At 39.4% G+C, this 144,179-nt stretch overlaps 1 protein-coding gene across 1 annotated transcript; it reads right to left on the bottom strand.

Annotated features, from left to right (window-relative positions):
* Positions 1-38,731: 38,731 nt before the first annotated feature.
* LOC131221097 (TATA-binding protein-associated factor BTAF1) lies at positions 38,732-136,389 on the bottom strand. Its single transcript, XM_058216210.1, has 29 exons — positions 136,254-136,389; positions 121,738-121,963; positions 121,436-121,530; positions 120,845-121,065; positions 120,660-120,717; positions 116,329-116,410; positions 108,171-108,508; positions 94,152-94,260; positions 93,034-93,706; positions 92,579-92,711; positions 92,390-92,458; positions 82,212-82,423; positions 69,292-69,529; positions 68,528-68,698; positions 67,993-68,415; positions 67,459-67,902; positions 67,073-67,192; positions 66,508-66,990; positions 64,565-65,103; positions 63,676-64,165; positions 63,509-63,577; positions 58,981-59,085; positions 58,663-58,893; positions 58,318-58,581; positions 58,144-58,193; positions 42,387-42,496; positions 42,234-42,316; positions 40,374-40,586; positions 38,732-39,192 (listed from the first exon to the last, which is right to left on the bottom strand). The coding sequence occupies exons 2-29, from the start codon at positions 121,784-121,786 to the stop codon at positions 39,022-39,024; spliced, it is 6,243 nt and encodes a 2,080-aa protein (XP_058072193.1). The 5' UTR covers positions 121,787-121,963; positions 136,254-136,389; the 3' UTR covers positions 38,732-39,021.
* Positions 136,390-144,179: the final 7,790 nt, after the last annotated feature.

Genomic DNA, 144,179 nt, shown 5'->3' with positions numbered 1-144,179 from the left:
TCTACCCTAAACCCTAAATCTAAATCCTAAAACCGTAACCCTAAACCCTAAACACTAAACCCTAAACCCTAAACCATAAATATAAATCTTAAACCCTAAACCCTAACCCTAAACCCTAAACATTAAACCCTAACCCTAAACCCTAAACCCTAAAATCTAACCCTAAACCCTAAATCTAAACACAACCCTAAACCCTAAATCCTAAATCCAAACCATAAACCCTAAACTCTAAAACCTAAATTGTTAATATGTTTTATTTATTTGAATTATACAATTAGTGGTTAATTTTTTGAAATTATGGTTTACATTGCTTATTGCTTAGCTTGTTATTGTGCATTAGATAATTAGCTTAATATGTTTGTATTACATTGCTTTTTTGCTCATTTTATTTTTATGCATTATATAGTTATCTTAATATGTATTACATTACTTTTTTTGCTTAGCTTATTATTGTGACTTGTAAGTTAGATAATTAGTTGCCCATTTGAGGATTTTTATGTGGCCATATATAGATATAGTGTATTTTTTGTAGCATAGAAATTGCTCAAATTGTCTCATTTTGGATAGTTCAAGGTTAGATGGATAATATGCTTTCATATAACCTATTTAAATGTTCATGCCTAGTCTGTGCTTCATCTCCTCATTTCTCTCTGGATATGTTTCTTCCTTTTCATTTCTAATATCAAATATCTTCACATTATTTAGATATTTGGCATTGGAATGTAATGAAATATTAACTTATCTGAAGAGATATAGGGAGATGCTGCCAAATTTTCGGCATGGTCATTTAAATGAGAATATGAAAGTATTATAATCTATCCAACCTTGGATGGGTGACTAATTTAGGATTTAGTATAAATTTTTAAAGCATTAGATTGTTAATGCTAATATGATTTAGTATCTTTCAACTATTAAATGGATAGTGAGGGTCTTTCCAATACCCCAGGCAGTTTATCAGTTATATCGTCGATGATCTTGGAAGATGAAGGTTTGGTCTAAAAGATGAAGAGGTGTCCATTGATATTAGTACCTCACAGTCACGTATTATGGGAAAAGCAAAAAAAAGATCAATAGTGTGGGAAGATTTTGAAGAAGTATCCTTGAAAAACTGCAGAGTGAAGATACAATACAAGTACTACAAGACTCAATATGCTAAACAGGAAGATGGGTCGACCACAACTCTATAGAAACACAATTTGAAGTGTCATAAAAAAATGAGAACTCAAACCTTAGGGCAACAGACACTTTCATTTACTTAATCTTTAGTGGGTCCATCGTAGGGTACATTGTCCATCTACAAGTATAATAAAGACCATGTGAATGAGTTAACGATCAAATTTATTATTACCAATAAAAGACCATTTCAGATGATAGAGAGTCTTTCTTTTATCGAATTAGCCAGAGGCCTTAACCCAAGATATGAGAAGGTCTCCCATACAACAATAAAGAGAGTGTGCATGCAGATATATGAAAGCGAGAAACTCAAGTTAAAAGGACAGTTGGAATTGATTTTTCGAGTTAGCCTAACATCAGATTTGTAAATGACATCCAATCAACAAATTGGGTATATGTCACTAACTTCCCACTACATTGATGCCGAATAGAATCTCTTCAAGAGAATCATAAACTTTCGTTATCTTGCGCCTCCTCACACTTGATTGATGATTTCAGACTGCATGTACAAATATCTTGTGGAGTGGGGCATTGAGAAGAAAATCTACTTAATAACTTTAGACAATGCCTCTACAAATGATAACGTGATAACAAATTTGTAAAATCATTTTAGGGTGACCGATGACTTGTATTTTGGTGGAAAGATATTTCATGCTAGGTGTTGTGCCCATATCCTAAACTTCCTTGTACAAGATAACCTTAAAACAATCAAGCCAACGATCGAGAACATAAGAGAGATTATGAAGTACATACGGGGGTCACCTTCACGATTATATATATGGAATGAGATTATAAAGCGATTGAATTTGTCATCTCAGAGAACGATGAAGCTGAATTTTCTTTTAGTCTAGCAACCAAGTGTCATTTTCAAAGAAAAATCCCAATGGCATCAAGTCATCTCTCGATGACATCGAAGGGCCCTTCGATAGCATCGAAGGATAATCGATGGCATCAGATACAATCTGTCTTGCACTTATTTAAAAATCATAGTGCATAGAGTCAATGCAATTAAAGAAAGGTTCGATGGCATCGAAGACCTCTCGATAACATTGACAGACAGATTTCTGCCAATTTTTTTTTACCATTGGGATTTAACTCTATATAAACACTTGGGTTGTTTCTTGGACTCCAGAGCAAATAGTGAAGAAATCTTTAAGAGAGTTATTACATAAGTTATTACCCTTCCTCTTAAGCCCTCTTTCTAATAGGAGTTCATTATTCAATCCATTGCTAAAGCATTTATTGGTATATTCAATACTTAGATTAAAGAATGAACTTCGGCCTTAATTGATCTTCCAACAACACTTCTTAAATGCAAATCATTATGCTAGGATCCTTAGAGGCTTTGCTCATGGGTATCCTTTCTAGATCTTAAATGCATATCATTAATTAGATTAAATCTACCAAACCCTCGGCCCAACACCCGGAACCTCCATTGGAGCATCCATTGTTGTTGCGGATCAAGGAAATTGAAGACTCTTCATCAACAAGAAAGATCATTTTTAAAATTTGCTAAAAAGGGACTCACTCACTTATTTATAAGTATAAAGAGTCTAAAGAGTCTGAACTGACTTCCTTTTGTAGGATAGGATTTCAGAGTTTTGAGTTGACAAACTTGCAAAGTCCTTTCATAGGCCTCCAATGGGAGAATACGTTGTGTGTCCTTGTGTAGGATACTTCGCCTTGTGTAGGCAAGTGTGTTTGCCTTGTGTAGGCATAGTGATTTGTCTTGTGTAGACAAATTTTGTTACCTTGTATAGACACCTAAGGATGTCTTATGTATGTTCCTTAATTAACCTTGTGTAGGTTGTGAAGGTTCATGGTTAACCTAATTTAAAATCATTGGATAGTTAATTCCAACACACTCTAAGGAGAGTGCATTAGCCGGGAGTGGAGTAGGCACATAGCCGAACCACTATATATGATAGTGTTTGGGATTGTTAATTATTCATTTATCTATTTATGTTGTATTCTGAGTGCTTAATTATATGTTTGCATAACTAAATGAATTTCTAAGATTGACAGGAATTAAATCTCACACACTCACATACACTAACTATATAGGCTAGTTGCTCTATTTGCAAATCATGTATAGCCTATGTGATTAGACCCTCTATTGGCTTGGAAGCCTTAGAGTTATTTTGCCTCACTTAGCTTGATTGATAAATTAGCTCAAGTTAGGCATTGTTTATTTTTTATAAATACATAATTTTTAAAAAGTCATATTCACCCCCTTCTAAGACACTTGGACATTATTCCATACTCAATTAGTGGTTCTATTGCAATTTCAATTAGTTGGTACCCCATCTTAGAATTAGGCGGACTGATTCATGAACAATTGATGCGCACCTTTTTGTCCAAATGTGTAGAAATCAAGCAACAACATTTGTGTCTTATAATTAAGTATGGTGCTCGTTCCTTTGGTATCGATGCCGATATTATTTCTCATCTGACTGGAGTTGTTAGGTCTAGGGAGCAAATTTTCTCGTTTGGTCTATCACCTGAAGAAGACCCAATTGTGTGGACCAAGGCATTGGGCAATGGTCGAAATGAGCCTTGGTGCCAGGAAAATGCTTTGAAAGATGTCAAGATGTCCAACAAATTTAGGATCTTACATATGATTTTTAAGTATAATGTCTATCCTAGGAAAGGTAATAGGGCCGATCTGACAGCTTATATGGATGAGGTCCCTTATCAAGTGACTCGGGGACATCAGTTGTGCCTCCTAATGATGATCATGGACCAACTTGTGTCTCTCTACTCAATTGTTAGGCGTGGACTCTTGTACCCTTTAGGCACCTTAACTGTATGCTCGCCCAAGATTACAGGTTTCTGAATTCTCCCAAGATTCCTGTGAAACCTAGCATTATCAACTCCACTACGTTAAAGAGGATGAATTTACCAAAAGAGGATGCACGACCAAAGACTACGACAGCAGCACCAAAGGCTCCAATCACAGCACATGTGAATCCAACAACAGCTACGAGAACTACATAAAATACTCCATCAGCTACTGCTGATACTCAACAACAAATGCCATCTCGAGATCACCCTTTAGTTCTTGAGGCTTCTGCTCCAACCCACAACATGATGTACTTCATTAGATTTTAGAGCTGTAGTCCATTTGGATGATCACACCATCAGATAATTAGCCCTAAATTCATATTGTATCCCTAAAGTTATCTAACCACACTAGAGAATTAATTGTCAACCGAGTCTAAGTTAGTTTTGATTAATGACTTAACTAATCATTTGATTAGTTGTGGAATCGTCTAGATCCGGTCTGAGGGCTTAAATACTTCATCTCTCTTCCATTCTAATCATTTTTAATCTAAATATCCGAAAGATATAGAGAAAGAGGGGGGGAGGAGGGCGAGTTCGTGAGTCCGAGTCAGGCTACACTGGGGCAACTTGGCTGTGGTGACTTGTGTTATCGGTTGGAATCTATCTAGACTCAAGTTGTTTGTCTAAAGAAAGGAGAAGCAGAGGAAGATGATCGGAGATAAAAGATCATGGTGGAGGTGAGTTGTGTGGTTAAGTCACACCACATTAATCCTGTTGTGCTGCATCTATTGCTATGTTGACCACAATTTAGAGTGAAGTTGTTGTTGTGTGACTCAGTTCGAGTATCCTTGGTGCAACTGGTTGTAGAGAGCGTGCTGATCCATTCATTTCTTCATCTAAGGTAGGCATTATCTTCATGTTTTTCTTAACTCGAAACCATCCAAGTTGGGGTTATTTCCAATTGAGTTATTAATGAGTTTTAAACTCGTGATAATCCATTATTTTTCTTTGACGATTGATGCTAACTCAGTCATAAGTTGGATTCAACTTAGTTGAGATCTGGGTTGATTCAATGATTTGACTCGATTTATAAAATATTAGTGTTAGGGTTTTTCCCAAATCGAGTTGCACCTAGTTGATAACGGAGTTATCATACTTCATTCTACTAAGTTACAGTTAACTCAGTTTAAGAATGTCGATTCAACTTGTTGAATGATTGCTTGGCTAATATGCTAGCCAACTCAGTTGGAATTTGAGTTACCTAGTTATTTTGTTCCACATACCCCACCAAGTTACTGAGTTAATGACTCAGTGTGTTAAGTTGTTCTTGTGTTGAATCTAATCGATGCATGCCTTCCTAGACTAAGATCTCAGGAAAATTTCACTTTGAGAGCTCAATTTTGCATCTTGCTCTAGTGGTATCACTGAGTTGAGTTGAGTCTTGACTAGGTGAGTCAACCTAGTCTATTCTTGTTGAAATCTTTTTTTTATTCTACTTCATCATGAGTTGGTTCTTAGATCCGGATCTTTAAGTGTTCTTATTGTAGATCTTAGCACCTTTATAGCTAAGATCATCTTAAGTTGATTTTGATTTTAGTTAACTCAGATTTGATGTGAGTTATCTATATTTCTTTAGATTTCCTGGGTTAGAATGCATTGGTTATTACTTAATAGATTTATTTATTAATTAGTGTATCTCCTTGATTGTAGGAGTTCAAGTATTCCCAATTTCTCCTTCTTTTTCTTACCTCTTAGTAAGGGATATCCTACCTTGAGTTGAGATCTACCTTTTAAGCTTCCTTCATAATGGTATTTTAGGGTTAATTTCAAACATAATTATCGTGTTAGAATGTTGAGTATAGAAATTTCCTTGCGTAGTCTTTTAGTTAGTTATTTGGACATGATAAAATTAATTGTTTGAGTAGAACATACATATGCTCTTATCCTTGTATTATGAACTCTTTTGTTATATTATGTAGAATGAGTCCCTATTGCTAATATATTCATGCTTAGAAGTAATTTATGTTGCAATTATATTGTAATGTGAGAGATTTTGGAATGGAAACTAACGTGGAAAATATATGGACTAGGATTATAATTGAAGTGAAATATGTGGCATCATATGTCATTTGCATGATTCATACATATGGAATTGTAAGTAGAAAAATGGTGTCATGTGTATGAATGATGTGGCACTTACACATTTGGTGTGACAAGGGTGTGGTACTAAAGTCATGTCATAGAGTATTTGATATATGAAATAGTGTGTTAAAATGTGCAAGTGTGGGTCAATGTGTGTAGTGATGAGTTAATGCATGCAAGGGAGTGCCAATGTGTGCAAGTGGTGTGGTATTGCATGCATGTATTATGGTTTAATTGTATGTCGTATGAAAATATAAGAAGATTACTTGATTTATGACTTAAGTTGCCATATGTAATGACAAGTATAGATTGTTTGATTCTATCAAAGTATAAAGAAGTTGTTGTTGGATTATGGAGATATGCGTATGGAGTTTATTCCTCAAACTAGTGGCCTTATTATGTAGAATTCAAATAAAATTATTATGGAACTACTATCTTCGGATACTGTTATGCTCAAGTAGCATTTGAATTAAATTTTGAGTTAATGTTATCAAATGGACTTGTTGCCCTAAAGGGATTGTGGATTAATATTATTGGAAATGTTTGGATGGTAAGATTACATGAGAACCATGCAAATAGTGTGGCTACTCGTTGTAAGGATTTACATAACTAGTTTCTTGTAAACGAAAATAATAATAGATGAGTTAATTAAGCATACACAAAACATGGATGTTATTGGGTGTCTGGTTGACTGTTTGAAAGACTATTGTACCGTTCGAACGTCCCTAATTTATTTAAATGGGTTGACTATTTGAAAGACCCATTCTCTTGCATGGATGAGCCAATTGTTTGAAAAACACATTAAATGGTCAGCTGGATGTGCATCCCCATGTTGAGGTGCATTTCATGTCTCCATTCATTTAACAAGATTACCTTGTAAAATATTGATTTACTTGAATGATTACTTTGAATAATCTTAACGATTGTAATCTTAGGAGTGTTTCTCATTGAGATGGTTACTCACGGATACTATTATGCAATTGCACCAATCATAGGTGTTGTAAATGAAGAAGCAATACCCATGGAAGTGGAATTGACTATTGATGCCAAGGAGGGATGATCCTATTGGTCCCAAGAGGAGCTTAATGTGTCACGAGCTGAAATTAGACACGAGGGACCTTTCACTTTGTTGGAGACTCCTAGACCTAATTGATATATTTCCGTATGAGTTTTTCATAGTGCATTGTATAAGCCCTATGGAAATTTACTTAATTGTGGTTGGATGTGGACTTTATACTTTCCTTTTGCATGGTTTCTATATTTTGGATTTACTGCTACTCATAAATGATTACAAATACACTTGAATGAAAATGTATTCTTCAAAGTTAATATCCTGTCTTTCATAAATGAGTACCAAACTCATGCTGTGAAATTTGGGGTGTTACATCCTTTGTCTAGAGCCCCTCTTTATTAGTGAGCCTTTCAAGATATGTGGCTCTTTTATGACCTAATACGATGTCTGAAAGATCCTATTATGGATCATCTTGTCTATAGGCTTGCTGTCAGAATAGCGAGATGACGGCGTAGGTTCATGGGGATGACGACCATTTTATCTCTGAATGGACTATTGAATTTAGTCATCTCTTAGGAAACTTTGACACTCACCCATGTGTTCTGGATGTGTTTCTTAAATAGCTTCAGAGTTAATGGTCACCGCCTTAAACCGTTTACTGAGAACTTTGATTAAGAGGATATGTCCATCCCTCCGAAAGATCCTGTCTATCAGGACTGACCTTCTAGTTTGATGGAGGTCCTTTTATCCATTTACTGCTTTATTAGAATTAGGTTAGAATAGTTTAAGTTTTGTGTTAGTTTATTTTTATCTGGTGAAAATCCCGTTAAATGATGGAGACTTCATGTCCTTCCATTGATCTTCTTTAGGTACTCACTCTTCTTTTACTTTCATTGTCTCATATTACGATGCATTACATATCTTTTTACATTAAAAACAATATAGATTTTAGGTTAGGTGAGGGCGAGATTTGACGGAATTAATCAATTAATCAGTATTTTCTTAGTATTTTTAGTAAAATTTAAATAAAAAAAATTCAGATCTCAAAACTCTTATTGAATATTGATATTCTGTGTCTGGGTGTTTTTAAGTAGAGCTGTACGTGAGTAGAGTAAGCTCGGTTACTCGCTCGACTCGACTCAAAATTACTCGACTCGTCATGAGTTTGAGCTGAGCACGAGCGGTTTTTTAATACTCATATTAATTTCGAGTAGAGTACGAGCTGGGCGGTACTCGACTCGATACTCGACTCGTGTACTTGACTCGTACTCGAGTGTATATATAACCTGCCCAAAAAAAAACCCTACTTGTTCTCCAGTCATTTTCAGCAGCCCACTAAAACCCATTTTCCTTCTTCCCTCCCAACTCCTGTTCGAAAAAAACCCTCTCTCTCTCTCTCTCTCTCTCTCTCTCTCTCTCTCTCTTCTCCCTCCCAACGCCCGTCCTACCATCCCTCTTCTTCCCTCTCTCTCTCTCACTCCCCTATCCGGCAGTGTTAAATTCTGCTGCTCGTCCCTGTGGCCTGCCCGATGCCCCTGTCTGGTGCCGCAGCTTGTCCCTGCCAGTCTACCACTCGTCTGGTGCCGCAGCTCGTCCCTACCACTCGTCCGGTGCCACAGCTAGTCCTGTCACTCGTCCATCATCCCTGCCCTGCACGCACGGTGCCGATCGTTCCTACCACAACTCGCCTGGTAATGTGTGGTGTTGAACTTTTTTTCTTTTTTTATAAATTATTAATATATGTTAGAAATTGATTTATTATTTTTTTTAGAATATTGTGTGGTGTTGATTTATTATTATTATTATTTTGTATAAATTATTAATATATGTCAGAAATTGATATCAATATCATATTTAATATTGCCAATATATGTCAGAAATTGTTAATATATGTTAATATAGCTAATATATGTTAATATAGAAATATGTTAATATAGCTAATATGTGCTAAAATTGTTAAGATATGTTAATATATGTTAATATAGCTAATATATATTATAATTGTTAATATATGTTAATATATCTTAATATGTTAATATAGAAATTGTTAATATATGTTAATATAGAAATATGTTAATATGTTAATTATCATCCTCTAATATTCAAGCCCATGCCCTAATAGTATCTTTTCCATGTTTCTTAATTTACTTTATAAATGACAGTTTAGTTGTTACCTTTTTAGTGTTGAATGCTACCACTTTAAGATGCCTTTGATTTTTTATTTTACATTTTGTTATTAGTTAGCTAGATGATGAATATCAATTTCAGTCTACTCCTTTGTTTGCATAGATATGAATTATTTGTATTGTTCTAGTTGTAGTATAGGATAATCAGTTGCCCATTTGAGAATTTCTATGTTGTCAGACATAGATTCAGTGTGTTCTTGGATGCATAGAAATTCTCAAATTGTCCCTTTTTGGACAGTTCAGGATTAGATAGATTGTAATGTCTTCATTTATTTCAATTTAAATGCATATGCATGTTCTGTTTTCGCCTCTCCTTTTTCTCTCTAGATATATTTCATGTATTTATTTCCATCGTCAAATGTCCACACTTTGTGTTGATGATTGACATGGGAATCAAATACAAGATTAATATATTCTGGAGAGATAAGGGGAGATGCTATCAAAATTTCGGCGTAGCATTTAATTGGAAAATGAAGACATTACAATCTATCCAACCTTGAATGAGTAACTGATTTAGACAGTTAAATAAGTATGCCTGTCTAGCGGTCTAGCCGTCTAGGTATAGCCATATAACATATCAAGAACTTTATTTTATAAACGACTAGTCAAGACGAAAGCCCAAATACCCTTGGAATAGGAGCATCAGCCACATCTCCTCTAATCATAGAGGGAGACACAAACACGTCAACTGTATGCAAAGGGAAGAAGAAGAGATCAGCACTGTGAGATGATTTTGAAGATGTGACAGTTAACGGTATACAGAATATAAAGTGTAATCACTGTAAAGGGTTATACAGCAAGATTCCAGGAGGATCTACGACACATCTAAATAGATATTTGAAGACATATCCTAAGAGACCAAGACTCCCTCCTCCCAGCCAACAGTTGTTGTCATTTACGAAGTCAGAAGGGGATGACTCCCAAGGTGTAGTATCCACTCATAAGTTTGACAAAGAGAAGTTGAATGAGTGGTATGTTAGATTAGTGATTTTGGAAGAAAAACCTTCTAGAATGATAGAAAGTAAAGGATTTCGGGCTTTCTATCAATTCACTAACTCTCGGGCCGAGAATGTCTCCCGCGTTACAGTGCAGAGAGAGTGCATGAAGATGTACACAAAGGAGAAGATGAAACTGAAAGAAGTTTTGTCTTCAGTGTCCAGAATAACTTTGACGTCTAATTTATGGACGGCGTCCAATTAAAGAAAAGGATACATTAAATTAACCACTCACTATGTCGATAACGATTGGAAAGTATGTAAGAGAATTTTGAACTTCCGCAACCTTCTTCCTCCACATCCTGGTTTACTTATTTCAGATTACATCTATAGTTGTCTAAAAGAGTGGGGCATTGAGAAAAAATTTCAGCAACAACTTTAGACAATGCTTCAGTAAATGACAGTGTCATTTCATACTTATGTAACCAGTTCAGGGCTATGGAAAATTTATTTTTTGAAGGAAAAATATTACAGGTCAAATGTTGTCCCCATATTGTAAATTTCATTATACAAGAAGGGCTGAAAGAAATTGATAACACTATAGAGAACATAAGAGAAAGTGTGAAATATATAAAGAGGTCGCCATTGAGACTGAGTGAATGGAATAACATCATCCAACGTTTGAATGTGCCATCTAAAAAAATGTTGAAGTTGAATGTGTGTACACGTTGGAACTCAACCTATGAAATATTAGATACGACAATGGAATTACAGCTTGCATTTCCTGAATACGCGACGTGTGACAAAACGTATTTTTGGTTGCCGAGCACAAATGATTGGGCCAAAGCAAAACAAGTTCACACATTTCTCAAAGTTTTCTACGATTACACGAAGATTTTTTCTGGGAATCAGTATCTAACCGTGAATCTATTTCTTCCGTCTCTTTGGAAGATTAAGGATGCTCTAAAGAAAAATGTCAGTGCGGGCTCAGATTTCATACGCCAGATGACAGTTGGTATGAAGACGAAGTTCGATAAATACTGGGACGAATGTCATCTATTAATGTCCTTGGCAATTGTTCTTAATCCTCGTTGTAATATGGGGTTGGTTAACTTTATTTTCATGAAGCTTTATCCAACTGAAAGAGCGGCAACAAAGACATCCAAGGTTCGTCAAGCCCTTGAAGATTTATACAAATCGTATGTTAGTACTTTACCTGCAACGGGTGTTGAAGAAAGTAGAGATGTGGATATTTTTGTACCTGGTTATCCAGATGTACTAAATGAATACATATCATACTTGGCACAAGCACGAATAGGAGTTGATACTAAGGAATCAGAGCTAGAATTGTATCTCAATGAGCCAATCGTAATGCGATCCGAATTTGATGTGTTGGAATGGTTGAAGATAAGAGTTAGTGAATTAAAATACCCTACATTATCTATGATGGCACGGGATATATTATTAATACCAATTTCAACAGTAGCATCAGAATCTGCATTCAGCATAAAACTTATAACAGTGGAATAATAAAGAAAATGATAGCCAAATTAAATAACAATGCAAGAAAGTAAAACAACCTCAAAATTCAGATCTTGAGAGGTTGATACAAACGTTATTCTAAGGACAACCTTACACCAAAAACGAGTTTATGGTAGGACAACCTTATTTCTAGAAAGGTCTTTGTATCAAGTCTCAAATCGAAGAGGAATACGAAAATAAATATAAACTGAAATGAAATAACTTGTAATTAAAAATGTATTGTTCTAGGGACAGCCATACACCATAAAAATGGCAGGGCAACCTTGCTGGAACAACTTTCAAATGAAATTGAAAAACAAGCTTATAAAGGAATAGCAGAAAGTAAATTCTAAGCTATTACAACATTCTCACAAAGCTTGAAATAATTACAACATTCACCACCATACATACATCCCACAAAAATTAATTAAAAGATTAAAAGAATAAATCAATCAACCACAACTCAAAGGTTTATAGTGGTTCGCCTGTGTGTTCACCAACTGTTATACAACAGCCACACAAAAAGCTACTCCACTCCTAATATCCTCACACAAGGGATATTAGCGTTCACTAAAAATAGGTTTTCCCAGAGGTTCACCCAAAACCCTTACAATTGTGTCTTTGTATGTGGGCTTACACAATTAAAAACCCCCACTTCTGAGTTTTCCTGGCTTTCCTCAGATAACCAAAATAACAAGATTTTTTCGGCAAATCTTGAAAGAAACCAAAATAATAGAAAGGAATTTACAATATGTAAAATACGAAAATCTCCTTCGTTGTAGCAGCCGGTAGAACCAAATCAAAGTAGATGATTGAATGTCCAAGTTCAATGTCCAGACTCGATTACAATGGTTCTAGTTCTAATAGATTTTAAATTAAACCAAATAAGGCTTGCCTTAATTGATTTTGATTCCAAAGAAAGGGAATAATAATTCCTCTTATCAAATCGATTGGAATATAAGAAACAAAATCAATTAAATAAAGCTAAGAAAAGAGAATATTAAATAAGCACACTTAGCTTAGATGGAGCACGAATTATCTCTCGAAGTTCGACGAAGATTGGCGTGAATTCTTTAATTAAATCGATGATTTCTTCGAGATTCGTGCTCTATTTATAGGTGAGAAGATCGGGTCTTCGATCGTCTAGAGTGCTCTTCGACTAGTCGAAGCGAAGAAATATTTGAAAAATCCGGCGGGATATGCTCGGACCGTTCTACGATGTCGTAGGTCACCTACGACCGGTCGTAGGTTTCCTTCGACGTCGTAGGTCTGCAGGTTCACCGGACTTGAGTCGTAGATTGTACGATCGGTCGAAGATCGCCGACACTGTTCCTACGACGGTCGAATGCATTCCGAGGACTAGTTGAAGGCTATGATTTTATCCTAATTTGTAACAAACTTACGATCGATCCAGGAATTTCTTAGATCGGTCGAAGCAAGTCTAGGACTAGTCAAAGAAGGCCTAGGACTAGTCGAAGAACAGACCAATCACATGAAAAATAAACATTCGACTTATGTATCCGAAATGACCTACTTCTAAGGTCAACCTATGGTCAAACAAACCTCAATCATGAAGTATGGACATTGAAACAAGAGACCATGAAGAATGAGCCTTGAAGTCTTGATGTAGACTAAACCTTGAAGTAGCTCAATCTTGAAAGTGGCTTGAGTTTCAGCTTGAGTCTTGAGTTCAGCTTGACTTTCAACTTGAGTCTTGAGTTCGGCTTGAGTCTTGCCTTGTACTTTCTTTTTCTTTTCAGCTTGAGTCTTGTGAGCAGTTCTTTCATTCAAGATCTTGAGCTTTGCTTGTTGTGAGCTTAGGTTGTTTATGAGAGAGCTTCACTTATGCAAGTTATATATAACAGAGTATAATAGTGATTTTGGCACTACAAATTTGACAACAAACAGGGATAGAAACTATAGCACTTACAATCTCCCCCTTTGTCAAATTAGTGACAAAACACATAACCATGATAAAAAGTAAAACAACTGGTTAATACCTGCAAACAGATAATAAGCTCAAACATATATTCTCCTTGACACCCCACTGCTCAAACATATATTCTCCTTGACACCCCACTGCTCAAACATATATTCTCCTTGACACCCCACTCCCCCTGAGTAACATAACCAATGCTACTCCTCTCACAATCACATTAACAACAAACCATTCTCCCCCTTTTTGTCACAATATGACAAAGGAGAACTAAATAAAGGAATGAGAGTAAACATGAGGAGGAAATAGAGTATAGCAAAAGAGTCATAGAGATACTCAAGATAGCATCACATATATTCAGCATAAATATTACATTAAGAACAAATATCTAGCATAAAATCCAACTCAAACTCAATCAAACAAGAGCAAAGAAATAAAGTTATTACAACCTAAAAGTCTCATAGAAACTAGTCAGAATTAGAACTTGAAGATGGAGCAGGAATAGAAGGATCAAGTTGGTGCATGCCTTTGTTCAAGCGCCTAAGATATTTGTGCATATACTTGAATTGCAAATCATGAGCAACAGACATGTTTTCCAACTTAACATTTATATCCTCAACTCTACCTTCTAATGCACTCAGACGTGCATCAACATCAGATGGTATAAAATCTGGATCATTAGCTGAGTCAGAATCCAGTTCCTCAAAAATGTATATACACTATAATACAAGAAGGCATAAATTATCAATTTAAAATGCACATGCCAAGATCAAATTTCATCTTTTTGAACCTGCTTTTATCAAGAGGTTTTGTGAAAATATCAGCACGTTGATCTTCAGTAGGAATATATTCTAGAGATATAACTTTTTCTTCTACTAATTCCCTTATATAATGAAATCTAATGTCAATATGCTTAGTACGAGAATGCTGAATAGGATTTTTTGAAATATTTATCGCACTGGAATTATCACAATGTAATAACATAGAATCCTGTTTAATTCCATAATCACTTAGCATTCGTTGCATCCAAACAAGCTGTGTACATGTATTACCAGCTGCTCCAGTTGTTGAAAGTGATATAGAATTTTGTTTCTTACTAAACCAGGAAACTAGACAATTTTCAATGAAAAAAACCACCACCGGTTGATTTTCTATCATCTAGATTGCTAGCCCAGTCAGCATCAGTACCCAACTAATTGGACATTGGTTTCATGAGGATACCGAGACCGAGATTAAAGTATTTGCGACATATCTAATAATTCGCTTGACAATCAAGTGAGATTCTTTTGGATCGATTGATATCTTGCGCAAATACCAACACTTAGAGAAATATTAGGTCTACTAGCGATTAAATATAACAAACTACCAATCATACTCCGATAAAGTTTTGAGTCAACATTTTTACCATTAGAGTCTTTTAACAGTTTCAGGGTAGTACTCATAGGAGTATCAAAATTTTTGCCATTTTCAAATCCAAATCTCTTGATTAGGTTTAAGGCATACTTAGATTGAGAAATGAATATTCCTTCAGGTTGTTGCTTTACTTGCAATCCAAGGAAATAAGTCAATTCCCCAACCATGCTCATTTCGAACTGTGATTTCATCAAATCTGCAAACTCAGTAGTCAAGTCAGTACAAGTTGATCCATAAATGATATCATCAACATAAATCTGTACCATTAAGATATGATCATTATGTTTCTTAACAAACAGAGTTTTATCAACAGATCCCATTTGAAAATTATGACTTAAAAGAAATTTTGTTAGTTTCTCATACCATGCCCTAGGTGCTTGTTTTAATCCATAAAGTGCCTTTTTAAGCCGATATACATGATCAATATTTTTGGAATCTTCAAATCCCATTAGCTGTTCAACATAGACTTCTTCATATAAATCGTCATTTAAAAAGCACTTTTCACATCCATCTAATAGATCTTTATCTTTCTAAAACATGCAATGGATATAAATAGTCCGATAGATTCAAGACGTGTCGGTGCAAAGGTTTCATCGAAATCAATCCCTTCAATTTGAGTATAACCTTGTACCACCAGTCTAGCCTTGTTTCTAATTATATTTCCACATTCATCAGACTTATTTTTGAAAATCCATTTTGTTCCAATGATGTGTTTATCTTTAGGTCTTGGTACGAGATACCAAACATCATTTCTTATGAATTGGTTAAGTTCATCTTGCATCGCAACAATCCAGTTTTCATCAGCCAGAGCTTCTTTTACGTTAGATGGTTCAATTTGGGATGTAAAATATACATAATTACATATATCCTCAAGTTGTCTACGGGTGCGAACACCGGTGAGAGGGTTTCCAAGAATTTGTGTTGTTGGATGATCTTTAACAGTCCTTAACTCAGAATCAGTCTGATTCGATGAAGTATCGGGTTTATCAATGATTAGTACTTCATCATTATCTGAATTAGAGATTGGTGTGTTTAAGTGATCATCAATGACAACATTAATGGATTCTTGAATCACACCAGTCCTTTTGTTCAGAACTCTATAAGCTCGATTGTTTAAAGAGTATCCTAGAAAAATACCTTCATCACTCTTCGTATCGAACTTTCCCAAATTTTCACGATCACGTAAAATATAGCACTTGCTGCCAAAAACTTGAAAGTATTTAACAGTAGGCTTTTTATTGAACCACAATTCGTAAGCCGTTTTATTATTATCTTTTCTAGTGTAGACTCGGTTAATAATATAGCAAGCTGTGTTGACTGCTTCAGCCCAAAGATTTTTAGAGAGCTTCATGCTATTCAACATGACATTAGCCATTTCTTGAAGCACCCTATTCTTTCTTTTTACAACTCCATTTTGTTGTGGAGTTTTGGGAGCAGAGAATTCATGTAATATTCCTTGGTCGGTAATGAACTTCTCAAAATTGCTATTCTCAAATTCGGATCCATGATCACTACGAATTTTCTTGATTTGAGAGGATTTTTCAGTTTGAATCCTTATCAGAACTTTACTTACTTCTTCAATTGTTTGATTTATCCCTTAAGAAGACTACCCAAGTGAATCTAGTAAAGTCATCAACTATTGTACTTTTTACCACCACGACTTTCCGTTCTGGTAGGTCCTATCAGGTCCATGTGGAGAAGTTCGAGTGGTCTAGATGTAGTATTTGAATTCACCTTTTTGTGTGAATTCCTTGTTTGTTTGCCTATCTGGCACTCACCACATATTTTATCTAATTTCTGAAGTTTGGGTAAACCTCTTACAAGTTCTCGTTTGCTCAATCGATATAGCTTTCGATAATGTACATGTCCAAGACGTTTGTGCCATAAGTCGGTCTCCTCTGTATGGACCATGTAACATGTTTGATTAGATGAGCTAGATTCACTAATAATATAGCAATTTTCAGGCATTCTACATCCAGTTAATATTACAGAACCCTTATTGTTTAGTATTTCACAGCTTTGATTAGAAAACCGAACATTATGATTATTACCACATATTTGTGATATACTAAGCAAGTTGTGCTTTAGGCCTTCAACATATAAAACATTTTTAAACACCGGAAGATTAAAAAGTTGAACCGTACCTTGGCCTATAATCTTGCAGTTGCTACCATCACCAAATGTGACTGAACCATCAGTCATATCTTTCAAATCGGTGAATAAGGCTTTGTCACCTGTCATATGCCTGGAGCATCCACTGTCTAGGTACCACTTTGAATGACTTGTTGCTTTGAAAGCAGTGTGAGCAACCAAGCAGGTGACTTTAGGAACCCATTTCATAACTGTTTTGGGTTTAGGAACATAGTTGGTCTTCTTTTGTGTATACTTGTAGGAATGACCTATAGAGTTAGATTTTAATAGCTCCTTGAGTAAATCAACTATCTTTTCAGCTAGTGGATTTCGATTCTGATTAAAGTTGACATGGCTGTTTCTAGGTTTTTGAAAAGTTTTTGAATTTTTAGAAAAATCTTGATAAGTACTTTTCCCTTTTGAGTTTGAGGACTCTCCTTTAACAAACATAGGAGTATACTTTTGTTTGGGAGGTAGATTTTTATCATAGCCCAACCCGGATCGATCGCCACATTTTCTTGATCCGGATAAAAGTTTTTCTAATTTTGGATCACCTTGGGCATATTTCCATGTGTCCTTTAAACTCAGAAGAGAAGATACTTCAATTTTAAGTTTCTCAATTTCAGATTTTAAATCAACAATTAGGGAGTTTTTGAATTCCAAATCGCATTTCGATTTTTCAAAACAATCTGAAATTTGTGATTTTTCTAAAACAAGTGAATCAAAATAATTTTTGAGTTTAGAAAACTTTTCTTTTTGAAGTTTAAGTTTGACAGCAATTTTACAACTTTCCTTATATAGGGCATTGTAAGCATCTTGAAGATCATCTTCATTTTCACATTCACTATTCAGATTTTCTTCACTTGTAGAGTCATTATCTGAAAATGTGAATTTGGCTAGAGTCATAAGAGCTTTGACCTCATTGCCCGACTCAGTTTCAGAATCTCTTCAGAAGAACCTTCAGAATCGGATGATTCATCCCATGTAGCCAACATACCCTTCTTCTTGGGTTTGTCCCTTTTAGGACATCTATTTGCTAAGTGCCCATATTCTAGACAGTTGTAACATTGACTATCTTTCAAAGATTTTCGAGATTTGGGTCTAAACTTCTTTTTGTCATTTGATTTTTGAAAATCAACTCTTTTCTTGCTTTTGAAAATTTTGTAAAATTTTTTAGCTAAAAGAGCCATTTCATCTTCTGAATCAGAATTTTCTTCTGAACTACATTTAGAAGATTTTAGTGCGATAGATTTACCTTTAGGAGCTTTAAAGTTTAACTCGTAGGTTTGTAGAGAACCAACTAGTTCTTCAACCCTCATATTATCCGTATCACGAAGTTCCTGGATTGCGGTTACTTTAGAATTGAACCGTTCAGGAAGTGAGCGGTTACTTTCTGGGATTTTATCGCCAAGACCCCACATTGAGTTTACAATGTCATTCAATCTAGTGTAAAAGTCCATAAACATCTCATTTTCCTCCATATGAATTTCTTCAAATCTGGTTATGAGGAGTTGGACTTTAGATTTTTTGACAATTGTAGTACACTCGTGTGTCATTTCTAATACATCCCAAGCTTGCTTTGCGAATCACAAGAGATGATTCTTTTGAACTCATCCGGTGATAGTGCGGTAGTAATTGCATTTAGTGCTTTAGCATTTGCACTACTCTCACTTTTCTCGAAGGGTGGTCCATTGGTAATATGGTGTGGTTTTCATAGATTTTGAACCATCAACCCCAGGTAACTTCCATGATAGGAGGATCCATTCATCACCGTGGCTTGCCACACATTTTCATCCATTGATTTGAGGAAGATCCTCATTCGGCTTTCCAATAAGCATAGTTGAAGCCATCAAAGGGTGGAGGCCTAGTAATCGAAAGGCTATCAAAATTTGACATCTTAAATAGCTTAAATCGTTAGCTCAGGAATTAAATCCAAAAAAAAATGAGCTATTAGGCTCTGATACCACTTGAAAAGGCCAAGCTATATGTCCTAGAGGGGGGGTGAATAGGACAATGCCAAATAAAACCTTATCACAGCGGAATGATAAAGAATATGATAGCCAAATTAAATAACAATGCAAGAAAGTAAAACAACCTCAAAATTCAGATCTTGAGAGGTTGATACAAACGTTATTCTAAGGACAACCTTACACCAAAAACGAGTTTATGGTAGGACAACCTTATTTCTAGAAAGGTCTTTGTATCAAGTCTCAAATCGAAGAGGAATACAAATATAAATATAAACTGAAATGAAATAACTTGTAATTAAAAATGTATTGTTCTAGGGACAGCCATACACCATAAAAATGGCAGGGCAACCTTGCTGGAACAACTTTCAAATGAAATTGAAAAACAAGCTTATAAAGGAATAGCAGAAAGTAAATTCTAAGCTATTACAACATTCTCACAAAGCTTGAAATAATTACAACATTCACCACCATACATACATCCCACAAAAATTAATTAAAAGATTAAAAGAATAAATCAATCAACCACAACTCAAAGGTTTATAGTGGTTCGCCTGTGTGTTCACCAACTGTTATACAACAGCCACACAAAAAGCTACTCCACTCCTAATATCCTCACACAAGGGATATTAGCGTTCACTAAAAATAGGTTTTCCCAGGTTCACCCAAAACCCTTACAATTGTGTCTTTGTATGTGGGCTTACACAATTAAAAAACCCCACTTCTGAGTTTTCCTGGCTTTCCTCAGATAACCAAAATAACAAGATTTTTCTGGCAAATCTTGAAAGAAACCAAAATAATAGAAAGGAATTTACAATATGTAAAATACCTGAAAATCTCCTTCGTTATAGCAGCCCGGTAGAACCAAATCAAAGTAGATGATTGAATGTCCAAGTTCAATGTCCAGTACTCGATTACAATGGTTCTAGTTCTAATAGATTTTAAATTAAACCAAATAGGGCTTGCCTTAATTGATTTTGATTCCAAAGAAAGAGAATAATAATTCCTCTTTATCAAATCGATTGGAATATAAGAAACAAAATCAATTAAATAAAGCTAAGAAAAGAGAATATTAAATAAGCACACTTAGCTTAGATGGAGCACGAATTATCTCTCGGAAGTTCGACGAAGATTGGCGTGAATACTTTAATTAAATCGATGATTTCTTCGAGATTCGTGCTCTATTTATAGGTGAGAAGATCGGGTCTTCGATCGTCTAGAGTGCTCTTCGACTAGTCGAAGCGAATGATATTTGAAAAATCCGGCGGGATATGCTCGACCGTTCTACGAGTGGTCGTAGGTCACCTACGACGGGTCGTAGGTTTCCTTCGATCGGTCGAAGAACCTAAATCTTCATTGGACTTCGAGTCGTAGATTGTACGATCGTCGAAGATCGTCGACACTGCTTCTACGATCGGTCGAATGCATTCCGTGACTAGTCGAAGGCTAAGATTTTATCCGGAATTTGTAACAAACTTACGATCGATCCAGGAATTTCTTAGATCGGTCGAAGCAAGTCTAGGACTAGTCGAAGAAGGCCTAGGACTAGTCGAAGAACAAACCAATCACATGAAAAATAACATTCGACTTATGTATCCGAAATGACCTACTTCTAAGGTCAACCTATGGTCAAACAAACCTCAATCATGAAATATGGACATTGAAACAAGAGACCATGAAGAATGAGCCTTGAAGTCTTGATGTAGACTAAACCTTGAAGTAGCTCAATCTTGAAAGTGGCTTGAGTTTCAGCTTGAGTCTTGAGTTCAGCTTGACTTTCAACTTGAGTCTTGAGTTCAGCTTGAGTCTTGCCTTGTACTTTCTTTTTCTTTTCAGCTTGAGTCTTGTGAGCAGTTCTTTCATTCAAGATCTTGAGCTTTGCTTGTTGTGAGCTTAGGTTGTTTATGAGAGAGCTTCACTTATGCAAGTTATATATAACAGAGTATAATAGTGATTTTGGCACTACAAATTTGACAACAAACAGGGATAATTATCTATGATGGCACGGGATATATTATTAATACCAATTTCAACAGTAGCATCAGAATCTGCATTCAGCATAGGGAGTAGAGTTGCGAGCAAGTATCGAAGCTCACTTTCGCCAAATACAGTTGAAACGTTGATTTCTACGCAAGATTGGCTGCACCCGATATGGGGAGGAGGAGATATGAATGATGATGATGATGAAGAGGAGATTGAGATTCGTGATGAGCCTCTACCCGCAGATCAGTAATTATTTTTAGTTTTTCAATTCTTTTTAGTTGAAAGTTGAATGATATATAATATTATTTCACTGCAACTACCAACATGAAAGTATTGGAATGTGGTTTGGAAGACTTTGAATCTTTGATTTTATTTACATATGCCTGTTCATTTGCTTTTATTTTTGATACATTTATATTGCTTTATTTTGTTCCTATATCAAGTTCAACTTATTTATTAATATTCTGATTTTTTTAATTAAAAATTGAGTGTAGATATGTCGTCATATGACCCATCGACAAACATTTGGGACTACGCTTTCCTAGTTGAATCACCACCAAGGTCTGAAAAAATAAAGATTAAGCATGGTTTGTGTGGCGTAAAGTTTGTGAATAAGACTAATCGCTTTCGGTTACACTTGTCATGTCGAGGTGTTGATGTAAAACTATGCCCCAATGCCCCTAAGGATGTCCAAATTCTTTTTCGAGCCATCTTAGATTTGAATAGAAAACCTTCCACTCCATCCAAACCTTCTGCTTCTAGATCTAGTACATGAATGACATCCTCAAAAGATGCAGAGGAAGAAGCCAGATTAAAAGCTTTGGAGGAAGAACAATTCCAACTCACCTTAAAACACAGTATAGAAGAAGTTTCTAGACTTCAGCGATATTCGAGTCAAAGACAACATGATGTTGAAGCAGGGTCAAGTACGACAAACAAAAAGAAGAAAAAGAGTAACAAATTCAAATTCCTGACCTGTCTCGGTGAATTTTATAAGGCATTGGGTACTACATACAATTCTTTACATAAAGAAAGTTTGAAAATTCTAGTTCAAAGTGTAAAAGAGCACGAAAAAATATCTCTTCGCCTTCTGACTCAGAGGAAGTGAACCAATATATATATATATATATATAAATAGATAGCAGTTCTGATGGATCAGATGACAATATAGGAAGGCACTCCTCTTATGGAGGTTATTAGTTATAAATTGTCATTTTGAACAATATAATATAAATATATAATTATCAAAGTTTTTTAATCATAAATTATGTACATTTTATATATTTTATTGCTTTGTTCAACTTCGAATTTCAATTGACAATCGAATTGAAATTCAAATGAATCTCAATTTATAACTTCAACTCGGATCAAAGCTCGAACTCGTTGCTCAAAAACCCTGCTCGATTGGGCTCAAATTCGGGCAATACTTGAACCGACTTGAAAACTCGGACTCGACTTGACTCAATTTATGCTCATACTCGGACGAGTAAAGCACGAGCAGTGAATCCATACTCGATGCCTGAGCAGAGCCGAGTACGAGTAGGACTTGAGCAGTGCGAGCCGAGCATGAGCTGGGCAATACTTGGCTCGGCTCGAGTCGTATACAGCTCTCTGTTTAAGTATAGGATGATAAGACATAAAGTAATTTTTTAAAGTCTAGAGTCTACCTAAGTGGTAGATTTTTGAACAAGTTCTTTTTAATAAATTGATTGATATAAAGATTTAAACATAAATTTAGGACCTATTTGTTAACTCTTAAAATTAACACTTAACACGGAATTGAGAAAATGCCTCGTATCAAGAGTTATTTGTTAAAGCTGAAATCGGAAAGTGTTAAGTGATTTTCCACGATATCTCATTGAATCCTTCTCGCGATAGAAGTCTGGCCTAATCATGAATGTGGAATGCGCTCCATAAATTTTTCTATTTAAAAAAATTTTACTTCCAAACTTACCCCCTTTTAAGTTACTATGGAATTTTTTTTCTTTTAAATTGTTTGCACAATAGAAAACTAACTTTTAACATGTGAAACTTATTTATGCCCCACCATGATTTAAATATTTGATCCACACTATCCATCAACTTTTTTAGATCATTCTAGAGCATGAGCCCAAAAATGAGTTACATGTAAAACTCAAGTGGGCCACACCATAAAAATCAATGGAAATTGAATAAAACTCAAGTCGACCATTAAAAAACTTTTGGGGGCCATAAAAGTTTTGGATTAAAATGATCTTTGTTTTTTCCCTAGCCTGTACGACCTAATCAATAGATTAGATGTCAAATAAACATTACAGTAGGCCTTAGAAGAATTTTAATGATGGATATCCAATCACTATTGTTTTCTTGTGGTGTGGTCCACGTGAGATTTATATCCCTCTCATTCATTTTTTTATGTGAAGCCCTAAAATGACCAGTAAAAATGGATGAAACACATACATCATGATGGGCCCACGAGCACCGACCACTTGCTACGGGGTAAAGTTGTACACAAGTCAAGTCGAGCCGAGTATTGCCCAGCTCATGCTCGGATCGCACTGCCCAAGTCCTACTCGTACTTGGCTCTGCCCAGGCATCGAGTATGGAATCACTGCTCATGCTCTACTCGTACGAGTACGAGCAGAAATCGAGACGAGTCAAGTCCAAGTTTTTGAGTCGAGTTCGAGTATTGCCCGAATTTGAGCCCAATTCAAGCAGGGTTTTCGAGCAACGAGTTCATGCTTTGATCTGAGTTGGAGTTATAAATTGAGATTCATTTGAATTTTAATTCGATTGTCAATTGAAATTTGAAGTTGAATAAAGCAATAAAATATATATAATGCACATAATTTATGATTAAAAAACTTTGATAATTACATATTTACATTACATTGTTCAAAATGGAAATTTATAACTAATAACCTCTATAAGAGGAGAGCCTTCCTGTATTATCATCTGATCCATCAGAACGGCTATCTATTTTTTCATATACATATTGGTTCACTTCCTCTAAGTCAGAAGGTGAAGAGATATTTCCTTCGTGCTCTTTTACACTCTGAACTAGATTTTTCAAACTTTTTTTATATGAAGAATTGTATGTAGTACCCAATGCCTTAAAAAATTCACCAAGACGGGTTAGGAATTTGAATTTGTTACTCTTTTTATTCTTCTTATTTGTCGTACTCGATCCTTCTTCAACATCATGTTGTCTTTGACTCGAATATCGCTGAAGTCTAAAAACTTCTTCCATACTACGTTTTAAGGCGAGTTGAAATTATTCTTTCTCCAACACTTTTAATCTGGCTTCCTCCTCTGTATCTTTTATGGATGCCATTCATGTACTAGATCCAAAAGCATAAGGTTTAGATAGAGTGGAAGGTTTTCTTTTCGAATGTAACAGGGTTTAAAAAAGAATCTGGACATCCTTAGTAGTATTGGGGCATGGTTTTGCATCACCACCTTGATATGACAAGTGTAACCGAAAGCGATTAGTCATGTTCACAAACCTTACGCCACACAAACCACATTTAATCTTTATTTTTTCAGACCTTGGTGGTGATTCAACTAAGGAAGCGTAGTCCCAAATATTTGTCGATGGGTCAGATGACGACATATCTACACTCAATTTTTAACTAAAAAAATCAGAATATTAATAAATAATTTAAACTTGATATAGGAATAAAACAAAGTAATATATACGTATCAAAAATAAAAGCAAATGAGCAGGCATATGTAAATAAATATCAAAGATTCAAAGTCTTCCAAACCACATTCTAATACTTTTATGTTTGCAGTTGTAGTAAAATAATATTACAAATCATTCAACTTTCAACCAAAAAGAATTGAAAAACTGAAAATAATTACTGATCTACAGGTAGAGACTCGTCACGAATCTCAATCTCCTCTTCTTCATCATCATCATTCATATCTCATCCTCCCCATATTGGGCGCAACCAATCTTACGTACAAATCAACGCTTCAACTGTATTTTGTGAAAGTGAGCTTCGATACTTACGCACAACCCTACTCCCTGTGCTGAATGCGGATTCTAATGCCACTGTTAAAATTGGTATTAATAATATGTCCCGTGCAATCACAGATAATTTAGGGTATTTTGATTCATTAACCCTCATCTTCCACCATTCCAACACATCAAATTCAGATCGCAATACGATTAGCTCATTGAGATATAATTATAACTCTAATTCCTTAGTATCAACTCCCATTCATGCTTGTGTCAAGTATGATATGTATTCATTTAGCACATCCAGATTACCAGGTACAGAAATATCAGCATCCCTACTTTCTTTAACACCCACTGCAGGTAAAGTACTAACATACGATTTATACAAATCTTCAAGGGCTTGATGAACCTTGGGCGTCTCTGTTACTGCTCTTTCAATAGGATAAAGTTTCATAAAAATAAAGCTAACCAACCCCATATTACAACGAAGATCAAGAATAACTGCCAAGGACATCAACAGATGACATTCGTCTCGGTATTTATCGAACTTCGTCTTCATACCAACTGTCATCTAACGTATGAAATCTGAACCTGCACTAGCATTTTTCTATATAACATCCTTAATCTTCCAAAGATACGAAAGAAACAGATTCGTAGTTGGATAATGATTCCCAGAAAAAATCTTCGTGCAATTGTAGAAAACTTTGAGAAATGTGTGAACTTGTTTTACTTTGGCCCAATCATCTGTGCTCGGCAACTAAGAATACGTTCTGTCACGCACCGCGTATTTATGAAATGAAAGCTTTAATTCCATTATCGCATCTAATATTTCATAGGTCGAGTTCCAACGTATACACACATCCAACTTCAATATTTTTTCAGATGGCACATTCAAACGTTGGATGATGTCATTCCATACACTCAGTCTTGATGGTGACTCCCTTATATATTTCACACTTTCTCTTATATTTTTTATAGTGTTGTCAATTTCTTTCAGCTTTTCTTGTACAATCAAATTTACAATATGAGCACAACATCTGACCTGGAATACTTTTCCTTCAAAAAATAAATTTTCTATAGCCCTGATCTGGTTACGTAAGCATGAAATGACATTCTCATTTGTTGAAGCATTATCTAAAATTATTGCTGAAATTTTTTTCTCAATGCCTCAGCCTTCTAAACTACTATAGATGCAATCTAAAATAAGTAAACTAATATGTGGCAGAAGAAGGTTGCGGAAGTTCAAAATTCTCTTACATAGTTTCTAATCCTTATCAATATAGTGAGCGGTTAATGAAATGTATCCTTTTCTTTGATTGGACGTCATCCATAAATCAGACGTCAAAGCTATTCTGGACACTGAAGCCAAAACTTCTTTCAGTTTCATCTTCTCCTTTGCATACATCTTCATGCATTGAAGCGGGAGACATTCTCGGCTCGAGGGTTAAGGAATTGACAGAAAGCCCTAAACCCTTTACTTTCTATCATTCTGAAAGGGTTTTCTTCCAGAATCACTAATCTAGCATACCACTCATTCAACTTCTCTTTGTCAAACTTATGAGTGGATACTACGCCTTGGGAGTCGTCCCCTTCTGACTTCATAAATGACAGCAACTGTTAGTCGGGAGGAGGGAGTCTTGGTCTCTTAAGACACGTTTTTAAATGTCTATTTAGATGTGTCATAGATCCTCCTGGAATCTTGTTGTATAACCCTTTACAGTGATTACACTTTATCTTTTGTACACCGTTAACTGTCACATCTTCAAAATCATCCCACACTGTTAATCTCTTCTTCTTCCCTTTGCATACAGTTGACGTGTCTGTGTCTCCCTCTATGATTAGAGGAGATGTGGCTGATGCTCCTATTCCAGGGGTATTTGGGCTTTCGTCTTGACTAGTCGTTTATAAAATAAAGTTCTCAATATGTTATATGGCTATACCTAGACGACTAGACCGCTAGACGGGCATACTTATTTAACTGTCTAAATCAGTTACTCATTCAAGGTTGGATAGATTGTAATGTCTTCATTTTCCAATTATATGCTATGCCGAAATTTTGACAGCATCTCTCCTTATCTCTCCAGAATATATTAATCTTGTATTTGATTTCCATGTCAATCATCAACACAAAGTGTGGACATTTGACGATGGAAATAAATACATGAAATATATCTAGAGAGAAAAAGGAGAGACGAAAGCAGAACAGGCATATGCATTTAAATTGGAATAAATGAAGACATTACAATGTATCTAACCCTGAACTGTCCAAAAAAAGACAATTTGAGAATTTCTATGCATCCAAGAACACACTGAATATATGTCTGGCAACATAGAAATCCTCAAATGGATAGCTGATTATCTTATACTACAACTAGAACAATACAAATAATTCATATCTATGTAAATAAAGGAGCAGGCTAAAATTGACATTCATCATCTAGCTAACTAATAATAAAATAAAAAATGAAAAACCAAAGGCATCTTAAAGTGGTAGCATTCAACACTAACAAAGTAACAGTAAACTGTCATTTATAAAGTAAATTAAGAAACATGAAAAACATAACTATTAGGGCATGAGACTTGAATAGTAGAGGACGATAATTAACATATTAACATATTTCTATATTAACATATATTAATAATTTCTATATTAACATATTTCTATATTAACATATTAACATATATTAGCTATATTAACATATATTAATAATTTTAACACATATTAGCTATATTAACAATTTCTTTATTAACATATATTAGCAATTTTAACATATATTAGCTATATTAACATATTAACATATTTCTATATTAACAATTTCTGACATATATTAACATATTAATAATTTCTATATTAACATATATTAACAATTTCTGACATATATTAGCAATATTAATATATGATATTGATATCAATTTCTGACATATATTAACAATTTATACAAAATAATAATAATAATAAATCAACACCACACATTATTCCAAAAAATAATAATAAATCAATTTCTAACATATATTAACAATTTATAAAAAAAAAAAAAAAAAAATCAACACCACACATTACCAGGCGAGCTGCGGCAGGAACGACCAGCACCGTGCGTGCAGGGCAGGGATGATGAACAAGTGGCAAGGATGAGTTGCGGCACCGGACGAGTGGCAGGCACGAACTGTGGCACCGGATGAGTGGCAAACTGGTAGGGACGAGTTGTGATACCGGACAGGGGCACCGAGCAGGCCGCAGGGATGAGCGGTAGGGTCTTGCACCGCCGGACAGGGTAGTGAGAGAGAGAGAGGGAAGAAGAGGGACGGCTGGATGAGCGCTGGGAGGGAAGAAGGAAAAGGGGTTTCAACGGGCTGCTGAAAATGACTGGAGAAGGAGTAGGGTTTTTTTTTGGCGGGTTATATATACACTTGAGTATAAGTTGAGTACACGAGTCGAGTATCAAGTCGAGTACCGAGTCGAGTACCACCCAGCTCGTACTCTACTCGAAATCAATACGAGTATTAAAAAACCGCTCGTGCTCAGCTTAAACTCATGACGAGTCGAGTCCAGTAATTCCGAGTCGAGTCGAGCGAGTAACCGAACTTACTCTACTCGTGTACAGCTCTACTACGGGGTTAGTGGCAGGGGAAGTAGATACGTGTCGTGGGAAGACAGCGCCTATGCTCCTCGAGCTCCGAGTTGTGCTAACAGTTCAAAGGAGATCAAAGTTACATGGGCCCACAATGATGTATTTATTATATCCACACTGTTCATCCATTTTTTGAGATCATTTTAGAGCATTAGCCAAAATATGAATCATATCCAAAGCTCAAATGGGCCGCACCAAAAATAGTAGTAGGGATAGTGATTTTCACCATTAAAAAATTCGTAGGGCCCACCATAATGTTTATTTTCCATCTAGTCTGTTCATATGGTCACAAATACCTGGATGAAGAGGGAAAAAAAATTCATATTCATCCGAGACTTCCGTAACTCCCAAAAGGATTTCAATGGTAGAAATTCAATCCCCCACTTCTTTTTGCAATGTGGTACACTTGATCTATAGATCTACCCTTTTTTTCCACTCAAAACTTAAGAGGAGTTCAAAAAATGGATGGACAATTTGGATATAATATATACTTCATGGTGTGACCCACAGAACTTGCTGATGCCAATACACCAGCTACAAAGCTGGTGTGTGGTACACCAGCCAATCCACTTCCGTCCGGATCGGACGCGGATTTCCCGCGAAAGGGAGGCGAATTAGATACTAACAGGTTGAGTAACGAGACTCGCTACTGAAGTGACGTCACCGAGTTCTGTGGGACCCACCATGATATATGTGTTGTATCCACACAATCTATCCATTTGGAGACATCATTTTAAGGCATGAGACAAAGAATGGGTCAGATCCAAATCCAGAGTGGTCCCCACTACAGAAAATAGAGGGAAGAATGACGCCCACAGTTGAAACCTTCCTAAGTTCATCTAACGTGTTCATAAGTTAAGAGAGACATGAAAGAAGGTAGAACACAAATTTCGGCTTAATCAAAAACTTTTATGGCCCTTAAAAATTTTTAACAATGGATGGCACTCTCTCCACTGTTTTTTAGTGGGGTCCACTTGAGCTTTGGATCTGAATTGTTATTTGGCTCATACCCTAAATTTATATCACCAAATGGATGGACGGTGTGGATACAACATATACATCATGGTGGGTCCCTCATAACTTGTTGACGTCACTTCGGTAGTGATTCTCGCTAATCAACTTGTTAGTAGCTAATCTGCGTCCTTCGCGGGGAGGTGGATTAGCTACCGACAGGTTAATTAGAGAATCACTAATGAACTAACGACACCAAGTTATGTGAAAGATTCTATGTGGGGCCTCTGTGAAAACTTTCCGCAGGAGCTTCCTGCGAAAGATTCTGTGTAAGGCCCGTATCCTAGTATATACCGTTCCGTAAACTCCCGCGATCCTTCCCGTCAAATTCTGGCAATCCACGACCTATAATCGACGTTTGCGCATGACCTTAAGTCGTATCCCGTAGATCTGAGTCGACTCAATCCGAGACTTGTACCATTGCGACCACATCGACACCACGGTTCCAACGTCGCATATCATGCACCGATTCGATACCCTGGCCAGGAGATGTGGGCCCGCGTTTATCTTGAAGAAACGCCTCGCATTTACAAACCCAAGAGAATCTCTACAACGCATCAATCAATCAATCAATCACCTCATGTCAAGTACAAGAGCAACCCTAAAGTCAACTCTCTCCCTCTCTCTCTCTTACACACCCATACATGTCAAGTATATCTATCAACTTACATCCATTACTCACACCCATCACCTCTCTTACAACCACCCTCTCTCTCTCTCTCTCTCTCTCTCTCTCTCTCTCTCTCTCTCTCTCTCTCCACATGTTCCAAGCAACTAAGGAGGTGCACGTCCAAGCACTTCTAAGAGAGAAAAAAGTGTGCTGTGTGGCCCACTTCCCATACCAAAATCTATCATCATAGCCCTTCATTTCTCATCATCTTCCATCAAAGTAAGACACAATAAGATTGGCGTTCCATCCGACCAAGAAGATCGAACGGTGGATGTTTTATAGGCCTAGATTTAATGTTTTGATGATGGGCCAAGTGAGGCCTACAATTGATGGTATGGATCTCACTTTGGACCCTAGATGTGGCCGATGGCCCACCTTGATTCTCATGATCATTCCATGATGGGGCCATTTTCTATGGACCCCATCATGATGTTTACTTTCCTTGCATAAATAGGGTCATCTAGATCTTACATTTTGGTGGAGAAAGGATCTCCACCGTTGATTTTTGATCAGTGGGTCCACATGTAATGGGACCCACTTGATGTATGTTGTGATGTACGGAAGGGAGGGCCCATGGTGTCGAGGTCCCTCCATCACTCGATCTCTCTCTTTCTCTCTCTTTTCACTTGTTGTTGGCCCATGATGTATGCAAATTATCCATGTCATCGACCTTCGTGGGACCCACTTGATGGACGTGTTGGATCTACATCATCCAAGCCATGTGGGCCCTACCTTAATGGTGATGGGAAAACACAAATATCTATGTGACCCAAACAAGTAGGCCACGTCCACATGGGACTCACCTTGAAAGTATATTCACATTGTCCATCCAGCGTCCCTGGACGCTGGACATGTAGTGAAGTGTGAACAGACAGTGGGTGTACTAACAGCAACAAAGAAAAAAAAATTAGCTTTTTGGGTGGGCCACTCATGCAGGCCCCACCTTGATGTATGTGTCTAATCCACGCCATCCATCCCATTCCCCAACTCATTTTAGGCGTCGAGCTGAAAAAATGAAGCTAATCCGATTATCTGGCGGGCCATATCTTTGAAAACAATAAGTTTTACCGTTTAAATCCACTATGGCCCACTTTGATATTTCTATACACCAAAACACATCAAATATTGGGCTCATTCAGACTGTCTTGAGCCATAGAATCCAGTGGATGGGGTGGATTCTCCTTGTGTGGGCCCCACCTGGGAAAAACCGCGGAAAAAAACTATTTTCAAAAAAAAATAAAAAATAAAACAAGATGCAGCAGGTGCTGCTGCTAACGTCCAGAGGACGCACAGCAGCGTCCTACTACGCTGTGGCGTGAACGGGCAGGGACCATGGGTCCCAGCCGCTGGCCCCACATGAAGTATGTGTTTTATTTGTGCCTGCCCCCCACCTCCCCTGCACGTGTGTTGCGTCCGTGTAGCATGGGACCCAATGATGTATTGGTTTTATCTATACCATCCACTATTTGGATGGTGGGGCCCACCATGATGCATACAGTCCAACCATTTTGAAATATCATTTTATGGTATGAGATAAAGAATGAGTGAGATCTAAAGTCCAAGTGGACCCCACCATTTAAATAGTGGACAGTGACGTCCACCGTTCAAACTTCTAAGGGCCATAATAGTTTCCAATTAAGCTTATATTTTTATTTTCACTTCATCTATCACTATGTTAACTTATGAATTGGTTGGATCTCAAATACATTACGGTGGGCCACACCGTGATGTGTCCATCCATTGATTAGGTGGACCACACCGCAAGATAGTGGAGGATTGAGCGTCTATCATTGAAACCCATTTGGGTCACAGAAGTTCTATATCAATAGGGAATTTGTTTTCCCTCTTAATCTAGGTCTTTAAGACCTTATGATTAGATTGGGTGGAAAATAAACTTGATGGTGGGCCTTGTGATTTGTTTAACAGTGAGAATTATTATCTCCACTACTATTCGTGATATGGTCCAAATGATCCTTTAATATGACTCATTTTTGGGAATTTATAAGGCCCATTATTGAGGCCCATCCTGATGTATTTGTGGCCCATCCGTTGAGTCCCACCTTGATATATATGAGGCCCAGGTGATGCGGCCTATTGGTTGTATTCGAGGCCCAATGGGAGGTACATAAGGTCCATTAAAATGTGTAATTCCACCATGGTTTATGTAATGATGTTTATGGCGGGCTATGCCTTAGGAGCAATGATGGTTTGACGTCCACATTGTAAAAATAATGTTGGTTAAATGTCCGCATTATGACTCTCCCTAGGGCCCATTGATAAGCCCATACTTGTGTGTAAGCCGTCTAGGCCCATCTTCTTTGTGAGGATAGTTCATCACCATATAACATACTTAGTATAATTCTACGACTCATGCCATACGCATCATATGTATGCTTGATATAAGTAGTGACTGATCATAGCATATGCCATTGGGTAGATTATTTATGGGACTCACTGATAGGAGTTACCCACATGATCGCGCAGGATTGCTGCATGACTGGACGGTGTGACTCATGCATCTCGCATGTGTGACATGATCATTGTATGCCCTAGCGGCATAAAGGTCGTGGCCTCCACAAGCACATCGTGGATGGTCGGATTAGATACCGAAAATATTGGCTCTAGCACTATAGGCACATAGGATGTCCGTAGGTAAAAGTCTCAGAACCTTTTTGGTAACAGGAGATGATCCAACGTTTAGACCGAGTGGATATACGAGCACCCGAGTGCCGAATACCAGTAGGTCGTGTCTCCCACTATGTCGTGGTCGGTTGGAAGGGGGTGTGGCCTTATCCTCCCGAGTGAGGGGGTTGTAAGCTAGGTAAAGTTTGACCAGCTCGCAAATGAGTCCGCTATTGATGAGCCGGGTAGGTATTGGCAGACTACTGGTCAGGCGGATAGTGTGGTCTCTTCCACTCGCTAGATTGTGCAGCTAGGGAAGCGACAGTCAGTGTTGAGTGTATTAGACCCAGTGATATCCTAAAGAGGAACTGTACTGATATATGTACTTGATGAGGACTAGCATGCTTGTATTGCATCTCGCATATGACATTTGGCTACGTAGGCCTCGCATCGCATGGTCTTGGTATGGCCGATAGCATTCACATTCATGCCTTGCATTGCATAAGCGACTGATAGTATTTATAGACTTACCAGCATATTTCTGCATTACTCTGATACTGCATACTTGGCACTTGCCTTGCACACACACTTACACCACCCTCTAAGCTTTTGTGAGCTTATGCACGACCGTTGCGTGTAGATGACGTTGGATCGCAGTAGCATTGAGACAGGAGCGCGCATCAGATTATTTTGGAGCCTTTTGATTACCTTGTATTTCCCTTTCCAGATTATACTTAAAGTTTTTGATATAGTGGATATGTGCTTATGTTGTTTTGTGAATTGGTTATCCTTATTGTTATGATCCATTACCAAAAAAAAAAAAAAAAATTCATACTGAAAATCCTCCTTGTAGGATTCCAAGATTGGAATCTAACGTATAAGCGTCGGGAGCCGAGAATGGGGCACTACGGAGGCTGTCGGCGCCGGATTCGGTGATCGAAAATTTTGTGAGCCCGTTTTTCGAGTTTAGGGCGTGACATTTCGTGTGGGCCTGCTGCAATGTTTGTGAGAAGTAAGTCTGTTCATCCATTTTTCAAGCTCATTTTAGGACATGCGACCAAAAATAAGAAGTATCTAAAATTTAAATGGGCCGCACGATAGGAAATGGTGGAGATTTTGTGACCACCATTGAAACATTTATATGGCCAGGAAAGTTTTGCATTAGTGACATGATGTTTTCACTTCATCTCAGTCAAAATGACCTTATAAACTATTTAGATGGAATATAAACATTGAGGTGGAGTCTAGGAAGGTTTTTATGGTAAGCATTCCTTTCTCCACTGTTTCACCTTGTATGCCCTACTTAAGTTTTGGATACTCCTCATTTTGGTCGAATGTCCTAAAATGAGCTAAAAAAATGGATGGACATATTGGATTTCTCATTAACATCACAGTGGGCCCCACCAAAATCCTTGCGCTAGAACTTCATGTGAAAGGCTTTCGTTGGGAAATCTGTGTCCGTCCATATGCTGGATTTACCGCTAAATCATCTTGCAGAATTCCCTACACTGGAAACGTAGGTGGGACCCACCTTCATGTTTTTTGTGAGTTTATTTTAGGACATGGGACTGAAAACTGAGGTGGATCCAATAATCAAGTAGGCCCAAAACGTGAGGATTGAACGTACTAACTTGAAATATTCGCGGGGCAACATAAGGAATCTATCTGTTTTTTTTATGAATAATGATATTTTAATTTTCTCTTAATTACTTTATTTTATTTGAATTAAATAGAATAATTTTATTTTCATTTAATAAAAAATAATTTCTTTATAATGTAAAATATTTCCAAACACGAGATAGGGACAAATGCGTCAAATTAACGTATTTCAGACATTTCAAATGTTTGTTAACAAACACATTGTTTCAAATTCGATACTTAATTTTTAGACTTCCGCCATAATTACCAAACAAGTTTTTTTGCTTCAGATTTCAGATTCAGCCTTCATACTTCAGATTCAAGCTTTAGACTTCAGATTTAACAAACGGGGCCTTAGTTTAGTTCATAATTCACATCTGACTCATATTCTTTAAGGTTAACTTGAGCTCCTAGCTCGAAAGTGTTACAAGCCAAGCCTGGACATCCTTATGTATCTTTGTATATAAAAAGAAGAAAAGGACCAACTAAAAAAAGGAGTGGAATAAAAAAATGATACATATTGCATGTGTCTAGATGAGAAAATAATGAAGAAAAAAAAAAGATAATGGTATGAAAGCCATCGATGAAAAAAGTAAAAAAGCTGGAAAATTAATAGTGTAAATTATGGCCCACCTGAGCAACGGATCGACCTATTTCTTGGCTTATGGCATCAATATAGTGTTGCCTTTGGGATCGACGGGTTGGACTTGGGCCTGCTGTGTCACACTAGAATGTGTGGCGTGGCGTGTACATGAAGTTTATTGCACACACGAAGAAAGAAAGAAGAAGAGATGATGGAATCCACTTTCTTCCAATAATAGGACCACAAGCTAAGTGAACCATTCCTATGTATTATACTGTCACGAGTGTTGTGGCATTTACTTGAGTTTTGTTGGATGAATTGAAATTTATACCTATGTATTATACTGTCACAAGTGTGGCATTTACCTCAGTTTTATTGCATGCGCGTACGCGTTTAGCAAAGGTCAGGAAACATTATGCCCACCGTGATGTATTTGTTTATCCACATCATCCATCCCAGATCCAATTTTTAAGTGGACCACACCAAATTCTAAGATTGGTTTGCATTAAATGCACAAATCATTAAAAGCAAGTTGCCTTAAACGCAAGTCTTCTCTGGTGTGGCCCACTAGAGCCTTGGATCTGATTTTTTTTTGCGCTCATGCCATGACATGATCTTTTTTTTAAAAAACAAAGGATGGACAGATACATCACGGTGGGCCCCTACAGATCTGCTCGTTCCTTGCTACGTCTGGGAGGGGGTTGGACGCAATCCACTTCCATTACATGCATCTTTAGACAATGAGACTGTTTATTTTCAAAGATCTTTTAATATACGTATTTCCAACATCATTTTCAAAGCTTGGTCCCAATTATTTATGGTTGGCTTACGAATCTTGTTTTATGGATAACTTATAGCATCGAATCATTGATACGTGAACAAGCTTTCAAATCCATGCTCAACACTTCAATCTAGGCACTTTGACCCTAATGAAAGTTCTTGCTGGGCCATCTCTGTCTGCAGAGCACGGTATTAGCAAAATCACCATCGAGAGTGGGACATTTGAACATGTTAGGTAGAACCTCGAACCATTTTTCAAAATGGGATTTTGGATTTTTAAAAATCCAATTTCGGACATTGTCACATATTCCTGCCCATTCTCTCCAGTGGAGAAGCGTATATGCGTACAAACAAATGCGTACCAACAGATTTGGTAGCCTTCTTGAAATAAGCGGAGTTCATCTGAACCAAAGGCCTGATTCAAGTGGACCATTGAATACACGAAGAATCTGTTATAATTTGACAGCAAATGGAACAATGGTCTCCCCAACTCTACACAAATAGTAAAACTTTGCTTTAAACTCTGTATTGTTTCTTTAAGGGGAAATAAAAACTCATGCCTCCAAATTTCTGAAGATCCGAGAAAGAACTTTTTTTTTTTCTCTTCTTTTTTTAACTTGGTAAAAACAAAATTCCGCTGTTTTTCCACTAGTTTTTTGCTAAAAGTATTTGCGATTGTTTTTCTTAAAAAATTAGATTGCGTTCAGCAAACAATAAGGGTATTTTAAAGGTAAGGAATTCTCATGGAGAATTGAACCCCTGTAAACGATCAAGAACTGATCACTTATAGGCAACAGAACCACGACTAGGCTCAACAATGGGTTAGGATTTGTTTGGGTCCAGTTGATGTAGTCCGATGCAGGGGCATCGAAGAACAACGATAGATAAATACACTGATTTTAAAAATATGTATTTTCTTAAAAATAACTCTTATTGAAGTGATTCAAAAGTTAAAATGAAACTTGCTATGTCTAGTTTCAAGAAAAAATAAATAGAAAACAAAACTCAAACACAGATAAGATTGATTTGAGGACGTTTTGAAATTACCCAGACAATCGTCAATTTCAGACAACTGAAACTTTAGGCATTTTAGTTAATTGAATGAAATTTTGCAGAATGAAAGTAGTCATAGTAATAAATTACCAAAAAATTTATAAAAATAATTCAGTATGCCAAAAATCGTTGCAAGAAACATACCTGTAGAACTAAAAATTTCAACAACTACCAATTACTGTTGGACCAGGTAAGTTGTCGATGAACTGAGTATCACTCCAGCAGTTTGCGTTGGACTCGCTCATATCCAACGAGGAATTCACTCTACTCTCCTCCGCTAAAAATTTACAGGAAACATTTTTTTTAACTCAAAAATTGATCTCTTTCTTATTGTAAAATAGGTCCTTATATAGACCGATTATAACAACACCCCTTAAATACATTTAAGAACAACCATTAGTTCCAATACATACTTCAAAATATTAAAAACAAAATACAACTTTCAAAATCATGCTAAAGACATTTTCAAGACATACTTTTATTTCAAAGTCTTGTATTTTCTATGTAACTTGGGAATGGGCTGAATATCGAGGCTTGGGCCTAATTGATGGGTTTCACTTTCCTGTAGGTTCGGTTCAACCCAAAGCCCAACAACATATTTAGAGAACAGGACAAGAAACCTGCCCCTACCCTGCCTGCAACACACTACTACCTAGTGACCCAGCCCAGTCCATGGGGTCAACTATAAATGTTTTGTTACTAGTGGGTTGCATCATCTGGCATGGTCCAGATATTCAAGCTGTTTTACATTCTGTTTTATAGAGAGTAACTGGACTATAGATGAAACAGCGTAATAGGACTCTCATTCGTATGACGAATGAATGGATTAAAAAAGGTAGGCTCCAACATGAAGATCACCAAGATGCAATACAAAAAATTCCAGCCCACTCATCAGATGGAACACAGTTGAAATTAATGGACGGCTTACAATATGACTGAATACAGGTGTGGCCGCCTAGTGAGTAGATCAGCCTAATTTATAAGGGCAATCATCACGATTGATCATACCGTTTTAAAGGTAGGAATTTCCTTGAGAGGTGGTAAGCTAGGGTTTAACTACAGCGAAACAACAAACATGCAGTACCTGTAGATGATCGTTTCCTTGTTTACATAGAATATGCATGCATAGCTCTTTTCATTTGTCCGATATAAACCTGAACTTTGCATCATTCATTTTCTGTTTTCTAATTTACTTTCACAAGAGATGGCCACACCACGGTAGCCCATCTGGGCCATTCATCAGCTGCTTCCCACCCCACCATGTAATGACACGTCCCAAGAATCAGGCTGGTCGAGTTACTAGATGCACCAAGCACAATTTTGCCTGCAGAAAGCCCACAATTTAAAAAAATAAAAATAAAAATAAAATATAACACTCTTGGGTAGTCTAACATGATGAGTTGGGTGCAGCTAAGACCCACCTAATTGCATCTTAATTGTGGGCCATACATTGAACGTTTGCAACCTGTAGACATGCATGTGGAGTCCTGTATGCTGCTGCCAAGCTTTCTTTTTGTGTTCAACTTGTTTCTGTATTTTTGATACTACAAATTGCTATAATTTCTAGCCTCTAAATTCAGCTTTTCTATACGCCAGTAGATAAGAGGTGCGAGCAGCAGCTGATTCAATGAACTGGGGAACTCAATTATGAGAGCAGCTGGTGGTATATACAATATTCAAAACTTATACATTTGCTTTCCAATACCTTTTTGCTGATGGATGATCAAAATTCCCTCCGGCCCGCATGGAGCGACCAGTCACCGCAATTTAGCCAGCTTCTCAGTAACATAATAAACATTTACAAAAAACAAAGAATTAGCAGGGGACGATGTGATCACTGTCAAAATCTTTGAGCCGACAAACTCCCTCTTCCAATTTACACTTTGTACACTGGTGGCAGCGACGAGTTTTCAGCCGTTGAGCTTTGCTAAGAATTGGCTGAGGTTGTATTCCTCAGTGTACTGGGATTGGTCCCAAAGCTCATCCAGCCCATTGAGGATGGCTTTCAGGCCCTTCCCTCCGCCCATGGACTTCGGATCTTCATCTAGGCTTCCATTGGCACTCTTGGAATGGGAAGTACCCTGTATGATATTCCAAAAATAGGAAGTTCGCATCAGCTTAGTACCTTTTTCGCTTCTACTAAGCACTTGACATTCATTGAGCAAACCAGACCATTCATTTGTGAGTTCACCCATCACTGCCCGATCTTAACGATCAGGACTAAATAATGATGAGACGTGCCCAACCTATTCCAATTGCTAATGAGTGGAGTATCTCTAATATGTATAATGACGAGTAGCTGGGAGCAAGATTTTCCATGCAGTTAGTTGTTAGGATAGCTAAAACCATGGAATACTGATATGTGATCAGTTTCACAGAAAGGGCATTTAAGCTATTAGATCAAGCTGTATGGCTGCTGGACACTTCCTACTTTCCAAAATGAGGAAACTTTGATACTTTGGCAAGTATCATGGTCGATATGCAGACAGAAATTGTTCACCTCACACGTAAAACTGAACTGTGCAAATTTTGGGCCCTGATTTATATGGCTCTTAAACTGAGAATTACATTGATTTGTTCTTTTTCCTCTCATAAATTGATTTGCTTGACAGGGGTCTATTTAACAGTGGTCAAACTGTAATACTCTAGTCTAAAAATTCAAAAAACAAATGCTTATTAATCACGGATTTGGATCATTATCATGGATGATGACTTAACTAAAGGGTGTCGCATGACTTGGACAGTTTTTTTTACACCATACGCACTCTGACCACCACCTATATCTCCACATGAATTGCATGTGCCACATGCACTAGTGCTGGTACAGAGTAGGGTAACTCGAGGACTGATGATTCTTGGGCACAATAACCCAATCATTTTTGCAGCGCAATTCACTGGAAGTTGGGTATGCTTGTAATGCAGTCGATAGTTTTGAGTAATTCAATGGTTTTTTGTACAAGTTGAAGGCAAGGGGAAGGCCCAAAAGGGTGTGGTCGTGGGTGGAGGTAGTAATAAAAGACGGGATGACCTATTGTCTCAACTGAGGTTATGGCCCTTGATAGAGTGGAAGGGCAGAAAAGGATTCATTTAGCCGACCCCAATTAGTTGGGATAAGGCTTAGATGATGATGATGATGATGATGATTCAATATTTTTTTTCATGGATGCTTCTCACTTCTAAGCATAAAGGAACATTTAGTTTTCCCTTGCTCTAGAAGTGATAGCAGAATGAGAAAGAAAGCCCATATAATGCAGTTAGTTACCTTTTTGCTGGCCTGCACAGGAGTGAATAAGTCGAGCAACTGGCCCGTATTCATCGTTTTCATACTGGCATTCTCTGCATTGATGACAGCATTGGCAACTGACACTTTGAATCTTTGGAGGCTCATAACTCTCTCTTCCAAGGTTCCCCGCATGATGAGACGGTGGACATTTACGACTTTTCGCTGGCCCAGCCTATGGGCTCTGTCCATTGCCTGCACATGTCATAGGCACAACAATCAGCATCTGATAAATTGATAGGCATCATGGGAACTGTCTCAAAACTTAAAACCACAAGCAGAACATCAGATAGTAAATTGATAACTGATTTTCAATCAGCAATCTTAGCTGCACAATAATAAGCAGTCAAGAAGCAATCAAACTGTAAAAAGGTCATTTACAGTAGGCCTTAAATTCGAGTTTTGATGCTCCACAAATTCAAGGAAGCCCATTATTCCTGAGAAGGGTTGTACAGTGAGTGGGCAATGGGCAGAATGCTGTGAAAAGGGAAAAGAAAGAAAGAACAAAAGAATGCAGTGTCATTGAGATGGTGTGCCACATGAACATGCATTGAAGGTTTAGACAAGAAGTATGCAAGAAAACAGAATGCTAGATCACATGGTAGAGTGGTGGAACGAGAAAGGAGCGATATGTGGAAGAGAAGTATGTGGAGAGACTAATTGCCTCTCTCCCCATAAGCATCTACTCAATAAAACCCAAATAACAAAATAACACACCTAAAACCGTACACCACACAAATAATAAACCCATACAGTACACTGCACCAACAATAGTAACCACGAAGTGACAGCCAACTTCAATGTGTTTGGCCCTCTCATGAAAGACTAGGTGTGAGAAAATATGGATGGCAGCTCTGGTACTTCGTTAGATTACACGGTAGAGTGAAGGGTGGAAGGAGACAGGAGAAAAGAAAAGGGTGTGGAAGAGAAAGGATGTAAAGACACTAATTCTCTCTCCTTGAGCATCTCATACATAAAACACTAATCATAAAATAACATGGTTTTGCATAGCACCACCTAAAACTGTAGACAACAGCAACAATAATGCTCACCCAATCTCCTACAAAGAAATGAAACAGAAAGAACACATTGCAAAGAGAAAGGGTGCCAGATGAACGTGGTCACAGGACAGTATTGATTGAAGGATAACTGTACCCACAAAGGTCCTGAGATGGAGAGATTGTGTTAGAACTAGTAGAAGAATCCACACTTCTTCCCAAGTGAAGAGGTTGAAGCATTTTACACTATAAATTGTAGCATTGAATTGTGAACTATATCGTGCATGAGTCAGTAGATAATAACAATAAGAATAATACATTAAGCATTTCTTAGTAGATTTGACTATGAGTGTAATAACTTCAGCAAATGATAACCATTCCATTCTCTCTTTTTTTTTATTTGTAAGGTAACACTACCAGGGATTGAACCCTGGATCACTCACACAAGCTACACTGCTTCCATCAGCTCATCTAACAAGTGGGAAACAAATGAAAACCACTCCATCCCAATATCAAAAACTAGACTTCAATATAAAATAGATCAGATGGTGCATGCAACAGCAATAAATTTAGACAACTTTTCCCCTGCATGAACAAGAACAGACACTTGAATGCTAAAATTGAAATAACTGACTACCACGGAATTCATGACACTAAATTCATAACGCATATAAATTTAAATAGAGCCACCTTGTACACTCCTAGATGAGGTGGATTTTTAAAAAAATGGGAATATTCCAGTTCATAAGCCATTGATTCTATATGTTTAAACAATCTGCAAATACTTTCAACAAGAAGAAATACACTCATACCCCATTAAAAACACAAGAAAGATTCTAAATACCTGGTGATCTCTCATTGGGTTCCAATCATGCTCCATGAAAACGAGTGTGTCAGCTGATGTCAGATTCAAACCAAGTCCACCGACTGCATATTGCATATGTGTAAGCATTCCATTGAGACAATTGAAACTGCATTCAAAATAATCAAATCCTACCATGTGTCGTGAGAAGGAGTACATCAATAGTAGGGTCTGAATTGAAAGATTTCACAATTTCAAAACGTTTTTCTGGTTCAACGGAGCCATCCAGCCTCAGGTATGTGACACTGCATTGACGCAAGAGTATGCAATTAGATAAAAGTGATATACGACGACAAACATTAGAAGATAGTTTACTTGACTATGGTCGCACGAGAAACTTCGAAGCACTGATTAATATCAAATGTTTGAATGCAGATAATACAATTTTATATATATATATATATGATGATGATGATGATGATGACGACGACACCCCTTTAAGGCGAGACTGTTAGCTGCGGATGCACGCAATCACCCGCTAACCACGTGCATCGGGTAATCCACAGGGAGGGGAACAACTCGTGTCTGTGGGGAGCAAATCCACGACCGAAGCTGTTCACCCAAACTGTGACAGGTCAATGTACATAATACAATAATAGCCAAAGAAATAGAACTGAATGGGGGGAAAAATCAGTGTCTTTTAGTATTACTAGCAGGGACCTTCATGATGTTCAGCGCACGCTCTAGTTGTGTGAAAATGGGTTGTGTCATGTGTACCTGTACCACATTATTGTACACAGTTTGTAAAATGCCTGATCTATGTGGATCCCACTGTCATATGTGTGAATCCACTCTTCCATCACATAGCCACATCATCTTCACTGAACGCATAAGCCACATCATCTTCACTGAACATAGCAAAAATCAACTTCACCCCAAATTCAGGTGGGCCCTACACACAAACCTATACTAAGCATCCTTTTCTCTATTATTCCCTGCTGTTTGTCCCACCTGGGTTGTTGTTCCAACAGACTTTGGTCCTGTGACCTAACAGCAAGGGTTCACCTAATGGACGAAGAAGATGCCACACCAAACACAACATAATGGGCCAGACACATCTCAAGTGCTATTCATGCTGCTCATGAGCATAAAAATGAACCTAGCAGTTACCAAGCATCACACCTCATTGCCAAAGTATAAAAATAAAAAAATAAAAAATGAAAAAAAAAAAATTTTAAAAAAAACAGATAGAAGAGGGGAGAGCAACCTGTCGAAAGGACGATTCGTTTAATATAATTATATATTTACATCTATGAAAATTCATAAAGACATCAAGTGGAATAGTCATAGCTCAGTATTGATGGATTCAGCTTGACTTAGATTCAAATGTTGTTCATGGAAATTATCCTATAGAAAAGGTTGTTGAGTTCATGTTGTTTGCAGAAATGTTCCCTAAAGAGAAACTTTCAGAACTCATCTGCAAAAGCTGATAATGTCTCTTTGAGAGTCAAACGTCTTGTTTACTCCTGGGCAGAAGTGGCACGAAGGCATTCCGTAATCGAAATGGTGGCCGTAACGGCCACCACCGTTACCTTTACGATACGGGGCATAAAGGCTGTTACGGCCCCGTAACGGCCGTTATGGTCTCTCTTTTTTATTATTATTTTTTTTATTTATTGAAAAAACCCCCGAAAAACGTTTATCTGCCCCGTAATGTTGATTAAAAGTATCTAACCGTTTATCAAGTGAGCCACACATGCACAAATAAATAAACAATTTGGAGGAACAAAACCAATGTTCCTATTCAAGACAGACGATTGCTCAAGGATTAGAATGACATATTTCTCAGTCATCAATGACTTGCTCCTGTGAACAAACCAAGGTTCTCTCCTTCTTTTAATCAATGTCTTAAATCCCCATTAGGATTAGGAGGGAATTGCCCTCAATCATCATTTGATGGATGTTTGATCGCTAACCATACTAAAAGCATGGGCATTTTCACACTAGGCTCGAGTGGGGTGGCCTATGGGATGCAAGGGCACACTCGAGGTGGGCGGCCCGTGTGAAGGGGGCCCCGCCCGTGTGAGGTAGGGCCCACCCTTGTGAGGAGGGTGGCTCGTGTGAGGCGAAATCCATGTGATGTGGGGACCACGAGGGGGGCTCGTCCGAGGACCTAACCCATGGGATGTGGGGCCTGGGCTATGAGATAAAGGGATTGATTCGCCACACTCTATTAGTTCAAGCTTTAGAGCAAGTGGATAGTTGTCATGCATCTAAGTGGTTCGTGCATTAAAGTGGGAGATCTCGTGTTCGAGACTCCTCACAAGGAGTGATTAATGCAGGGGCATTTTCACACCGGGCTCGAGTGGGGTAGTTTGTGGGATGCAGGGGCACACCCAGGGTGGGTGTGTGAGGTAGGTGGCTCATGTGAGATGGGCCCCACCCATGTTATGCGGGTGGCTCTTGTGAGGCAAAACCCATGTGATGTGGGGCCCATTGTTCGTATTATCCCCAATATTATCTCTATCTTTATCTCCGCGATACCGATAACACTAGAAGTGATATCGATAAAACTCCAGGTATCGGTGATGTATCGTTAAGTATCACTAATGTATCACCAATATTTTCGACTATGCAAATTCCAAGTGTCACTTGTATCGCCAATGTATCGATATCTCTAATGTATCACCAATATTTTTAACTAGGTAAATTCTAGGTATCTGTTAATTAAAAAATTCCATTTCAAATTTTTTAGATGGGTGATATTAAGACCACATTGTTTCGTCTCCTTTTCAATTGTCGATGATTTCACAATAAAATATCAAGTGTTGTCGATATTCTAAAATACTAATGGATGTTTGGATGGAAGGGAGGATGGTTGGATGGCTAGATGGAATTGATGGGATGGTTGAATTAATTTCTTACAACAACATATGCTTTTAAGCCCCCCATTAAATGGAAACTTATTATATATGCATTCCTTCTATAATTTTTTATTCATAAATATGTCTCTGATGTTTATTAATGGTCAAAACTCAGGGATTCTTAAAGGAATCACAATGCCTGGTGTCTCTATCCTTGTGTCTCACATCCAATTTGCGGATGACACCATGATTTTCTCTGAAGCAGACCCGATTTTCATTGAAAACCTTCATACAACTCTTCGATGTTTCGAAGCGGTTTCAAAGCTGAGAATTAACATGGAGAAATCAAAAAATTTTGGGGTTAATGTAGACGATTCTGATCTGGCTAGCTTTGCCAATCTATTAGGGTGTCCGTCTGCGTCTTTCCCTACAACCTTTGTAGGTTTGCCCCTCGCCTTAGGTTCCTCCCCCCCCCCCCCCCCGATATCGATGTGGGATACGATTGTAAAGCCCGCCAGATGGAAGTGCCGATATTTATCCATGGGAGGGAGGCTCACTCTCATCAAAGCTGCCCTCTCAAACCTCCCAACGTACTTCATGTCCTTATTCAGATGCCTAGCGTCAGTGTTGGATCGTATTGACAAGCTCCGAAGAGACTTCCTCTGGTGTGGTAAGGAGAACCAAAAAAACTGCATCTCCTCGACTAGCATCAGGTTTACAAGCATTTTCAGGAAGGGGGAGCAAGCATAAAAAACTTGAAGGTCATGAACAAAGCTCTCCTAGGCAAGTGGACTTGGAGATTGGGTACTGAGGAAGATGCTCTGTGGAATATTATTATTAAAAGGAAATATGGAACTTCTACAGGTGGTTGGTGGACCAAAGATTCTTCAGCTTACAGATCCTCTTTCATCTGGAAAGGGATTTTGCGCTCCAAACAAGCTGTGGTGGATAACGTGGACTTCGAACTGGGAAGGGGGTCAGCTATCTGCTTCTGGGAAGATCTGTGGGTGGGAGATACTCCATTGAAATACAAATTTCCAAACTTATACAGTCTCGCCCCTGACAGGAACATCCCGATTGATAGATGCTACGAGCAGACTATTGCGGGAATAGTGTGGGACATAAAGTGTACTAGAAACCTTCATGATTGGGAGGTTAATGAGTTTGTGGGCCTACAGATCTGTCTCGCTAATATGGTTCCTAATCCTTCCTCTCCATATAAGTTGATTTGGAATAGGAACAAATCTAGTGCGTTCTCGGTTAAGTCCCTTTACTCTTACCTGCTCCCCTCTCCCAATCCAGTGGGTAGTGTCTCCCCTTTCATTTGGAAATACTCAGCCCCCCCTAAATATATTTGCTTCGGATGGCTTGTTGGGAAAAACAGGATCCTCACAGTAGACAACCTCAAGAAGCGTGGTATGCAGCTCGTTAATATTTACCTCTGTTGTATGGAAAATGAAGAAACCGTCGATCATTTACTGGTTCATTGCCGGTTCATCGGCCACATTTGGTTGGATTTCTTCAATAGGTTCAACATCAGCGGATGTCTCCCGCTCTCTGCTTCGTCTTTGCTAGCGTCCTAGCATAGTTTCAAGATGGACAAATATAAAACCAGGATCTGGAGAATGTCTATCCTGGCCATCTGGTGGGCAGTCTGGGAGGAGAGGAACAATAGATGCTTTAATGACATTCACGCTTCGGCTCTTTCCGTGGGATCTCAAGCTAAAAACCTGGTCATCGAATGGGCGGCTAATGTTGTTGGGCTGAAGGACTTTAATCTGATCTTTTTAGGCTTCTAATTTTTCTTTTCTTGTTTCTACTATCTCAGCAGTTCTATCTTTTCTTTTTTTTGGTTTATTTTTAATAAAATCCCGTTGCTTATATATATATGTGTGTGTGTGTGTGTGTGTGTGTGTGTGTGTGTGTATTTTAGTATCTCTTGAAGTTTCACTAAAAATTTCCACCATTTTCCCATGTTTCCCCGCATTTCTGGTTATCGGCGATATTACCAATGATATCAATATTGTTTTTGTATCCTTGGCTAGCAAAACTTATAGTGATACCGATACTTCAAGCACTAGTGGGGCTTGGGCTATGAGATAAAGGGATTGACTCACCACGCTCTATCAATTCGAGCTTTTAGAGCAAGTGGTTAGTTGTCATGCATCACATACCCTTTTTTATATAAATGATATGGATAACCCATTTGGTGGCCAGTAATAAGACAATTAGGCCAACCAGATCAAAACGATTCTTAAGAAATTCGGAAAATGACTTTGAAACACTCTGTATGAGGGCATGGGACCGTTTTTTATTAGAAATATTTTTTATGATTTTTTTTTTGGAAAAATGATCCAGTTCCTCCTCTCGCGATCCAACAATTGCGATCAGGGATCTTTTTTATTAGAAATATTTTTTTAATGATTTTTCAAAGATAATTCGGTCCGTTGTCTCATGATCCAACAGTTGTGATTGAAACCAGTTTTTATTGGAAATATTTTTGATGATTTTACTCATTTTCTCTTCTTTTGCTTTTTTTCCCTTCTACATCTCATCTTCTCATTCCTCATCTTATTTCTCTCAATTTCTCTCCTCTCTTGCTACTTATTCTTCTCATTTTCTCCTTCAATTTCTCTCCTCTCATTCCTTCAACTTCTCCTCTCACTTTTCTTTTTCTCATTCTCCTTCAATTTCTCCTCTTCCTTCTTCAACTGCTCTTCTCCAACTTATCTTCTCATTCTTTCAATTTTCCTTCTCTTCCTCACTTTTCCTTTTTTCAATCTCTCCTCTTCCTTCAATTTTTTTTCTCATTCCCTTTCAAATTTCCTTCTCTTCCTCACTTTTCCTTTTTCAATCTCCTCTTCCTTCAATTTCTCTTCTCCAACTTCCCCTCACTCTCCTTTTTCTGATTCTCTTCCTCTCTTTTTCCCTTTTATTCCACACCATTCATTTCCCTCCCATCTTTCTCTCTTTTTTATTTGTTTCTCCCCCACAAGTCATCCCATGGCTGCGATCGCTTCTCCCCGTGTATTTTTCTTACAAGAGGAGTCTACCCATCAACCCATGAAAGATAAAGGGTGGTCTGCACATGATGTACCGCCCAACACTGTTTTGCCCATCAGACTTTGCCAGCGACCGGTTCTTCGTATACAGCTCCTCCTCCTATATCTTCTTTCCCCTTCTCATTCCAGCAACCTTCATTTTCCTAGACTTCTCACCCTCTCTCACTTCCCCTTTTCTTTACCTCTTCTTCTTACTTCCCTTCAACTTCTCTACTTCATCCTTTCTCCTTACTTCACCTTTCTTTTCCATCTTATCCTTTCTCAAGGCAAGTCTTCTCAAGTTATTTTTATTTAAGGTGGTGGACATCTATTTGGATTTTGGTGGTGGGTCATGACCTGTCCATGCCATTGACCCATCCCTTGTATCCTTGCATTTCTTTTTCCTTGTCTTCACATGAATGTGGGCCTACTTTGATGATGTTCAAGACCCAAAAGTTCTTTATAATTTCCAAAAGGGAGTGTCCATATTGCAAGGCCCACATGGACCTTTAGAATGCACACCACCTACCTCGGGATCTTCTTTTGGAAGCTTTAGATTTGTCTTGCACGTGCCCACTTGGACTTTTTATCTTCTTTTGTTCTTTGTATGTGAGGTGGCCCAAAGCTCGAATGGGCCCACATGTGATGTTGTGTGCCCATTTCTTAAGTTCTTTTGGACCCTTGAAGTGGACACATACATCTTTCTTTCTCATGCCAAAAGGGGGTCTCTCATGCATAAGCTAGTGAAGAAAAACCCTCTTTTGGGTCCATTTGACAAGGTAAGGCACACTTGCAGTTGGTACTTGAGCTTAAATATGTGTGGGCTTTATGTGCTTCACCTGTTCTTTTTGGTACGATGATTGGGCCTCGAAAGGGTGGGTCGTTTGAACCATGGGAGCCCACGTATGTACGGGTGAGTGACTTGATGTGGGTCTACTCAGGATTTGAAACTACCGACCATGCCTTATGGACTCATCCCACTTGAAAGGGGCCATCTAGAAGTTGATGTTTCACCAAATCAGGCTTCTCCTTGCATTCTCATGTAAGTGGGTCCTATGTGGAAAGGCTTTAAATGCGCATTGGGCTTGTCCGCTTAAACATTCTTATGTTCCTCCTTGAGTGGGCTTCCTTGTCAATGCAACCCCCTAAATGCCCTTTGTGTATTTGAGTTTCGAATGGGCCAAGATGTACTTTTGGAACTCCAAGATAGCCACCATAGGTGGGAATCCTAGAAAATGGACTTCACTTGGGAACCATCATGATGAAATGGACAGGGTTTTCACAAGCGGACCCATATTAGCCCGTTTACTTGTTTAAGCATAAAATTTCCACCCACGTGGCCAAGAGGGCCATGTGGGAGCAAGTGGGACAATTCTAATGTTTTCTTCAACCAAAGGTACCCCCACCTATGTGGCCAAGAGAGCCATGTGGGTCAAATGGGCACATTTTAGCCCATCTTAGAACCAAAAGGAAATTTATATCTCCTAAACACTACGTGATATGCTCATGGGCCCATGCTAGTCCAACAGACCAGTTTGCAAGACAAAACCATCTATGTGGCCAAGAGGGCCACATGGAGGAAAGAAGGGTTCATTCTAGCCAATTTAACCAACTTGGAGTGTGAGAACCCATCCACATGGCCAAAGGGTTATATGGATCAAAGGTGGGCCTGACTTTTGGCCCCTTTAAATCAATTTGAGCACAGATCCATCTAAGGAGGAGATCAAGGGTTTTGCAATTTGATTCGGATGTAGGGGCAGGCTCTTTCCCATCCTCATACATGGGGCTTCCCTTATGCATTGGGAAGCCGGGTAAGCATGTATGGGATAAAGTCATCAAAAGATTTGAAAGAAAAACTTTCATCTTAGAGGGAGATACATCTTTCCTTTGGAGGGAGGTTGACTTTGAAACAGTAGGCACTGTCAAAATTTTCAATTTATTTCATGTCTACATTCAAATTTCCAAAATCAGTTGTGGCCAAGTTGGAAAAGATCAGGCGGGACTTTCTTTGGCAAGATTCAGAAGAAAATCATAAATTCCATTTGCTAAAAATGGGAAGAAGTGTGTAAACCAATTTCTCGAGGGTGCGGAATTGTGCAATCTGAAGGCAATGAATAGGGCACATGGATGTTGCTACCAATGAATTGTGCGATCTGAAGGCAGTGAAAAGGGTGTGCAAAATTGTGCAGAATTGTGTAAACCAAATTGGGAAAGTGGGTTTGGAGGTTCAGGTTAGAGGAAGAAGCTTGGGAAGAGAGGTATTTGGTAGCAAAAATGGTGTCGAGGAAAGGGGCAGATGGGCAAAAGCTTCTTCTTTGTACACGGCCTCCTCATTATGGAAGTCGATGAATTTACTAAAAAATAAGGTTTGGGAAAATGCGAGATTCTCACTTGGGAATGGCAAGAAGACCCACTTTTGGGTAGATGTGTGGGTTGGGAATAAATAAATTTAAAAAATAATAATAATAAATAAAATAAAATAAAAATAAAAATTGAGTGTCTAATTTCCTAGATTAACAAGTATTGCCATAGAGCCAAATATTTTGGTAGGGGGGTGTTTCTCCCTTCAAGATGAGGAAATTATTTGGGCTCCTAGCAAAATAAATCTTAATGATGAAGAGGTGGGGGACTTATAGGATTTTGGAATTCTTGTCAAGTCAGCATCCATTATCCTCGGAGGAAGATACTTTGGTATGGCTCATCAAAAATCGGGAAGTTCTCCGTAAAGTCTTTTTACAATTGATTAGTCGGGGGGCATGTTGTGCAAGGCAAATGTCCTACAGCTCATGTCTAGCGTGATGGAGCAACATCCAAGGTGACGATATTTGCTTGGTTGGTGGGTAGAAAGTAGGTTCCGTTTTTAGAGAGAACAAGAATTTTTATTAGACAACTACGAAGAAAACGAGGCAACAAAAGAATACAAGGCAAACGCACCCAAGGAAAAAAAAAAAAAAAAAAAAATAAGGAGGCAAATCTCGCCTCTGGAACATTGGAGGCCCAATCTTTCACATGAAAGTAAATTTTCCTAACCACCTCCTCGGACATGCATCTATTGTGAAAGCAATGCCCATTCCTTTCCCCCCAAATGCCCCACATAACAAACCAACAGTAACTACCATAAAGCCTTGACTTCTTTATTGGGGGGCCCTCCGTTCCAAGCTCAAAGCAAGCCATCCATCGAGTTAGGCATGACCCATTCCATACTAAAAAATTTCAAGAAGAAACCCAATACCTTTCAAGCGAAAGTGCGCAATGGATGAAGAGGTGATCTATAGATTCTGCATGAGCCATGCACATAATACAAATATTTGAATGATCATGGATCTCTTCTGAAAGTTATCAACTGTTAGAACCCTTTTCCTACCAAAAAACCAAACAAATGCCACTGCTCTCGCAGATGCCCCATAAGACCAGAACTGAAAGTGAGAGGGAAAGGGCAAAACAGTTGCCAAAGATGAATCACAAAGCATGCTATAGAAAGACCACACAGAGAAGCGATCGGAGGTGTGTGCATGCCACACTAATGAGTCATTTTCCCCAATAGATGGAGAGAAAAGCCGAAGACTGTCCAACAATGACTTTAACTCCAATATTTTTTCATCCAGCAGGTATCATCTACATGGAGGAAGCCACGCTCCAAAATTGCAGGTATCTTCTATATAAAGGAAGCCACACTCCAAAAATGTCATTGAAGGAATAGTACCTAGCCACCGTCCGTGAGATCCTCTCTGTAGCTAAATTGGCCACCCTTGTGAAAGCATCACAAAGTCTTTTTCCCCCATACTACGGTTCTGCCAAAAAACAAATATGGGTTCCATCATCTAACGCAAAAGAGACACCCTCATTGAATGAGGTTGCGATTGACTCCACCGCTTTCCATAACAAAGATGTGCGATAAATAGGCAACCTCTTTACCATCCATCCCCTTGTAAAAGTGTCATACTTGCACGCAACAAGCTCTCTATAGAACTTACCTTTTTGGTGTCAAACCGCCACAACTATTTACCCAAATGACTTAGTTTCATCAGCTCCAAAACCCTTTTTCCCACCCAACCTTCTTTAACCAACTTACACACCTCTCCTCCAAAGGAAGTTCCTTCTTAGCCTTTCCAACTTAGCCAACACAAACTTCGAGCATTTGAAAAGAGAGATGAAATACAACGGCATGTTAGAGAAGGAAATTTTGATGAGAGTGATCCGACCACCCAAGGACAAACGAAAACTTCTCCATACAGACAAAGTTCTTTCAATTCTCTCCACCACTCTATCCCAAAGATGTTTGGGTGGTTTCCAATGCATAGAGGTAGCCCCATATACTTGGACAGGAATGATCCCCACTTTGTAGCCAAACACTCATGACAAATCATCCACCTCCTTGTCACTTAACCTAACTCCAAGAACTTGACCACTTAGCCAACACTATCTTCAGGCATTTGAAAAGAGAGATGAAATACAATGGCATGTTAGATAAGGCAATTTTGATGAGAGTGATCCGACCTCCCAAGGACAAATGAAGACTTCTCCATACCGGCAAAGTTCTTTCAATTCTCTCCACCACCCTATCCCAAAGATGTTTGGGTGGTTTCCAATGCATAGAGGTAGCCCCATATACTTGGACAGGAATGATCCCCACGTTGTAGCCAAACACTCGTGAGTCATGACAAATCATCCACCTCCTCAAATTTACCTAACTCCAAGAATTTTGTTTTTTTCTAAATATATCTTCAGATCTGAAACCAGCTCAAAGCAAGAGATAATCTTTTGAAGATTGTCGACCTCCTCTCCAACTGCATCATAAAATAATAGGGTGTCGTCCACATACTGCAAATGATTGACCTTCATACTTGATTCTTTGACTTGAAAACCTAAGATTAAACCCACCTCATCACCTTTTTTCAACAAGTTACTGAGAACCTCAACTACTATCACCAAAAGGTAGGAAGATAGGGGATCTCACTATCCCACACCCCTAGAGGATTTAAAGAATCCTTTGAGGGATTTATTAACCAAACACTAATCAATCACCAGACACGAAACTTGTCAAGGTGAGGTAAAACAGCCTGCTCTTTCACATTCGAACATGTAAATTTGCCACCCACCATAGGTAGATCCACAAGCTCATTCCTGCTGACCCAATCAACAAAGTCATGCATATTACATGACACTCGACCTCTTGGCAATTTTTCGAACGTGAACTGAATAACATTAAAGTCACCCCCGAAGCAGCAAGGAAACTACCACCTATCTCTAACAGTGGATAGCTCATCCCACAACTGATCTCTTAGGCTTGCTAGACATGGTCCATAAACACGTGAAAATATCCATTTGAAGCCAAACAAAACATCCTTGAGGACTGCTGAGATGGAATAGTAGCCAATAAGACTATCCTCTCTACACCAAACGTCGGTGTTCCAAGGAACCAAAATACCACCTGCTCAACCTGAAGAATCCAACACCATCCAATCCATATTTCTTATTCCTCAAATAGATTCTAAAGCACATCTGTTCAAATTCTGTATCTTAGTTTCCCAGAGACAGAGAACATCTTGAGTTTTCTACACCATTTTCTAACCCGGGCCTTTTTCTCCCTACTCCTTAGACCTCTGATGTTCCAGTTGAGAACTAACATTAAGCAACGGACCTCATTTCTTTCCCTTCCGGCACCACTAGCCTTTCTTCTAAACTCTTAATTAACCAAGCATTCTGATGTAGGACATGAAATTCAAGTATAATGTGCAAGATTTCAGGCTTTAGATCACACTAGTTCAGAAACAATTACACAAAATTCCACATCCTACACAAAAGTTCAAACACTCAATCAAGGGGAATCTTATGCGGGTCCAGGCCTACACATGCTAGGGCCAGATCAATCAAAATTAATAGACTAAACAAGAATCAAAGGAGGGTAAATTCATCCACACATGCACAGAAATAATTCCCCCAATCCAAGGGATTCAAAAATTTCAATTCGAGGAACCCTAAGGTTGAAGAAAGGGCATAAAATTGGGGATTCGAGTAATTTCAGGTTAGGTTTAGGGATTTTGGGTGAAAGAGGAGTGAAAGAGATGAGAGAGACGAACCAGAGAAGTACCGCACCTGTGTATAGCAGCAATGGCCCAAATGCACGTGCGTGTGATCCCGACCGCACGTGTGTGGGGCCCACTATTCAGAAAAAGGCCACCTTGGCCCTGGTCGACCAGGGATGGACTCCGAAACCCCCAAATCTCAGCTTGATCCAATGAACGGCTTGTGCGTGGTGCTCCGCCGAAGTTTCAACCCTCCTGCAAGGCCAGATTCTGAAAATCTGCTGTTGAGAGAAAAACGGCTGCCATAAAGGATGGATTTGAAGCATGGATGATTGTAGGAGAAGAGAAATATGGATGGAAGAAGGTGGGGACAAATCGGGATAGGTGTGGCTTCGCACCATGGTAGTCAGCCTTCGAGGAAAGGAGGGTTTCGCACCCAATTGAATATCCACAACTCAGAAATTTAGAGCAGAAAAACGCAGCAATTTTATTAATCTTCATTGAATTTAAAAAGACTACAACGGGTGCCTATTTATAATAAAACCTTATAACCCAAAACTCGCGCCATGTGCGCAACCTATTACTTGGAGACGAAGTAATAAAAAATAACTAATCAAAGCAATCTAAACCGTCCATGATATTCCTAATAACAACAATAAGCAAAACCCAAAGTCCTAGGTCACCAGGGTAGTGGGCCACGATCATGAGATCCAATGATGGGATCCACATGATGATCGGGTCCAGCGTAAGGAACCAAAACACAGTCCTCTAACTAGGAGGCCCTCCATGGATGTCATCATCAATCCACATCGAAGGTGGGGCCCCCCTCCTTGCGTACATGCGTAAGGGGGGCGTGCGTGTGTGCGAGATGTCCCCATCACATTCAAGGCTTAACAATTACCTCCACCCCTTTCCTTGGCTTAACATATTTCGAGTCCTATAAGAATTGCCTCCCCTCATGTTCCACAATTTGAAGGAATGCAGTTGCATCCTCATTCCCAGTCCCATAGGAGAGGTTGATCATTCGCCCCACCCTCAGAAGCATGTATTTGGACCAACTTACATGTTCCTCTGAAAGCTCGTGAACCCCAACCTTGACATTCTGGATCAGCAATACCCCCTCTATAGCGTCCTAACCGACTGCAGTAGCCTCAACCCCCACTTTTCTAACACACAGAAGGGTGACCTCCAAGGGATCGAGAAAACTATCGCCTTGAGGAGCATACCTTGGAAGAATAACTGCAAACTCAGATTGATCTGGATCCTCCAAACACGCCGATGACAATTCCAAGTCTTCTTCCCTAGTGTCCCCCTTGCAACTCTGATATCTCTAACAGTTGTTGGGAGTAATCCTAAAAATCATCAGAGTCACCTTCGATCGAGGTCACCAGAGTAAGCGATCGCACCACGTTGGCATCCACCAGGTCTTCAAGTCTTCCCACTACACAAGCTCTCGAGAAAAGATGAGGTTATGTGACTAAGTTTAATTGGGGCAACAAATTTCGAAATATAAAAAGATTATTGATCCCACACATGCATAAAGTTAAGTAATCGCTAGCATGTGGAGATAATAAGTTAAATACCGTGCATGTCGAGGACGACGCAAGGGTGAAATCTCTTTTCCTCACTTGAAGCGGGGCGACAATATCAAGATGCTAAGTGTTAAATAGTGCCTCTGTCACACCATTTAGTTGGCCACATGGCATTGTCTCATCCACATGCCCCACAACAAGAGACGTCATCGAACATGTGTCACCCTCTCCACCTACGCCATGTGTCAAATCCTACGAGCTTCATGTCACTGAAACATTTTGAACCTCTACTTCCTCCTGCCTTGGTACTCGAACCTATAGGTCGGCGAAAGTAACACAAACATTGGTGAGAATCCAATGCCCCGAAAACCCAAGGGTTCCTCCACAAGGTTCGTCCACGAAGGGCGAGTCAAGGCCGTTATGAACCCCTTTCTCTACAAAATCCTCTTCCAATCCTATTGTCGTTGTACTGAAGCCTTTAGGCTTCGCACCCAAGCCTTCGTCGAACCGGATGGAGTTGCCAAAGCACAAAGCCTCCCGAGCTCCAAATCTATACTCCTTGAAAGATTTGGGGCTAGAAGCGCCTTTATGTTCCCATTGCTCAGCTCTGCAGAGCCTTTTGCCACCTCCCTCTTCTGCATAATGGTCACAGTCCCCGTTCTCACGACTCTTCCTTTATTCCTTTTCTTTATGTTGGGGCCCAATCGAGCTTTTTGGACTGCTAACATCTGGCCTCTGAATCTCTCATCATGCAATAGTTCTTCTACCTTCCTACGTTCCTCCTCAGTGCGCATCTGCGCAAATGCAAAACCTTGACTCTGTCCGGAGATGAGGTCTCGCAACAACAAAACATCCACGACATCTCCTACACAATCAAAAACCCTCGAAAAATTAATTGGGAGCCATCCATCTAGAAATCCAATAATGAAAAGAGTTGGGTACTCCGCTAGCTCCTCTTTACACGACGAGACTCTCCTCTGATGTCTTTTCCTACTTTGAACGATTGTTCGGTCTCTTTCCTCATTGCGGGCTTCAACGATTTCTTTGCCTTTATCCATTGCTGAGATAATAACTCCAATCCTCTTCTCCTCCCGAGAATCCCAAGCTTCAGTCCTCCCTTCGTTCCCTTCTCGATCCAAGTTCCTTCCTCCCCGATCCTCTCAATTCTTTCGAACTTTCAAGATCTCCCTCTCTCGTCATTCGAGAGCCTGTCTTAAACTATTGGATCTCACAATGGACAATTTAAGAAGGTGAGGCATGATAATCCCAAATGTGTGTTTATTATGTTGTAACGAGGAGTTGGGCGATCATTTATTTATTCTCCATTTCCCTTTTTGCATCAAAGATTTGGGTTGGCTTTCTCATTCTCTTTGGAATCTCATGGGTTAACCTAACATTAGTAAATCAGGTTTTTTTTTTTTTTTTTTGGCTTGGCATGGAGGGGGAAAGGTAAAGTCGGTAAACGAATTTGGCACTTACATTTATTAGCAGGTCTTTGAAGTATTTGGTTGGAGAGAAATAGCTGCTATTTGAAGAATCACAGGGGTTGTCCTCTGGAAGTTTTCAATAGGGCAAAACAAAATGTAATAGAATGGGGGCATGCAGCTAATATACTAGTTGCTGATCAGTTTCCAGTTAGTCGGTTAGAGTTGTATAGTCTCTATGTTTTGTTTCTTCTTTTCTTTTTCTCTTGTATTCTTTGGCCTTTGGCCTTTTTCAATAAAATTCACTATTATCACTTCAAAAAAAAAAAAAAAAAAAAAATCACTTTGAAACTGTCACAAAACACCAATGTGACATCACACTAACAAAATAGACAGTGAGGAGTCCTTACCTCAGTGGTAGACTCTGAGGAGTTTCAACACGAGGTCTAGGGTTCGATACCCATAGGTGGTGAAATCCCACTACGGCATGCTTGGGTATGTGTGTGTCAGGTGCGTGGGTTAAAAATTAAAATAATAATAATAATAATTAAAAAAAAAAAAACAGCACACTAACAATATAGACAGTGAACAAACCTAACCTAAAAGTGTCATTTTAACAAGGCAATCCAAACAACTTAAATATAGCCAACAATATAATATGTCAACCACTCAAGCATTTTTGTTTGAACAAATTTTGAGACATGAGAATGTACAAGGTGCATAATTTATGCATCTAAACAGTTACAAGGTGTACTGCATTGAATGCTGTTCAATATATTGCTAAAGTGTATGCACACATGCATGCTGCATTGAATGCTGTTCAATATATTGCTAAAGTGTATGCACACATGCATGCCTATAGACATGTCACTTGTATTAGAGTGGAAGTCACTCAATATGATTTATTCAAATTTGATATTCTGTTCGAGAAATTTATGACACCAAAGCAATAAAATACATGAAGTGCATCTATGTTTCTAAAATGTAGTAGGCGACCATGACAATGAGGCAGAGAGACATATATGCAGCTAATATATGAGGAAGCATCCAGAGACTGTGACTCACCTTTTCATATGAGTTTGGAACAAATCTCTTTCAATTATGTCAAGAAAGGACTGCATGCAACACCATCATTAAAAATAAGAAGTCGTAACCTTGCACATAAAAATAATAATAATAATAATAATAATAATAATAACAACTCAAATCTGAACAGGAAATAGAAAAAATAAATCATACTTTGTGCTGAGCAAATATCAAAACTCGGTGCTGCCCAACACCGACAGCACCCTCAGCACTAGATGCATCTAAACCTATTCCACACTCTTCCAGTATCTCTTGAAGAGCAACCAACTTGGGAGAGTGGTGCAGTTCATGAAGTTGAGATGAAATGTCAGCACTGCCAGGGATTAGTTCTGATAAAGCAGACTTTAAGGAATCAGGAGGCTTTTCACCAACGACGAGCAATGGATGACTACAAAGCTTTAACAAGTATTTAAGTGCCTGTAATTTACAAATGAAAGAACAAGCATTAGATGAAACACAATTAACTGATGTTTCCACCGAGCACATTGATCAAATTACCTGGAAGACGTGCGAAGATGCTTTTGGGGAAGGGCTTGTTTCTTCTGCTGTAATTGGTTTCCCATCTACATTTACCATAGTTGAGATTTCTTTTCTAGCATCCGAACTGGAGAACTGCTCATAAAGTTTTAATTGGACAGGGCTCAGATCACAATATCTGTCCTGAATAATTTTCTCTGGCAGATCAGACAAAACCTCATCTTTGGTTCGACGGAGGAGGAAGGGCATAACCTGTTGGCAGTTGGACAGACGCATTCATTTGAGTTGAAAATGCACATGACATTGAATACTTCACAATATAGAATCCAGATGTAACACCTGCTTGTGCAATGCTTCCATAGCAAGAGCTCCTGCTTCAGCATCCTTGGCAGAACGTTTAGAGTCTTTAGCCGCTTGTAATGGTTTGCCATAAGTTGCTTGGAACTGTAGAAGCCACCACATAATCAGTTGGCATGAGGACAGGACCATAATGAGCAGTCTATAAGAGAGGGAAGGAGGGAGATGTTCACATCCAAACTGGTTAGACCGATAATTTACCATTATATCAGCATACAGTTTCTAGCTTTGTCAAGCTTGTGTGACATCAACCCATTCAAAACGTTGCCCCCCACTATGAGGACACCTTGTGCAAAAATCATCCTAATCCATCCATCACGTGGGCCAAACCTGTCCTTTTCATACATCAGTGGCTATCAATTGATTAATATGGTATGGCCGACTGATTTTGGCACTAACTGATACTCATGGTGGGGCAACCCTTGTGCAAAAATCATCCCAATGCATCCATCAACTGGGCCAAACCTATCCTTTTCATTACATCAGTGGCTATATCAATTGATTAATATGGTATGGCCCACCGATATTGGCACTTACTGATCCTCGTGGTGGGGCAACCCTGTTGGAGAGGCTGAATGTCACATGCATGACAAGTTGGAATTTATCTGTTGGTTGGAAATGCGCATTTCTCACTCACACATGCGGTTGCACACACAAACCCATGGACATGACAGGTTGCAACTTATCTGCTGGTTGGAAGAGCATTTTTTTTTTTTTACATCCATTTTTTTTTTCTTTCCATCTCCATTGTGTTCTTTTACCATAAATTTTTTATTTTCTACATAACAATAATCTGTAGCATAGACTTGTACTCTGGACCTGTAGTATATATACGTTTCATTTTCAAATCCATGTGGTTCTTTTTCTTCTTTCTTTTTCTTTTTTTCATTTCCATACATGAGATGGGCTCAACCCAAAAATCAATTTTGAAAAACGCCATCTACCATTGGGTTGTGGGCTTGGACCCACGTCCATCTGATTCATGAGTTCGACAAATATATAAACTATGAATTACCTTAATAAATAGGTTTGTTCAAAAAGTAACAACTCAAAATCCAGCTCTGGATAGACAGCCACCTTACAACACAGACGACCAATACAAGCATGAAAATTTTCTCAAAACACAAAACAAATATCAAAACAGGCATTTTCAATATTTAATATATCTGATATTCATTTTTTACTGGAAATTTAGCACCAACATGACCAATATGGGCACTGGTATGACCAATATGCATAACTTGTATCAGTTTTTGGGCTAGCCAATGTGGGAACCAGAATGATATTTGAAGCCTTGATACAACTTTTGTATGTGAAAGAAAGGCCACCAAAATCCTGCATCACTTTCTTTGCGCAGGCATTAAAGGACTCAACATCCACAACATGATATGAACAAAAAGAAGCATTTTCTATGCAAGATTTCATTAAATAAAATTAAAAAATAGCCCCTAATACATTATTCAGTAACCTCTACCAACTCTTTCATCTAATTAAAAACATACATATGGGTTAAAATATCACCTGATATGATACATATTTTATGATTTGTAGCTCCATGACAAAACAAGAGTATTGTGCTTCACTCAAAGAACTATAATATAATCATAGGACATATACCCCACAATATTAAAATACAGCATTTAGTTAATTTATATTTACCTCAGTTCTTCTCACCTTTCTTATTCATAACATATTTAATTGTTATTATAAACATATATGAAAAAAAGCATACAACACATTTTCCAAAATGCAACCCATATTCAAACAATTCACATCATGCTCTGCGATAAAGATAGTTTAGTTTTTGCAGAAAATATTAACAAAGCAATGCAAAACTTTTTCTAAATGCATAATGTAAAGGCTCATGCTCCTGATATTTAGTAAAGAATATCGTGTGTGCCGCTTAGAGCAGCATATGCCTATTTTTGAAGGGTCTCTCTTTAAAGAGCAACCCATCACGTGCACACACAATACTTTTAGAGAAAGATACACAACGCATAGATAGGGTACGGATGCAGGTAATTAATTTGACTTTAGTTTGGTGGGATGGGAAAAGCAAGTGACAAGTCCAAGCATTCGCCTTAAAAGAAGAACAGTTTCAAATGGATTATGCAGAAATAGTTGAATTACGTAGAAAATGAGAAAGAGATATCAGAAAGACGGAGTACAGATTCAACAATTCAAGGAGACAAGGGCAACCAGAATTAAGCAGGCACCTAACTAATGAAAAGGATGATAGGCCATTGATTATACATATATTTGGAGAGACAGAAAAGGCAAGTCATAGGTCCAAGTACACACCCAAAAAAAAAAAAAAAAACAGCTATAAATAGAATATGGCGGAATAATTGAATAAAGACATGAAGCGCTGAAATGACCAATAGATACAATTATCCAATGGGAGCTAAAAAGATGTCGAGTCAGAGTATGGATGGAACCAGAATATAATGAAGGACTTCATGGTGTCATGATGTTTATACATACATGGGTGTTAAGAGAATAACATTGCTAACCTCGGCTGATCTCAGATATGGCCAAGAAAAGAAGTGAGGTAGGACAAAAACAGGCTATTAGCTAAATGAAATTGCAACCAGTGTTTTAAATATCGACAATATCAGCCAATATATCCCACGATATATCTTGTATCCCACCTATGCGATACGAAATGCACAGGTGGTGCCGATATATCCCACCTATTCGATCCAGTGAGCATTTTTTTTTATATTCGATCCATGTTTTTGTTGTAAGTCACGTTAAACCAATGTCAAATGGTTACAAATCTATAATTCTTCATGTTTTCCATGAAAAATCATGGATTTGGAATTTCGATTTCGAGATTTGGGGGAGATGTGTCAAGTTGTAGAAAATTGAAAAAAAATTAAAATTTCTCAATTTCTCACAAATCAGTTGCAATCTTTGTATCCAAGCACAAAATTAAACATGTATGTAACCTGATATAGTGATTCTTCTTTTACTTTTGAATGTATTGCTTGTGTTTCCATACATGTCTTCTTACGTTTATAAATTATATGAATAAATTTTGAATATACTTGCATCAATTCTATTGAAAAATGCATACATTAGGACCCCATACAAAGGAAACCCCTATTATGTGCACTTTTTTATAATGTTTTGATTTCCAAGTGTGTATTGATGTCTTTTTCAACAATCCCTGAAGTTTCATTGAAAAATCGACCAATTTCCCAATGTTCCCATGTTTCCCAACAACGATGATACATTATGCGATACAACCGATATATCCCATGCAATAACCGATATGTATCCATATCCCAAGGGTGAGATACATTACGCAATAACGATATTTAAAACATTGATTGCAACCATAGTACGTCAATTAGAGCTTGGGTTTGGCCTGTCACTGAGTTGAGTAGACTTGGCACTCAGCGGTCAAGAAATTAAAAATATAAATAGAACACACACTCTCTAACAAGGAAAAAAAAAAAAAAAACACAAACGGATATTTTCAAGATTTTCTAACATTTCACATGAGTGTTTAGTAAGGGTATGTTTGGTTGCACCAAATATCATGGTTAACCAGTCTAAGCAAAATATCGTGAAATTTCATGATATCTGGTGCAACCAAACGCACCCTAAATAAAAGTTCTAATATTTTATGAATAAAAAGTAAATACAATTTCTCACACATTCAAGATATGATGCATGCAAATAGGTGCTTTGGGAAAACTATACCGGTGGTCAATAATCAATAAAGGCACATAGAAGACCAAAGGCTATAATAGCCCTTCCATTCTAGACAAATTTCAGTGCATGACAATCCATGGTGGGGCCCATCATATCTAGCAGGTCCCCCATGGCATTCAAGTTGGACACCCGAAAATCAGGCCAATCCAACCATCATGTGGGCCACCCCGCGAATTTGGAGGTTTTTTGGTGGCAGTCAATGGTGTATAAGCACCAAGCATGTGAATAGGCAGGCTGCAGGTGAATAACTTTTACATGGATATGACTGGATTTTTACATGCAGTAGAGCAGCATTTCACACGCAGATGAATAACATGTGGAATAGGTTTATTCTACTGGAACTTAAAGAGGACCAGGCCTTTTTCTTTTTTCTTTTTTTTTCTTTTTTTTCTTTTTTTTTTTTTTTAAGAGAATGCAGAACAGCTCTATTTATTTATTTTTGTTTTACTAGGGCAAATCCCATTCACTCAGTGGGTTCAACTCTTTGGTGACTCGAACAAATCAGCCCTGAATCGGATAATCCAGGTAAAACTCCACCCATGCACCCAATTGGTGACCGGGCCAAGTTGACTCGTCCAAGTCCTGGGTTGACCCGCCAGGGTTGGCAAACTATGAATGCAACAGCTTGACAACCAAATAGCATGAATATTTATGCAAACAAAAGACTGCTGAGAGCATCCACAACTCCACCAGAAGGATGTTTTAACAAATGGTTAGCAAAACCATTAACAGGTAAATCCAAGAAATCTAACAGGGATGAGTGGTATAGCAATATGAAGATTAACACCTGTCTTTCTGTCCCAAGAAACCCTGGCATTAGAAAGTCAAAGAGGGACCAGAGCTCCAACACATTATTCTGCAACATACATAAAAGGTAAAGTACATCATTGGTCAGATCAAAACGAGCAAAGATTTTGGCATCACAACCTTAAAAAAACAAATAATGCCACTAACCTGAACTGGTGTCCCACTCAGTATAAGACGGTGTTCAGCTTTCAAATGTTTTACCGCACCAGTGATTTTAGACTTTGAATTCTTGATGATATGTCCCTCATCTAAAATACAGTAATTCCAAATAAGCTGCCCAAGATGATCAATATCTTTACGGATAACATCGTATGATGTTATTATGACATTATACTTTTCAAATTGATCCCGAAGTGAGGTGCGCTCTTGCGCAGAACCAACATACTGGAGAGGAATCAATACAGAGATGTCAATGTACTTTTCTATTTCATAGGCCCAGTGTCCAACTAATGTTGAAGGACAGATTATTAATGATAGCGGGTCCTTTCCGTTGTTGGAAGCACGTCGCTCTGCTATATCAGATGCCACAATCGCAGATGCTTGAAGAGTTTTACCGAGTCCCATGTCATCACATAGAATTCCATGAAGCTTGAACCGTTTCAAGAAAGACAACCAATTTATACCCTCTTGCTGATACCTAGAGGAACCAAACAATATTTGTAAGCTCAAAGACAAATATTAGTACTATCTGTAACTGTTTATGGTTGATAAAATGTTGGATGAATATGTAAAGGGCATGCCTCTAATCACTCAATTGAGGATCTTTGTGTTGAACTTCCTTGGTTTATATCCATCAATGGGCATGTCAACATTTTTGTTCTGTAAGCATGTTTTAGTAAACAAGCTTATTGTCCACCCAATGTACATGGATTAAAATATGCTACATAGGAATCTTTAACCCTATACATTAAAAAGGACGCTAGAACAGAATGCACAGTAACAAAAAACGATGTCAAATGCAGGCAGGGTTCTAACAATAATAGATCAGATATGTATTTGAATAAGCCTCTCTAGATAATGCAATTATCGAAAGTACCTTCTCAGCGTCACTTTCAACTCAGCAGAAAGCTTGTAATCGTCGATATGAGAGTTGTCGAGTAGTTGCTCTAGAAACTGTGCATCTTCTGTGTTTCTAGATAACGTTTCACACAGTCCTACTGGTGGTGGGAGGCCCCTTGCTAACGGCAGAAGAGGTACAAGGGCAGCAAAACTATGTGTCACACTCTGTCTGACAGCATGATCACAATCACTCATGCACCCCAGAAGAGGAACGACTAGCAAAGGAGCATATGGAACCAGTTCTACTCCCAATCCTTGAACAAGCAAACTTACAAGCATGCCAGCACCCTGTCTGGAATGTACAGAATCGGAATCCCCAAGCATAGGAATGACTTTCTCAATGACAGCTCCCATTACACAGTTTGTCATTGACTTGGCCATTGATGCAATACATCTTGAAGCAGCTAATCTAACAGCAACATGGTGATGGCGCACACATTCAAATATGCATGGAACAAGTGTCAGCAATTTGGACTTCAACGTCTCATCCACCATTGGTGCGATAGAATGTACTACCTGTAAAACAAGCAATGTTCAATAGTGAGAAACATAAAGGATACTCAGGAAGCCTACTTATTGCACACAATTAGTTGAAGGTATTAAGCTAATGATGGTGTAATAAGGCTTAGATGATGATGACGGCTAGCGGGTCAAGTTCAAGATGTAGAACTAAAACACAAAGGAGCATTTATAAGTTTATCGAGCAATGAAACACTGAATTCTTCCTACCTTATTTGGGTGCAACTCATGTGGGACTCAGATGGACCCACCAAAGAACATGCCGGACCATTGGATGATGGGTCCAATGTGGATTGCACACGACCTTAAAATCACCCAATCGGATTATCGAAGGCATCCAACTAAGGGCCTGAAAAGTGGACCTTATTACAACTTTTATCTTAATTTTGTATGGCCTCCACGGCCTTTGATAATTATGGTGAATTTGGGGCAATGTCCAATCCGTAGTGATTTTGGGCCCAGCTAGGCCCTGGGAAGTCTTCCCACATGAATAAGGGGACAAATTCCTAGTCATTGCATTGAGTTCCATTCAGGATAAAGACAGTAAGAGGCTAGAATGAAAATCGAAAAAAGAAAACAGGTATTTTAGTTAAACATGACATTCCACAAAAAAAAAAAAGCATTAAAAAAATAATAATAATAATAATAAATTGGTTGGGATATGCTTGAGACACAGAAATGCACTCACCGGTATCATTTCAGAGTTCAGACATACTCAAGTTTATTCAGTTTACAAAAATAATTCGTCATGAATGCATATAGATCAAACTAAACACAGCCTTAAACAATTCAGCTAATCAGTACCACAGTTTTCTATTTCCAATAAACCTGAAGTATCCCTTAAAATAAGGACACAAAATTTAATTAAATTGCATATTTTCACTGAAAATACGAACTACTCAACTACGCTGCTACAAGACTACAGCTACAACTTACAGACTCATACATATCCCATTGACCAAAATACCTGTTACCATTAAAAAATTTGGGCTAGTCAAATCCTAGTCAGCTAGTGAGTTCAACAAAGTCCAGCTTCAAACAACTTTTGAGTCTTCACATTGAGAAAACTTCAGAAATATTTATGATTCATTTATAGTATCCACAAACAACTAAACCAAGAAGTTTGATCACAATGAGAAAAAACAAACCACTTGCAATTAAAAGTTAAAACACAGATTAAGCCTCTTTTTTGCCCCTTCTACACATTAGAGAAAATCTTACTTACAAGATGACGAGGTGGTTAAAACATGTATAACATGTCGAAAGGCATGTTAATAAAGAAAATGAGAACACTGAATAACATCTAGGAGAATGATCATCCTCCGTTAAAAAGCTCACATTTTTGCTAAAATTGCCATAAAAAAAGTTGATGACAACAGCAACATAAAGGGGGAAAATAACCTGGATGTTGTTTATCAAGGCTTGTGGGTCCTTGAGACTGTCAATTGTTTGTGTCATTTTCCATTCATTTGTAGGCACCAACCCTTCTGTGCCACCAGGCTTGAGAACCTCAGTAAGGCAATCCCACAGTTTAGGTAGCTTGTCAAATAACGAACCACCAAATTTCTCACACAAATGCTTTAATGCAAGTTCCGACCCACGTCTGCTTATGAAACCTTCAACCCTTGACCGGTCTTCACCAGAAGAGAGCATTTGAGCCTTTGTCTTCTGATTACCTGTAGCTTTTCCAAAAGAAAGGAGATCTTGATCTTCAATGACCTCTGCAGAACTAAGTAGAGCAGCTTGGGGCGTTTCACAAGGATCCATGCAAGTCAAACTGCAAAGGTTCTTAATTAACTTGTCATTCGGACCTGGCCTACGTGCCACACAGTGAAAAACAAGCTCTGCTAGTGCTTCTGCTGCTTTCTGTTGCAGTATTTCCTCCTTCAAAAACCATTGAAACAAATTCAGGACAAACAAACAACATTGAGTTTGTTTGATACGAGAAATTGCTAACATTATTTACCTGTTCTCTTTTGACAGCAGCCATCAAAGGCAAAATGATTGGATTTAGCCTAGCCGGCAGCTCAGACATCCAGACAACTGCAGCAGCGAGTAAGGCAGAGACAGTAACATGCAAATTGCCCTGCAAAAACTTAAAAATAAGAACTACAATGTAACAAGAAATTTGAGAATTTCACTTCTCTTTCCCCTCAGTTACAGCAAGTACTATAAAAAGGAGACAATTTTGAAGAAACTACAACCAGGTTAACATAATCATCAGCCAAGCATTTCATACAAATGAGCGGTAGAGTTAATTTTTTTGAGCCAGAGTGTTCACTAACTGAGAGCAGCATAAATTAAATGCGAATGCACATTTTCTCACAAAGAAACAGAGGACCAATAAGATACCTGAACGCATTTTAAATAGCCTGAAGTTGACAAAAGTCGTTGCTTTGCTGACTCTATATCATCAACAATGTGCCTTTCTGTAGTTTCCTCCCCAGTTGAATGGTCAACTGGTGGTGCAATTTTGGATGTGAAACTGATTGCATCATCAATAGTTACAGTATCCAGATTAATGTTAATGGTTGGCAACATACTAGCAAACATGCCAGATGAATCAACCACGCGGAACAAGAGACTGGCCTCACTACGCATCTTTGTGTAAGTTCTAGAAAGCTCAGAATAAGGAAGAAGTGAATCTTTTGTCGGGAATGAAGGATCAGTACAAGTTAACAAATCCAACAACCATTGTCTGAGATGGTTGATAAAGCCAAGCATACTTGCATGCATTCCAGGGGGGACCCTGCTTCTCAGCTCTCTGAACCAAGCAACAAGAACCATTGAGGCCACCTGTATGAATTTATTGTTTGGTTTGTAAGTCATTGGGAGAGGAAATTGAACACTACCACAAATTCATTCAAATGAAATTCACATGTTTACCTGTCGCTGGACCCCAGATAATGAGGTAAGGTCCTTCCACAATGGATCAAAAACAAATTGCAAAGACGCCTCAGGCAACTTAGATGCCAAAATACCCAAGGCTGTAGCTGTAACCACTCGTGTACGAGTGACTGATTTTTCACTGTCTGCACCAACAATTATCTTAGTGAACTTGCTAGAAACTTCACTTCTTTCCAGCAAGTGAGCGTCCTTCACCGTATCAAAACCAAAATTATGGTTACAGTCATTCTCCAGTTTCACAGCTCTCATCTTAGCAGCAGCCCTAAAATGACTTTTCCGAGGGAGCGCCACTGGCCAAAACATTTTTGTAGCATCCAAGGGGGAGCCATATGGAGTAGTTGCAAGCTCTATCCAAGAAGAAATGTATGAAATTGATGCAGCTTCCAAATCTGACTCTGGACACTGAAATGAGAATATTTGCCAGCCATGAATATGAGAACAGCAAATAACAATAAACTGTTATTTTCTTGAAAATCACTGAAGTTAGGTGCATGTGGATGCAAACAGAAAAAACCTGAACCAAGAGTCTCCACACCCTCTCTGAGCACAGTAAAATTTCCTCATTTGATTCCAAAAGCAAGTTCTGAAAGACAATCCTAAGAGTATCTCCCAAAATAGAGGCAGGCCAGAAACTACCAGCCATGGGTTCAGAGCTCTTCCCACAGCTGGCTTCAAGCAGCCGCTCCTGCAAAAGAAATTCATTGTTGATTTAACATAGGAACAGAATATATGTTCCAATGAATAGATAGCAGTAGAGAACCATGTATGAATAGTTCCACACGTGTATACAACTTTGGCCTTTCTAAAACCTGGACTGGTTTGGACTCAAACCAGCCACAAAAAAGGGCCACATCACCACAACCCGAGGTCAATGGTGGTCAACTTTTTCTTGATGTAAGCCAAGATGCCAAGATTTCTTGGTGGAGCTTGAATGAACAACCTTCCTTTAAAACGCTAGGCATCCTATCCACTATACCAGAAGCACTTTGTTTGTTTATTCCCTTCAATTTTTTAATAAGTAATGTCTTAGCTTAGGATGGATGAAATTCTTGAACCAGCGGTTGGACCAAACTGTACACAAAAGGTTTAGGGTAGAGGGAGAGAGTACTGGAGATAATGCATAAATAACGTAAATTCTAATGGAAAAATACAACAAAACTAACCAAGTAAATGTATAAAAAGTAAGAAAAAGAAAACTAACAGAAGCTTGTAGTTCACTGTTACTGGCATAAAATAAAACTTACTAGAGTGCGTTAACTGGCATAAAATAAAACTTACTAGAGTGCGTATGGCTGCATGGCGAACTGAAGTAATGCTGTGCCGCATAAATGGCCACAATCGTGGTGCGAGAGTTGATAATATATAAGGATTCTCCTCATACTTAACCCCGTCTCCTTGTTCATCAACTTGAACTACATTGAGATCTAATTCTTGTTTCTCAATCGATGCTAAAGCCCCTAACATCTTTGTAGCCATCTCTGGCTGAGAATATATTTCCGCCAACAAATTCATCACGCTGCAACAGAAAACGCAACAGGCCAATTTTCAACAGAGTCAACACCTAGAAATGATTTCTATGTCCGGCAAAAGAGAATAAAGAAAACAGAAATTAACTTCTGCACATACAGGCAACCCTACATGACTAAACTATGCAAACTAAATGCATACTGATGCCTCTAAAAAATTAAATTTTATGCAGGTCAAATTACCAATTACGGTTTCACAAGTGAGAGAGAGTTCACTGAAGATGGCTCAAAAGGCCAAGAAATGCACGCAAACATGAGAGAGAGAGAGAGAGCGTCTCCTATACTTTTTTCTTTTTGTAAATATAAGTGTAGAATCATAGATTAAAGAGACGAGAAAATAGAAGAAGAAAAGACAGAAGAGAAAGGAAGACAGGGAAAAAAGTTCAAGCTGGACATCCCCACCGTTCCTCACCCTTGTACTATTATAGTCAAAATAAGTCCTAATCCAATATAAACATTAAATATAAAAGAGAATGAAGCTTGGTAGGCCATACAGTGGGACAGCCGACATCCACATTCATTGGGAGGGCCATACAATTATATGGCCCATGCCTCATGAGTTGACACTCCCTTGAGTTGAAGCATAGATGTTGCCGATGCCAAGCTTGGAGTATATGCATATAGAACAAGGTGTTCCATATCGGTAAGAGAGGCCGTAACGATCATTATATATATATATATATATATATATATATATATATATATATATTCCAAATATGCATTTTTTTTGTCTGGTGAATCTATGAACTTGACAACCTGGGATTCAATGTTCGCAATATCGATACTATCAGCTGATATATCGGCCGATATTATCGGTATCGCGGTACAGCAATACAAAACCCTCTGGAAGAGACTTTAAAAAAATCAAGGAATACTTGGTATCGATCAATATATCGCTAAATATCGATTGATATCCCTAAATATCGCACGATTCCGCTAAATATCGTGCAATATCGACAATATTATAACTTTTATCAGGATTTTTTTGCCGATACCGCTGGACAACACCTACCCAGTCACGGGGCTATTATAGCCACCTACCAAATTCGTCGATAAAAGGGTCGGGATATCAGGAGACTCGAGACATTGTAAATATTAGAAAAAATCAAGGAAAAAAAAAAGGAGAAAAAAAGCTTTCAAGATGGTGGATTTGGTACTTCAAAAAGGGGTGGCTCTGATCGGAAGCTTCATTTGGTGGGCCATTCGAATCAGAGCATTGCGCCATTTGTAGATGAGTGAATCTTCGTCTCGAACTAACCCAATCAAAGAAAATATCCAGAGAAAATCAAAAAATTTCCGAGATTTGGGTGTGATTTTGGGGTTTCGAGATACCTAAACCCTATCGCCTGGATTTCCCAAAATGGGCTTCAGACCCCTTTTAACGATGCGTAGTCGATTTAATTTCTGACGTTGGGAAGCTAGGTAGGGTCCACCTTGATGTTTGTGAGAAATCCACTCCATCCATCCGTTTACTGAGATCATTTTAGGACATGCGACAGAAAATGAGGCAGATCCAAAACTCAAGTGGGCCGAACTAGAGGAAATAGCGGGGATTCAGTCACCACCATTGAAACATTTCGAAGGCTAGAAAAGTTTGGTATCAGGCTAAGTGTTTCGTGTTTTCGCTTCATCCCAGTGGGAATGACCTTATAAACGAGTTGGATGGCATATAAACATCAAGGTGGAGCCCACGAAGGTTTCAACAGTAGAGAACTTTCCTCAATTTTCCCTCTCATATGGCCCACTTGATTTTTAGATCCACCTCATTTTCTGTCGCATGTCCTAAAATGATATTGGAAAATGGATGGACAGGGTGGATTTCTCACAAACATCCAGGTGGATCCCACCTAGCATCCCAGCGCCGGAACTTCGTGCGAAAGGCTTTCATAAGAAATCCGCGTCCCCCTTTTTAACAGAATCGGATTGGCTGGTGTAACACACACCACCGACCTAGCTGGTGTGTTGACGTCACCTAGTTTTATGGGTCCCATCATGAGGTATGAATTATATCCAATGATTCCAAACCATCCGTCCACTTGACGAGCTCATGGTAATGCTTGAGCCGAAAAATAAGTCATCCAAAAATCAAGTGGACCACATTGTAGAAAGCAGTGGGGGATTGAACGTCTACCATTGAAACCTTTTTGGGGGTCACAGAAATTTTGGATCAATACAATATATGTTTTTCCTCTTCATCCAGATCTGTGTAATCTTATGAACAGATTGGATGGAAAATAAACATTATGGTGGGCCCTACGAATGTTTTAACGGAGAGAATCACTTCTATCTGTGGTGTGGTACTGTGGTGTGGTACATTGAGCTTTGGATATAACTCATTTTTGGGATCAAGATCGAAAATGGTCTCGCCAAATGGATGAATGGTGTGAATATAATAAACACATCATTATGGGGCCCATGTAACTTTGATCTCCTTTGAACCGTGCATGCAACTCGGAGCTCAAGGAGCGTCAATGCTCGCCTTCGCACGACATGTACCCACACCAGCTAGGTGAGTGGTGGGATGCGGATTAGCTACTGAACTCACTACTGAAGTGACGTCACCACGTTTTTTGGACCCCACCATGATATATGCATTGTATCCACACTGTCCATCCATTTAGAGAGATCGTTTTAGGACATGAGCCAAAGAATGGGGCAGATCGAAAGCTCAAGTGGACCCCACAATAGAAAACAGTGGGCATTGAACACCTACCATTAAAAACTTCTTTGGGCCACAGAAGTTTTCGATCAAGCTAATATTTGTATTTTACCCTATTCCATGTCTGTATTAACTTATAAACAAGTTGGATCTCAAATGAACATCATGGTGGGCCCTAAGAAGGTTTCAATGGTCGGCATCACTGTCCCCACTATTTTTTGTGGTAGGATCCACTTGAGATTTGGATCTTCCTCATTCTTTGGCTTATGCCCTAAAATAATCTATCAAAATGGATGGACGATGTGGATACAACACATACATCATAGTGGGCCCCATAGAACATGGTGACTTCACTTCAGTAGCGAGACTCTACCGTTAGGTTCAGTAGCTAATCCGCGTTGTTGGGGGTGTGTGGTACACCAGCCACTCAGTAGGGCCCACCCAGGACGGTCCTCTCAGGGGCTCTTTAGGGCCCACCATGATGTATGTGTTTTATCTACACCGTCCGTCCATCCATTTTGATAGCTCATTTTAGGGCATGAGCCCAAAAAGTAGGCAGATATAAGGCTCAAGTGGACATAATGTTCTTTTACAAATACAATATGTTAGGAGGAAGAGGAGGGAGACAACCTGATATAGGGTGGCGATATGGTCAGCCCACTCTCGATAATCAATTTGGTAGCAAATGTAATTTATGTAGTCATGTGTCGAAAAGTAGGAGGGTAACCTGCTTGAATGAGCATTTAGTGGGAGGGTATCACAATGTTGTGAATTGTCCAAAGTGCCCACAAGATGTGCAAGAAGAGATGACAGCTATATTGAAAAAAAGTATGAAGATCAGAGATAAACGACGTACACGGGAGATGGAGATTAGGGAGGAGTTGGGGAGACCTTCATACGTAGGGGAGGAAGATGTAGTAGATATTGATGAAGATGATGATCATGATTTTATCTATGCAGTTCAAGAATCCATATAGGATGATTGGGAAGGGCAGCAAGAGAGGAGGTGGCAAGAGAGGAGGCTTAAATTTGAGGGGTCTACTCATGAGCGTGGTGGGATGAGTGGAGCAGGGAGGAGTGGGGCAAGGGGGAGATATAGGGGTATGGGGAGGAGTAGTAGCATGCAGGTGCCGGATTTACCGTAAGATCCAAGGATGTACAATGACGCGAGAGGGATATAAAAATAAAAAATAAAGGACATGTTTAGTGGAGGGGATATAAGGAAAAAGGTTGGAAAGCTTATTGCAAAGTTTTTCATATACGATCAAATCCCGACAAATGCAACAGCGAGCCCGTACTTTAATAATATAATAAGCGAGGTGCAGCATGGGGGTAAAGATGTGCAACCGCCCACACTCTTTGAGATAATAGGCAAGTATTTAGATGAAGAGCATGAGATGAAAAAACATATGGATTCACATAAGCAGTCATGGGAGATGTACGGTTGCACTGTCATGTGTGACGATTGGACCGAACCAACGAGGATGTCAGTCATAAATTTTATAGTCTATTGTAGAGTATGGGCAATGTTCTTAAAGTCCATACATGCGAGTGATAAGATTAATGATGCGAACTACATTTACAAATTAATGTACCGTGCCATCAATGATGTTCGGTGGAAGAATATTGTGGAATTTGTTACAAACAATGGGAGTGCATTTGTCAAGGCGGGGAAGGATATACAAAACAGGTAAAATATGTATTGGACCCCGTGCAGCGCATTGTATTAATCTCATGCGAGAGGCGATCGAAAATAAGCCGTCAGTGAAGACCACTATTACTGATGCAAGGCTCATCACGACCTTCATATACAATTACACATTGTTATTAGCCACAATGCGCAAAAAGTGTGGTGGAGATATAATGCGCCCTAGGGTAACGCGGTTTGCCACAAATTATATCGCCTTAAATAGCCTCCTCAAACATAAGCAGTGGTTACGAGAGCTTTTCACTTCTCATGACTACACAGTTTGGGCTAAAAAGGGAAATAGAGTAACCTAGAGAATCGAAGAGCTCGTGTCGCGCCACTCGTTCTAGGATCGCATACGCGGTGTAGTCGGTATTATGGAGCTCATTTATGTAGTGTTGAGCAATGTTCGAAATATCGATATCGTGCAATGTATCGCAACCTTGGGATACAAATACATATCGGTTATTGCACAGGATATATCATTTGTATCACATAATTTATCGCACTTTTTGGGAAACATGGGGAAACATTGGCAAAATGGTTGAATTTTTTTATGAAACTTTAGGGATTATTTAAAAAGACCTTAATTCACACTTTTAAATCATAAAATCTCAAAAAAGAAGTGCGCATAATAAATTTTCTTTGTATAAGGTCCTAATTTATGCGTTATCTGATTGAACTAAGGTAAATATATTCAAATAAGATGCATAACATTTATAAATGTATAAAGATATATATGAAAACATAACCAATGCATTCAAAAGCAAAAGATATAGTGAAATTGGAAAACATATCTATCAATGATGTGTGTATTCAATATCCACCCCGGTCAGAAGATTATTCTGAGGCCCTAACCGACAAGTATAAGGGGGAGTGGTTGAAAGCTATGCAAGAGGAGATGGAATCTTTGCATAAGAACCACACCTATGACATGGTGAAATTGCCCAAGGGCAAGAAAGCTTTGAGCAACAAGTGGGTGTTCAGAAAGAAGGTTGAGCAGAAGAATTCACAGACGATGTTCAAGGCCAGACTTGTGGTGAAAGAGTCTGGTCAAAGGAAAGGCATAGACTTCGAGGAAATATTCTCACCAGTGGTAAAGATGACATCCATACGGGTGTTGCTTGGGTTGGCGGCTAGCATGGATCTAGAGATAGAGCAGTTAGATGTTAAAACTGCCTTCTAAAGTGTGTGTGCAATTTGTTTGGTCAAATCCAAGCAACCAACGACTTGGATGGGACCCTAACCATGGGGCTACCTCGACATAAGATATTGTATCAACACTGTCAATTCATTTTAACATATCATTTTAGGGCATGGACCGAAAAAGAAGGCAGATCCAAATCTAAAGTGGACCACACCACACAAAATAGTGGTCATTGAATGACTACCATTAAATTTTTTGGGGCTACAAAATCTTTGGATCTGCTCACCTCCAGGATACTAGGGAAACTGTTGCTTTGCGCATGTGTGCACGCGCGTAACAGCGCATTTGTTTAGTTACAACTTTTTGTGGAACAAATTTAATGTTGAAAAAGCAAGCGTAGGGCTTCCCCGAGAGAGAAGCCCGAGCACAGTGCCCAACAAATTAATGTGCAAGCGAGCCGTAGCGAGCGCTAACCAGCGGCCTTTAGGTTTATAAATAACCTCCGGCCTCAAGTTAATATTTATGTTTTCCCATCCGGGTTTGTCAAACCTTATGAATGGATTGGATGGCAAATAAACCTCACGGTGGGCCCTAAGAAGCTTTAATAGTGGATATCATTGCCCTCACAGTTTCTCGTGGTATGGTACTCTTGAGCCTTACATCTGTCTCATTTTTGGGCTCATGCCCTAAAATGACCTCTGAAAATGGATGGATGGTGTGGATTAGCTAGAGTACCACACACTAGCGACCTGGTTGGTGTGGGTACGTGTCGTGCAACGATGAGCGTTGACGCTCCTCAAGCTCAGGCTGTACAAACAGTTAAAAGGAGATCAAAGTTACATGGGCCCCACAATAATGTAGTTATTATATCCACACCATTCATCCATTTGGAGAGATTATTTTAGATCATGAGCCCAAAAATGAGTCATATCCAAAGCTCAAGTGGATCACACCACAAATAGCAATGGGACAAGGATTCTCACTATTAAAATATTTGTAGGGCCCACCATGACATTTATTTTCCATCCAATCTGTTCACAAGATCACAAAGACCTAGATGAAGAGGAAAAACAAATATCATATTGATCCAAAGCTTCTGTGACCCCTGAAAGGGTTTCAATAGTAGACGTTCAATCTCCCGCTACCTTTTTCAATGTGGTCCACTTGATCTTTGGATCTGTCTTATTTTTCGGCTCAAGCCTTACGACGAGTACTCCAAATGGACTAACGGTTTGGATATAACATATACCTCATGATGGGACCCACAAAACTTGGTGACGTCAACACACCATCCAAGTCCGTGGTGTGCAAGACACCAGCCCATCCGGTTCCCGTAAAAGGGGCTTGAGACCCTTTTTTTCGAAGCGGAGAGGGTTCCGGCATTCCGGAACCCTAAACTCTCTCCCAAATCTCTAATTTTTTCAGATTTTGCCGAGGAATTCTCCGGATTTCACGAAGGATTTCTCGGATTTCACGGAGGATTTCTCGGATTTCGCCCAAATCTCTCCCGATTTCTCTAAATTTCGACGGATTTCACCTCCCAAATCAGAGATTTTGTTTGCACTAACCTAATGCTTCGATTCAAATGGCCCATAAAACGCAGCTTCGATCAGGGGATCTCCTCTACAGGTATCGAAATCTACCTGTTGAAAGTTTTTATTTTTTCTCTTCTTTTTTTTTTTTTTGTTTTTTCAGATAATGTTGTCCCAAAACCCTGAAGTTGGCTATATATTAGCCCATCAGTTGTTGTTACACCAAATTTATTGAAAAAATAAATAAAATCCCGATAAAATGATAGTATCATTGATATCGCATGATATTTAGGACGATATTAAGTGATATCGAACGATATTTGGCAATATTATGCGATATAATGATCGATACAAAGTATTCTGTAAAATTTTTCAATTTTTTAGTCTCTTCAAAAGGGTTTCATATCACTGGGCTGCGATACCGATAGTATCGATATTTCGAACACTAGTGTTGAGGATGGTGGACAACAAATGAATCCATCGATGGGGTCATTGTATCCCTCCATACAATTGATGAAAGAAACTATACAGGCTAAAGCCCCCGACGCATATAAGCGAGTGCATGCAATAATAGACAACCGTTAGGAGAGGACACTTTCCCACCCACTACATGAGGCAAGTATTTATATACTTTTTTTGTCTATATGCTCCAGTACTTTGCTATTAATGTCTAAATATTTGAATCATACTGGTTTTCAGCATATTTCCTAAATCCAAAATACCACTACGGCAAGAATCTTTATGCTGACAATGAACTGAAGAGGGTTGTACATGAAGTGTACAAGTACTAATTCCCAAACTGTCCGAGAAAAGGCAAGTACTAAGGACTAAGGTAAATATATCCCGCACCCACATTCTCCATATATGTATCTTAATGATTCCATACTTATCCTTGGCTGCTATATGCCATCAATAGATTGTTAAATTCCACAATGCGACTGGAATGTTCGAGTGTTAGGCCGCAAAGATGTCTAGGACCACCATGATGCCATGTGAATGGCTACATTTAAAGTCAGTTTTTACATTATTTTACAAATTTTGAAAGTAATGAAATAACTTTAAAATTCGCGTGCAAATGGTGGGCCATGTACGAGACTGACTGCGAGGTTTTACAACGGCTTGTTGTCCGTGTGCTCACGCAAACAGTCTCTTCCTCACCCTGTAAAAGAAATTAGGGCACATCCTCCCTCATCCACATAAATAAGCGCAACGAGCTGGGGTTGACCGGCTTCAAAAGCTAGTGTATTGCCAATACAATACGAAGCTACGAGAGAGGCTACTCCGATCCGAAGGAAGAAGAAAAGCACAAGACCCATTGGATCTGATGGCAGTCGGACAACATTCATTTATTGAGGACGAGGACAAGGATCCAATTTACCAGTGGGTTAGGTCAGATGACTTGGATACTTTGGAAGGGCGACCAGAGCTGCATGTTGCAGAGGAGGCAGCAAGACAAGGGATCAATGTTAATGCACATGTGGCGCAGCAGGGATCTCCTGATGAGGCATTTGACCCATTGAAAAGAAGTTCGGTGGGAAGTCTGTGGCAGTCACTATCACGCAGGACATGTGGTAGGGAGACATTGTCCAACAGCGAGATAGCGAATGATGCAGCGGGTGGATCCAGTGATGGTGATAAGTCTGATGACAGCGATAGGGGTGATAGTGACTTTGGCGACAGTAACGATGATGGTGATGATAGTGACAGGGATATTGTCGACGAGGGTGTGAGTCAGTCTCAGAGGCCTCTTAGCCCTTTCACTGGGGAGGGGGGTTTCGATCATGCTACATAGGACTCTGACCATGGTTCTCATCCAGGAGGACCACAACCCCATCTTTTCTACAATAAGAAATACGAGCACCGAAGGTTACAAAAGAAAGAAAACAGACAAAAGCTTTCGAATTTTGAGGAGCTATTGGCAAAATGCATGAGGGACACAAGCGTTCCTGGGAAGCGAGGTGCCTCTAGTTCCGATTCACGGGCAAGAGAAAGGAGATCGAGTTACAAGCCACGACATGGATATGGATCATAGACACAAGAGAGTAGCTCGAGTTCTGTGCCACAGTATGGGTATGAATATGGAGCTAGTGGATATGCGAGGAATGACTCTAGCAGTTACGAGTCATCATTTTTCGACTACGGTCAAGACTTCACTTCCACATACGGGCAAGTATATCGGCAGCAGTATGGATATGGAAGGCAATATGGATACCCAATACCTCCATCTATGCCCATTCCAGATCCATATCAACCACAGACTATGACCATTACACAGTACCCACGAATGGGCGTATTCGTTCAGTTCGGAGAGGATGAGTACCAACATTATGTCAGAAAATATCTTAATTGGTACCATTCTACTATGGCCTGGGCATAGCACTGTCGATTTGTGGAGGAGCCATATTCTATCCAGCCACCTCAAGATGGAGACGATGATGACGAGCCACCGCATAACTCTATATGGGTTTAGGCCATGGCCAGTCACATCATTGGTAGGGATATTTTATAATTTCTAATATATCTTTTGCTTTTGAATGCATTGGTTGTGTTTTCATACATGTCTTGATACATTTATAAATGTTATGCATCATATTTGAATATAGTTGTCTTAGTTCAATCGGACAGCGCATAGCTTAGGACTCTATACAAAGGAAACCTATTGTGTGCACTTCTTTTTTGAGATTTTCTTATTTAAAATGTGTATTTAGGTCTTTTTTTAATAATCCCTGAAGTTTCATTGAAAAAATCAACAATTTTCCCAATGTTTACCAAAAAGTGTGATAAATTACGCGATACAAACAAAATATCCTATGTGATAACCGATATGTCTCTGTATCCCAAGGGTGTGATACATTGTGCGATACCGAAATTTTGAACATTGATGGGATTGACTGCAAACCTTCTATATTTAATTTTGTAGCTATATAATATCAATGATAAATTAATTAGAAAGAACGTAATACCAAAACATCTCACATTTGCATGTTTTATGATTATTTACAGTATTGGTGTATTACGTGGGTCCTCATGTACATTTTTTTAGGACCTTGTACGTGTGGCCCACCTCGATGCGTATATCCATGTTGATCCATCTGTTTTGCCAACTCATTTAGGGCATGGTTTAAAAATGAGGCAGATGCAAACTCAAGTGGACCACTAGTGGATGAGTTCTTGAACGTGAGTCCACCTCGATGTATGTGTTGTATCCATGTCGTTGATATATTTTAGTGAGAGAGAGAGAGAGAGAGAGAGTCTCCTACATTTTTGTTTTTTTGGAAGTAAAATTGTACAATCAAAGATTAAAGATATGAGAAAAGAGAGAAGAGAATGTTAGGAGAAGGGAGGAAAAAAGTTCAAGTTGGACATCCCAACCCTTACTAATACCGTTATAGTCAAAATAATTCATAACCCAATCTAAACATTAAATATAAAAGAGAAAGAAGCCTGGTAGGCCGTACAATGGGACAGCCGACATCCACAATCATTGGAAGGGCCATACAGCTATATGGCCCACACCACATGAGTTAACACTCCCTTAAGTTATAACATAGATGTTGTCGATGCCAAGCTTGGAGTATATGCACACAGACCAAGGTGTTCCGTATTGGTAATAGTGTCGTAATGGTCACTACAGTTACAAATACAGAGTACCAACTTAACGGCCAATACGGGAGGTAAAATGGCTGATACACCTCCATATTGGTTTTTTTTTTTTTGGCTTGAGAAAATCTAGAAAAATATAAAAATTCCAAATATGCATTCTTTTTTCTTTTTCTTTTTTTTAACATGCTTATGGTAGTGTAACGGTCCACTTTTTGGTAAGAAAGTTGTATCGGGTTGTCTGATGAATTTATGAAATTTTTAACAAACTGGTATCGACTGCAAACCTTCTATATTTAACTTTCTGAGTATATAATATCAATAATAAATTTATTAAAAAGAATGTAATACCAAAACATCTCACATTTGCATGTTCTACGATTATTTACGGTATTAGTGTATTATGTGGGTCACCATGTATAGTTTTTTAGGACCGTGTACATGCGGCCCACCTTGATGTATGTGTTGTATATCCATGCTGATCCATTTGTTTTGCCAGCTCATTTTAGGGCATAGTCCAAAAATGAGGCAGATCTAAATCTTAGGTGGACCACTAGTGGATGAGGCCTTAAACATGGGCCCACCTCGATGTATGTGTTGTATCCATGCCATCGATATATTTTAGCATGAGCCCAAAATTTTTAAGGCATGGCCCAAATGCTATTGGCGGTGCACTGTGGGCCCCAGAATAATGTATACTTTTTATCCATGCCATCCATCCATTTTGCCAACTCTTGGCATGAGCCCAAAAAATCAGGTAGATTCAAATCTGAGGTGGATCACAAGACAAGAAATAATGATGATTGAATGACTTCCATTAAAAACTTCCAAGGGTCCATTGTAATGTATATTTGCCATCCAACCTATTGATTAGGTCACATAGACCTGGATAAAGGGAAAACATAAATATCAGCTTGTTAAAAAACTTTTGTGGCCCCAATGAAGTTTTTAATAGTGGGCATTCAATCGCCATTGTTTCATGTGGTGTGGTCCACCTAAGATTTGGATCTGCCTTATTTTTGTGCTCATGACATAAAATGATTTGGAAAAATGGATAGATGGCATGGATAAAACACATACATCATGGTGGGACCCATAGAGCACGGTCCAATAGCAATCACTACTGACAGTGTCAGTAGGCAATCCCAATCAATGAGTAAGCCAACCATGGGGCCCATGCCAATGTCTGTGTTGTATATCCATGCCGTCCATTTGTTTTGCCAACTCATTTTGGGGCATGGTCACAAAAATGAAGCAGATGCAAATCTTAGGTGGACCACACCACAGGAAAAAGTGGTCATTGAATGCCCACCATTAAAAGTTTCTAGGGCCCAACGTAATGTTTATTTGCCATCCAACCTATTGCTAAGGTCACACAGACCTAGATGGAAGGGAAAACACAAATAGCAGCCTGATCCAAAGCTTTGTGGCCCGAAGAAGTTTTTAACGGTGGAAATTCAATCCCTATTGTGTGGTCCAATTGTGATTTGGACTTGCTTCATTTTAGCGATCATGCCCTAAAATGAGTTGGAAAAAACTGATGGACAACGTGGATATACAACACATACATCAAGGTGGGCCCCACGGGTGCAAGTGCATCGCACATGCCATACATCCTAGTTTATCATTTTTCCCCCGATATCAAAGAAAATAAGATGCTAAACCTTCACACTGAATGACCATAAAATGTTATCTCAACTACAACACATTCTCATTAGTAACCCAGAAAACAACTATCTACAAAAATCTAGAAGTAGTGTGCTGATTATGTGACATGCCATGCAGCCTACGGCTCATGCTCCATATTGAAGGCTATGCTAGACGCTATTCGCTATATAAAACACTTGTTATTTGCACATACAATTTAAACGGGAAGGTGGATTGACAAAGAAAAAAATGGTCAGTAACTTGTAGTTCAAGGTCTTACAATGAGGCCTAGATGTATCAAAGCTTCCATATATCTTACAGCATTTTGACAAATTAACATCCGTATAGGCAGAGGATAAAACCTTCAGGGAAAGAGGGAAAAGTGTACGGAATGACATACCTACTAGTGGATGGACTCAGGTCATCCAAATCAAGCAAAATATCCCACAATAGCATAACAATTGAATGTAGCGTTCGGCCCTTAAGAGAAACAATGGCTGCAGCAGTCGGTATTAAGGCCTCAGCAGCAACTGCTCTAACATCATCGTCAGGGTCAGCAAGCCCAGCTCTACATGCAGGCAGTACACAGGAAAGTAAATCTTGAAGCATTTCCTGGTAAACATCAATTGGAAGTGAGTAGCAGAACGAAAAAGAGAAACCAAAATAAACACAGCATGCATTAGTGCATTACACTCAACAATAGCAGGTTAAGTCAGCTCCGCACATAAAGAACTAGCACAGTTGCTCAGCGTACAAGAAAGATTTGGGAGAATTAGTTCAGTTCACTGTGTAAATAGCAACAAGTAAAACAGCAAATGATCTGAGGAAATCAATGTGGCCATCTAAAATAAAAAGGCTTTACAGAGAGAGAGAGAGAGAGAGAGAACAGATATTTTATTAAAACACCCGACGAAAGCCTAGAAAAGAAAATAACCCAACCCAAAAGAAGACCCTTAACTTTCCTAATAACCTCTTCCACCGAAGAACTCTCTTTCAGAAAGCAACAGCTGTTTCGATCCCATTAGATAGTCCAAAATAAGCCCATGATAATAAACTTCCACATAGCTTTCCGAGATTTCCCTACCCCTCCCCCATGCCAACCAACAGAAAACAATTGATCAGAGTCAAGCCAAGCCACTCTTGGGAAAAGATCTTCAAGCGCTCGATCTCTACACAAAATATCCACCCAGGAACGGATGCGATGCCCATTCCCAAGTGAAAAGGCAATCCCCGGACAAACCAAATGTTTTGTCGATGCTATTGCTTTCCAAATACAAGAGGTTCGTTAGAGAGAGGAACTAATTTACTATAATTGTGGTGTAACAATGATGGATAGAGAAGAACAAGATGGGTGGTTGGAGGCCTAAGGCCAACTGCAAGAATTAGACAAGGTGATCCTCGACGACCCTCATGGCTTCGGATCTGTGATTGCGAACAGAGATTCTACGAAGAAGGAAAATGGCGTATGGAGTACATTATCCCCCCTCCGGCAAAGGTGGCTGCTCCCCAGCTCCAATCAGACACTGGGGGAAACAAAGGGAGAAGCTCTCTCCATCTACGTGGAGGTCACGTTGGAATTATAGCAAAAGGTCCGATTGTTCCTATAGTGAGGAAATCGAGAGAGAGAGAGAGAGAGAGAGAGAGAGAGAGAGAGAGAGAGAGAAGGGTGGACAGTGGTCAGGAGAAGAAAGCCCAGGGGGCCTCTAAAGACCAATCTGGTCTCTAGGTATGCTAGATTCCTTACCCTCTTCGTCTCCAACATCCTCTACGACAAGGACAAGTATATGATATCTCGTATTTTTTGGAAAGTGGGAGAAATCAAAGGAGCCGTTCTTCCCCGACAAAAATGCTCGACTATACACACGGGTTTCACTTTCATTCGAATGGGCTCACCCGATGCAGCATCGACAGCCATCTCCTCCCTCCACATACAACGAACATTGTATTTCGATTCAAAAAGTCCGCTCTAGCCCCCAATCGGAAGCAATAGCCGTCCAATCTACCAATCAGAGGATGGTCGATGCCCAATCATAAAGGGTCATTCTTTCCTGTGTCCTGGTATCACTACGAGTTTCACTGGCTGAGGAACGGAAACAACATCAATATCGCCAATATTATCACAACCGGAAATGGGGAGAAACATTGGGGAAAATGGTGGAATATTTCAATGAAACTTCAAGAGATGCTAAAATACACATTTGTATATTTAGAAATCAAAAAATTGCAAAAAGAATGCATACAATATAAGTTTCCATTTAATGGGGGGCTAAAAGCCTATGTTATTATAAGAAACCAATCCAACCAGCCCATCTATCCATCCAACCTTCCATCCAAACATCTGTTGACATTTCAGAATATCGACAAGTAATGTTGTTAAATGTGATCGCAAATTCACATATGCACATAAAAATCACATATGCCATGATGGCATATGCAACCACTATGCATATGCAATCGCCTATATGCCAATGGTCAAAAATCTGACCATTGGCACTTGTATTTTTTGTTTTTATTTTTTATATTTTTTGCAAAAAAAAAAAAAGAAAAAAAAGCCTATACTAAGGCACTCAAATAAGCCCCATTTGCGACTTCCATTCACTCCAATACTCTCTTTTACTCACCTATTTTCAAAACTCTCTTACATTTCCTAGTTTCAAGTTTTCAAGTTCCAACTTCCCAAAACTTTTAATCGAGATTCAAGATCAAGAAGCAAGAATACGTTGAAGATTCTACAAGACTACAACTAAATTTCTCTCCCATTCAAGTTTCAACTCTCATTCTACATTTCTCTTTCTAGTTTTACATTTAGTCATTTATTTCTATCTTTCTCTTATTTTCATTCTCTAGATAGATACATTCATTCTACATAGTTACATCACATACTGAGTTACATACATACATTCATACACTCTCTCTTCCTCTACATTCCACATTCTCTAATCTTTATTCTCTACATTCATTCATTCTATATTCATTCTAATTTCTATTCTACATTTATCTCTCCTTCTCTACATTCATTCTACATTCTAATCTTCATTCGATACATCTCTCTCTCTCTCTCTCTCTCTCTCTCTCTCTCTCTCTCTCTCTCTCTCTCTCATCTCTTCTGCTACTAGTGTGTGTAAGTGTTCTCTCCCTCTCCCTCCCTCTCATTTATTCTATACTCTTTAGTCTTTACATCTTAGAACTTAAAGAATTAGAAGTGAGAAATTAGAACACCACCAATACACCATGTCTTCTTCTTCCCATTCTTCTTTAAAACCCAAGTCAAATGACCTGGGTTGGAAGTATGAGCACTATTGTAGTGCTACAGAAAAGACTCACATAGTATGTGACTTACGTGAGTTCTAATGGCATTGCGTGGCACAAGCAACACCTTGTACATATACCGGGGTCCAATTAAAGAGCATGGGACAAAATTACTCCAAAAATACAAACGAAAATTAGGGAGTACATGGAAAAACAAACAAGAAAGAAATGCAATAGTACCCTAATTTGAGACGAATTTATGGAACAAGAAGCATACAAGAATATAAATTTATTTGATGTAGATGAAGCTACCCCCTCCCCCCGATAGGCCAGTCCAGACCACCGACCTCAAAAAGAGCTCGTGGGCCATGCCCATGGATAGATAGTGTAGACCACACCCCGAGGATGCGGTCGACGAAAAGGGTCAGGGCAAAGAGCCTACTTTAAAAAATTAAATAAACCGATATAAACAAAAAGATGGGAAAACCATTAATCGATATATTGCTAAGTGGTTTTACCAAGCTGATATTGTTTTTAACACCGTTAAAATGAAAAGTTTCAAAGTTATAGCTAAGGCAATAAGTCAATTTGTACCTAGGCTTAAACCTCCTTCATATCACAAAATGAGGGAGACATGCCTCAAAGTTTAGGTTGATTATACACGATCTTTCATAGCCAAATATAAGGAATTGTGGAAAACCTATGATTGTTTACTCATGGTCGACGGATGGACCGATAAATCTGTCCGACTCTTATAAACTTTTTGGTGAATTGTCCAACTGGGACGATGTTCTTGAAGTCCATAAATAAATCAGGTCATTCTCATACTGTTGATTACTTGTTTAAATTACTAAATAGTGTAGTTGAGTAAGTAAGAGAGGAATATGTTAATCCAATTAATTATAGACAACGCATCCTCGTATTTGCATATAGGTCGTCTTCTTATGGAGATGAAGCACCGTTTATTTTGGATCCCTTGTGCGGCCCATTGGGTTGATCTTACGTTAGAAGATATAAGTAGGTTGTTCTTAAAAGTGGTTGCAAGGGCTAAAAAACCACAGTCTTTATGTACAAACACATCATTCTTCTCCATCTAATGAGAAAACACATTGTGTAACTTGCTACATGCAGCAATCCGCCGTTTCACTACAGCCTTCTAAACACTACAAAAATTACATTCCAAAAAAAAAAAAATCGAACTCAGAATCTTTTAAGTGTTAGCTGATTGGACAAATGGGCCTTGGGCCTTGGTCAAAGAAGGTTGAAGGATAGCTAGTTCAACAAATCATCCTTTCACAAATTTTTTAGACATAAGTGGTAAAGGCATTAAAAGTGCCCGAACCCTTCATCACTATATTGCAATTGGTAGACGAGGATGAGAAGCCACCAATGGGTTACATATATGATACGATGGAGAGGGCACGAAATAAAATAATGGACCATTTTAACAATAGAGAGCATGATTACGGCCCATTTTAGATATTATATACAAGATGGGGCAGCCAAATGTCATCTCCATTTTATTTGGTTGCCTACATTCTTAACCCAACCCGTTTATTCTCTTCCCCCTATCCAGTAGAATCGCATACTACACATGGTTGGATTTATTGATGTGTTGGAAATAATGGTTCCAGATAAAGAAGAACATGACACGATTTCAGCTCTATTGGACTTTTATACGAAGAGTGAGAGCATATTCTCAAGGAATATAATCATCAGGTATAGGACCGATATTTCCTAGTAAGTATAAATGCATTAGACTCTTACAAATAATTTTTTACAATCTAATCTACAAAGTCTAACTTATTTAAACTGTTTTTCTCAGCTAACTGGTGGACTGCCTGTGAAATGGACCAAAACAGGAGGGATCAATCTCTAAAGAAGCTGGCCATGAGGATTCTTGGACTCACGTGTTCTGCTCGCGGTTGAGAGCGCAACTGAAGCACGTTCGAGGCGGTAAGTTTGGAAAAGTTTGGGATAATTTATAAATAAGTCTAAGTGAGGCAAAGTGTAGTACACTTTCCTTCATACAGATTCGAAAAGGAATCATCTTAAACAAAAGAAGCTCAATGACTTGTTCTTCGTCTAATACAATCAGAAGTTGCTAGAACGATTCCACGCTGAGCGAGAAAAGCCTAGTTTCTATGACCCTATCTAATATAGAGGACCTAGTCTTTGTAAATGCCACATACAAATTGGCACCTAGAGAAGGTACTTTCGCTCGAAAGGGGGTGGGGGTGAGGCAATGGGAGTTGGCCGATGAAAGATATTGAGATAGAAAGATAAGATGATGATCAAGTTGAAGATCAACCATTTGATGTTGATGAAGTATTAATACGTACAGATGATGAAGAAACAGAAGAATGAAGTACATGTGGAAGAAGATGACTCCGATAATGACGGTGATGATGACGATGGTGGTGATCAAATACCACAATGGCAAATAGATCAATGCATATAGCATTAGACATTTAGTCTATTAGTGTTAACTATTTACTATATTTTGTTAGTTTATAGTGTGTACCTTGTAAATTATATTTCTATTTTCTATAATAATAAATAAATAGATTGTTGATTTTGTTTTTACTTCCACTTGTTAACTATATCAATGAATGTTGATGACTTGATGTTTAATTGATTTTATTTCTCTCAAGTGCATTTTAAATTTGTAAAATTAGTTATCGATTAGCTTAGGAAAGTTCCCTTTAATTTCTTATATTTTTTCAGATTTTTTTATTTTTTAAATTTTTTAAATTTTTCGAAAAATAATAATAATATGCAATTGCATATGCACATAGGGGGCATATGCAATCACAAATGATCGAATATGCAATTTAACAGCATTGTCCATCATCTTAGACACTCAAGGAGCTTTTCTCACTAATAGACGGATATTGGATTGTGCTTTGTTGGCTAATGAATGTATCGACCCTTGCCACAGATCGGGGGAATGAGGTCTAGTTTACAACCCGAATATCGAAAAGGCCTTTGACCATGTTGACTGAAATTACCTTGATTATATGCTAGGTAGATTTGATTTGGGCCAGAAATGGATTAGAGTTTGCCTTTCTTCAATAGCTTTCTCTATCCTGGTTAACGGCTCCCCTAAAGGTTTCTTCCAACCTTCCAGGGAGCTCAGACAAGTGGATCCAATCTCCCCCATTCTCTTCATCATTACGGATGATGGTCTTAGCCAGATGATGTCTAAAAAAGCTTTTGTAGGCAACTTCAAAGGTTTTAATGTAGCTAGATCTTCCCCTCCTATCTGTCGCATACAATTTGTAGATGATAATATGTTATTCTGTGAAGCCTCAAAGTCCATTATTATTAGTTTGAGAATGGCTATTAGATGCTTTAAAAACATTTCTGGGCTCAAAATTAATCTCTATAAAAGTGAAATGCTTGGCATAAACATTTTTGATGTTTCCCTTTCTTCCTTGCAACTATCTTTGGTTATAAAATTGGATCTTTCCCCTCTTAAATATTTAGGCCTTCCTCTTTGCTTTAGCAAGCCTGCCAATCACCTATACGATGTTATTATAGAAAGAATGGAAAGGAGGCTTTGCCTCATGGAAGAACAAATACCCCTCCTTGGGGAGTCTCCTTAATCTCATCAAATCATCCCTTATAAAGCTTCCATCATACTTCCTTTCTCTATTCACCTCGAGATAGAAAAGATCCTATGAGATTTTCTCTGGAATGGTAGCTCCCCTCACCACAAACTTCTTCTTCTTAGCTGGTCAAAGGTGTGTAAACCTTATACTGAGGGAGGGGTTGGAACTAGAGTCCGTATACTGAGGGAGGTGTGCAAACCTCATACAAAGGCTTGGGATGATCATTCCTAAAGTTTGCCCCTTCTGCCTATGTAGATACAATCTCTCATCTTTTTTTTCCATTGCTCTTAATCATCAATCATTTGGTCAAATATCTCCTCGAAATTCTCAATGAAATAGGAGATGCCAGGGTGCATTTCAAGTTTCGTACATGCTTGGCACAGCTTTGGTTTTGACAGAGACTCATCTTTCATGTGGAGACTATCCACTATGACTTCTCTGTGGGCAATCTGGCGCAAAAGGAATCTACACTACTTCTAGAACACTTGCAATTCTAATCCTGCTATTGTTGCTCACATTGTCTGGTACGTGCGGGGATCATCCATCAATCTTCCTCTCAAAGACAGATCCCTCATTACCGCAATCCTAGGCTAATTTTATTTGTTTAGTTTTGGTAGCCTCGTTGATTGCCTCTGTTACGAGTTGTAGAGTTTTTTCTAGGTTTTTCTTTATTTCTTTTTTCCTTTTTCTTTTCTTTTTTGTTTCCTCTTTGCTCTTTGTTTTTCCCTTTTTTTGGAGGTCTATGTTTTGTTTCTTGTTTCCTTTCAATAATATTTAATCTTTAAAAAAAAAAAAAAAGACACACACACAGAGGAACTCTTCAAATCTCTGTACCAACTTACAACAAGCTCAGTCCATTGTCTTCCCACTCCAGTTACCAAATCTCCAAATCCACTTCCCAAGGAGGCTAAATTCATGAAACCCAAGCATTTTAAACCAGCTCCACTCGCAACAATCGGCTTACATGCCTCTTTCCATCTGAGGATATGAAATCTCCATTCATCCTTGGCACCTTTCCAGAAAAAGTCTCTTCTCAACTTTTCTAGCCTATCCAAAACTGATTTAGGACATTTGATATAAAGTACGCAAGCATATCAACACTTCCAACTTCATAACTTCCTCTCAATTCTTTTAATAACCTTATCCCAAAGGTGTTAAGCTAGCTTCCCAATGCGCAAAGGCAACCCTAAAAATGTCAAGGGGAACAAACTCATCTTATAGCCAAAAACACTCGAGAAGAACGACAGGTCCTCATCATTGATATGAACTCCCAACATTTCAATTTTGGCTACATTAATCTTTAAACCCAAAATTGCTTCAAAAGAAACAACGATGTTCCTAAGAATATCCATTGAGACCACATTTACAACGCAAAACAAGAGTGTATCATCTACATGTTGAAGATGGCTTATTGAATCCCATCATCTGACACCTTGAAACCATCAATTAAACCATTCTCCTCCCCTTTATGAAACATCTTGCTAAGCGCCTTCCCAATGACAATGGAAATATAAATAGAAAGAGTATCCCCCTATATGAGACCCATGGACGCCTTAAAAAAATATAGTTTTGGTGATCCATTAACCAAAATAGAAGATGAGGCTGATTGCACGCATGACTGAATCCAACCACTCCACTTTCAACCACGCCCCAATCTTTCAAGCATATGGTCTAAAAACTCCCGATCCACATGATCGTAAGCCTTTTCAATGTCAAGCTTGCAAACTATCCCACTTTTCCTATCCCTATTTCTGGAATCGATGCATTCGTGTGTGATAAGAGCACTATCCAAAATCTGTCTACCCCAAAAAATGCTCTCCGATTTTCGAATATAATCTTTGAAAAAACTCCTCAAAATCTTGGTGCTAGGACCTTGACACGAATTTTTATAAGGGCCCTTGATTAGAATAATGGGTTTGTAGTATTTTAACTATTCCGCACCTTGATTTTAGGAATAAGTGTGAGAAATGAAGCCTTGAGATCACTTGAGAGACAGCGTCACTAAAAAACTCTAAAATAAAAATCCATCACATCCATTTTAATCAATAGCCAAAACTTTTGAAAGAAAAACATGGGAAAAGCATCAGGTCTGGGGGCCTTGTCTGCACATTGAGTCTAAAGTGGCTTCAACCTCTTCCTCAAATATCAACACTACAAGAGAAGAAGCATCCACTAGACAACTTTATGGAAATCCTAGTTATCTAACCGTGCCCTCTCCCACCGATCACAAGTTAACTTCCTATAAAATCGAACAATAGAATCATATATCTACCCTTTATCGAAGTCCTTCACCTGTCCACAACCAAACTACTAATCCTGATTCCACATGCCCGGGCACTAGCTATGTTGTGAAAGAAGTTGAGTATTTCTGTCCCCTTCCTTGAGCCACACAGCTCTAGATCTCCAATGCCACCTAATTTCCTCTTCTTTCGATTGATTAGCATAACTCAAAGACAAGGCTGGTCTCGTATCTCTATGTTCTGCCGATAAACTGCCACCCTCCTCTAATAAATCTAAATCACTGATTTCCTTCAACATTCTACCATCAAGCACATCCTTCTTCCAAGATTTAATCTTTATCTTTCAGAAGCTTTTGTTTTCAACTTATCCTGAAACTGGCAAATCCTTCTACCACAAAAGAGGACCACCAATAAACTAAAAGCTGCTAAAAACTATCAATTTCCATTTAAGCTAAATCGAACCCGAAAGGCTTTGGGCCTCAATCCTCTTCAACCACCTCTAGCACAATAGGGTGATGATCAGAAGTGGGCTTTGGCAGGCCATGCTGACTAACCATTGGAAACTTTCAAGCCTACAAAATTGTAATTGGAGGAGCATTCTAGGCTGAGTTCCATCCAGCCCCTGGGAGATTTTTTGGCCTTCAGCATCTAAATATCCTGAAGCCTCTGAGCTCCTCTGCCTTCAACAAGTTGGAAGAATGCAAAAACCTATTGCTTAAGGGCAGAAAGAAAATCACAGGAAAACAACAGTAAGCATGCAACCATATGGGTCCGATCTCAAATCTAGGCCCATTATCACTCTAGATGGTCAAGCTTTCACCTGATTTTAAGCCAGGTGTAAATTTCAGCACTAAAAGTAAGCGGGCTAGACTCGACTGACCCTGGCCCGGTGCAAATCGAGCCCATAGGAAGCTCTATCCACAACAGTACACAAGTTTTGTTTGATTTTGCACTGCAATGCATGTTATTACTTTTATATGAGGAGAAATATTTGACACAAAGAGAGGTGTTACCCTGACTTTTGAAAAGTACAAACATGGTAACAAGATGAGGCGAAAATAAAGAGAGCTAGCGTTGCGAAATTTCAAACTAAAATTCTTTGAAGGCGGAAGTGAACAATCAATATCTGGCCTGCTATGGCAAGGCAATGCAAGAGAACAAACAAAATCAAAAAACCAATTTGAAATTGCCAAGAAATTTTGAAAAAGAAAAAAGGAAAAAGGAAAAAGAAAAAAAAAAAAAAAAAGGAACAATTAGAGTGTAGATGCAAAGCACCCTCCAAGATGGAGAAATCATATCCATTTAGAAATTTATTTTTTACCAGCACCTAATTTTCATGCTTGCAACACCATACACCTAGAGTTGATGTCTGCAGATTTACCGAGTACCGACCATAACAATTATCAAGCATGTATGGGGAACACTACTCCAAAGCAAAACAAAAGAAGGTAGGTAGAATATATGAAGCACCATACCCTTCGAACAGCAACCAAATATTTGATCCCCAAAAGGCTTCCATGACGAATTTCCCATTCTTGTCTACACTGAAAGAAATAGCAAGAGGATTATAAAAGAAATAAACTGGCAATAGTTGAGCTCATTCCATCAATAGCAGTAATTACATCATGAAGATAGAACAGTACCAGTTCCTTAATAATCATTACCTGCATCTGTAGTAAGACATTGAGTGTTTCATGAACTAGTGAAGGATGCATGTACTTAAGTGTGGCACCTAGTGCTTGAGCACAAGTTTCCCGAACAGGGGCAACAACCTGATCAGAAACATAATCTCCAAAACTGCATCAACAGATCAAGGAAAAGATTCACTAAATGAAAACCACTCGACAAAAAGAAGAAGAGCAAGAACATAGACAAATGCAAGAGCACTTTAATAAGAATGAATCAAAGCAGGGAAAAAAGAAACATTTGAAAAGCTCCACTCAAAACCATGAAAGTAGCATTAATTATGTTTCTTTCCTTTATATTTTCTTGGAGAGAGAGCATTAATAATGATGGTTCATTGTCCATGTGGATACAAAGCTCTTATTCTACATAAACCAGAGGGCTTCATAGGCAGAGTAAGAGACTCAAATTGAAAATAGATAAATAAAAAGCATACCGATCTAATGATAGTACACAAAGGAAGCGAATAGCACAATCTTGAAGGAATTCCCAATTTTTAATCCATGAATGCCTTGCAACTTTGATCGATTTCATCAGTTTGCAACCTTCAGGCAGATTAGTCAGCAAGTGCTTCTTCATGTCAGAGCTCCCATCTTCAAAGAAGATTTTCTGTTCAGCTGCATTGCCAGCTTCCCCTTTACACTGAAAATGAAAGCCATCGAGACATGAATCAGGCTCCAACTTACCAGGAGCAACAGTAAGTCCACCATTAACCAGCCCAGGAGTTGAACTCCATGCACCATCTTCAAACTTTAAGAACACACCAACATCCATCTCCTTGTCTCCAGAGGCCACTGTGCTTTCGAGTGGACTTGAAAAATCTTCCAACTTCTCCTTTTCTCTAGATGCCACTCTGCTTATGAATGGACTTGAAAAATCTTCCGACTTTGGCCTCTTCATGCTTGGCTCAGATTCACTGACAGAAAATTGCATATTCAGATCAATTTCCCTTGCTCTCTTTGCTGTGGAATTCAAATTAAGTTTATCTTCAACTTCACTACCCCAAGAACTTTCTGAGCCCAAGTCAGGCATAAAAACTCCAGCAGAAGCACCTTGATGGGTTAAAATTTCTCTTAAAGCCATAATACTACCATGGCGCACCTCCCAAACTGTAGATCAGCAGTAATCAAAATTGGAAATTGTCAGAATACAATCATTTTATCAGTAAATCAGGTAAGGCCTAAGGTTCAGTTATTAGGATTTATAATTTAAAAAAAAAAAAAACCGGAAATTCAAAAGGCCAGTATGTTGCAGGGAGAAACCCACAAAATGACAAGGGCCCAGCTGATGTGTTGGAGCAGGGCGAAGATGCCATCATCATAATCACAGGCATTCCAGCAATTTGGGGCAGCTGATTTTGAAGAGAAGTATTTTTTTTATCAATGTTCAATTTTCTTCTCTTGAATTTTTTATTTTTTTTTACTTCTCTTTATCAGTGTTCAATTTTCTTTTCTTGATTTTTTTTTTTTTTTTTTTTTTGAAATATTGAAAATCTGCATTTCAAAATTTTCCTGTCAAGACATTGCCTAAAATAAAACCATACAAGAAGCTTACTCGGATCAAACATATCATGGATGAGTTGCTCAACAAAATGGCGGAATGGCCACCGTCCATTACCATCATGTTCAGAGCTTTCCTCATCTACAAAAGCATCTGTAAGCACCTGCAAAGAAAACAGTTTAGAAATGAACTTTCTTAAAAAGCTAATAAAAAAGTTGATCATTTCAGAATGTTTCAATTCTCAGATCTGTGAATACCTGTAAAGAAAACAGTTCAGAAATTGTACTTTCTTAAAACGCTAATAAAAAAGTTGATCATTTCAGGTCTTTCAATCCTCAGGCATCCAGATGAGGAAATAATTAAACTCTTAGGCATTCTGATGAAGAAAGTAGCATAATTTTTTGTGTGCCTTAAAACCTTCGAAAACAAGGATTAAAATTGATTTTTGCCATGATTGAAACCGGGAAATGAGTTCATTGTAGTAACGACATAAAGCTATCTCCATAACAACTTTTACTATGAAGAACCTTTTTCCCCAAGGACTTTATCATGCCCGTATGGTCGCCCATGCAACTAAATGGGTGTTACATGCCTCAAGCACAACACATGGGATGCCTCGTTGTCGTTGTCAGCAAACCCATGTTCCAAGCTGTGGCATTGGCTTACCTATGTCCCGATCCACAGTAAAGGTAGAAGCCCCCTCTTCTCACCATCTAGATCCAAGTCCTTTAGGTATTTACCCATCTCCTTTTACACTCTTCCACCCTAATCAAATCTTCCCTCACCAGAGCTCTCTTTAGTTTTTGAAACACATGACTCAAATAAATCAATCTTGCTTCCAATTTATCTCCTTCTAGGGCTACACTAACCCTGCTTCGATTTACCTAATCCTCACTTATAATCCTTCCTAGTCTTTCCACACAACCATCTCGACATAATCTCAACGACAATCACCCTTTGGTTGTGTTGCCAACTAATTTCCCAACACCTCAAAATAATAATAATAATAATATAATAATAATAATAATCCCAACACCCCCTAGATCCAGTTTTTTCATAGAGAACTTTTATGCTTTGTCTCGGTGGACTTTTTCAAGTTTCTTTTCTAATAAACTTTTGGTTACAGATAAAGAGATTCCCTTAAGTTACATTTGCATGTGGTGGCCACACAATCTTGCACCCTAACACTCCACATAAATTTGCATGAGCCACTCAACAGACCAGTGGAAGCAAGCAAAATTTATAACCACACTAGTAATTACACAACAAAAGACGATGATTGCTGAACTACATTGCCTCAAAATTTCCTTATGTAAGCACGCAAGGGGGGTCCACCAACTAGCTCAAACTTTGGCTACCGGTTCAGCAGTTAACTACCTACCAAATAACAACTACGTTCATATCAGTATGCAGGGCATAATGTACATGTTCATAAATCTGGCGAGCATAGCAAACTTAGGTAAGCTCAATAGTTCCCATGGTTATGTGTGCTATATTGTATGTGATGTGCTATGCATTTTGACAGACGAATTTCCTAAAACAGTTGTTGACAGGAGCCTGTAAAACCATAAGCTTTGTGGGCCCTCAGTGATGAGTGTGTGGCGTCCATTGTCCATCATTTGCACCAGCTCATGTTAAAACAAAGCTGAAAAATAAGGTTAATCTAAGGGCCTGTTTGGTAAAACTTAATTTCTGAACTTACCACTGAATGGGCCATTTTCAGTGATTTTCTCAATTCAGATCGTTTGGTAAATCGAAAACATTAAGTGCGTAAACCAGATTTTCACTGAAAAAATCAGATATTTTTAAGTTTCCTTTCGGTAGCTTAATACTTAACACAGAATGCAGTAAGTCATTTTGAATTTTAAAAGTTTTTGAAATGACAACTATACCCTCAAGTATCTTCCGGTTGGAGTTTGACGATGCTAATTCGTAGGATACAAGCAGTGTTGACGTGGTAAAGTTCTTTGCCTCCATCATGATGTACGTGCTATATCCACACCGTCCATCCAATTTGCCGGATCATTTTAGGGCGTGGGCCAAAAAATGAGACAGGTCAAAGCTCAAGTAAACTGCACCACAGAAAGCAATGGGGATAGCGAGGCCCACCATTGAAACCTTCCTAGGGCCCACAATGATGTTTATTTGCCATCAAATTTGTTCATAAGGTCGCATAGACTTGGATGAAGGGAAAAATACAAATATCAGCTTGATCCAAAATTTTTGTGGCCCCAAGAAGTTTTCAATTGTAGGCATTCAATCCCCAATGTTTTCTGTGGTGCGGTCCACTTAAGCTTTGAATCTATCTCATTTTTGGGCACATGACCTAAAATGATCTGAAAAATTTTATGAATGGTTTGGATCTAACACATACGTCATGGTGGGGCCCACAGAACTTTGCCAAGTCAACACCATAAGAGGTGCTACTCACGCTGACTGCATACGGTCCAGGATTGCAAGGACATCGAGGTGGGCCATCTCATTTTTTTGGATGGCCAAGGACACAAATGCCATCGTTAGGCGGATGCATACCGAGGATGGCATGAGGAAGTTATATAAATTATATATTGCGGTGCTCTATGAGCCCCACATAATGTATGTGTTTATCTACACCATTCATCCATTTTTCTAGCTTCTTTTAGGGCAAGAGCCAAAAAGAGGCTGCTCCAAATCATAGGTGGGACCACAATACAGGAAAAGTGGTTATTGAACGGCCACCGTTATAAACATCCTAGGGCCCACTGAATGTTTATTTCCTATCCAACCTGTTTAGTAGGTCACAAAGATATGGATGAAGGGAAAACACAAACATCAGCTTGATCCAAAAACTTTTGTGGCTCCAAAAAGTTTTTAATGGTGGATGTTCAATTACCATTGTTTACTATGGTGCGGTCCACCTGAGATTTGGATCTACCTCATTTTTGGCTCATGCCCTATAATAAGCTAAAAAATGATGGGGTGGGGTGAATTTGACATAGACATTAAGGTGGGCCATCTCTTTTTTTTTGGAATGGACATGGGGTGGCATGTACATGTAGGTTACAAGTAGAGCTGGGCACATTGGACCTGATCCGGTGGATCCGACCCGATTTGAACAAAACCGACGGCCTGGATCGGTCAAGTTTGAGTAGGATCAGGCAGATCCGACCATTAATCGGATCAGATTCGGGTCAATGGCAAATCGGACCGATCTTATCCGGAATCCGATCTGATCCGATTCGATCCGCACAATATTCATTTAACATTGTTTCATGTGATGTTGTCCACTTTAGATTGGGATATGCCTCATTTTTATTTTAATACCATAAAATGATCTAAGAAAATAGATGAACGGCAAGGATGAAATAAATACATCATGGTGGGGTCCACAGCACCGACACCAGCCATTGGCAGTGGCAAGGGAGTAGTTGATCTGTCCTCTCGGCACACACGGCTCAATGTGCATAGAGCACCGAGCTGCTCTGAGTCTCTGACGGTACATGAATTCCCTGCAAAAGCCTTTCCAATGAGGTTCGTGCGCAACAATGCTATGTGGGGCCCACTTCAATGTATATGAGAAATCCATTCCGTTCATCTGTTTTGCAAGATCATTTAAGGACGTGCCACCAAAAATGAGAAAGATACAAAACTAAAGTGGGTCACACGCGAGGGAAATTTGGGGAAAGAAACTCCTACCGTTGAAACTTTCTTGGGCTCTACCTTAATGTTTATATGCTATCCAATCCGTTTATAGGGTCATTCCCAATGGGATGAAGTGAAAAAAACAAAAAGATAGCCTGATACAAAACTTTTATGGCCATAGGAATGCTTCAACGGTGCTAGCTGAATTCCCACTATTTATTATGGTGTGGCCAGTTGAGTTTCATATCCATATCAATTTTGGTGACGTCCTCAAATGAACTCGCAAAACAAATGGACGGAATATATTTCTCATATACATTTAATTGGACCCACATAGCATACTTGCGCAGGAACTTCCCGTTAAAAAGCTTTTGCAGAAACCGCCTTGAAGAAAGGAAGCGGATTGGCAGGTGTACCACGCACATGCAGGAAGCAGCCAGCTACGGAAGATAACAAGTTTTGTGGGTCCCATCACGAGGTATGTGTTATATCCAAACCGTCCATCCATTTGGCGGGCTCGTCTTAAGGCTTGAACCGAAAAATAAGACAGATCTAAAGATCAAGTGTACCACATTGCAAAAAGCAGTGGGGTTGAACGTCTATCATTGAAACTCTTTGATCCGAACCGTACCCAACCCGATCCGACTCGATTTTCCTGACTGAGTCGAACCCGGTTCAGGTCAGGCCAGCAGTGCAATAGATCGAATCGAGTCAAAGGACCCGGACTCGGTCCCGAATCGGATCGAGTTTGGATCGGCCATTTAAGACTTCGGACCGAGTCAAGTTGGACCCAATCCGGTCCGACTCAACTCGATCCCCACCTCTAGTTACAAGGATTGTACATTCGGTGTTCTGTGGACCCTACATGATGTATGTGTTTATCCAAGCCATCCATCCATTTTTCCAGCTTATTGTAGGGCTTGATACCAAAAAAGAGGCCATTCCAAATCATAGGTGGACCACAACATGGGAAAAGTAGTGATTGAACACCATTGATAGGGTAGTGGTGATTGCAAAACCTGGCAATTGGTGAATGATAAAAATTTGGTAGTGTGGCACACCTATTAGATAAAAATTTGTATATGTGTGGTTCAAGAATGTTTTTTTCGAACTAAAGCTTTTTTTTTCAAGGTCATCTAACCTAAAGCATTGTTGTAGGAGGGACCCTAGAGATGAATGGCCCAATATCTGCTAGTAGGCCACGTCATCCTGCGTTGTGAGTCATCTCTTGACAAGGGGAGTTATATGATGCTCCACCTGAGTATGGATCATATCTCCAGTTTTGTTCATACAAGTGAAGCCATTGGTTTCATGATTAACAATATTGTCAACATGGAGCCCATTGTGAATGGACCATGCAAAAATAATAATAACAATAAATAAATAAATCTTAGACAATCTCAAATTAGCCTTTGTCAGTTAAATATGAGATGTTGTGCTTCTTTTTTTAGTTGTCCAATTCAAGGACACCAATTGAAGGAATATGATCATTCTATTAAGAATGGTATAGTACATGGTCCATTAATCAAAAAAGTATTTGAGAGGTGCACATGAATTAGGCATAAGTGTGCCAAATTTGGTGGCAAGATAATAACAGGTTTTGTCTCATACTCTACAAAAGAAAGAAATTGAGACATTGGGGGCAAATATGACAATTTGACAAATTTCAGATATTTATAGCTTGTGTCTACCAAACAGTTTTTGTGAAAAAAAAAAAAAATGCTTAATTTCAGATATCATGACTCTTTTTCAGACAAATTACCAAACAAATTTTTCAGTACTTAATAAGTATTAAAATTCAACACTTTTAGCACTTAAATTAACTTTCAAACCTTTTTTTCAGTTTACCAAACGGCACCTAAAACTCAAGTGGGCCCCATCTCAAAGAAAAGTGGGGATGAGGAATGGCTATCATTGAGACCTTTGGGCCCACTGCAGTTTTTGATCAAGCTGATATTTGCTTTTTCCTTTCATCCTTGTGGGGCTCACCTTATGAACAGGTTGGATGGCATATAAACATCATGGTAGGTCCCGAAAGTTTCAATGGTGGGCATCCCCATCCCCGATGTTCCCTGCAGCTCATCCCATTTGACTTTTAAATAGGCATAATTTTTGGGCAATGTCCTAACATGAACTGGCACAAGGAATGGATGGAGTGGATATCACACATGTCATGGTGGATGCCATAGAAGCTTTTTGGTTGAATGGGCTCCCTACATCAGCAATTTGCATCCACATATAATGGACCTAGTTCAGCAACGTTTGTGTCTTTTGACCACTTAGATTGCATATAGAGAGTGAAAGAGTACAACATAAAACAGAAAAGTTCTTTCTTGACAAATAACATAATAATATATATATAAGAAATATTTATAAAAGAAAAATACACTAAAAGAAAGATATGTGGGTACGTGAGTGAGAGAGAGAGATAGAGAGAGAGAGAGAGAGAGGCAAAAAAGTATGAAATTTTTAAAGAAATAAATTTTTAGCAAGAAAAAGAGCATGTGTGAGGAATTCAAACACAGAAGGAAATTTATTTATTTTTTTGAAAGATAATAGGAAATTTATTGAACAAAAAAGAGATACAAGAAAGGGGCGGGATCTGCTCCGCTGAGATAGCGGAAAAAAGATCAGAAGGAAAAAAAAAAAAAACAAAAAACAACCTTTAAACTAAACTAAGGGAAAACCCAAGCAACAAAAACAGCACACTAGAAACCCAAGAATAGGAGATTGCATCCCCTTAGGGAGTTGACGTAAGAGACCCATTCGAAAATATATTTTTTGGCTCTACTAGCAACAAGATCGGCTGAGTTTGAAGTGTTTCTGAAACATCTATTGTTCATTTCTTCCCAAATGGACCACCAGAAAGCAAGGAGGGCTATCCTCCAGATAGGAGTCCGGTGTTTGCCTAATTTGACTCCGTGCCAAGCCTTCAAGAGCCGAGCTGTAGAATCAGGAATGCACCAAGAGATGCTGAAGATGTTAAGGAGAAGGGACCAAATCTGATAGAAATATGGACAGTGAATAAATAGGTGGTCAACCGTTTCTTCGGCATTCACACAGCAGAGGCAGACGTTGGGGAGAATCATCCCCTTTCTTCTTAGATCATAAACCGTGAGCACCTTCCTTTTTCCCACCAGCCATCCAAAGACGATGATCTTAGGAGGAGCCGCATACTGCCATACATGGGCTGTCGAAGAAAGATCTTCGTGAAGAGGGGTAGAAGCGAGAGAATTGTAGAAGGATCTGACTGTAAACTGCCCAGATTTGTCTTTTGTCCAAACAATGCTGTCTTTCGAAGAAGGGTTTGGCTTGATGCTGGAAACTCTGTCCAAAAGGGCTGCGAGCTCAGCTACCTCACTATCATAGAGATTTCTTCTGCATTCCAAGTTCCAGATGAGGTCCCCACCAGCTAAAGAGATACAGTTAGAAACTGTAATGTCTTGATTTGGAGTGATGCGAAAGATGTTTGGGAACACCACTTTGAGGAGAGTATCACCCACCCATCTATCTTTCCAGACTCGGATTTTGTCGCCCTTGCCAAACTGGAAAATAATTTTGTTGAGGACTTCTTTTTTCATGGCTAGGATGCCTCTCCATAGGGCCGAGGTCCTGTATAGAGAGGAATTTTTGGTCCACCAACCACCCGAAGATACTCCATACTTGCATTTTATGAGTTTGTTCCATAGGAGATCTTTGTCTGTTCCAAGTCTCCAAATCCATTTCCCGAGAAGAGCCCTGTTCATAGTCTTTAGATCTTTTATCCCCATTCCACCGGTCTTTGTGTGACTGCAAACCTCCTTCCAATTAACAAGATGGAATTTTTTGTCTTGTCTACCATGCCATAGGAAATCGCGCCTAGATTTCTCCAGGACAGCCAAAACCGTAGCTGAGCATATGAACATGGACATAAGATACAGAGGAAGGTTTGATAAAGCTGATTCAACCCAACCCCCAAGAGATAAATATCTGCATTTCCAAGTGGCAAGGTATTTATCAAACCTCTCAATGACTTTGTCCCACAGGGATTTTGGGGGTTTACCAATACATAGAGGGAGGCCTATGAAAGATGTCGGAAGGCTAGCAAAAGAGCAGTTGAAAAGTTCTGCAAAGGAGGCTGTCTCGTTCTAGCCCATATTCACCCCAATAATTTTGGTTTTTGCCATATTGACTCTCAGACCGGAGACCGCTTCAAAGCATCTAATCGTCATACGCAAATAACCCGCGAAATCCCGATCTGCTTTGCTGAAGAGAAGAGTATCATCCGCGAATTGGACGTGAGTTACCAAACACGGGTCATACCTTTGATAGTGACGCTGCTAAGGATGCCTGCTTGCTGACCCTTTAAAAGCATTCTGGAAAGAGCGTCAGCGACAATTAGGAAGAGGAAGGGCGACAATGGGTCGCCTTGACGGAGACCCATGGAGCTTTTAAAGAATCCTCTAGGGGATCCATTCAGAAGAATGGAGAAATGGGCTGAGCCGACGCACTCTCCCATCCATTTTCTCCATTTCACTCTGAAACACAACCGGAGGAGCATATACTAGAGGAAATCTCAATCAACATGGTCATAGGCTTTCTGAAGATCAAGTTTGCAAAGGATAGTCTTCACTTTGGATCTGTGAGCTGAGTCCAGACATTCGTATGCTATCGTGGCGCTGTCAATTATTTGTCTGCCCGGAATGAAGGCACTTTGGTTCCCCGAGATGACTTTCCCTATCACCTTCTTGAGACGAGAAGTCAGGACTTTAGAAAGAATCTTGTAAGGGCCCCCTATCAGACTAATCGGTCTGAAATCTTTAAGGGAGACGGCGCCGGAGATTTTGGGATTAAAGCAATGAATGTGGCACCAAGCCCTTTTGAAAGACAACTCCTATCGAAAAATTCGTTGAGAAAATCCATGATGTCCTTCTGCAAAACCTGCCAAAAGAATTGGAAAAAGATGATTGGATATCCATCTGGACCAGGAGCCTTTTCACCCCCCAAATCATCCACAATAGCCTTAACTTCTTCGATAGAGAAAAGGATTTCAAGAGCTTTGGAGTCTGATTCATCTAAGCCTTCAAATTGGAGAGAATCGAGGCTAGGTCGTTTCAGATTTTCGCCTTGTAGCAGGTTCCTAAAATAATTGACTGCTTCGGCGGCAATCTGATCCTTGTCTTTAGAGCTGGGCATTTCTGGTCCGATCCGGTGGATCTGACCCGATCCGAATCGAACCGAAGGCTTGGATCGGTGCGGTTCAAGTAGGGTCAGTCTGATCCAACCGTTCATCGGATCGAGGTCGGATCATGATGAATTCGGACCGATTCGAACCAAAATCCGAACCGAATAGATGCGATTCAATCCGATCAGATCCGATCCGTCATTTTTCTCATATGCAAACATCTCCCCTCTCATTCTCTTTCTACCACTCATCTACTCCCTCCAACAAAACAATGGGTCCAACCCCTAAAATGATTTGGAAAAACGAATGGACGGTGTAGATCAACCACATGCATTCACAGTGGGCCCACATGCATTCACGTTTAGAGTGGGCAACTATACAGCTGTATGTTGCTGCCTTGCTGGATAAATTCAAATTACTTTCTTGTATCACAAGCAAAAAGTGACAAGTTGAGTATCCAGCGAGACTCCCTACTGAAGCGACGTTACCGGATTCTGTGGGACCCACCATGATGTATGTGTTGTATCCACACCGTCCATCAATTTTTAGAAATCATTTTAGGCCATGAGACAATGAGTCAGATCTAGATTTGGAGTGGACCCCACCACAGAAAACAGTGGTAATCGTGACTCTACCATTGAAACCATCCTAAGGTCCACTATGATGTTTATTTGAAATCCAACGTGTTCATAAGTTAAGACAGACACGAAAGAAGGGAAAACAAAAATTTCAGTTTGATCGAAAACTTTCATGGGCCTTAGAAAATTTTAATGGTGGGCATCACTCTCTCCACTGTTTTGTATGGTGAGGTCCATTTGAGACTTGGATCTGACTCATTCTTTGGCTCCTGCCCTAAATTGATATCTCCAAATGAATGGACGGTGCGGATACAACACATATATCATGGCAGGTCCCACAAAACTAGGTCACATCACTTCTGTAGGGGTCAGGGAGTCTAGCTACGTCTCAACCTGTCAGTAGCTAATCCACCTCCCACACGCAACCTACATCAGGTGACAGCCGTTGTACATGTGTCGTGCAAGGACGAGCGCGTACGTGCCTCGAGCTCCGAGTTATACGAACGGCTCAAATGCGATCAAACTTACATGGCCCCACCATAACGTTTATTTTCCATCTAATCAGTTAATAATGTTAAAAATACATGGATAAAGTGGAAAAACAAATTTCATATTGATCCAAAACTTCTGTGATCTGAAAAAGGTTTCAATGGTAAACGATCAATCCCCCACTGTTTTTTGCAGTGTGGTCCAACTGATCTTTAGATCTATCTTATTTTTTGGCTCAAGCCTTAAGACAAGCTCTCCAAATGGATGGACGGTTTGGATCAATCCCTTCTCTCTTCCGATCCGAACAGTACCCAACCCGATCTGATTCAATTTTCCTAACCAAGTCGGACTCGGTTCGGGTCAGACTATCAGTGCTTCGGATCGGATCGAGTCCAATGGCCTAGACTCGGTCCCGGATCGGATCGAGTTCGGGTCAGGCCACGTAGGATCCGGACCGAGTCGAGTTGGAACCAATCCGATCCGACTCAGTCCGATGCCCAGCTCTACTTGTCCTCGATGCGAGAATCATTGGCCTCTAAGTTGTCGATCCTATTGAATCTGGCTCTAGCATTTGCTATGCTATGGAAGAACTTTGTGTTTTTATCTCCCTCTCGGATCCACTTCAAGCAAGCACATTGCTTCCAGTAAATTTCGTCCTGGAACACCCTGGTTGAGTTGTTTTGAATGATTTGGATTCTTTTAGACAGTTGTTCAATGGAGATGGGACCATCTTCTGATCTTTTGTCAATGCTCTGCGAGTCCGAAAGCAGTGTCTCCATTTCCTTGTCTTTGTTACTATGATCACTGGCCTTCCATTGTTTAATCTTTTCTTTGAGAAGTTTCAGCTTGTTGCTTAGCCTGTAACCTGCATAACCTTCGACAACAAAGCTAGACCACCAATCCTTAACCATTAGAGGAAAACCAAGAATTTTTAGCCATGATAATTCAAACATGAATGGTTTAGGGCCCCAATTTTGATGATCGATAGAGAGAAGAATCGGACAGTGGTCGGAGGTGATTCTTGGGAGGGCCGATTGATTAATAAAAGGGAATGAGTCAGACTAGTCGGAGGAGATCAGGAATCGGTCTAGTCTGGAGCAAATCGGATTCAATCTGCCATTGGCCCAAGTGAATTTTGCTCCCAGGAGGGGTAGATCCATGAGCTCCTGGTCATTGATCCAAGAAGAGAATCTACGCATAATTGGAGATACCCTAGTGCGATGGGAATTATCTTCAGTGTATCTAGTAATATTGAAATCCCCACAGAGGCACCAAGGACCAACGAATCTGCTCCTAGCTACAGAAAGTTCCTACCAGAAATCAAGTCTCCTGGCTTCAAAGGAAGGGCCGTAAACCGAAGTAATAAGACAGCGAAAGTCGCTGCAGAAATTTTTTAGGATCATCGAGACAGAGAAGTCTCCTGACCAGCTGTTTTCCAGAGTCCAAGCAACAGATTTCCACGCCACTAATATTCCGCCTGTACTTCTAGAAGTGTTTAACACTTCCCATTTGACATCGCTACACTTTCATATGGATCCCATCAGACGATCAGAGAAATTTTGAATTTTGGTTTCCCGAAAACAGATAACATCAGGGTGGTTTCTGTCATAGGTGTTTTTTAGAGTCTTCTTTTCTATTTTGACTCGACTCCTCAAACGTTTTAGGAAAGAATCTTCATAGATCAACTGTTCTGCCCCGATTAACTGTGGCCCCATCTCCCGGGTTGGTAACGATAGTAGTGTTGATGGATAGGGAGAAGGCCTGGAGTTCCCTGTTGTTGTTCGATCTTGAACATCGCTTTCTGGGAGATCTGGAGAAGGGGAGAGGACGGCCTCTGGTTTCGACGCAATGGAAAAGGGCGATGTGGTCTTCTGGGCAATCACCAAACGAAAGTCCAAGAGTTCTTCCAATGCGACCAATGACGTCCATCAGGTCAGATCTCTGCATGTCGGCATCCGCCTTCGATTTGAGGAATCCATAATATGCTGACTGAGACCCGCGCAAGTCTGAAGAAGCTCTGCTTCAATAAAATTCTCTACACTTTCTTCTTGGAAAAGGGTAGATAAAGCTAATTCAAGGAAACGATATTGACCGATATATCCCACGATACATCTTATATCCTTCCTGTGCGATACGTAACACACAAGTGGTGGGATATATCCCACATGTTTTATCCGGTGAGCATTTTTTATTTTCGATCATTTTTTTTTTGTAAATCATGTTAAATCAGTGTCAAATTGTTACAAATCCATGATTTTTTGTGTTTTGCATGAAAAATTATAGATTGGGAGCTTCAATTTCGAGATTTGGAGGAGAATGACCGAATTGCGGAAAATTGAAAAAAAACCAAATTTTTCCCAATTTCTCACAAATCGGTTGCAATCATTGTGTCCAAACATAAAATCAAACATGTATGTAACCTACTCTAGTGATTCTTTTTTTGCTTTTGAATGTATTGCTCGTGTTTCCACAGGTTTTCTTACATTTGTAAATTATATGAATTACTTGCATCAATTCAGTTAGACAGCGCATAGATTAGGACCCCATACAAAGAAAACCTATTATGTGCACTTGTTTTTTGTAATGCTTTGATTTGTAAGTGTGTATTGATGTCTTTTTAAACAATCACTGAAATTTTATTGAAAAATTCGACCAATTTCCCATGTTTCCAACAACAACGATACATTGAGCGATACAACCGATATATCCCATGCGATAACCAATACGTATCCGGATCCCAAAGGTGCGATATGTAACCCGATACCGATATTTCGAACACTGGTTATAACTAGTCGTTAGGGATTTGCTCCTGTTCATTTTAATTCCGAAGAAGCAGGGGAGGCCATATCAAAGATGAATAGCACCTAGTTTTCTAGATTGTCCATTAGGTCCTATGTGTGTGTGATAACAAACATTTACCACGAGGCCCTCCAAAAGCAGGAAAAGAATAAAACCCAGCTCTATAAATTAAAAACAGAGCGAAGTGCAACAGAGTTACCTGTCTTCACATAAGGAGCCCAACCCAGAACAATATGGTTGATCCTATTCCAAAGAATACAATCCTCAATCGAGGTATCCCTATTCTGAAAGCAATTGCCATTTCGCATTTCTAGGTCCAACATATGTTTCATGGGTGACAATTAAAAGTCCATGCAAAACAGATAATCAAATCCATCCATAAGATGACTTCTTTTTGTAGCCGCTCATTTTCCAAGCCAATGGATGGATGGTTAAGATGATGCCTGACTAAAGTAATGCTTTAGAACTATAAGCAATCCATAATGCGCATCAACAAAGATATGAATCACATTGTTGATTCGACCTACTTCTAAATAAGTGATATTGAACAGCAATTTTTAGGCCATCTGGTCAGGGGTTAGAATAGTCTGATTTTTCATGATAGCCCATGACATGCATGTTGCATCTAAAGTCTGAATCAGTTGATTGACTGTCCAAGTGTACCAATTGAACTCAACTCCACAGTTGTTGAGTCAACTCCATTTGATCAATCCCCTACATAAAAAATCAAAGAATACCCAAAAAAAAAAAAAAGAGCTCACTAAAATCACAGAAGCATTCTCCTATGTTTACAAGTCAAAAGAACCAAATATTTCATACTCAAAATTCGCAAATAAACTTATGCATAAGCAGATTTCTGGCATGTGAGGGAGAAAGATGAATTCTGTGATATCATGAGCCAGCAACCAGTAAACTGATAATAAAAAAAAATGCTCGAACTTCTTATTGTTTAAATTAAGACATCTCCAACCTAAGGGAAAAAATTGAACCGCAAAAATGAAGATCAAAGGCATCGTGAAAGATATTTCTGTACAGTGATATGCTCTAATTTAAACTAGTTTCATCCTAGTAAGCCTCAGAAGGACAGAAGAAGAATGTCAGTGCCTAAACATGAAGTGGAAGTTTTAATCTCTTAGTCAAGGGGTAGCTGGGCTGAAACTTTATTGGCAGTTCCAAAAGGCACACGAGAAACAAGAAATGCAACAAAAATATAGTCCTATTCCAATACAACAAGGATATGAAGATTCCAAAATATCTTAGAATTTTGAGAAACTTTTATATAAACATGAAAGTCTGACTTTAGCAGCATATTTCTAATCCATTTTCCTCCAAGATAGGTGTACCTAGTAGTTGCTAATTCCATTTCATTTTATTAGAGGTATTCAAAAACAAATAACAATTGAATATTAAAAAATATAATACCTTATTCAAACTAAGTTGGTCGGTGGATGCTCCCTTTTGTGTTACTGAATTTTGAGAAAATGATACTTCAGAATCATCATCCTCGGACCATCCTTTTGGGTGGTCTTTTGCATTTACTTTGGCTTTCCGTTTTAACAGATTCATTTCCCTGGCACTTAATCTTCTGGAAAAAAAACTCGGAACCATATTCCCAACCAGCTGACGGATGTGTTGCCCAGACTGAGATGCATAGTATCCATGATTTGTCCCATTTTCATGGGAATGAACCCTGTGCAAGATAAGATCTTCATCTCTGATCACATCATTGACATCCATAAATGACTCACAGACATCTAAACCTGCATTATGGAGCAATCACGTATGAGAAAAGATACAGCAAGGCCATTAGGTAGAGAACCAAGTGGCATAACGTGTAAAGGAACTGCACTGCAAACCAACATGCATGGTGTTTAACTAGAAGAGGAAATAAACATGTTTGTGTAAAGGAACTGCACTGCAAACCAACATGCATGGTGTTTAACTAGAAGAGGAAATAAACATGTTTCTGCCTTTCAAAACATAAAAAATAAACAAGTTTCTTCGCAGAGGATAAAAAAGGGAGTTTAAGTGATTATAACATCTTGAAGAAAGATATCTATTCTTCAGACTTACTAATTCTATATCGAAATAAATAATCATCACTAGCACAGCATTACTGCATTAAGCTGGTCGGGCCAGGCCTGGTTTGATTTGTGCCCAATTTCAAACTGCATAGGCCGAGCTGACAGACACCTAGTCAAAATTTCTACTTAGCTCATCCCAGCTCTGAACCCATTAGAAAACAAAATGGCTAAGTTAAAGGAAATTTCTTTCTAGAGATGTAAACATACTTCGGACCATTTGCTCTATTATGACACCAGACCAGGCAGCATAAGCATACCAAGCAAGAGATCTAGTGGGCCCGGTGTATGGAAACCTTTTCACACACCTAGTTGGATTTGGACGTTGTTGGTATCAATATCACCTATCCGGACCGTCCGTTTGGTTCAGTCCACTCTTCATCCAATATCATGCAAAAATGACAGCAGTTTCCGGTCGAAAACATCTGTTACTGGACGTATCTTCTACAAACAGAGTTGTTCATCCATGTTTGTATGCCACCAACCTTACAGTTTGAAACATCAAGTCAGATGATTTTCTCAGTGCAGCCTATTAAGAGTTAACCGGATCTAATGTACAGTCCAGATAGGTGATGTGGATGCCAATGATTCCAAATGCAACTAAGTGCATGGAAATGTTTCCATACGCTTGGCCCCCAAAATATCTGACCAGCTCTGACTTGTTCAAGGCACAACTGGAGGAATATCCTACAAACTAACATCCTAAAAGATCATATCCTCTAGAATGCTGGCAACATAGAAAAATAAACACATGGGAAGACAAATGGATTCCTCATCGACCTAATTTTCCAACAAATGGACTTCCTAGTTCGTCAAGATTGCCCCCAGGAAATAAAGCCCCAGCCTTAATCCATGCAGAGAGTAAAGAATGGGAGGACCTGGACCAAAATATCTGCCAATCAAGGTGGTCAACGCAATGTTGCAGATTCCAATTCCAGCAAATTCCCAAAAAGACAAATTGATATGGAGGCACGATTAAGGAAACAAAAACAAGGTTGTGAGAGAGAACCAAACAATCCATTGGCCAAGTGCTAGTGATCACCAAACCCCCCTCAAATCTTCTTCCAAATAAATAAATAAAACCAAAAATTCAAATAATTTTTATTTCCAATTGATCATGATGATTCATACGCCCAAGCATAGCCTTATACCTATGGTATATTAAACAGATAGTTTACACTTTTGTTGAAATGCCATCCATGTCCTGCGAGTATACTTTCGAATAAGTGGTTTTCCAGTTTGCTTAGAAAAGCAAACATCCTGCGTGATCTGAACCACCCATCAGGTGAGGTCAGTGCACTTTAAAGAAATGATGTCCAAGATGTGGATGTCATGTACACATGATGGTGGAGAAATTTGATCAAGTCGTTCTCAGCCGTCCATTTATTTTACTAATTATCAACAATCTGATGCAAAAACATGCCTGGTTTTGTTTGACACCTATTTAGACATTGGCCCCCTCATGATAGAAAGTTTAGATCCATACTTGCAGTCGTGCTTCAAATTGTTTAGGCATATGTTTGGCACATGCTTGGTTCATTAAAGAGAGAGAACACTTCATATAACAATTGACTACCATTTTGAAAATGGTGGTGATTCACACTCCTTACGTGTGACACTCATATACTGCTATCCAGATTCCAGACCATCCAAATGGTCAAGTACATTGTGGATGGATCATGTGTCCAAAATCACATTGACCCTAAAACTGTAACCATCAGTTTTTTGCTATCAAAATCAATGGTTAAATTTAAATGTAGTGAATGGCCACAATTTAAATGCAGAGGTTAAAGGTCTAACAGTGCATTTTGGATTTTGGATATTCGACATACATGGTAAGCTGCATCACATAAACAGTTTGGGTCGTTAAAAGGATGACCCAACACAAAATGTACAGCACAAAGTCGCTACATATATCCAATACAAGACGCATGATTTTATTCCGCCGAAGCTCCATGAACAGCCACTTTGGTTTCTGAGAGCAAGGCGGTTGGTAGCTTTGTTAATGCCACATACATGCACATGGGATTATGTACTGATGTGGACACCAGACCATTCAAAGTATATCAACCCAGGAGGTGTTCGTTACCCGTGTCAATGTGGTTAGATGACGGGTATAGGTCAGGTCTTTAGAGGTTGAAGACTTTACACGTGTTCATAACATGTGTAAGTTGCTTGAAGGAGACATTTGGACCGTTGAATCATGAGAATGGTGTGATCGGACCGTTGGAGCGTCACGGCCCACCTTCATTGCGCTATCATCGAGCATCTTGGATTTGAATTTAGTTTATGAACATTTTATTTACTTCAATTTTGAAACAGTCCACGCACAAAATTATGCGCGAATTTCTTTTTTTAACCTTTTTTAGTAGGGGTATTTTGGTCCTTTCATGTAATTACCAAATTTATAAGGGTGTTTTGCCCTAAACTTGAGGTATGCTAAGTTAAATTTATGAAAAAGAGTTTTTGCTTCTTCAATACCGGACGATTCTGTCTTCGACTTCTAGTGATTGGAAGAGGGCGTGAGGCCCGGGGAAGTGATTTCCCATCCTCTCCTTCTCTCTCCTTCTTGCATTTCCCAAGGTACTCTATTATTTAAACCTCTTTTCTTCCTTTTCTTATAAATTCTCTAGATCTAGAAGCCGATCCCTTTTCTTTTCAACCCAAATGTTTAGATCTTGGAAGATTTTCATCCCCACATTTACATATTTTGACCTTCTTCAAATCCCATCACCCGATGCTTTAGATTTGAATAGGCATCAATTTTTTCTGAATTTTCCAGATTTCTCAATCCAGAAAATTCTTATTTCCTGGATTAGAAAATCCACTTGGTCCGTTAGATGGACCTATTGCAAGACGAAAGTCCTATCTTTTGTCAGATCCAACTAAATTCATATTTTAAAGTTCAATACAAGGTGTTTGTGATGTATGGCCATGATCATTGTTACATTCTCCTTATTTCCTTCTTGTGTTTATGATGTATAAAGCTGATTTTTTTTTATTTTTTGATAAAGATTAAATCTGCCACTTTCAAATACTACATTCATTTAGGGTTGGATTAGGTCGTCATACATCTTGTACTCTCTACTACACGTGTGCATATGGGAGATGTTTCAAAATCCAAACCCTATGTTGGTTGAGGCCCACTTCTCCTTTAGCACAACAGGTAAGATATTGTCACATAACTACGTTTAATAACGATCCTAACCCTTTGAGTTCTAGAATTGAACTGGAACCATTGAAATTTCCTTTTCAATATTTTGAATTCATCTAGGTGCGATGATAATCACAACCTACCTATCAGAGTAATTTTACTATATGGACAGAACAACATAGAACGCGTGGTGTGAACAGTTCTAATAACATCTAATCAGCACGTGTCCCCAGTAGGGATAGTCATCATGCGTATATGGAATCCAAATCATGTATCTATTTTGACTTGCCATGTTCACCATGTGTACAAACAATCATCCTAATCAAATACTCTGGTAGGACATGAGAAACCAAATAACCTGTGCTCTAGTAGGACTCACCTAATGAATGGAGCAGATGGCATAAAAACAAGATGGGAGGCCGCACCTTTCTTCTGAAGAATTCTATGGTGGGCCGTCAATTCATTCCCTACAATGACCCTCAATGATTATTTTGTTACATGCCAACTGAGTTATGGATCAGGCTAGATTTTAGTAGCTACGGTTAACATGAGCGAATGTATCTAATGGGCAGCTTGGATGGCCCAAACACATCGCAATGGGCCCCACGCCATGTGTACGAGCACACATGACCATTACCCGTTAAGTTAGGACCCTCATCTTCTATAGGAGATAATTGTTGCATCTCCATACCATACGATAGGGAAAGAGTGTCTTCCACTTTACCAGCACCTAAATCAGGCTCCTCTAATACGCCAGGTGACACAGCAGTAGGTGACACCCGAGCTATATGGGCCCACCTGATCGTGTCTACGACATCTTTTCTATCCACCAAGCATTCACTTTACATTCCAACATCAGCCATATCTAAAACTCAGGTCGCACAATGGTGAACAATGTAAACTCATGCTTGAACTCTTAAGCTCGCTCCGTGTGACCCGCCTGAATTTCAATCAGGCTGATTTCTGGAGAGTCCCTCCATCCTATTGAGGCACACGTGATGAATGGTTGGACGGAATATACACATCATGGTGGGTCACAAACACAAACCTCAGGTTGCAATCCTTATTCAATGATCCAAACCATGGATATGGTGGTCCATTATGTGCCTCTATGGCAGCGTTGTCAAAATCCTACAATTTACGATTCAAGATCAGAGTCGAATCTTAAGCAAAACAATTTGTACCCCACCCTCAAATCCATTTTTATATGAATCCTACAATTCTATGATTTGAATCCTACGATTTATAATTCAAATTATACTTGGTCTCTACCATTTTAAGCTTCACTTGACTTTCATTTTATGGTTTTAATTTGGTGGAGGCTTTAAGAATCATTTAGAAAAGGTAAATTATTTTATTTTGTTCTTTATGAGAGATTAAATCATATATATTCTCTTCAAGTTAAATCATAGAGCTTTTATTTATGATTTCTTACTTCATAAGTGGTCGAAACACCATATTGATGCATGACTTATCTGGAATGTTTTTATGAATGGTTATGATCAAGTTGACTTGTATGTATTGTGGAATGATGGTTAGAAATCAAAATATCAGTTTACAATTTTTCAAATTTTCAGGGCTGTAATTTTCTTTTCTTAGGAACTCAGGTGGTTTGCTTTATCAGCGGCCCCATTCCTTCTCTACTGTATCCCCTTTTTCTCTTTTAATATAATTTTTGTGATCCATAAAAATAAAAAATAAAAAAATAATAATTAAATTAAATTAAATTTAAAAAAAAAAAAATCAGATATTTTTTCAATTTTTTTACCTTTTTTTTTACCCAAAAAAAAAAAAAATCGATTGATACAGGGGCATATTAGTCGTTACACCCCCCGCATCGAACATTACGCCAATTCAACATATCTGTAACGATTGGCACCATTACGCCCACCATTACCACTATGAAACACCTTGTGTCTAATACCAGCACCCCCATCAACGTATGGTCCACACGCCTCCCTCCAATTCAACGGGATGGAATTTACCATTAGACGCTCCACCTTGCAAAACGAAGTCCCTCTTAACCCTATCAATTCTCTTAAGAACAAACCTAGGACACCGAAATAGCAACATTAAAAGAGAGAGAAAAGAAGATTGGATACGGCCGCCTTAATTATGGTGCTTCCTCCCCCAAGGGGCAGAAGTTTACCCTTCCATGGCAAAGTTTCCTCTCCATTCTCTTAAACACCTTGTCCCACAGATTTTTCGCGAGCTTGCTGACACAGAGAGGAAGGCCGATATAAGAATACGGGAGAGAGCCAGCCTGATATCTAAAAATGCTAGCCAATTGAGAGACCTCCTAAGGCAAAAGGATCCCAAGAAGCTCACTTTTAACCACATTTGCATTGAGCCCCACATAATTTTGAAATATTTAATTATCTTCTTGAGATTGTCCACCATAGACTAATCAACCTTGCAAAAAAGAAGTGTATCATATGCAAATCAAAGGTGGTTGAGGTGATAGGGAACATTTTCTACTTCGAAGCCCCAAAAGAGAGACTCAAAGATTGACCCTTGATTAACATCCTACTCAAGGCTTCAAAGATCACCACGAACAAGAAGGGAAAGAGAGGGATAGAAGGGAGGGTGGGAGGGAGGGAGAGAGAGAGAGAGAGAGAGAGAGAGAGAGAGAGAGAGAGAGAGAGCGTCCCCCTAATAAAGACCCCTCGAGGCTTTGAAAAAGCCAAATGGATAACCATTTATGAGAACTGAGAACCTCGCAAATGAGACATGGGCTTGGATCCAATGTCTCCGCTTGGCCCCACACCTGAGCCGGGCCAACATATAATGAAGGAATGACCACTCAACATGATCATGCACTTTTTATGTTTGTTTTTTTTTTTTTTTTTCCTTTTTTCTTACTATTTATCATACTTTTCCTATTTTTAAATTAAAAAATATAAGTATCGTGTAGCATATGCTATTTACACTACACACTACAAAGGGCTAAATGCTACGCAACATGCAACCGCTATTTAAAACATCAAACCAAGCTCACAATGCACTCCTTGGTTGCTAGCACTGTGACACGAGTCAAGGCACTCCTAGGCAATGAGTGCACTATCAAGGATCTGCCTACCATAAATGAAGGCTCTCTAGAATGAAGAAATAACCTTAGGAAGCACAACCCTCAATCTTTGGCTCAAAATCTTGGCAATGATTTTATAGGGGCCACCTATAAGGCTTATGGGTCTGAAATCTTTCAAGCATCCAGCACATTCGAGCTTCGAGATAAGGGCTAAAACAGAGCAAACCATCTGGGATGACATGCGACCAGAGTTTTAAAAATTAAAAAATTAAAAAAAAATTAAAAAAAAATAAAAAAAAATTAAAAAAAAAATAAATAAATAAATAAAATCCTCGATAAAGACCAACAGATTTGGCTTGATCAACTCTCAAAAAATCTAGAAGAAGGCCAAAGGGAATCTGTCCAACTCCGGAGCTTTATCCTTACTGAGGTCCATCATAGCAGCCTTGACTTCCTTCACCTGAACAGGCTTGTTAAGGTCATTAGCCTCCTCTAGGGAGATACAATCAGATTATCAAGACTCGGCCACACCTGATCCTCACCCGAGAGCAGATTCGTATAAAAATCGACAATAGCATCACGGGCATAACCCTTGTCAACAGCCCTCTTCCCATCCACCATGAGCGAGGAGATGCGATTGACCCAGGCTCTGGAATTAGCTATCCCACGGATGATGATGACATAAATAGAATGAACATGGTTTCAAGGAAGTTGGAACTCAACATCAGTAAACTCAGGACAATGCAATCAAGAATTCCATATAGGTGAGAATCTAATAAAGAAAATGGATGAATTGCATTGAAGACATGATTGGCAGTTACATTTAGAGGTAGGCAGGGTTAAAGAAGCAAAGGATTTTGCTAATCCCATATGAGTAGCACAATCCAATATGAAAGATTCAAGACATCTTTCTTTTTCTTTTGCATGATCCAATATGAAAGATTCAAGACATCTTTCTTTTTCTTTTTTCTTTTTTTATTTTGGGAAGCCGCCGGGGGGGGATGCCCTGGCCCAAGAATCAGGTCGGTCCACTCATCCGGTGTATCACAATGCAGAAAACAGCTGTATGCTTAAGAAATTGTTGGCAAGTATCTGCATTCGATGCACAAGTGTGCAGTACCTGACAAGCAAAAGAACCAGATTTCATACATGCTCCACGTTGGCATATGCGTAAGGATGTATGAAGCCGGGCTGTACATGCATGGCATTAGCAGACATCATAAGCCTCAGTAATAATACTGAAGCCCAAGAATGACAATTACATATTCATGAACAATAAGACATGATAGAAACAGCAACAACTGGATATGAGCTGACCTAAACGGCGGCGAAGAAGATGCTTTTGGCGGGCTATCCGTTCTGCTGGATTCTTGCTATTATCATTTGCAATATCGTATTCCTAAAATGAAACAGCAGAAACTATTTTTTGTTGGTAAATGACACAAACAACAGTTAAAAAGTAGTATAATTTATATATCATGGATGGAAAAGTTGAGCAAGACGTTTAAAGAAACAAGAATATAATTCATCATTGTCATCATCATCATCATAGATTTGCCCCCAGATATTTAGTGTTGCTGTTATGAATCGTGTTTCACCAATCATTCCTCTCCAAATCCCTATCCTTGGTAAATTAACAAGCCTTCCAAAATTATGTTTTAAAGAAACACAAATATATATATATAGGGAAAAGGTATTACACGCTCGACCGTATTGTACCTTCCATAAGGTCGAGTGTTGGCGGCACGTTATTCTTTGGATGGTAAAATTTTTATCTCTTGCACGCATATTTTTTGCAAAAGTCTTGCACCGCCGTTGAAACCTTACTAAGGCCCACTATGATGTTTATCCAAGATCTAACTTGTTCATAAGTTAAGACATACATGAAAGAAGGAAAAACACAAAATTCAGTTTGATCGAAAACTTTTGTAGCCCTTAGAAATTTTTAATGGTGGGCATCACTCTATCCACTGTTTTCTATAGTGGGTACATTCCAGCTTTGGATTTAGCTCATTCTTTGTCTCATGCCTTAAATTGTTATCTCCAACTGAATGGACAGTATGGATATAACACATACATTTATGGTGGGTCCCAGATAACTTGGTGATGTAACCTGTCTATAGAATCCACGTCTAGTGAGTCCGTTACGACTTTTAATAGTATGTGTATTGTGTCCTACCCCGCACAGACAGTAATCCATCCGGGCGGCGCTTTGTGGGGCCCACTGTGATGTAAGTGTTTTATCCACGCTGTTAAAAGATTTTCTCAGATTGTTTTAAGTTATTATCCTAAAAATGAGGCAAGTCCACAGCTCTAGTGGACCACGACAAAAGATGCTGCACTGATAATGACACTCACCGTTGAAACCTTTCTAAGTGCCAGTGTTATGTTTCTTTACCATCCAACATATTCATAAGGTCATGTAGATGTGAGTGAAGTGAAAACACAAATATCAACTTGATTCGAAACTTCCCCAGCTCACAAGAAGTTTTTAATGGTAGACGTTCAATCCCCACCTTATGGTCCACTTAAGCCTTGGACCTGCCTCATTTTTTGGTTCATATATTAAAATGATCTAAGAAAATCGTTGAATGGCGTGGATAAAACACTTACACCACGTTGGCCCACAGAGCCATTAATCCGTCCGGGCAGGGTAGGACGCAATCCGCGTTCAAGTCAATGTACGCGGATTAAATACTGACAAGTTGAGTAACGAGTCGGCTACTGAAGTTATGCCACCAAGTTCCGTGGGCCCCACTATGATGTATGTGTTGTATCCACACCGTCCATCCATTTTGAGATATTATTTTAGGGCATGAGTCAAAGAATGAGGCAGATAAAAATCTATAGTGGACCCCACTAAAGAAAACAGTGGGGAGAGTGATTCCCACCGTTGAAACTATCCCAACGCCCACTATAATGTTTATTTGAAATCCAACCTGTTCAAACGTTAAAAAAAAGACATGAAATAAGAGAAAATACAAATATCAGCTTGATCTAAAACTTTTGTGGCCTTTAGAAGTTTTTAATGGTGGGTGTCACTATCCTCACTGTTTTCTGTGTTGGGCCCACTAGATCTTTGGATTTAACTCATTCTTTGCATATTGCCCTAAAATGATATCTCCAAATGCATGGAAGGTGTGGATATAAAACATACATCATGGTGGGGCCACGGAACTTGGTGACGTAACTTCAGTAGCCAGTCTAGGTACTCAACCTGTCAGTATCTAATCCGCGCACGAAGTGGATGGAAACAACGTGAATTGAACTTCTATCCTTGAGAAATTCTAGGGGTGGCACGGTGTTTGGTAAGGGCCAACCTTAGTGTTTGTGAGAAATCTACCCCGTCTATCAGTTTTTAGAGATCATTTTAGAACATAGGGCCAAAAATGAGTTGGATCCAAGACTTAAGTGGGCCGCACTAAAGGAAAAGCTGGGTAGGGAAATTCCTACCGTTGAAATCTCGTTGGGTCGAAAGTGATGTTTCAATTGCATCCATATTGTTCATAGCAATATTCCTACTGAGATGAACTTAAAACACAAATATTATCCTAATTTAAAACTTCTATTGCCCCAAGAATATTTCAACTGTGGACGTTCAATCCTCATATTTTCGGCCCATTTGAATCTTGGATCTGGCTCATTTTCGGCCTCTTGTCCTAAAATGATATGAAAAAATAGATGGACGGGGTGGATTTCACAAAAAAAAAAAATCACAGTAGGCCCCACCTAAGTTTCTAGCACAAGGCTTTTTGTAAAAAATAAGCATGAGAGAGAGAGAGAGAGGTGAAGGGGTATTTTAATAACAGGTTGCTTCTTTAGTTTCCTAAACAATCTCCCATCCGACGAATAACGTGCCGCCAGCGCTCAACCTTATGGAAGGTATAATACGGTCGAGCGTATAGTACCTTTTCCCATATATATATATATATATATCAAAACTTGTAATTGCAGCAATACGAATCGAATGTGAGAAATAAAAGAAACTAAACATTTGAAATTTATAAAATAGAATCCTAAAATGTCTAGAAAATTGCTTGAGTTGCATAGTAACAATCAGTGTTAATCCAAAATTATTATATAACAAAAGCTGGGCATATCTTAATTAGAACGATAATATTAAAAGAGGAAGGGGGGGGGGGGGGGGGATAAAATGGCCAAATTAGACCTAAAAAAGATGGATGGAATCATAAAGAAAACTAAAGAGAAATGTTAAGGAAAAAAAGTAAAATCTGAAGCCTGGAATCGGCCATACAAATAGAGTATCTCAATTACAAACTAGTACTATGGAGCTGGGTGAAGATCTCACCAGAACAATAATGACTCAAGGTAGGCAAAACTTCAAGGGAGGGTAGATTTGGAGTTGATAACTGAATCTTTTTATTTCTGATGTTTCGATATACATAATCATTGCAAGTTAGGTAACTTGAATCGTGAATTCTACACTCAACAAAAAAAAAAATTTAACTGAATTATAAATCCTCTAAACATTAATTACAGGTCCGTACTTAAAGCTTTTGTAACTGACCTTACAGTTTATAAATTAATCATCATCTTAAGCCTAATCCCAACTAATTGGGGTCGGCAACATGAATCCTAATCCACCATTCCACTCTATCAAGGGCCATAACTTCAGTTAGACCATAGATCATCAAGTCTTTTCTTACTACCTCCACTCACATCCTTTTGGGCCTTCCCCTTGCGCTTTTGAAGTTTTCAACTTGTACCAACTCACTCCTACCCAGTGCAGTTCTTGGTCTCCGTAGGCCGTAGCACATGACTAAACCATCTAAAGTCTACTTTCCCTCATTCTTATTACCTATTGGTGCTACTCCTAAGCTCCCTCAAATGCCTTCATATTTTTCATTTTATCCTTGTCTTGCCAATCATCCATCTCAACATCCTCATTTCATCTACATTCATCCTAATTATTAATAAATTAATAATTAATATGATCTAATATAAATTAATTGGACATAATATTCTGATTATTAGAAGAGTTATGCTACAATATTTTCACAAGGCATGCTCCCATGGTCAATATAAATTTCCAGAGACAATTATGTCAATGAGTATATTTTACAGGATCCATGTAGACACATGATATAATTCACAAGAATTTCAAGGACTTAAAAAAGAAGAAGAAGAAGAAGATTTTAAGATTTATCACGTTTCTGACACAAGAATTCCCCAGGTCATTATCCAGACCAGCCTATTATCTTCTTTTTTTATAAATAACAGAAGCCTATTATCTGACTCAATAGCCACAAATCCACAATTGCATGAGGATAATATCCCAAATTAGCAAAACTGGCAATATAATTTGTCTATCTTTGACTAGTGATGCATATTTTGAATGCCAAAAGACTATCACCAAAACAAAATACATAATCGACAATCAATTGATGGAAACTGAAAATATGAAAATGTATGTATCGCAAACACAGGATGCACTAGACAAGGTTCAAGCATGCCCTAAAAGATTAATATATTAACCATGAGGAAAACAAATTATCAATGTTTGAGTGCAACTATGCTTGCAGCTCGATCAGATGGATAGCAAAAAAGGAAGCACAGAGGGACACTTCATAGAGTAAAATTGCATAAAGCAGACAAAAATTGTCAGAAGATAGCAAGCATGACCTTACCTGTCCCACAGAGGCCAATAATGGAGCACCAAATTCCAACACCTTTCCAATGTCAAAGCTGTAAACAAAATATGACTGTTAGCTGATAAAAGGTTAACATTTTCCTTGGTCGTACATTCACTTTTGGGAATATAGAGATGAGTTTGAAACCATTATAATAATAAATAGTGCCATACACAGACAACCTTCTGAAAGAGAGGCCTGCTACAGTTTTCGGAAGAAAATTTGACCATCCCATCACCATGTCTTTTGTAGCATCAGAAATTCTAGCCTCCATCATCTCCGCTTCAACATATGCAAAAACTTCCTTCAGAGATGTGTGCTTAACATTCTCGGCAATTGCTCCCACAGCATGAGCAGCAGCAACCCTGGTATCCCAATTCTTACTCCGAAGATATTGAGAAACCTATAACTCACAAGGTAATTTGTGTAAATACCAAGGCATGCATAAATACAGAAGTTTACTGGAAATACGATAGTAAAACAAACGAAGACAATCATTTATGACAACTTCACGCCTATTAGGATTGTTCTGGTTGAAAGAAGAAGGGGGGAATCAACCAACAAAGGGGAAACCAAAAAGAGAAAATCTAAGACTAGTGAGATAGAGGACATGGTTAAAATTTTGGAAGGATATTTTTCAATTTGGGTAACATGTCCATTGTGACTGTTATAAATGTTCCAATTGCAAAGAAGCCAACCCAAAATCGGGAATAATTTTAGAACAGAAGAAAAAAACAATGTTGGCATGTAACCTGGATTAGATGACAACAAACCTTTTTTAGGAGAGAATTTAAGTCCTGAGGATGTGACTTTGCAATATCGCCAATTTGCCGTGCAGCGGCAAACCTTGTTGCTTGAGTTGAACCAGCTTAGTTTTGGTCAAAGAAACTCCCAAAATTAAAATTATCAAGAAAGATAACAAGAAATAAGGTCTATTGAAAACCGATGCTGAAAATGCACTTGATCATGCACACATGAATGTTAAATCAAACCTCATCCATACAACAGAATGCAAAGCATTAGTGACCAGGAGTGGAACGTAACAGTACTTAAAGTGTAACAATTAAAAGGATACTGTCCAAAAGAGTGAGCAGGCGATGTAACCGAGACGACTGTTGAGCCATGACGCCTGTAGAGGTGCCAACTCTCTCATTCGAACAAATTGCAAAGGCATGCAAAGTACTCTTTTGACTACTAAACAGTCAGCCTGGCTCTTCCATACCAGATGAGGCTCACCCTTTCAAGAATATTTTGTCAAAACCAACGGATATCCAACGTAGCATTCAGCTCAAACCAGCAATCTGCACTATGAATACACGATAAGCGCCAAAACAAAGCTAAGCACACCATACAACAACATGATTGGTCAATTTTCAATGTTCTAAAAAAAAAATTAAAAAATATTTATAAATAATAAATAAAAACTAGTTTCAAATATAACAGTAGCATGAATGTGATATTTTCATCTTTCAAAGATGCAAACAAATGCATTTAAGGCAATAAAAATGCAAACTGCATCCAAGTAGAAACAAATTAAATCATTTATACCAACCAAGAATATGTGATACATATACCCAGCAACTGCAAACATTCATGAGTCATATATGAGGTTGAGGTTTGCCCAGCAGGCAATTTGAGCAGCAAAAAAATCTTCCCAGATGCAAAGGTTATGTACAAAGGAAAAAAGGTTTGTAAATTACCAGGTCATTTTAGGATTGATGTGAAGTATTCGAGGCTGAAGAAACCAAAAAAAAAAAAAAAATACAAAAGTCAACTTTTATGCAAGCTTGATCAGATTGTGTGAACTTCCCACTCAGGTGTCTGATTTCACACACCAGCAGTAGTATCTAAGTTAATAAGAGATGCATTAAGTGCAGAAAGAAACATACAAATTGTTTCCACATTACATTTTCGTATATGGTTTTAGTCAAATTTAGGGATGCAGTAACAAATGTGAGGACAAGTTGTGGAAAGACGAGTGAGTTCCCAATTCCTGTACACTTACACCAAGGATTGGGAATTGATCCCAAATCTTTTTGCATTGGTTCTGAGAGAGTTAACAAGGCATTTACATGAAGAGGTCATGTGGTGTATGTTGTTTGCAGATGATATAGTTTCAGTTCACAAAACGAGAGGGAGTAAACATAAAGCTAGAACTATGGAAGGATGCTTTAGAACCTAAAAGTTATAAAATTAGTTGGACTAAAACAGAGTTTTTTTAAGAGTAGAAGTGGATTTTATTACAAGTAAATGACAAAAATACAACAGAGCCACCAAGCCATAACACAACAGTAGGCCAGCAAAAAACAGCTCATCTAGGAAACACAAAACACAAACCAGTACTCGCAAGACAGCCCTAACTAGATTCAGCGCGCCCACTATCAAAGATCCTTAAGGTCTGCCTCGATGCACCCTGGTCAGTGAAGAAATCTGCCAAATCATTTGCTTCTCTCTCCACATGAGACAAAGAAACTTGCTTTCCTCTACAAATGTCCCTCACATCATATTGATCAGATTCCTAATCCCTGACAAACCCAACTGATTGCATTCCTGGAGTCTCCTTCAACAATAGCTGGGAAGAGACTGAATTCAGCCGAAAGCTTTACTGCATGCAGCAGTGCTGCCACCTCGGCAAAATTGGAATTCCGGACTCCAACCAGACCAAAAAAATCAAAGATGGTTCTTCCTTGATGATCCCAAATGCACCCGCCTATCCCAGTGCACCCAGGATTACCGAAGGAGCAGCCCTCAAAACCAACTTTAGAACATATAGGAGGAGACTCCGTGTGATCTTTGGTCGTTCCTGTTTCAATTCAGAGTTTACTCCAAATCAGCAGTGAACAGGACCAAGGGGATTTACCACATATCGAGTTGTCCTCACCGCATGCCTGGATAAGACTGAAAATCTTACTGCTGAAGCGAAGTGCTAATGACTCGAACTAGGATTTTTTTGGTTCTCTTGTTCCTTTCTAGCCAGATGACTCACAACATAGCATCGCACACCATCTTCCAAAGGAGTCTGCCCGCTTCTCCCCAAAGCATCAACAACAAAGCAGTGCACCTAAATCTGTGTGACTGTGACCAACTTTGGCATGACCCAAGAAATGCCAAATCGCTGATGGACCTGACTTCAAACCTGACTAGAGACTGAGAAATTCAGAAGAAGGCGGCCTAAAGATTCTTCGTTGCAGCAGCACATCACGCATCTATTGGGAATTGCCATACCATCCCTTTTGAGGTTACTGATCGTTATGATTTTTTTTCTGAGACAATGTATGGAATGCAATTTAGTAATAATTTGAGTGTAAACAAGAAATTAGTTAAGATGGTTAACCACAAAGTACCCCAAAATGACCATTTTCAACATACTGGGTCAATAATTCATGACTGGAGAGATCGAGAAGGACATTACTCATAGAATTCAAGCTAGGTGGAAAATGTGGAGATGTGCCCTTTAAATTTTATGTGATCACCAAGTAGCAACGGAACTTGAGGGAAGTTTTTTAAGATAGCTAAAAGGCCAAAAGGACGTAGGGGGAGTTGATGACCTATCTCAGGATATGGTCGTCAATAGAGTGGAATTTGATGCAGGACAATTAACCACTTGCTCTAAAAGCTCAAACTGTTAGGGTACGGCGAACTAATCCCTTTATCTCATAGCCCAAGCCCCACGTCTCATGGGTTAGGATCTCGGCTAAACCCCCCTCGTGGGCTCGTGGGCCCCAAATCACATGGGCTGCCCACCCCGAGTGTGTCCCCGCATCCCACGGGCTACCCCACTCGAGCCCGATGTGAAATGCCCCTGCATTAATCACCCCCAGTGAAAAGTCTCGAACACAAGACCTCCCCCGTAGGCCCCAAATCACATGGGTCACCCACCCCGAGTGTGTCCCCGCATCCCACGAGCTACCCCACTCGAGCCCGGTGTGAAAATGCCCCTGCATTAATCACCCCCGGTGAGGAGTCTCGAACACGAGACCTCCCGCTCTGATACCAATTTGATGCGGGACAATTAACCACTTGCTCTAAAAGCTCTAATTGTTAGAGTGTGGCGAATTAATCCCTTTATCTTATAGCTCAGGCCCCACATCACATGGGTTAGGACCTTTGCCGAACCCCCCTCGGGAGCTTGTGGGCCCCAAATCACATGGACCACCCACCCCGAGTGTGTCCCCGCATCCCACGGGCTACCCTACTCGAGCCCGGTGTGAAATGCCCCTGCATTAGAATGGTAGAATAAGATTGATGTAGCCAGCCCAAGTAGTTGGGATAAGACTTATGATGATGATGACAGTTTTGGTAGATTTAGGATTTGGTAAAATAACTTCCTATTCCATTTTGATTGAGTAAAAATAGAATTCAGCTTGGATACTTGTATTCTCCAACAACTAATAGAATCTGAGTTTGTAACTGGATTCTTGGATAAGGGTTCCCTAAAACTTTTCGAGCATGATATTAAAAAAGGGTTAGGTAACGGTAATAGCTGGTTGAGGGGAAATTTCAAAAAAAAATATTTTTTAATAAATTTTTTAATAATTTTTAAATAAAAATTATTGTTATTTTTTGAAAATTAACAAGGACTTGAAAATCAGTAGATCAGCCCTATACATGCTTGATTTCATGTTTGAAGTACAACATTGCAAGCAATTTGGAAGAAATTGGGGAATTTCAAATTTTCCCCAAATCGAACCACCTACACTCAAATTTTGAAATTAAAGTGTATGTGATAATCATTTCATCAAATACTCTTAAATACTTCAAAATTAGTCTCAATTGACAGCTAGTTGAAGGAAATTTTCAAAAAAAAAAAAACTATGGAAAAAATGAAGAACCAAAGGATAGTGAAATCAAAGCTCTAACTCCATGATTTTTCATGCAAAACATGAAGAACCAATGGATTTTTAACCATTTGACACTAATTTAATATAATTTCAACCCAAAAAAAAAAAAAGAATTGAAATATGAAAATACTCACCAAATCGAACATGGGAGATATATCGGCACTATCTATGCATTTCGTATCACACAGGTGGGATACAAGATATATCATGGGATATATCGGCCGACATCGTCGATATTTAAAACATTGCAGCATAGCACACACAACCGACCACGATGGTGTGTTGACATGGCAAAGTTTTGTGGGCCCCACCATGATGTACTTGTTATATCCACTTTGTCCATCCTTATTGCTAGATAATGTTAGGGCATTAGCCAAAAAATGAGGTAGATACAAAGCTCAAGCGGACCACAGCATAGAAAGCAGTGGGGACAATAACATCAACTAGTGAAACCTTCCCAGGGCCCACCATGATGTTTATTTGCCATCCAACCTTATTCATAAGGTCACACAGACCTAGATGAAGGGAAAACACAAATATCAGCTTGATCCAAAACTTTTGTGGCCCCTAAGAAGTTTTCAATGGTAGGTGTTCAATCCCCACTATTTTTGTGGTGTGGTCCACTTGAACTTTGGATTTGCCTCTTTTTTAGCTCATGCCCCTAAAATAATCTAGAAAAATGGATGAACAGTGTGGATATAACACATACATCATGGTGGGACCCACAAAACTTTGCCACGTCGTCACAACACTAAAGTCGATCGTATGTGCTACCCTATTGTGGGGCCAAAGTCAATGTATGTGTTGTATATCCATGTCATCCATCAGTTTTACCAGCTCATTTAGGTCATGGTCCCAAAAATGAGGCAAATCCAAATCTCTGGTGGACCACACAGTAGTGATTGAATTCCCACCATTAAAAACTTGTTGGGACTACAAAATGTTTTGGATCAATCTGCTACTTGTGTTTTCCCTTCATCTAGGTATGTGTGACCTTATCAATAGGTTGGATGGTAAACAAAAATTACAGTGGGCCCTACGAACTTTTTAATGGTGGGCATTCAATCTGTATTGTGTGGTCCACTAGAGGGTTGAGATTTAGATTTGCTTCATTTTAGGGACTATGCCCTAATGAGCTAGAAAAACTGATGGGCAGCATGGATATACAACATATAGATCAAGGTGGGCCCACGAAATAGCGTGCATGCAAAGTCAGCATCATGTACCACCAGAGTAGTTAAAAAACCCTAAAACATGGTTGTGGATCAATCACATTTCAATTTCGTTTAAAGAGGAAGGAGAGAGAGAGAGAGAGAGAGAGAGAGAGAGGGACAAACCAGGAAACAACCCGATTTTTCCCCATTCCAAACCATTCTATTTTGCTCTCCCGGAAAAAAGTGAGCAACTCTAGAACAGCCCATGTAATGCAAGGGCATTTTCACACGGGGCTCAAGTGGGGTGGCCTGTGGGATGCAGGGGCACAGCTAAGGTGGGCGGCATGCGTGAGGTGGGTGGCTCGTGTGAGACGGAACCCATGTGATGTGGAGCCCACAAGGGGGGTTCGGCCGAGGACCTAATCCATGAAATGTAGAGCCTGGGCTATGAGATAAAGGAATTGATTTGTCACGCTCTATCAGTTCGAGCTTTCAGAGCAAGTAGTTAATTGTCCTGCGTCAACGGGGTATCACAGCGGGAGGTCTCGTGTTCAAGACTCTCACCAAGGGTGATTAATACAAAGACATTTTCACATCGGGCTCAAGTGGGGTGGCCTGTGGAATGTAGGGGCACACTCGGGATGGGTGGTGGCTCATGTGAGGTGGAACCCAAGTGAAGTGGGGCGCACGAGGAGGGCTTGGCCGAAGATCTAACACGTGGAATGTGGGGCCTGGGCTATGAGATAAAGGGATTGATTCAAGTGGTTAGTTGCCATACGTCACCTTGTAGCTTCACAAAATCCGCAAGTTCCTCTTCTAAGAGGTTCCTTCAACATGAAGGCATCCAAGTGACCTCTTGGTTGTTTATGGAAATGGGATATGGGGATGCTTTTCTCCATTGCTAAATTCACCAATCTCAGGAAAACTGCCTGGAGCAACTTCTCCCCTATCCAAATATCCTCCCAAAACCGCACCTTGTCACCATTGTCAATCGCAAAGTTGATTCCCTCACTAAATTTTGGTTGATGTCCAAGTCAGCCCAAGTCCCCATCCCAAGTACCCAATAAAGTAGCTAACTTTGGGAGTATTTTCACGTAACCAATAAAGACATTGCTGCTCATGACAAAACCCAGCCTTTTGCTTGCAAAACAATTACTTTGATGCTCCACCTAAGATGAAGTCCACCCTTGGCATAGTAAAAAAACAACAATCCAACATAACGGAAGTGCTTGCAAGACTCATGTAGGTATATAGTAGGGGTAACTTGCACTAACATAGGGGAACAACTTTATGTTCATGGGACCCACTACTTCCAATCAGTGCACCACCCATATGTTTGGCCCTAAACTTGAAAATCAAACCAATCTAAAACTCAAAGTGGACCAAATCACAAAGAACAGTTTGGTGAAGACACCCACCATTAAAACCCTCCACATTGTGTGTGAGGCCCACCATGGTGTGGATATGCCATCAAATCCATTCATCCAACGTGCCCTAGTAGGATAAAGGGACACACCAAAAATCAGGCCATTTTGAGACTCGTGGACACACCATGCACATTTAAAGGCTTTGGCATGATTTTACACTTTAACCCTGTAGTGTGACCCACCTATTTTTGGATCTACCTAATTATTGGGCTCCCCGGTGAAAGTCAAGCAACCATTTTGAGACTTGTGGAGGCACCATGCTCATTTAAAGGATTTGGCATGATTTTACATTATAACCCTGTGGTGTGACCCACCTGTCTTTGGATCTACCTGATTATTGGGCTCCCTGGTGAAAATCAAGCAAATGCACTGACGTATAAGGTGGATCTCATGTATGTTCCCCCCAGGTGATGATTGGTTAGTGCAAGTCAACGCCACATAACCACCCAAGTCACGCTATCATGGTCATCAACATAAAGGCACATGGTTTGATGGTCCATGATCAAGAGTGTTCACTGGGTGGGACTCACATCGACGAAGATGGACCATTTTCTGCTAATTGCATAAATTGTAATGATCCTACCATCTAATTGGTGGATTATTTACATGTCAATGCAGATCGTTGCCAATAGTTTGTTCTATATTCAAATTGTAGGTCATTGATAGGATGGCTAAGATTGTCCAATCAATGAATTTCCTAGTGCGGCCAATCCACAATAGGACCGACATGATGAACTATGTGGATCACAAACCATTGAGTCACAGGTCCTCATGGGGTGAAGCACAATGGCTAAGGAATCCTAGGATGTTCGTCACTTTCTTTTTCTTAAGTCATCAATGAGAATCACTTTTCGTACACAAGGAAAATGTTTATGGGATCTAAAACAATCATCACGCACGCCTACCTTGGATCATAACCTATTCATACCAATGGACAATTCTAACCCGTGGATTGGAGAATTTTTAGAAAAAGATGGATGGTTTAAAGGAACTTTGGTTGAAATTTTATAACCGTCTATTCCCTACAAGTTCTCCAATAAAATGTGTGAGATTTTCTGCTCAGTCGGGTTTGTTGGGGTATTGCTCACCCAGGGTACAGCCTACCCAATGACTGGTTTGGATATTATATGTTTGCCATGTGGACAAAAAGCAGGTCACTGTTAATTAATTGAACGAAAGTGGCAAACACTAACTTCTCCCTCTAAGGAATGACTGAAGCATGCGTTATTCTAAGCAGGTAAGGCCCATTTCATCAATGTAATTGAAAACAAATGCTAGATAATGAATGTGTGCCGATGAGATCTCTCAGACAAAGATGATGAGAGATTGGAACTCGGTTTGGGAGGTGATGGACGATCGTGATTACCAAAAAAGTGATAATGTAAGAGGAAAGCAACCACAGGGGCATGAATGCTAATCCAAGTCTGGCGTTACTACTGAGAAGAACATTGACCAACACCCAGGGGTATTAACGACGGGGAGAGATACAGAGGTAGCTCTCAAAGGTAAAACGGCAATCATTACTTGTAGTCTAGACAACGGAGACAATGCAAACTATGGGGGGCCGGAGTGGAACAAGGTGTCTCGTCTGATGCGCAACTCCTCGTCCTTGTCCACCGGAAAAAATAAATACTCTTATCCTAAACTCTTTGTTAGGGGATACCCGGAAGGCTAGCTCCCTATCAACATTTCAAGGGTTTTCGGGCGAGCAAGCGCGGTCATGGACGTCGTCATGCCGATAGATCGAGAGACCGGTTACTATCAAGGTTTTGCGCTGGTTAGAATGAGCTCTGAAACAGAGCTAGCCAAAGCAGTCAAAATGCTTCACGGAGTCAAATATGGTGGTGTTCCGATGCTCGCCCAACGCGCGAGATTTGGGCCGAAACACAGAAATCAAAACCATAAACCGGCCAATTCGGAATCTCTACAGCAACATTCTCCCCCTAATCCGATTCCCCTTCCCACACGCTCGGACGACCTCTCTTTCAGAGACGTTGTGCTCCTTCGTAAACCGTCCCCTAAGGTTCACCCTCATAACCAAACCCAAACCGATACGATTGAAAATACCCCGGCTAGTAAAGCCAACGAGGACCGATTTGTAAAGCAGCAGGATTTTACCATTTCGGTCAACACAGACAGCTTCAATCGTGCAAGAGCGGAGCTTCAGGATATGGTGGTGATTATTACAACGGATGGAGCTACAATTACACAAGTACAAAACTGGATTAAGGATTGTACCGGCTTCCACTCCGATGACAACTACATTATCAAACCCATAGGCTATAACGATTTATGGGTTAAGGTACGCCCGGGTATTAATCACGAAATGTTAACCACGGCGAGCCACCTTCATTCGGAAGGGCTGGTGGTTAGAGTCATGTCTTGGGAAGATTATTCCCTGTTTGGGATGGAAAATACGTGGGTCCTCATTTGGGGTATTCCTCTGGAATGCTGGAATGAAGATTTCTTTATCTCGGCTGCAAAACGTATAGGCTCCCTCCTCGAATTCGATTCGAAGACAAAGCAGGGGGAAGAACTCGGCGTCGTCAGAGTTCGAGTGAGAAGAAAGAAGGGCCTTCCCCTTCCCCTACCCCCCCACTTGTCAGTTAACATCGATAATCGTCAAATCTTCCTCCCGGTGCAGGCCAAGTTGCCCGACACAGCATATTTCAGGTGGGGAGATCTCTGGAGGGCGAAAGAAGCTTCGAGCTCAAACCACTTTCAGTCTCGACGGAACAGTGAAGGAGCACAAAGCCCTTTCTCTCGCGGACCACTGGGAATACTCTCTGTCAGAACCCCTGGCCCCATCGAAGATAGAGCTTCCATCAGAGCCGTTCAAGTTACAGATGGCACTTCGTTAAAAGTCTCGCCGCTGATCTCTGACGCCCACGAACCTCGAGACTCCCTGCGTCAGCCACGGGTGCCGGATAAGCCTCCACATCTCTTACACTCAAAAGCGTCGCCTCGACCAGAGCGTCTCTTAATCAATGCTCTGATGGAGAACCTTCCAGGTGCAGACCCGCGCACGACACATGTCTGCTCCCATCATGCTCCTTTCAGTTGCCCGAGATCAGATGGCACTCTGTACTCGGGGGTTCAACATGTGGCGAGATCTCCGGAACTCGTATCTTCGGATATTAATTTCCCTCCCCAACACGTTACCTCTCTATCAGCTCCTGTGAGAGTAGAATCGTGCGCAGGTCTTGCCAAGCCCTTAGTCAACATTCATATCTAAACCCAATCCGTCCCTTACACAAATCCCAACCACTCCCTCCGATCCCTAAATCTATCTCTATCCCTGATAACCCTCTAGATCAAACCCCAGCAACTTCACAAGCCTTCCTTCACCCTTTGTCCTTCCATCCTCACAGTATGCATATAGGTGAAATAGTCTACAGAATTGAGGATTCCGACAGCCGGTTCTCCAGTTCTCAAGCTCTATCATCCCTCCCCTCTTCACCTCCCAACTCCATCCCTCACTCTCGCGACTGGGCAGATATGAGGCCCATCACTCTTTTCCAGGAAGACCTCTAAGACAATGTGATTGTAGCCGAACCTCAACAGATGCGTGCTGAATGTTCCCATCAGCAACAGGAAGCCACGGACATGATTACAATTGCAGAGAAAAGTCGGGAAGACAAGATCAACTCCCTACAAAACAAAAAATGGATTAGAGAAGCAGTGGGACGCGTTGGTAGATTGCTCGGACTAACGTTTAGGGACAGACCTGAAGATTACATTGCCCTCTTTCAATGTATCGAAAATAGAGGAAGACCCCTACCCCCCTCAGCGCACTCCAACCAAACACACCCCAAGGTCCACCAACAACCGAGAACTCCAGAGGCTACAACCAAGTCCAAGCCTTCTGTCGGCTTCAACTATAAGGCAAGGAAGGCAGGGATCTCAGAGAAGATTAGTGCCCCAATGAGAATTCTCTCTTGGAACGTAAGGGGGGTGGGCTCCAAACAGAAGAGGTGCCTCATTAAAGACTTTGTCAGTCGCAGAAAGCCGGACATCCTCTGCCTTCAGGAAACGAAGGTGCCCTTATTCAAAGACTCTCTTCTCGCTTCTCTGTGGAATGCAAACAATGCTAAATGGGTCACTCTCAACGCCTCAAGAAGTTCTGGAGGCATTATTATTGCTTGGAAATCGTCCAAATGGGACCTTCAGTCCTCCTCTGTTGGTCACTACTCGGTCTCAATCTCTCTAAAAGATAAGTTCTCCTCCTTTTGTTGTTTGATTTCGAAGGTTTATGGTCCTACTTTGGACTCTCTTAGATCGACTTTTTGGGATGAGCTGACTGTTATTAAACAATCCTTCTCAGGCTCGTGTTGCTTCGTAAAAGACTTCAATGTTATCAGATTTGCCGAGGAGCATTCTAGGTAGAAGGATTTTTCCGACTGGATCCAATCCAACGAACTGGTCGATCTCCCCCTCTCAGGGGCCAGGTTCACCTGGACTAATGGCCGCCTTCATCCCATCCAATCCAGGCTAGACAGATTCCTTCTGTACACCGACTGGCTCGAAGCTTTCCCCTCAGCGTCTCAGGTGGCCCTTCCCAGAACTACTTCGGACCACTGTCCCATCTTCTTGATGCTGGAAAAGGACAGTTGGAGCCCAAAACCATTTTGTTTCAACTCCTCTTAGATCTCTCTCGATGGCTTCAACCAAAGAGTTGTTAATTGGTGGTCCTCCTTCCAGGCCGATGGGTTTGCTGGTCACAAACTCATATGCAAACTCCGACTTCTAAAAGAGAAGCTGAAGGAGTGGAAAGCCTGTGAGTTCGTAAAGAAAGAAGCAAAAATGGTTGTCCTTTTATTAGACCTCCAGCGAATTGAATCGGATGCGAAAGGTTCATCCATGTCGATCCAAACTCTAGGTAAACGGATTCAGATTGTCCAAGACATATCAGCCAGGGTGCTGCAAGATGAAATGTCCTGGAAGCTGAAATCTAGAGTGAGATGGATTAATGAAGGTGACAAAAACACGAAATTTTTCCACAACATTGCCAATACGTGTGCTCGAGCCAAGGCCATCTTCAGCATCACAGTCGATGGCAACTGCACTGAGGACAGATAGGAGATTGCTGGTCAAGCCATTCACCACTTCAAATCCCTCTTATCTTCTGAAGGCTGGTCCAGACCTCTCCTCAATCACATCCAATTCCAATAGCATGATGCGATGGAAGCTTCCCTTCTGGAAATCCCTTTCTCGGAGGACGAGGTGAAGCTGGCAGTCAATTCCATGGGTAGAGATAAAGCTCCAGGCCCGGACGGCTACCCCATGGCTTTCTTCCAAACTTTCTAGGATGTCATCCGTGTTGATGTCATGGATTTCATGGTCGAATTCCATAACAGAGGCAGATTATCCAAAGGATTAGAAGCATCCTTCATTGCCCTCATTCCCAAGGTAGCTGGAGCTACTTCTTTCTCTGATTTCAGACCCATCAGTCTGATTGGGGGTCCTTACAAAATCCTCGCGAAGGTCCTCTCCTCCCGTCTTGCTAAGGTTATGGGAAAGCTCATATCGGAGAATCAGAGTGCTTTCATCAGGGGCAGACAAATCGTGGACTGTGCTCTCATAGCCAACGAGGTTCTTCATTCTTGCCACAAATCTGCAGAAAAAGTGGTTCTATGTAAATTGGACATTGAAAAGGCTTACGACCATGTTGATTGGGGTTTCTTGGAATATATGCTAGGTCAAATGGGTTTCGGCGACAAATGGAGAAATTGGATCAGAGAATGCGTCAGGTCGGCTCATTTCTCTATCCTTGTGAACGGCACGCCTACTGGCTTCTTCAACAGCTCCAGAGGGCTTTGACAAGGTGATCCCTTATCCCCGCTCCTTTTCCTTCTCATTGGTGAAGCCCTTTCCAAAATGCTGCTCTCTGGCCAGGAGGCAGGTATCCTCTGCGGTGTCAAGATGCCCGGGGTTTCTATTCCTATTTCACACCTCCAATTTGCCGATGATACTCTTATTATCTCCAAGGCTTCCTAGGAATACATAGAAAACCTTCATACTACCCTTTGATGCTTCGAGGCGGTATAAGGGCTAAGAATCAATATGGCCAAGTCTAAACTCTATGGAGTTAATCTTTCCGATGCCGAAACAGCCAGTTTTGCTACTCTTATCGGCTGCCAGTCTGCTTCCCTCCCCTCTTCTTTTGTGGGGCTTCCCCTCGTTGTTGGTATCCCTCCCAAATCAATGTGGGATAAAATTATCGTCAAATTTTAGAAATTCCTTATGCGTTGGAAGTGTAGATATTTATCAATAGGGAGTCGTCTGACCCTTATCAAGGCAGCTCTTTCAAATCTCCCCACTTACTTCATGTCTCTCTATAGATGCCCTTCCTCAATGCTGACGACCATTGATAAACTGAGACGTGACTTCCTGTTGTGTGGCAAAGATAATCAGAAAAAATTCCATTTGTTAGATTGGCAGGAAGTCTAAAAACATTTTCAAGATGGTGGAGCTAGCATCAAAAATCTGAAGATTATGAATAAAGCCCTCCTGGGCAAATGGATTTGGAGATTGGGTACTGAAGATGGCTCTCTCTGGAACTCCTTAATTAAAGGCAAATACGGCCATTCCCCAGGCGGCTGGTGGACAAAAGATTCCACATCTTATAGGGCTTCCGCTCAGTGGAAAGGTATCCTACGCTCCAAAAAGGAATTTCTCAACAGTACATCCTTCCAGCTGGGAAATGGCCTCTCCATTCGCTTCTGGGAAGACCCCTGGATAGGTGATTTGCCTCTGATGGTGCAATTTCCAAACATATATCGTCTGTCTCCATGCAAACATACTCCCGTTGCTAGCTGCTTCTCCATCTCGAACGAGAATATCGCTTGGGACGTTTAATGCACCAGGAACCTCCACGACTGGGAGATATCTAAATTCGTCGATCTTCTTGATCTTATCTCTAAAGCTGCCCCAGACATATCTACCCTTGACAAGCTGCGGTTCGATCTTTCTGCGTGCAGCTCTCCCTCCCCCCCCCCCAACTCCTCGGCCCACTCTACCCCGTTCATTTGGAAGTATGTTGCTCCCCCTAAGTTCATTTGTTTTGGATGGCTAGTAGGAAAAAACAGAATTTTTACGGTGGATAACTTAAAGAAAAAGGGTATGCATATCGTAAATATTTGCCTATGCTGCATGAAAGAGGAGGAATCTGTGGATCATCTCCTTATCCATTGCCCTTTTGTCTCGCAAATCTGGGCAGAATTTTTCAGTCATTTTAATATGAACCGGTGCAATCCTTCTTCTGCCAACTATCTTCTTTCAGCTTGGCATGGGGTCAAGATAGGAAACGCCAAGACTCGCTTATGGAGGTTGTCTATTCTCGCCATCTGGTTGTCAATCTGGGAGGAAAGGACCAATAGGCGTTTTAACGATAAAACTGCGTCGGTTCAATCTGTTTGGTCCAGAGCCAAAAATCTGATTATAGAATGGGCGGGCATTGTAATTGGTCTTAAGGATGTTGATCTTCTTTTCTTAGGTTGCTAGTTTTCTGCCACCTCGGCAGTTTTTTCCCTTTCTTTCTGTGTATCTTTTCTCTTTTGAATGCAGTTATCCTTTAAAATATATATATATATAAAAAAAAAAAAACAAATGCCAGATAATAAATGAGATTTTCAACAGAGGTTGCAACCACACAATTCCAATCAAAGGCCTAGCACCCAGTGTGGCAGTGTGGGCAAATCATCCACAATGTTCATGGCATCCATGTACACAATCCAGACCATCCACCACATGCTGCACTGCTCAGATTGTCTCAACCGTTGTACTCCGAACGTTCAATCTGGACCATTGAATCACTGAAAATCTTATCTTAATCATTCCATTCTCCGGACACCAATCGGACAGTCACATTCACCTATCAGTGTAACATTCAGCATATGCTCCAATCCACAATGGGGCCAGGAGATCGTTGGTCTGGATTGACTACACGTCTACCACAATTTAACGAATTTGTACTAAGGGCACGTCCCTCCGGTCAATTTAAAATGCAAATATAGGGTTTCTAAATGAAAAAATCGACTCCATCCAAACCCTAAAAAGGTACAAAACCACCGAAACAAAAACAAACCTCTACTTTGGTGGAAGAAATAGAGCGGAATCAAAGACATGATTGCAATTTTATATGAAAGGAAAGGTGGAATGAGATCGAACCTGTTCTTCGTTGATTCCGAGATTATGGATTTCGAAACGTGAAGATCTCTGCCTCCATGGAAAAAATGAGAATAAAAAGGGATAGAAAAAAAACGATAGAGAGAGAGAGAGACAGAGACAGAGAGAGAGAGAGAGATAAATATACAGAGAGGGAAGAGACGTGAGAGACGAGAGAGATGGAAGAAAAAGAGGAGCGAAAGAGCGAGAGTTCCCCTGCAATTCTAGCGTAGAAGCGTGCGATGAGATAAAGGACTCCATACCAGACACGAGGATTGGACGGTGGTGATCGTGGGAAAGAAACAGATCTCAACCGTTGGAAAGGATAACGGGCGGTGGGAGGAATTCTTGCTTTACACTCCTATGTTAGTTCTGCACCACTTGGAAAATGGTGGTGACTCATCCTCTTCACACGTGGCATAGATTAACAGCATCCGTACCATCCAAATTGTGAGGTACAGTCACGTTGATCAAGATATTCTAAGCATCCAACTAATGACCGTTACATAGGTGGCCGTGAATACAATAGAGAATGGTTTAAATTCAAACTAAAAAAATATGACTATTAGCTTTGTCCTCTCTTCCAATTATTTTTATGGTCCGTTCGATATTGGGTCAGTAATTTGGATGGTCTGGATTGCCTTGGGACTATGCCATGTGTACTTGGAAGAGTAACTACCGTTTCTTAAACTGTACAAAACTAACACAGAATTCTCACCAGGAAGTTTATTTCTCGAGTAAGGCATGGTATTTTGGTAACTATTTCGAAAGCGTTGGTGAATGGCATGCTCATAAGGCAACCCTGACCGTCCAAATAGATGACCCAATTTGGATGGATAGAAACAATGTAATCCACTGGTGAGTTGACAGAAAACATCTGATTGTACCTTTGGAATTTGGAACAATCAACGTTTTGCTTTCAAACATCCATTTGATAGCCATCAATCGGATGGCTGCGATTGCTTGATTAGTGTGGTTTGGGATATATTCTCCATCCATAACATGCCCCACCACTTGGATGGTTTGAATTACCATGGAGCTATGTCGTGTGATGTTGCAGAGTCACCACCCTTTTTTAAATGGTGGTGAACTATCTTGAGAGTATACACAGTTAATTGATATACGGTGGCAGAGTACGCTTATCCATAAGCACGCACTCGGCAGCTGTACCGGAACGTGGCAAGCGTTTATATCCACCGAAGCTGTCCACACCGGGAGCGGATTGGGTGAGAACTCGGACCCACCACGGTGGGTGGGACCCTGACCATGATGTATGCGACTGCATCTACGCTGTCCATCCATATTGAAAGCTCATCTTCGAGGCATGATCCAAAATTGAAGTAGATTCAAATATTAGGTGGACCATAATAAAGGAAACAAGGGTAATCAACCATTGAAAACTTTTCATGGGTACAAAAGTTTTGAATGGAGCTGATATTTGTATGGTCTCTTTATCTATAACTTTGTGACCTTATCAACTGGTTAAATGGCAAATAAATATTCCAATGCACTCCATGAAATTTTTAATAGTGGGGATTCAATCACTATTGTTTGCTATGATATGGTCGACATGCGATTTGGATCTCTTTCATTATTAAGATTATATCTTTAGGGCCTGTTTGGTCCCAGAATTGAATGTTATTGAAATGTACTAAATGGAGTTAAAATTGTTAATGTACAATGATTGCATGTATAGAAATACTATGATATTGTATGCATCTAATCCCAATGTTTGGGATAAATAATTTACTATGGGAAAACACGGGATTAAGTAAGATCATATTTGGTGGACTACGGAGTTGTAAAGCATGGACCAGATTTACAATGGATGTCATTCACTTGTACACATATATAACCAGAATATCATGTATAAATGGTGTACGTGGATGGATGGTATGGATAAACGCATGTATCGATGTGGGGCCTACATGTGTAGTGGATTTTTGAATCCATAGAAATCCTGCATGGGACCAAAATGCAATTCCACGGGACTAAATGTAATTTCATCCCACATTATCCCAACCTTTCCCATCCTCACGAAATGTTGGATGGAATTTCACGGAAGCAAATGCAATTCTATCCCACCTAATCCCATCTAATGCCCTGCGGTCGTTCAACGCCATGAATTTGGAGGATTTGAGGGGATTTGAAGGGAAATTCCATGGCATATTTGGCACTCTAGAGGTTTTAAATCCAAGGATCTTAAAGAGGAGATTATCAATTGCATCATTATAATTACTTCCATTCAAACATTGTTTGGGTGAATCAATTATTAAAAATTGTTGGTTAGTCACTTGGATGTGACATTGTGCTTGTGGCATGTCCGGGCTTTGGAATTTCATCATTTTCATGTAATGAATATGTTTCAATGGGCTTATTATAACCATTATGTCAAACATTACGTAAGTACACTAATTAGATATATTAAAGTTAATTTAGTAATTAAATTTAAACATGTGTAAATATATTATGTATAGCTATTTTTGGGTGACAGGGGATTCTGAGTCCAAGGTGTCAAGCGTAATAACATTAAGAGGGTTTCGAATCCAAGCAGTTTCAAATCCGTTCCAAATTTATGCTCCAACAAGCTTTCAAAGCTGACAAACAGTGTGGATTTCAGTTACATACATTACTGAGCCCAACAGTCAAGGTCCTATCACCTAATCCACTCCCATCCAGACCGTAGCTCGAAATGAGCTCACGTCTCATTGATCGAACGTCTCGTCCTCCTGTTAGAGGAATTTGCTTGCTGATTTCGGACAATTGATAATAACCGTCTCATCTATCCACACGGTTCATCCATTTTGACAGAATTTTTAAGCATGATACCCAAAAGGAGGTAGATTGAAGGCTCAAGTGGACCACGCCATAGGAAGAAGTGGGGATTGAAAGCTTACCATTGAAAACTTATTGGATGACACAAGTTTTGGATCAGGCAGGTATTTATGTTTTCCCTTTATGCAGGTCTATGTGATCTTATGAACAAGTTGGATGGCAAATAAGCACCACAGTGGGTCCTAAGAAGTTTTCAACCATGAGAATTCAATCCCCACATCTCACTGTATTGTGATCCACTTGAGCCTCCAATCCACCTCCTTTTTGAAATCATGCCTTAAAATGATCTATCAAAATTGATGGATGGCATGAGTAAACCATATACATCATGGTGAGCCCCACAGATTCTAGGCCGTCTATCTGGGTAGTTCCCAATCCCTTTCCTAGTGACCCATCTGGCATCAAAATTGGTGTTATGGGCCCCGCCATGATGTAGGTATTTTATCCATGCAGTGCATCCATTTTTCCAGCTCATTTTAGGACATTGGCCTGTAAATAAGATAGATTCAAATCTCAGGGGACCACTCCACAAAAACACAATGGTGATTGAACACCCACCGTCAAAAAAAATAATAATAATAAAATAAAATCTAAGTGATCACCATAATGTTTATCTGCCATCTAACCTGTTGATTAGGTCACACACCTGGATGAAGGGAAAACACAAATATATCTTGATCCAAAACTTTTGTGGCCTTAAAACGTTCTTAGTAGTGGCCATTAAATCACCACTTTTACATAGGGCCTGGTGTGTCTGAAATTCAGATCTACCTCATTTATTGGGCTAGTGCCCTAAAATGAGATAAATGGCATGGATAAAATACATACATCATGATGGGGCCATAGCACGCAGTAGTAGGGGGTTTCCGAGTCCACCAAATAAGGGAATTAACATAGTTGAGTACACTTGAATGAAGGTATTAAATCACACACATGTGCCACTTTTGACAGCTTCATAATGTAAATAGGCTCGCTGGCATGTCGTCTGGGTCGATCCTGGTCCGATTTGTGTAGGTTCCAAACTCAGTGGATTCACAACGGTCTACTGTCATTCCGGTTTAAAGGAGGTTTTTCTTATATTATGTAATCCATATAGATTGTATTTATGCAACCGACCGCATGCTTTCTCCGAGAAGGTAATTTTGTGTTTTAATCAATTTCTATAGTTATTTAATAGAAGGAATTTCAGGGAAGTGGATTGGCTAGTGTACCAAACACCAGCTATATAGCTGGTGTAGGTACGTGTCGTGCGAAGACGAGCGCTGATGCTCCTCGAGCTCCCAGTCGTACGAACGGTTCAAAGGAGATCAAAGTTACATGGCCCCAAAAATGATGTATTTATTATATCCACACCGTTCATCAATTTTTGGAGATTATTTTAGAGCATGAGTCAAAAAAGGTATCATATCAAAAGCCACCACAAATATCTGCTAGGATAATGATTTTCACTGTTAAAACTTTCGCAGGGCCCACCATTACTTTTATTTTCCATCCAATCGGTTCATAAGGTTAAAAAGACCTGGATGAAGAGGGGAAAAAAATCGTGTTGATCCAATACTTCTGTGACCCCCAAAAGGGTTTTAATGGTAGATGTTCAATCCCCTGCTACTTTTTGCAGTGGTCCACTTGATCGTTAGATCTGTCTTATTTTTCATCTCAAATCTTACAATGAGCTCTCCAAATGGATGGAAAGTTTGGATATAATACATACCTTATGATGGAACCCACGGAACTTGTTGATGTCAATACACCAGATATAGAGCTGGTGTATATAGCTGGTGTGTGGTAGACCAGCCAATCCGTTTCCGAATTTTCAGGGTCTTTTTCAATTCCAGCTGGCCGTGCGTAAATTTTTGGTAGCCAAAATCTAACCTACCTAAAGTTCGGTCCCTGCATGCGGTAGAAATGGGTCAGCTTTAATCATTCCCGTTGATCACGGAGTTATTCAGTTTAGGGCTGAAAGTCGGGTGGGTTCAACCCGATCAACCCGACATTGGGCCGGGCTAGGGCAGGATGTATCGGGTCTGGTCTTAAGCTTGGGCTATACAAACACCAACCTGGTAAAAATTGAGTCCAGCTCATGTTGCCTCACCTAATTTGAGCCCAATCGATGTATAAGTTGCTTATAAATTATAATCGAGTGAGGATTATCTGTATTGAAGGCACATGAAATTCCAGTTCCTTCAGGTATCATTGGTCCACGCCAGTTCCTTCAGGTTTCATTAGTCCACGCCATTTCTGATGACTCGAGCTAACAAGATACGCCGGATTTCTCTCTCCCAAATAGATTGTGTGCTGCACAATACAACTTTTAAAGGAATAGATGTCATATATTTTAGCTCATTTGTTTGAAAAAAAAAAATATTTACGATAAATAACTACATATATAATTAATAAAATTATAAGTACAAAAAATAAGACATGTATTGAAAATATAATAAACTAATATAATAATGAAAATATTAGCATGTACTTATCTGACCAACCCGATCGAGCCCACTTGGGTTGAGAATTCTCGAATCAAGATTGGGTTGGGTTGGGGTATAGGAACCTTGAGTTGGGCTAGAGTTGAGCACCAACTTGCTCGACTTTCGGCCCTAACTCATGCTGAAAAATAATATAACAAAACGTTTTATGTAAAATATGTAAATCAAAAAATAGAAATCAGGACAAGCCGAAGCACGTATGAGAACGTTGTCCTTAAAGCGTTATTTGTCCCTACTTAAATAGAATGAGTATGATGAAAGATTTCAGGAAAATTGCTTCTAAGATATGACGAGTCTGGTGTGGATCTGCATTCAGCAAATAAAATGATCCACCAATGAAACTCTACACACAAATGTCTGACAGAAATAATAAAAAGAAAAATTTCAAAATAAGAGAAGAAGAAAGATGTTTTAGACCACTCGCACTCGTCTCGCGCCGGTTCACATAAAGTCACGAAGGAGCGACCCGGTGTGGACATGCGAAGTGCAAAGTGTGCCACTAACGCCTCTATAGCTACACTGCCTCACATGCCCATGCCCTCGCACCAAGCCCGAGCGCAGGTGTTCTAGTGCGAAAACATGAAAGCCCGATACACCTCAAACTAAATGAGTAAACATTATAATACTCCGCCTTTCTCATATAACCGCAAAATTTCCTTTCATCTTTTCCAATGTGGAACTATTCCCAAAACACCAAAAAAGTGAGTTTTTGCAAAACAACTTTTTATAATATATAAATTTTTTTATTTTTAAAATTAATATTTTATAACATGTAACGCCCCGAATTCAAGGACCGAGTGGCTACTTGGCTCTCGAATTCCCGAGTGCCACGTGTGTAATAATAAGTCATGAATTCATATAGTTAATCAGGTATTAGCAAGCAATGACGAATTAGACTAAGCATGTTTAATTGTTAATCAGATAATTAAGTTCCAAGTACTACTAACCAAATAATGTTCCATCGCAAATTCATATCCAACATAACAACTTTAATAAATTCGAATAACAATCATCCAAGGATCCAATCTCATACGCTCATCACACCCCAAAATGATCTGGGCTTTGGCCCAGTCCCACCGACATCCACCTCGCTAATATGCCCCGCCAGACTCCTGATAATACGTCCGCTCCTCGTCGTCGTCGGCACCGACATCGTCCAATGCGTGCTGCTCCAGGGTACCTACATCTATATCAGGTTATAGTTGGTGTTTTAGAACACCGTCCCAAAGTGAGAGTGAGTGATCAACTTAGTGGTACCATTAGCAATAGGCATACGAATTATCATGTATATGATACATTTAATAAACAGCAAGTAGCATGGAATCCTAAACATTGTTATTAATGCAAATGCATGATTATGATATGATACATGCTCCTCAAAAAAACCAGCACTCCCTCAAGCGACGACACCTGACGTTCACAATGAAACAACACTCCCTCAAAAGCGACATCGACTTCATAATTGTTACAAATATAATGCAATGTCGTGAAATATGTTAGCCTGGTTGATTAATTAAGTTTATTTATCTAGCAGGTTGGAGAAACTGGAATACCCTTAGTGGAGTTATTGCCCTAACCTGATCGCACGGCTCAAGGGCCGTGGTCATGTGACTCTCGCGACCCTTAGCCCTATTTTGGAGTTGTCAATCTCGAAAAGTAGTATAAATATAGACAAAACTGATTGGGACTTAAATGTCCTACTCGCGGTCACTATGGGGAGGTCGTCATCCCAAGACAGGCCAACAGCATGGGCACTGTGTCCCATACCACCGTTCCCGGCTCACGAGTCTAAGTGCCCAATGGACACTACGAGGAGGCTCGTCACCCCAGCGTAGGTCGACAGCACGGGCATAGTGTCCCACACTACCATCCCCGGCTCATGAAACTTTGTGGGTTGTAAATCATAGTTAACAATAGGTGTAATGGTCTTACGCTACTTCGAGTTCTAAAAGGCGTGATCAAACAAGGTTAACGTACAAGGATGGTCGACTATTAGTTAATGTATCCCGACGGGTTGAACTATAACTGATCGGCCTGAGAACGTAGTCTCGCGTAGTCCAATTACGGCCAACAATCTATGATTCAACTATTCAGGCTAGATTCACTCAAGGACAGGTCTAACAAAGACCACCTAAGGAATTCCAGGTAATTGACCAATCCATAGGGGAAATATGCACTATACACATCAACACGACATCTATGCATACATTTCACATAAGACATATATAATTTTAGTGAAATCAATACATGGGCAGCTACATTTACAAAGTTCTATTTAATTTATAGGTTCTACACAACATGTTCCAACTTATACAATTATATAGATAGTTATGTAGCAATGCACCTAAAATAAATCCTCCACAGGTTATCACGCATCATACAGTTCAATCATGCATTAAAATTTAGGCAACTGACTCGACCCAATCAGCAATTCTTCATCATTACATGTCTATAACAAAGCATGCTCAATCACAAACTCATGGAATCATGAAATCAAACACTAAATAACCATTTACAGCAATTCATATTATTATGGCAAGCATAGTTAACACCAAAATAAAAGAAACACAATTAACCATCAGCAAATTAGGGAAATCCACAGATTTGT

Source organism: Magnolia sinica, chromosome 12, assembly GCF_029962835.1.
Source record: "Magnolia sinica isolate HGM2019 chromosome 12, MsV1, whole genome shotgun sequence".
NCBI classification, from domain to species: Eukaryota; Viridiplantae; Streptophyta; class Magnoliopsida; order Magnoliales; family Magnoliaceae; genus Magnolia; species Magnolia sinica.
Note: the sequence above shows the minus strand (reverse complement) of the source record. Positions and strands in the feature narration are given on the sequence as shown.

Coding starts and splice junctions, on each gene's coding strand:
- LOC131221097 (XM_058216210.1), bottom strand. CDS start 121,786: ATGGCTCAACAGTCGTCTCGGTTACATCGCCTGCTCACTCTTTTGGAC. Junction 92,712..93,033: donor TGTGTACTATCATTAGATCG/GTATGCTTTTTA, acceptor CTGTTGATGCAG/TTTTGGAGATTATGTTTCTG. Junction 69,530..82,211: donor CTGAGTCCATCCACTAGTAG/GTATGTCATTCC, acceptor TTTCTGTTGCAG/CGTGATGAATTTGTTGGCGG.